Below are 144,179 nucleotides of genomic sequence, written 5' to 3'. Positions count from 1 at the left end.
ATGATGTCCCACCCAGTAGCATTATCCTGACGTCAGGCCCAGCAGTCTTAACTCCAACCTCTTCATGCTGAGCGCCAAGAAATGCACATGTTAGTACCATTTTTAAAAGTGTTTGGTATGATTCGGCCTGGGATCGAACCTACAGCCTCTAGCATACTTATTGGAATAAGAACATCAAAGTACCGCCAGAAAAAAATTGCCATTCTCATTGAAAACAAATATGCTTATAAAATTAAAACATATCAAGTTGTGCAGATATCCTTACTGTCGTAATCTGACTTCAATATTGAAAGGTACGGATGAATAGAAGCATCAAACATTAATTCCAAAGGAGGACAACATGTCTTCTTTTATTTGCTCTGGAGAGTGGAATAAATTTAAGCATATGCCGTCTTTGCTGCTTGTATACGTTAATAGGGAGTCGGAAAGTAATGCAAGTGTCATTTATATTCATATGTACACATATCAGTAATAGATGGTCACTGTTGATCCAAATTCCTGGAAATGTTAAGGCAGCATTCTCCAACATTGCTAATCACATGTCTGCATTTTCATTTAGGTGAGAGAGTTTTTAACGTTTAGATTGTTATAAAAATAAAATGCTTAAAAATACTTCAGCTCTTGCGCCATGATCTGCTTGTAATTATTTAAACGTCATCTATTTGCGTGATTGTTCTCTGCATTCATGCAGTAACCGAGCAGTGCGTTTCTCAAACAAACTCGCTTTAAGAAATATCTTTCATCATGGGATTACATAACTGGGGATTAAAATAGTTTTGTATCACAAACTAAAATAACTGAATACGACATTTTCAACAACTGCTACTTTTTAAAGTTAAAAACTATAGGAATTTAAAGGAATTTTAGTTTTAACAAACCTTTAAAATGTACAACGTAGTGCTACTTAAAACACGGGGCAGCACGTATAAAGTGATTATCAAATTGTACAGCGAAAACCTTCGACCTGTCCATATACGAACCCTCTGACAATATTCTCGAAACAAGTTCAATAATGTCATGTAAATGGGTGTTCTCGCGTTGGCTACCTACATGTACTTGGCACAATATCATTTTACTGTGCAATGTCAACCGCGTACATAGTAGATTTAATTCAGGTGATATGGGTGGACTAGTGTTCGCGTCTACAAACTGTAAAGTCTTTGTCAGATATCACGAAATTTGAGGTCGAATATCTGCATTGATAGATATCACGTTGTACGCGCCTGTGGCAAGTTCAACAACTTTACACTCGCCTTCGCAGCCGTCATCTGCCTAAAACACAAACTAGTTATTCGAGTAAAAAGAAAGAACGTTTGTGATCAGGTCAACGGTAAAAAGTATGCGGCAGCAAAATGAATATATCGGGTGCCACAGATTACATCAAGGTATTTATTGACGACAATATCGGTATTGAGATCATTTCGATAACATTTCGGTTATTATTTGCAACGGTACTGCATCGCAAGATAGATTTATTACACAAAGAATAAAACGCTCATCGGTGTTGTCGCAAGTTTGTTATATACATCATATGTGTATTTAGTTGGTTCGAGCATAAAGTATGTCGCTGTGAACAACTTCTGAACAAGTCAACAGCCCATTTAAAGTTGATGGTCGTTTGTTAATATTGCGAACCGAGGCTTCGAGTTTTTCAACCTATTCACTAGTTCGTTTAGCTATTGTCGTTCCAACACATGCATTTAAACTATATCCTGGTATCTTCTGTTTTTTCATGGAAACATTGGTTGTCATGCCACGTTTGCATCCATGACAGTCAATAATACATTTACTCTCAGTTAGGTTGATTCCGGGGAATATCGATCCTTAGGGAAACACAATCTCCAGTCCACTCGATGAATACCTATGCGACCCATTCACTGTTGGGGAAGCAAGGTTGCCTATCAGGAGGTAACTGACACTCCAACACATTTTTAAAGTACTGCCTATTTTAGCGACAAATACTAGTGACTGTAACGGTAACTTTCCGTGATTTGTGATTGCATTTTTCGTAAATGTATCGTCTTGGATGTTCTGGTGGACAACTTATAATTATTTATGAAGCTTCCTCTTTTTCCCTCGGATAATATTTCAACTTGTGGTGATTTTGGTTGTTTACGCCTCATCGAACTAAGTTCACGTTCTGTTCTCATGATGCATCGCATCCTTTTCGCTGATTACCCTACTTCATTCGCAATTGTTAGCAGTATTATAAGAGGATAAGCCGTTTATGACATTTTCCTGTGTAGTTGGAAGGTACTGAGATTTATCCGTGATACGTTTGGGGTCAACTGTGACATTTGCGAATCAATTCATGATGTTTTTAGGCAACTTAACCATGCTCAAGCAATATATCTCATACAGGTTCTAAAAATATGCATATTTGCACGGTATTTGGGTTGTTTCGTCCAGCAATTAGACTCTACTTGTCAACGGTCCTTTTCCCTGATTGAGCCGAATGCTCAATTTAAATCGATTATAATGAAATTATACAGTTCCCCGGTGCACTCCAGGAACATAATTAAATCGAAACTCATCGCACTAATGGTCAGCTACAAACCAGACTCCGCTAATGTTTCCATGGTTATGACTGTCATTCCAACAATATAACATCAACATGTTAAAGTTATCACAGATCACTTCAGGCACGTGTGTCTATCGTTTTGCTACATATATATGTATGTTTCGTTTTGTTGACCAAGGGAAAATATTTTCAGGTGTTGTCTTGATGTACAGGTATCACGATAAAATTACTGTGCTCAATGGTGAACATTTGTTTGAAGAAATTAAATGAGTGTAAGCTTCTAGAAGGGTAAAGAACCTTCACAAAAATATCTGATTATATCATAACATGCACATTTGTCTGTTAATGGTTAAATCACACAAACGATTTCACGTTAAACATTTCGCAATGAGATTCAGCAACAGTTTGTTTTATCTCATCCGGCTGATTATATATGTGACGCAAGACTTCAGTTTAGAAACATGACACATTACTTGTTTGCTCTGGGATTTGACTGTATAGATAAGTCAATGAGAGTAAATTTAGAGCTTCCTCTATTTTGTAATTCATTAGTATGTATTACGTGTTGCTCTCATCAGTCATTTCTTTATTTTAAGTGCGACGCCGCATGAACACACATAGTTTAAATCCAACTCAGATCATCGAGCGTGCTATAAAATATCCACGATGTAGTGTGGTTTAGATGCGATGTGGTAAACAGATTTGTGCAGTTCTCGGGGATGGGGGCCCGAACGTTGGTCTGAAAATGCCTTGACGGCGGTGAAATCAATAATTGCTTTTCCGAACCTAACATGAACATTTGGCAAAAATAGCCTGGCGGGATCCATACCCCAAACTGCAATTATTTCAAACATAGGACACGGCTGGATATACGATTATGCTTCATCAATCAACTGAATCGTACATAAGTACATTCAAGCCCCATCGAACTTACTTATTACTGAGAGAATCTCGTGATATCCGTGCGTGTCAACCTGATAATTTGGATACTGAGTTATTCACGAGAAAGAAGTGCCAGAAGAGCATCAACGGTTGCACGAAAGTAAAGCCACAAGCATGGACGCGAAAATAGCCTTGATATAGTACAGTACATGCAGCCGTGGAAAAGGCGAAGCAGCAGTGGAAAAGTAAACGAGCAAAGCAAAATTATCTGTATTAACAGTGTATGTACACCATTCAAATAATTGTTAGATGAATATGATCATTATAATTGCTTGGACTTTGAAGGTAAAATTAGAAAATGGGATATCAGCCGATAACGTGTTGATATATTTAGTACAATATATGTATCATTCATAGCATTTTCCGAAGTTGGTATTGTCTAATCTCACAATATACTTTGGGCTAGATATATTTATTTTATGATCAAATGGGAGCATTCATGGTATTAACTGTCTACTTTAGATAGTTTCAATAATGAAAAGACTGACAATATCTCTCCAAAACAGAGATTATATCGTAGTCTGAAACGCAAAAGGGGGTCACTGGATTCCAGACCGTCGTCGAAATTATTTACTTATTAAAACACAAGTACATCCAGTGTGGCCTTGACGAAAACCAATATTTTTACTCTAAAAATAAAGTTTTAAAAAAATAGTCTACATCTTAAACTCTTAGTCCCTCGACGACAACCAATATTTATAAAAAAATATAACTTATTTACGTGCTTGCTTCTAATTTTAATCAAGGTCAGGATCTAGGTTAAGATCTGGTGTTTACAAACCGATGGTTCCAAATCTTAATCTCCGATGAAGTAAAACTCTCCGATGAAGTAAAAATACCTTGCAGTAATTTATTTTACATAGTGACTTCTACATAATGGTGAGTAGTTGGGCATCATAACTCTACCACAAAATTCATATCAGTTTATCTGCCCATAGGAATTGTAATCTTATCTTGAGATCTTACCTTAGCTTGCCAGTAGCTTCTCGTGGGTCGTCGAATATTTTGATTGCTCTCCCGGGTTATTCATTCAACATATCTACTGGCTGCCATATATAGCCTATCGTGTGCAGAACAATGGCGCTATGACCTACACCAACATTATTTTTGTTGAGATATTAAAGTCTGTGTCAATGAGGTTGAGGTAGGTGGGCCTTAAATTTATTTGGAAAAATAAAAAAATATAAACCATTGCAATATAAGAGCTCAGTTCCATTGATGAAGCGTGTGTGTTGGAGACGAATCCTACAACGTTTCAGGAATGTCCCGTTTCTGAAATCAACCTTTCTTATGAAAATGGCACCAAGGTCAGAAAATAAAATCGAAGCGTCTAACCGGGTAAGCGTACTGCTGTTAATGACTTGTGTGTGTCAAATTTGTATGAGTCTTCCTTCTCCGGCCCGATAAATCTACTGTTGGTCCTCGTTTCCCCACACATGTATATGCCGTGAAAGAGTGCTGGTGTAACAAAACAGAGTGGGGATGATAAAATAATGAAGTCAGGTGAAATATCTAAACCAAAATCTATATCGAGACCGATGCATTACCGTGAGTGAGGATCATATAAATTCGTCGTGATTAGTCCATTAGTAATCACTTGCGCTTGTGAGCAAACTTCTTTAATCTTCATCATATCCATGTCCGCTGAATATCAAGTCTGGTGGATGTTTCTTTTGGTGTGGTTATCAACACCATTAAAGACAACCAGAAGATTGCAGTTATCTCTGATCATTTTAGGTATTTGCACATCTCGCAGAGTAACATATATAGCACCCTCTAATATTGTTTTTGTTCCTGTGTAGTAGGTGCTATTTCATAATTGCTAATACCTCACAATTATAGAAAATGGCTATTATTCCCCACAAACCATGCTTTATCTGACCATAATAATCATATTTTGAAATTTATATATTTCCAATGCAACCCATACAGATTCAGTGCTAAGTAAACATGGATTAACCTCTGGAACGTTCTAGAACTTTCCAGTATTACAAATACACGACCCTTAAGCTCACCACTTCAGTTTAGTTCCAGCTGCCTAATCTTATACATATCTGCATTTTCTGAGATGCCATCATGAGGCTACAAGCATCTGGCAGACGCATTTTGAAATATCAGCGGCCAAATTGCCAGGACAAGAGCGAAAAGGTACTCTATGGATGCATCGGCTAAGATGTGTCAGGCCTACAAGGCATATATCGGCATGCCTGTTGTGGATGATGACATACCCTGTCAACCTCATTTCACTTGGGAGAACATCGAAACAAATTGGAAGGTAAGATGGACAATTGTTATACTATTTGTTTACCTTTCTAAAATTGAACGTTTCATTTAAATGGCTTTACAATTTTTCAAAGTTATTGAAAAAATATATCATTTATAAAAAATTGACCTTTCCGATCGGCGGACTGACAAGATTACATCTGATATTAGGTATAACTATCTTGCTTCATCCATCGCCCCAATACCATATATCCATGACCACCCCCACCCACTCTTCCGGAGAGTGAGAAACCGTCGGTAGAAGAGATAAGCAAATGAGAGAGTGCGGACATGAACATATAGCTTGATCTCATCAAGTACAATGCCGAGCTTTTGACGTCTAGGCTCAAGCAGTGGAAATTGTTGATTGAACGTTTGCAACGTCTTCACCTGTTTCATTCGGTGCACATAAAAGCGGATTACAACTGCATCAAAACATTGTTGCTGGGTGCCTTGAAATATGATGATAACGACTGGGAGGTTATCAAAATGATGACATTACTGATGGGTCGTCAAGACGGCTTTTTCAAGTTACCATTCTAGCTTTTAATATGGGTAAGTAGGGACACCAAGGTGCGCAACTTCAGTCAGGACTAGCCACAGCAGACCGAATGCTCTCGGGAGGAACAACGTAAAGTGGGTGCACTGGTCGATCACAGGAAGGTGCTGATGACACCCCTTAACATCAAATTTGGTCTTATGAAATAATTAGTCATATCGCTATATCTGGAGTCGGCAGCCTTTAAGTACCTTCAAAATTTCGTCGGACCACCGATAACAAAGATCCTGGAGTGCAATGACTTCCCCAACAAGCTCACCACAAAGGAAAATGCGGCTTGGGACAACTGAGGCACAATGAGCTGCAGGATGTCCTCAAAGTCCTTGATGCTAATGTTGATAAATTGTTGAGCGTAGTCAGCGTACAAGGCACACACTTACACCAGGATACACTGGATTTTTCACAAGGCTAAGATTAACAATATAAAGACAAAGTGATGGGAGACCAAATTTGGGGGCTGATCCGTTAAAGTGATTTACAGTGCAATCGTAATTCTTAAAAGACTACTTGCGTGTAAATCTGTTCTGGTTATTTTGTATTATATTATTATTATTATTATTATTATTATATATATATATATATATATATATATATATATATATATATATATATATATATATATATATATATATATATATATATATATATATATATATATATATATATATATATATATATATATATAACACGTGTGTTCATTAGTACTGTCAAGACTGGACTATTGTAAATCAATTATGTCTGGTTCATCTCAATATCTGCTCCAGAAACTTCAAAAAGTTCAAAACACAGCTGCTCGGATCATAGAGTACCACGATCAGACCACACCTCCCCGCTGCTCTGTACCCTACACTGGCTATCCTTTCGATCCAGGATCAAACACAAAATACGTTCTCTGTGCTATGTTTCACTGTCGGTCTCTACTCCAACATACCTATCCGACCTCACCCATGTGTACACACCAGCAGGATACCTACGCTCCTCTTCTGACAATCGTAAGTTCATTATTCCCACTATGAAAACAGTCATATGGACAGCGTTCTTTTGCATAAGCAGCAACATGGAATGAATTGCCCACTGAACTTAGAAACAAAGACACATTGATCACATTCAAGAGAGCTCTAAAAACTCACTTATTTCAAACGAAAGACCTAATAATGTTTCCTATCTTAAATATTCTCAGCATACTTTTAAAAAAAAATATTTTCTCATTTTACGGTGTTTGTTTTTGTAATCAAAACTATTTTATGCTTTTTTATCTTATAGGTGTTGTCTACTGTTGTAAAGCGCTTAGAGCTTCTAAAGATTAGGCGTTATACGAAGTCCTCATTATTGTTATTATATTATTATTATTATTATTATTATTATTATTATTATTATTATTATTATTATTATTATTATAATATACGGTACTTTTGATTCATATGTTGTTTTGTTGATTTCCTGTATACCAAAATAAACAAATGGACCGGTTTTCTCACTGGAAAGATGTAATTCAAAATATCACTATCATGTTAACAAAAACAAAGTTTGTGGTGAATAGTAGCAACTTGTATATACTTTAAAGCATAAGCTATTACGAAATAACACTTATTACCCAGGAACAAATATTGTGTTACATACAGTAATATATGTCGGTTTGTGCTTACTTCAAGAAAATATCCTAGTTTGATTTAAATGTTTGTCCACATCACATCATCGAATCCAACAATATTGTTGATGTCCCCGTTGAGATCATTAACAATGGTGCATCGTTAATTTTTTTAATGGAGGCAAGTTTTTGAAAGAAGTGCAATACAAATTGCTGGTAAACCGCTAGTTATTATTCCACATAATTCATATGTACCACTCTCTGTTTTAGTTTCGTAATGTACCAGCCACATTATCAATAGCAAATTCAACAACAACATTCGTACTCGAATTATCTCAGTAATACCGGCCACCCAGTAACGGTGCTCTCAACGTCCACCCTAGCAACACAGAACTATCTAACTACACATCAACATACGATGGTATATCAAGTTCCCAAATGTGGAATATTCAAAATAATCAAATTATCAGCAACCCAATTTACAGACCAAAACATGAACGTACAATATATAATTGTTATAAGCCTCCCTCAAAACGTGAAAGAGGCCCTAAATAGGTCAACTTCTTTCAACAGGCAAATTCTCAAACAGGGCACACGCAAATTCAATGTTCAGTCACTCCCCTAAAAGCAATACGCACACATTTGTTAAAACACTATGTTAACAATGGATTCAGGTGTTTCCATCCTCATTAGATTTGTGCTATACAAGGCATATCTTTCTTCGTCTGTGATCCGTTGTCTCCGATTGGGTTTGTTTCCTTATCCTTTAGATTTTAGATCTTTTTGCATAGCCTGAAGAGCTTCCCTTGTTAAAGCGAAAATTGTGTATGTTCCTCTCATGACTGTACTTTCATCATTTTTAATGGCAATCAATGGAGCTGATGATGCGTCTTAGTTGTTTTTTCAAACTCAGATCCAACTTTTCCCTAACAATGTGTATAAAACCAGCCAGGTGGTGGTCCAATTTAGATGGGTGAATCTTGTGTGAAGTTATGAATTCATTTTTTTTACTGCAAGAGTTATGTTACTAGCCTTGTATAAAAAAGTGCTTTTTTAAGTATTGGAATGGAAGTATTGTAATTCGTTCAAAGACTTTGTGATTGCATCATTGGTATATAAGGATATTAAACACTGTTGGTATATTATGACATTCAAGATTATTAGAATTCATTCACAACTTTCAATATTATTGAACTTTCACCAGGATGCTGATGATTCATTGGAGGTTAATTCGCTACAATGGAAGTGTATTTTGAAATACAAATATAAATTCTTATTCTACGAATATAAGATTTTTGCTGAATTTTACTTAAATTGTTGGTTTCACTTCCTTTCTGTTACATATTTTAAAACCTAAAGTTTTGGCAATTTAGGGAAACTCAAATATGATAAAATATTCACAATAGCTTAGAACAGTTGCTACGTTAACATGTGTGCTTTCGACAGAGATAATTGTGAATATAATACGTCACTTTTTATACTGGAAAACAGAATGACAACTAGAAATTATATCTGACTTTAATTTCGGTATCTCCTAGTCGAGCATAATATATCTACTTGGGTCACTTATTCTCCGAAAGCCTGGCTATTTTACACAACATATATGAAATTTAAAACTAGATATATTGGGTCTGTATTTACAATAACAGAAATATATAGTTACAACATCTGATTTCATATGCATACCTAACAATTTTCACTTTATACAACATACATGTACAAACAACTCGTTAATTATGAAAATGGCTGAATGGACATAGGGTTGCTTACATCCCGGAAGTTCGACTAGTATGTCCAATATCTTAATTGTGTTGTGCAAAATGATATCTGAAAGCAGGGTTACATTTATCATCAATTCATTAGGTAATTTCCCAGCTAAGTTGATAAGCATATACCTACATGTGTAGAGGTATATTCAGTGGTAAAACCAAGAACTATCGCATCGATCTATGAGGGAATTAAATCAAATATAACAAAATTCCCGCTTACTATAACCTAAACTTTATAGAAAATATATTCATGTTGGCTTTGTTTTATAAATGAACAGAGTGGATTAAAGGTTTTAGCTCCTTTGATTTTTATTCTGACCAGGTCTTACTCTCCAAAAACATATAACTGTCCCATGCTTCAGAATTTACGCGAATCTAAATCATTTTATCAATAACCGTTTCCGGACGAGTTAGGTCTTGCATTCGGGTCAGAAATTGATGATTTGTGTTTGGATGTAAAGGTGCAATGCATGCTAATTTTACACTTCATGTATCTGGTGTGTGTCACACAGTCTGGTTTTTCCAATACGTACAACCGCATATTAAAACCTTACACATACTTTTCAAACAAGTTTTTATGTGGATATCGAAATGCAATGCTTATTAACTCTACAGTTTAAGGATGATGGATAACACCAGGGAACAATGGTTTGGGGCCTGAAACCATACAGACACAGACTGTCATCACATTCTTGGTAGGTATTGTAAGAGATTGTAATGCCTAAAGAAGTTGTAACTGGGTCTCTACTAGGTGAAGATATCTGAGACAAAAACATCGTTTGCTTACTTGTATTTCATTTGCACTTTAGAGTATCCTACTTCCGTTACCTGTCCTTATTAATTGGGAAACGTGGTGTAAATATAACTTGCCCAGAGAAAATGTCAAGTTGAACCATCCGTACATAAAAGATTTGTTTACATATATAATTAGCCTATTTTAACTGACAACAAATATCTTCATGGTAGTACAAACGCTTGGGTATTTTCCATATATACTGTTTCCGCGTCGTCAAAGGGTGTTGCCTTTCAATATGATAAGTATATTATCTTCCCTATCTAGGATCCATTTGTGTCCTGTCGTGAGGGTTGTATGATATGACACACTGTGATTTCAACGCGGGTCATTGAACATTGTACTGAAAGTATTTACCGTTGTTACCCGCTTATTGCAATTGACAAGAGGTGAACAATGTTGAATAAAACTGCAAACTCACCAGACAGCCATTGCATATAGGGATCTAAATTGAATTGTTCCATTTAAGGTAAAGTAAAAGAAAAGTACAGTAGTGTTTATTTAACGTTGCATATATACACATATAACCAATAAATGATATCTTAAGGGCTCTTACAAACGGCTAAAACCCATTTACAAACACACACATACATAAATGAAATGCATATAGATGATAACATACTATGAAACGTCAGCCAAGCAAATCCAAACCTACATGCTCCGTAAAAGGATGAATATATATTCAATATGTTTAACCAACTGAGATTCAATAACATTTTCAAACGTTTGTATACAGTTTGGAGTAAATTAAAGAAATAAAATCGTTAGGAGTTGCTTAATGATATGTTTTGCAAAATTAAAACGTTTTTGAGAAATTTTAAATTTGTATGGTACAGCAAATGACCTGGAGCCAGATTATTATAAATTTGCCATGAAATTATAATTATATATCGGTGAAATGTTTTCGGGTGGTGAGAGCGTGTAAAATGAAATAAGAGGTCGAGCAGAATTCTGGGATTGCTTGTCACTGCCGTAGATATAGTGGCCAAGTTCACTCAATAAAAATATATTGTATTACATGATCTAAGAAATAATTAAATAATGCTTTATTTTGTAAGTTACAACAATCCAACATGTATAGAATCTCAAACTTATATCTCTCACGTATAGCATGTACCGTATAAAAGATCATTAAAAGGTAGAGCAAAATTACGATCTAGGCTGTATACAAATCGATCTCGGGAGGTCAAATGGAACAATATATGTAAATAAGATTTAAATCACTCAGTATGCTTTTATATATCCAAGTATCAACATATCTAGTGTTAGTAAAGATGGTTGGTTGTAAAATATTATATATTTTACAAATAATATATTGTTTCTGTGTAAGAACTATATGTATCGAATGTTTAAAGACTATATAATTTGATTTTGGATATTGTATTACGATAGTTGGAAAAGGATGAAAGAATATTCGAACATGATGGTCACACTACCTGATCTTTTATGCAGCTCTGGACTTATTCTTCCTATGAAGTGCTTTCTATTTAATTTTTTTATTTATATCATGATGATGATGTGATAATGATGTCTCTTTTATGTGGGCAAAATTGTGCAGACAATTAAAAGCGGTGTTCTGGCAAGCAGAGGAATATTTTCCTGTCTAGGTCGAAGCTTCTTATCCCACATTTAGTAGCGCTGATTGCGGACGTTATTGTACGATGAATACGTGTTGATGCACAATAAATGTGGTGTGTTTGTCGGTTAAATGTTGTAGTTTCCCAACATTACATTTCCGTGTGTGCCCTATACATGCCTCAACATAGGTGATTAATGCAATTGGGATGAAATAGATGGCTACAGTGATAGTTGAATAGAGTATTGGGAAATTCAAGAAGGAGATAATTTTATCAAATACTTCTGCTATTTAAGACATACATAAATTTGTATAATGTAATGCCTCTTCATTATAAATTCAAACGTTCCAGCAGCAGAGGGGCCCAACCCCATTTATTAGAAATCGAAAAAAACCAAGATAGAAGTCCCCGTGGTCAATTCCAACTACTAAAACTGTAACTTTTGACAAGAAATGCAAAGCATTTTTCAAAAAAAAAAAAAACCGTTTACAATTTCACATATTTTGTTTCAATAAACTATGTCGAAAAAAGTTTACCCTCTGCCCACAGTGTTTGAAAACACAATGTTTTAAAATATTTCATATTTTCAAGCTAACATTTTCTAGCTAATTTCGATTTCCGAGGTAATAATTGGGCCCCTCTGCCGCTATTTTCAAAGACAATTAAAAACACAAAGTGTTTTCAAACACTATTCGTATATCAGTTGTCAAAAATGCTAGCATTGGAATTGCTTGCAATTCTAAAAGTTAAAATTGCTTTTCATTTGAAAAATTAAGTTAACAAATAATGTGTGCCAACATGGGAGAATCACGTATAGCTAGATTATCACGAGAACGAGAAGAAGCAATCAAAAAATTTATACCAGTTAGAGATGCTGTCCGAGAAAAATTTCGACAACAACAGCATGCACAGGTTCATTTTGCAACAGGTGCAGAAGAATTATTTAAACCCGTTACAACAGCTACTGAAAAATCTGCGGTGATCACTGAAAGAGCTTTACTAGGAGAACCTAAGGATGATATCAAGGAGGAGGAGGAACGAAGAAAGGGCATTCTTCCAGTGTTGCAAAAAACCGCTAAACGAGCCAAACAAACAAAAAAGATTTTACGAGATCTTCCAACTGATATAGCAGCAGCTCAACCTCCACCCAAAGAGATGCTTGAAGGAATTGAACAAATTCGTGCTGAACTCGCGTCCAAACCGGTAAAGGAAAATATTGGACTGATTGCAAAATTTAGGGAGGGTTTTGCTGAAGATATTAAAAATACTACAAGAGAAGAATTGCCCAGAAAAATATTAATTGGTATGTTTAATAAATTTAGTATCTTAAAACTCGGTTTTGAAAACGTAAACGATGATAGTTTTATCAAATGGATATATCGTATATATAAAAACAAAAGACAAACCAGAGACAATGATTTATAATACAGAGGTCTCCTTAATGAAGTAAAAGGAGTTTATAACGAACATGTAAAACAACTAGAACCTCCCAAGCAGAAACCTTCTACACCTTTGCAACAACCACAGCGGAGGATAATAGATACTGACCTAGCCCCGTTAGGTGAATATGAGATTGCATCTGAACAAAGTCCACGTCGTCAAAAATCCGAGCCAACTAGGTCGCCGATAACTGGTTTAACAACATCTCCTGAAAGTTTACCGCAAGATGTTTTAACCCCAAGAATTGTAAGACAACAACCAAAAACTGGAACGGGTCTAGCTGTTTGTCCTGATAATATCATCAATGACGTATCACGGCTAGAAGTTCCCATCGGAGGAAAACGTGCCGGGAATAACTCTCCGGAAATAAATAATGAGGCCGCAGATATCTGTCAGCGACTATTTCAAAACAAAATAATGAACGCTCATATTTATAGGGAACTTATTGATGAACTGATCGACACTGATTGAAAATGCTAGCATTAAAATCCTTTAGGATTTTTAAAAGTCACCACGATTAGAGAAATATTAATTAGATAACATGATCATACACGATTCTTATCGCAGACCAAACATGGTCAGAGTAGTAAATTCAAGATTACCAGTATATGAGGTTGTTCACGGAGATGGACTTGGTAACACTGTTAGAGATCTATTTACAAGAATTGCTCCAAAGGCTGGACCGCTAGCAAAACAACTTTCTATGAAAGCTATTGATGTTATCAAAGATAAGGCTGTTGGTACTGTTGGTGACCTTGCCGGGAAAGCATTTCAATCAGTCAAGGATAGAATAGCACGGTTAATACGTAGACCACGACCACAACTACCAGTGAAATTACAATCTACTGAGACAATGCCTTCAGATGTTAGTAAAGCAATAAATAGCGCTGTCAATCAAAAATTAGCTCAGCTTGTAACAGTTGCCCCTGCACAAGATAGTGTAACTGCTAATTTACTTGCAGGCCGCGGTTATCGATAATCATTTAGACCATCGCGTATATAATAAAATGTTTGCAAATGTACCAAATCCCGCGTTTGATATGTCTAGTCCAATACCGAGAGATGATTCTCTACGAGATTTTCAATATTATTCTTATGATGCTCGCACTCCTAACCAGCGTGGAAGAATCGAACTGCAAGTACAAGATACAAGTATATATTTTCTGCCCTCGGAAGCTTTTATTGAAGTCGAAAGTTTACTCACAAAAAATGATGACACTGCTTATACAGCCGCTGAAGGAGCTGGTTTTGTAAACAACGGTGTAATGGCGTTATTTAACAGTGCTATATATATGATAGATGGAAAGGAAATTGAAACTGTCCACGATAACGTTGACGTCGCTACAACAATTCTTGGACTAGCAAGATATTCAGATGATTACACTAGATCAGCTGGACCATCAATAATTTTTGCAAAAGACACAAATGATCATCCGGATCACAAAAATGTAACTATAAACAATGTGAGACACACAGCAGGCACTGCAGAAACACCTGCTGTGGTATCGATGAATGAAAATTTCAATTTGGGATTTGCAGCGCGTAAAGCAATGTTAAATAATCAAGGACAGTTTTCATGTGTGATTCCGCTGTCTCATATATTTGGATTTTGCAGAAATGTTCGCAAGGTCATATTTGGCACCAAGCACACAGTTGTACTTCACAGAAAAGGTGATGATAATGATGCCATCTGGCGTGATGCAGCTGTCGCCGCTGGTAAAGTAACATTAAGATAATTATCGTTGTGGATGCCTGTGATGTCTCCGTCAATCACTGAAGAACAACGACTACTGTCTTTTATGAATCAAGGTGGTAAATCATTGTTATCATGGGAAACGATGACCACGGATGTTATTCAAGGTGACCATCCTGGGTTATTCACATGGCATATATCATCACAACAAGGAGTAACAGCGCCACGGCATATTTTCGTCGCATTTCAAGATCGTGCGCGATTAAACAATCAGGAGAGAAATCCGATGGTATTTGATAGACTTGGGGTCTCTGAGGTTTCACTGCGAATAAACGGTCATCAAGAACCTTCCGAGGATATATTAATGGATTTTACACACAACCATGTTGCACGTGCGTATCATCATTTGATGTCATTTATGGGACGCGATCAAAATATAGATACCGGTCTGCAAATATCACAAAAGGATTTTACAACAAATTATCCGATTTATTACTTTTCGTTGCAGCATCTTGACCTGGTCAAACAATCTGTTGTTGACTTGCATTTCCGAGCTCGTGTAAGTGGTATAATGCCTGCTGGTGGTTACAGAGCTATCGCAGTTGTACTATCTGACAAAGCAGTGTTACTTGAAGGAATTAGCGGACGAATGAGAATCGTCGACGCACCAACAGAAAACATGTAGTTTTCCGAAAACATGTAACACTGCTTTTAGCAATGCAATTAGATCAATCACTAATAAAATAATGTCATATAATCAAGTTAGTGTTACTTTGACTCCTGTTCAGACTAAGAACTTGCAATCAAAGAACGCGAGCACATGTGGAACAGTAATAACACTTAAACATAATCAGCTAGCGGGTGGACAAAATAATCTATCGCTGACTAAAACACAGATTAATCATCTTAATAAAGCAAAGCAGGCAAAGACTGGAGTTCGACTTGATCTCTCTCCTGCAGCTGTCAAACATATGACTAAATCCGGTGGAATATTTCCATTACTCGCAGCGATATCAGCGTTGATTGCCGCAGCAGCACCAGCAGTAGCAAAAGCTGCAGCACTCGGCGCAGTTGGAACTGCCGCAGGAATGGCACTAAAGAAAGCCACTGGAAAAGGATACAAAAAAAGGGACGATCCGCTCGCGGATCAGGTCTAAGACTACCAGGAACTCCGCCATCATGGTACCCAAAAAGGTTTTGAAGCTTCCAGCTGCTAATTTTGATTTGCTTGATGCTGTTAAACAATTAAATATAAAACATTTCAGAGGCGTCTTTATGCGATATCAATTACCATAACAACCACTCAATCCATAAACAGGAATTATTAATCTTGATAACAGCGATGGTCCAGGAACTCACTGGGTTGCTTATGCGATCGATCCACGTGGAATTATTTACTTTGATTCTTACGGGTTAGCACCGCCAGTTGAATTTCTTTGATATACAATAAACATCCCGACAAAGGTTTGGTACTCAACGCTGCCAACACAGACATTAACCGATCCTCCGATATGTGGCCGTGAGGTATTAAATGTTCTTGATGCAATCTCGAAATCAACCAATTCACCTCACAAAGTCGTGCACGAGTACACGTTGAAAAATCATTGATTTTTCCAATCACAGATGTGATTTCCAATCATTGATTTTAGATTTGAAATCAAAGGTTTTTAATAACATGGTAGATATTTACGGAAGATCATCATTAGTTGCAAAGAAACCAAAAGTCCCAACCGATTTAGAAAAATATGCAACAAAAGATTACGTTGATGAGCTTTTACCTAACTTAACCGGGGTAGACTCAAATGAGGTTGTTATTTTTCAAGACAAACAAGGTAAGTTAATAACATCAAATATCAAATACACTGACATAATTCTCAGGGTTCTCGGAGCTACCAATGATAACATTCCAGTGTTTACCCACAGCGGTAGAATCAGAGATTCATCTGTATCAATTGCAGCTCTCCGAGATGATATGCAAAATCTTGCATTAACCCGTGTAAGCAAGTCCGGCGATACAATGACTGGTCAACTTAACCTTGGTGGTTACAAAATAACAACGTTAGCAGGTCCAACCTTGCCAACTGACGCCGTTAACAAACAATACATGGATGAACAACATAGCATTGCTGCGTTTTTAATCGGACAGCGATTAATAAAATCCGGCGATACAATGACAGGTGAATTCAGCATGAACGGCAACAAAATAGTGGTTTTAAGAGATCCAACATCCCATGAAGATGCCGCAAACAAACAATACGTAGACGCAAGCACTAGCGCCGTTGACGGTAAACTAACTACGTTGCGGGCAGAGTATGATGTTCACGTAAACTCTTTCACAAGACTCCGAAGAAACTTTCAAAAAACTGATGATGCCACAGATAAGTTCTTTGGAACTCCTCCCGTCATCGACATGAAACTTTCTGATACCAAACAAAAACTTACTGGTAACGCCAGTGATATCAACGCGAGTAATACCCGGTTAGGTGTAGTCAGAACAGATAGAAGTATTTCAGATCAAATCCAGATAATACAAAATAACATTGATACCAAAACCAGTTTGATTAAATTCCCCACTGGAGTCACTCCAGGGAATATCACTAACATAACATATACAGTATCATCTGGATCTGCAACATGGTCTTAACAAAATAATGCGCTCAAATATACAGCAGTTACTGGCGTGTATAGGTTTTCTGTGTTCAGTGCCGCTAAATTTGCAATCTTCACAACATATCCCTGGAGACATTCCAGCGATAAACACTCTGGGGTTGTATCTGTTATATTAAATAGCGGAACCGATGAAACATTTATACTGGAAGCCGCCGACAAAAAATTAACCGCAGCGTCTTACTGGTGGTGTTTGGAATTTGTAGCTGAAACGCCTCAATTGGTTACCGCGTAAAATAATAAAATGTTAAGTGCATCAACGACAACATTAGACGCTCAGCAATATGGGTACGATCAAGTACGCGAATGGCAATCAGAGTTGAAAAATACCATTAACGAGTGCACAATAAAAGTAAAAAAATATAAACGGCGAGTAGCCATGTTAGATGTGTTAGTGTATTCAGTCTCTGCTGTTGTTGCATCAACCGGAGTAGTATTATCAGCGTTGACTCCGGTTACAGCAGTGGCAACAGTCACTAGTGCTGTCTCAGCGACAACCACAATTGCCGGAGTTGCTAGTATCATCGCAAAAAAAAAATATCATCTTGCGCGAGTAATAAACTCCGCGAATATACGACCGCGTTGGAACTTACTCAGCGGAGTTATTCAAAACTTTCTAACGCGTTATCATCGTGTGTCGCTGACAGCAATATTTCCACGACCGAGTTCACCGAGCTTACCAAGATATACGAAGATTTAAAAACATCGCTGATAAATAATGACAACACAAATTATATCAGACATAGCCGCAAATACAACTCCACCGAGAATGGTAATGGTAACAGCGTCATCAAACCAACCGCGGTTTAATATTGTTTTTCCAGAAGTGATTCCCGCGACTAAATTGCATTGCTAAAGATGCGTATGTATCACAGTTGGCCTAATATCAGAGAGAAATCATTTGGAATTCGTCCCGTAAATAATTCTTTTGTATTCGCATATAAACATAACGCTGATGGCACTCCAGACTGGAACACCATTGTGTTATCAACCGGAAGCTATCAAATCGAAGAAATCAATGAGGAATTACAACGTCGAATAAAAAGAATCACCGGAAAGGAATCAAGAATAGAAATAACTGTTCACAAGCCAACGCTGTCGTCCGCGATCGAAATAAGCACCCCTGACTACGCCGTGGATATATATAATAGTTCAATCCGAACAGTGCTAGGATGGCCTGAAGTCGCTTCACCGGCACAACCAATACCACCTGAACCTAAAAAGTCTGATTATATCACTGACAAACAATCGTATCACGAACTTATCCTATCATACAAAAAATCTCTGGATATTATAAAAAGTGCGCCGTCGTATCTTGGCTCCTGAGATGATGGCGATGTTCGATGGGTTTTTCATACACAAGATCCAGATGGGTTTACTGTTAAACTAAAAGATATTGCTGGATGGTTTAAATCGATTAATCAAGAACATAAAGAGCTACTAACGCGACTACGGCAGTTCTTCCAAGAACATCTTTTTGGCATAAAAAGTTCACGCAGCGAAATTATTAAGCTGATTGAAAGATTAAATCAGCTTTCCACAGACATGGAATATATTAACCAGCGAATAGTTCAGGTAATAATTGATACTGGTGCCGACGGCGGATCTACTCTTCATAAACAAGATTTTCTAACCCGTTATTCACTCACAGAAGCCACGTTGCCGGATTATAAGTTTCCCGGATACAACGTGCCCGAGATGAGAAAATCCGTCACTGATCTCATCAATGAGTCCTTCGAAGATATACTTGCACAATACGGAAAAACACTGCCGGAGCAAACTATCCTCAGACATAACAATAGTACTTCTGGCGATGGTCGACATGTATCCCCAGGCATTGTAAATATCACTGATGTCGTCGCGGTCAATCTTGTATGTGATGTCATCGAAGATAGTTTCTCCGCGGACGTATCAAATCAAGCTCAACAAGGATTTGTTCTATATTCGTTTTCTCCGAAGGACCCTCCTGGATATTTAGTCGTGCAAGAGCCAATTCACCCGGTATTTCTGTGATGCAATTATTGGTTATCCACCATAAACTTTTCACTGACAGATCAATCTGGAAACTTAATTGATACTCGCGGGGAAACTCGATGATTTCAAATCTCGTTGAAAATCCCAGTAAATCGGTTAATGTCAGTGGTCTTTTACTAGCTAAGACCCCATCAAGTCAGGTAAATCAGTCAATGTCACTGGAAAATACAAGCATTTTCAATGAAATTTGTCAATTTTCAAGCAAAAGTCAGGTAAATCAGTCACTGGCGATGGTCTTTTACTAGCTAAAACCCCATCAAGTCAGATAAATCAGTCAATGTCACTGGAAAAGTCGGGTAAATCAGTCAATGTCAGAAAAAGCATATAATAACTGAAATATCTTTACTGAAAAATCATTTCTTAGATAAAGTCAAGTAAATATGTCACTGGCGATGGTCTTTTACTAGCTAAAACCCCATCAAGTCAAGGAAATAAGTCACTGCAGTGGAAAATGCTAGCAAATCAGGCAATTTCTGTTGATTTTGCACGGAAATCAGTCACCGGCACCGTCTTTTGCTAGCTAAGACCTCATAAAGTCAGGTAAATCGGTCGATATCAGAAAAATCATATAATAACTGATGATATCCATTGAAGATTTTCAATTAATAATACTAGATTATAATAATGTCCCTGAAGAAAAAATGTGATGATGATTTCATTGATGATAGCACTGATGTAACTGACGATGATGATAGCACTGATGTAACTGACATTTCCAGTGATGAAACTGATGATGATAGCACTGACATTTCTAGTGATGATGAAACTAACAAAAATATCACCGTCAATATTTCAATAAAATATAAGTAGTTAAAAATATCAAAGATATTTACAATAATGACTGAAGACTCAGATGTCATTGAAAATGCTAGCATTGATATTTACAATCATGTCCAGGTACATATTTATGATCGAAAAAAACTTGCTGATGTTATGAGAGACTCATTTAGTGCTCCTGAACATCATCACGAACTAGGATTTGTTATAATTCGCATAGATAGACATGGCAACGATAAATTTCTGTTACGCAATGAAGATCATCAACGGCTTCTCAATGAAGGCTTCATACACGTATTTATGAATCGGGATGAAATTCTCAATTACGCGCATTCATGTTTACCTGGTAATGTCCTTAAGGACATTCTACGTGGTGATGAATTTCCAGAAGCAAACTCTGTCGATCTCATAGACAGTGATTGAAAATCACAGCGATTAAAATGCTAGCATAAAAAGTTTACCTTCCTGGGATTAGTATTAGAACACATATCAGCAAATTCCTGATTAGATTTATTTATATGTTCACGATATTCCTCGTTTGTCATTTTTTTTTTACTGATTTGTTTTTAGTTTTCTTAGAAATCTTAGGATTTCCAACAGAAAAACTAGCGTTAGAAATGTCAGAAATACCTGGAGTGTTTTCAGGAATAGCGAAGACATCTATTTGTGGGTCAAAACGATTGTTGTTCTTTGCATTTTCAGATTTAAAATCCTTTGATTTCTCTTCAGAAATACTTGTATTTCTAATGCTAGCATTTCCAGAGATATCTTTCTTGATAAGAATGTTCTTTGATCGCAACGATTCCAGTTGTCTAACGAGTTTGTCATTAGTTCATTGTTCAGAGTCAATTTGTTGCTGAGTTGTAGCTCTTATTTTCTGTAACTCAGTCAAAGTCTTTTGAAGATGAATAGTTATTCCAACTTCAAGGCATTTTGCATCCATGGCGTTTATTGTTCTTTCTAATCCTTGTATGTTTTTATTCTTTTCTTCGATGATCGCAGATAAATCATTAAGTTTCTTGACAAGTTCTTCGTTATTGGCAATCAACTCCTTAGTTCTTGTTTTTGCATCCTCGTATGATTTCCCAAGGCGTGCTAATTTATCTATCATTTGCTGATTTGGTTTTGTTGTTACTTTTGTCCTGATTGAATCAGCATCGGCCTCCTTCCAGATTGCATAGATTCTATTATATCCTACGTGAAATTGTTTAGCAATATCCGCTATCGGGATAATTCCTTTTTTAAGCTGTATTTGACTGATTTCTTCAGGCATTAAAATACTTCGAGACATTTTATGTATAAATTTATGGCAAAAAAATAATTACTGATAATTATTATTACCAAAATAATTATTCGATAACGGTTACTAAGTAATTACAAAGATGAATTATTTTTCAATACCCTGGTTTTTATCGTGCTAGTAATTATTATCAGTAATTATCGAGTAATCGTAACCGGGTAAAAATTATTAGTAATTGTAATTAGCAATTACTGGTAATTACTTAATAATTATTCCTTAGAATCCTGTGGACTATCATCGTCATCGACGATGTCATCAATGACATTGTCATCTACGATCAGCTTATAAAATTCATCAGCAAGAGCCTTTCTCCTGTTCGAATATCTCGCTGATACTATTAAGAATCCTTCTGATTGTTTTTCCTACCTGTGCTAACACAGATAGATTACTTCGGTTCAGGTAAAGAATTTTATTTCGAAGTTCCTCGTTAAGGATCTTCACTATCCGATACTCATTTTTATGTGTTCGGTAGCCTTGTGTGCGAGCTTCTTTAACTTTACCGTATTCGTTAATTACACACGATGAGGTAAAAATTTTACTTTTCCCGACAAGAGATTTAATTGCATCAAGTTCGGTTGTCAACATAGTAATGTTTTCGTCGTTCATGATATAATAAATATTTTGCTTTTAATTGATTGTCAAACTTAAGCAGATTCATGGAAAACCACTCGAATGTCAAATCGTTTCGACCTCGTACATGAAATTAATCCTCCGAGAACTCGAAGCACTGACATTGTTTTCATATCAAAATATTTAGCGGCGGAATTCATCGATGGAAATGTCATCTCGGTGTTGTCAAACTCCGCGATAACTGGTCGCGGTAAACGATGGTGAGGTTTTCTTCTTGTATTAAGACAATTCTCGCTAACGGTAACAACTAGCAGGTTATCTATACGGTTATCTAAGCAATTTCTGTTGATGTGATCAATGACGAAACCATTAGGGATCATTCCACGGAAACACTCATAAATTAATCTATGTGCAAGATAAGTTTTTCTACCATTGGTAGCGACAGTAATTATCACATGACCAGTATTACTAACAGAACCGATTGGTTTCTTTAATCTACAATTCCTGACAACTCCATCAGATGAAGCCTCGTAGTTGCTGTAGATAGGATGTTTTACAAACACCTCCATATCTTCTAAGTAGAATCTGTATTTAATTGTGTTTTTTTTCCAATATAATCATCTTCTGTTATCACGATATTATATCTTCGAAGATAATATATAGCGAACTCACGGAATCTTTTACCACCATCGCGTAAACATAGTCTTGTTTTACCTCGAGTTGTATTTCAGCAGACGATGCAAGTAACTCCACCTGTAGATCCTCGTTTGATACTTTGGTTGTGACTTGCGCAATATTCAGAAATACATTTTCGCTGGCAACATTGATCAGTTCCAAGGATTTTCCATTTGCAATAGTTTTCAGCCATATTATCATTATATTTTTTTTAATTGAATACATGCTGCTTAAATTTTATATGGAAGATATTTATCGTATCAGCGATATAACACCGCCATGAAAACCCCGAGATATAGTTGATCTTGTTTCAAAAATACATAACTGGAGGATTACGAAAAGTGTTAACGAAGCAAAGTTAATGTTTTTATTTGAGGGTGCTAAATATGTTTTTTCAACATACAAAACCCCCCGCGAGAATGTTATGATGACTAATGTCCGTGCCAAAGATATATTCGATCGCATCGACAGGAGACAAACGAAGTTTAATGCCAGAGTAAAATATGTTAAGTTTGAACGGAGAAGCTGGGAGATTCATAATAAACGTGATCGCGTGTTAACATCAAACCGCAAAAATGTTATCATTGATAGAAATTACCTCCCGGGAGCGCTAGTTGGAATTGACAGCGTTTATTTCAATGTCTCATATCCATTAAATGCAATCATCTACGGGGTGTTTCCACTTGAAAAACCTAACATCGGGAAACTATCTCCAATCAAAACTGCGCCCAAAATAAATTGTGTTGTTGAGCACGTTACTAATCATCTTAAAAATACAGCGCGAGGAAAAGGTTTAACGGAGAAACATATTGCAACGCTAAATGATTTTAATACAAAAACAGCTGAGAACGGAGCAACAATAGCAGATATTGCTAGATTACAAACAGCGCTGAAATATCCAATACTTGTTAAGACTATCACCGGAGAAATATTACATGCGCCGAAGTATAACAAAGCTGGATCACCGATTGAAATTATCGATCATAATTCGCACGCATGGGAGCGAAACATAACATTGTTCCCCAGCGAAAGAACAATAAAACGTTACAACGGTTACATGTTTGATTGGATCCACGCAAATATTAAACCAACTTCAGTTTGGCCATTTAAGAGTTCCATGTAAGATGATTATGACCAGTTTGTAACGCCTGACGGAGAATTATATCGAACATCAGCGTTACAAACATCTATGGACAATATCGCAGCAAAATATGATATTAGCGATCCAACGTTGACACGGAAATGTTTTACAATTCCTAGTATTGTCGCACACATTGCTCAGCCACGAAATAAATGGTTGCCAACACAATTCAAACTTCTCGATGATATCAAAGCAAGTTTTGTTGAATATAGACACGGTGGACTATGGAATACTGAGTATTTACCAGATAAAATGATATCTCTGGATATGGCCACGTGTTACCCAGGAAGTTTTCTTGGGCGCGGTGAATGTCACGAATATTTCAACAGATTTGGGCATCCTTGCAATGAAATGACCAGAGTATCCATTAATGGACCGCTACCTGATTTTGATCTGACCGGGTTTGCCAAGATAACATCGTTTATACACGCAGATAATTTACACCCGATTAATTACGCCTGGTTTGGAAGGCATTTTACAGAAAAGAGATGGGCACCAATTGCGCTGTTACGGTTTATGCTTCATACTTCAACGTTGACATCGTTGACAGTCAGCGAGGCGATTATATCGTATCAGAAACAATTCGATGTTTGGCTACCTACACCTGAAGACACCGAAGAAAGCGCTGCAAAAGACCTCGGCAGAAGAATTGTTGGTAAATTTACTCAGGGTGGTCATGATCGAAAACGTATTCACGCGAGATTAATTACTGATCCCGAAGAATATAATTTTATAATCGCAGATGCGCTTGCAAAGAATATTTACGTGGATAACAGCGCCGCTTACTTGTTAAATGGAACTCGATTAGGTACAGCTATTAGCTATCTTGACGGGGAATCACCTCAGTTTGCTCATCTGAGATCATCAATGTTATGTTGGGTTTCTATTAATTTGCTGTCGATGGTAAATAGATTTCCAATACTTGCACGTAGAGTTGCCACGGACTCGTTTTATATGTCGCGAGAACATATCAGAGAAGTTAAACCATTTATCGCTGATGGATCATGGGGAACATGGCGAATAAAAACTGAAGCGATTCATGGATACTCTGAATCAGCAGATGTTACCGGTGATGATTATCACAGCGCGACATTTCTAGAGGTATCAAGTGCACCGAGAGTACATGATCCGATATCTAGGGTTAGGACAGCTTATTTGAATGGACAAGGTAGCTGTGGTAAAACAACGCGAGTAATCGAATTATTTCGAGGATCTGATTTAGTTGTGCTAACGCCAACACACAGGCTCGCAAGGGAAATGAAATCCCGCGGGGTTAGATCTTGCACTTATCATGGTTTCTTTAGATGGCCCGGAGATGCATGGACAAGTGAACGCATGGGAAAGAAACGTATATCCGCGGTTATAATATGGGATGAAGTAGACACAGTATCGTTGCTGGTATTAAAACAGTTTGTAGAATATGTACTAACACATAACACAAAACTGGTACTGTGCGGAGATCATGGTCAACCACCGCCATTTACTGGAATGACGCCACACTACTGGATAAAATACTTTGTAGACTACTATGAGGAATTAACAGAAGATCGCAGATCACTCGATGAGGAATTAACAGCGTTAAAAACATGTATTCGATTACAATCTGATCGATGCAATGTGAAAAATTTCGTGAAGCAATCTCAGAGACATCTATGGAAGAATTTTACCAAACATGGTCGCCAACTGATTTAATAGTTGCAAGTAGAAGAGCAACACGAGATATGCTTCAAGCGGAATTGTTCAAATTGCACAAGAAGAAGTTTCCAACGTTGCCGGTGCCATTTTGCTATCGACCAAAGGATACTCGACAACAAAATATCGTTGTGAATATTCCCGGAGGCGGACAACAAAAACTTGTGTTAAATGATATTGTCGGGTCGATATCAGCAACGTAGCAGACGCAGTAAATCCCGATGGAAGTCCATGGACGCTAGCCTATGCAATGACTATTCACTCTTTACAGGGTTTAACTATTGATAACGCTGTTGTTTGGATAGTTGATAACTTCATCGAATGGTCAAATTTAATTTACCTGGCAGTAAGTCGAGTGCGAAGAATGAATCAACTTCGGCGGATTGTTGTAAATAACGAAGCTATCAATGATTCTATCAATGATAATACCGTGCGAAGAAAACTGACCACGGTTAAACAACTTGACAAAAAAAATAATCGAGAATTTAATCTTGATATGGAATTTATTTACAAACTGCGCGAACAACAAGATAATCACTGTAACAGTTGTAATTGTGTAATGTTATGGAATTATTTGAAAAATGATACTCGGCAATTTTCAATAGATAGGATAGATAACAATCGCGGTCACGTTCGCGACAATGTGGTGTTATCTTGTCTTGAATGTAACAGAAATCATCGAAGTGATTTTGGTGGTAATTGAGTATCTATAGGAATCACTTGTAATTGCTCACGCGTAAATCCACGTTGAGGAGCAGTTGAATCTAGTTTATAACGCGGTGGTTTATTAGAGGACATAATCACGTCAGATATTGTATGTGTGGTAATACTCCAGATAGGATCAGTAGCTCTTCGCCGACCTCCTCCTTCGAGCTCACCTGGCGCATATAAATATCTTACAACGGTGTTATTGTTAAGTATTTTTACCGCCTGAGCTGGTGGAGCTGATTTGCGCTGTATATTTTTTGTGTGATTGCAATGGCAGGTTTCATATCAATCATTCGATTAACTTCATTGTTTAACGCGCGTATCACATCTGGTAATCTTTTAACCCATTCACTAGATCTACCTGAGTGAATAAATTCCTTTGAATATTGGTAACTAAATAATCGCTCAGCAAGTGTTCGATTAAATCGCCCAACAATTGCCTGATCACAATGAATTTCTGTGTGACCTCGTCGAATAGCAACGTTATGTTGTTTCATTAGCCGTGATACTTCACCTTGAAATTCTTTACCAGGATCAACTTCTAATAGATTTGGCCAACGCAGACCACTCTGTGGTCGAGGACTTAGTCGATAAATTCTTTCAAACGCTGATGCGACTTCGCTAGATATTTTTCTCGATAACGGTTCTGCTTCTTTATATCTGCTTGCAACGTCAACAATAGTTAGCGCGTATTTGTATGTGACTCCGCTAACAGTGTCATGTGGCAAAAATAACACATCAGCTTGATGAACTTCATTAGGAGTTTTAACATCGAAACCTCCAAAGTGAATTTTATTAGGTGGTGGTAAATAAATTTGCCATATTGTTTGTCGAGATAACCACTTCTTTGCGGTCGCTTTTGTAACCGGTGCAGCTTCGGCAAGTTTATCAATTGCTGCAATACCTCGCTGATATCCTTGCGGAGAATAGTAAATCTTTTCCATTATAATTTAGCATAGGAAGTTCCAATTTAGAAACTTTCAGTTGGAATTGCAAGCAATTCTAAAAATGTCAAATACATTTGAAATGTTAACCATTTCCGAGTACTAATTTTGTTTTCATTGCTTATTTAATCGGAAAACTTGCCAGTGATTGCTTTAGTGACTTATTCTAGATTGAATTTAACGCGTGAACTAAATTCACATCAGCGATATGACGTTGTTGTAGCTCTTTGTTTAGATATGCAACATCGTGACGATGACAAGCAGCATCAATAGCATTTACTGGAGTTTCACCAGGCTTTTGTTGCTTTTCATTATCAAGTCTGATATCTAGTCGGGTTCCTGGACCACAGTAATTATATCCTAGAAGATGTTTTTCCCCTGGGTATTTTGCCCATGGTGCTCCTGGCAGTTTACCTAGCTGAGCTGCGATATCATCGCCGGTGACCACATTTCTTTTCACAAATCTAAACTTTGTTATGCCACATCGGACACATTTTCCAGTGATTGCTTGTCTGTTATTTTTTGTAGTAATTGGAGTTATATCGGTTGTTGACGTTTGAGATTTACACTTCACACAATATAAATTCATATCAATATTGTATATATTTAATGGAAGTAGTTGATTTCTCCGCAACACGGCAACGAGATCCACCAAGACATCATCCGATGTTACCAAATTCTATTCGAATGATTATTACAGGTCCATCAGGATCCGGCAAGACACAGTTGCTACTTAATCTGATAATGCGATGGATGAACTGGGATACATTATATTTAGTAGAACCGTCCGCAGATGATCAACGATGTTATGATGTACTTAGAGAATTTAATGATACCGCGTCTAAGATAGCCGGCGATAACGTTGTTGAGTTTATCAGTGATATCGATGAAGCACCATCCATTGATGAGATTGACGGAGATATAAATAATTTAGTTGTGTATGACGATGTGATGTTGGAAAGGCAATCAAATCCTGTTAAGATATTTTCACGTGGCAGGCATAAAAACACCAATGTTATTTATGTAACACAAAAACTGACACAGATTCCGACAGTAATCAGGGAAAATTGTAATATCGTAGCAATATTTTCAGGTACTGGTATGTGGACAAAACGTTATATTCATCAAAACTGGTGCGATGGTGACATGGACTATTATCGTTTTCAGGAATTTATGTCTCGAGCAGAATCACCGCATGGATTCGTTACAATAAATTTACATGATCCTAAAACACGATACCGTGTAGGACTAGATAATGTTATTAACTTTTAGAACGGCAAGCAATTCCAGTGCTAGCATTTTTGACAATAGTGTTTGAAAACACTTTGTGTTTTTAATTGTCTTTGACAATAGCAGCAGAGGGGCCCAATTATTACCTCGGAAATCGAAATTACCTAGAAAATGTTAGCTTGAAAATATGAAATATTTTAACACATTGTGTTTTCAAACACTGATGGGGGAGGGTATACTTTTTTCGACCTAGTTCATTGAAACAAAATATGTGAAATTGTAAACGGTTTTGTATTTTTGAAAAATGCTTTGCATTTTTTGTCAAAAGTTACAGTTTTATTAGTTGGAATTGACCACGGAGACTTCTATCTTGTTTTTTTTTCGATTTCTAATAAATTGGGGTTGGGCCCCTCTGCTGCTATTCCTTATCAATTAGAAAAATATATAAAGCAACAGTATTTGATATGATGGTACATTAAAGAGCGCGACGTTTCCTGTTGATCTAGTTATCCAGCCAATCGTAGATTGAACATTTCGCACAAACTTTCCTCAAAAGTTCATATAGCGTCCAAAAAACTGCGTATGTTCAAAAAATGCGTAACGAATTTTATTGCAGTTTAACAGAGACGGTTTCTAGTCAGGATATGGTATATTTTCATCAAAATTCTGATAACTCTAAGTTGCGTTTTTCAAACTGGACACGTGTTTCACTTTTAAATATATCATTTGAAATGAATTATCAATGTGACACAAGTCACATAAAACTGTACTCCATAGTATCGTTCATAAGCATTAAAACTATCCCGAAGATATACATAACGATTAAACAGTGTTTCTCACATGATTTCGTGTTTTACGAAAATAACAAATTTGTTTGCTTCTTTTTGACTGAAAAATACATTTTCAATTTTTTTTAGATAAAGTTTGGAAAAAGCATTTATATTGAGAACTCAGATCTTGTGTGATTATTATTGTTCAAGCCTCTAATTGGTTTGGTGTTGCAAGATAAATGACATATACAGTAGAATCAACTGTTCCCTCACTTTTTCTTCCTGTTTGAAAATATTTTAGATCATTCTGTCATTTGTTTCAGGGAAACCACCGTATGTCTGATTTCCATCTTCTGTATAGATATTCCAAATGTTCTTGACTTGTTATAAAAAATGCAGAAACGACGACAGTGGACATACAAAACAAACACACCCAAATCCCTCAAAAAAGCAACAAGAGAAAGACAGTTTAAGGGATTGAGAGCAGAAAGGCAACAACAAGACACTCTGTAAAGAATGTAAACCTAATTGCTGTTGTACTGAGTTTGCTGTACTATGCTTGAAGATTTCAGATAACTTGGAAAATTGCGACTTTTAACTTTACATCTAACATTTTCGGAAGCTAAAGAGAACCTAAAGCAGCAGAAATAATTCCTTTAAAACTACATATGGAAACTGAACAGAGATATAACTTTTAGCTGTGTCTAAAAAAGTGATCTTTCATAGTCATTACCACATTAATTTAAACATGTTTTTATTGAGCTCAATACGCTCTTTTAAAACAATCATCGAAAATTTGACAGTTTGCAAAGTAATGGACGAATCTCCAGCAATTTTGATTTTATTCTTCGTATCATACATTTCTAAAAATCTAAAAATGTTTGAAATTAAAATTAATAACAGTTGACTGACTCTTCATAATCAGTTGTTAAACATATTAATTGTGATTACGTTTCATTATCACTGAGAAAACTATTTTAAATGTATTCGTGATCTATATTTTACGCGTAAAAAAGCTGCCGTGTAACGTACTGTATATGCCTAGTAAGGAGAAGATTATAACTTGAAGTATGTCTGTGTCTTTTGCAAAAAAATCCATCTAGGATACAACACATCCTCTGTCAGTGCTCTGCACTGTGGCAGGACAAGTATAGATGCTTAACTGAAACTGATAATTATTGAGACTGATACACAGTCTGCAAATATATTTCTTAAGACATATAAACACTTTCTTTAAATACGAAAAAGAAAAACGTATCCATCTTCTTGTTGGCAAAAATAATTATGATTCACTATCCAAATTAGCTATGGAGAACAACTGTTTAATATATTGCAGTTTTTCAACAGGTGCGACTATATTATCAGGGAAACAATGATCACTCAAGGATTTAGAGCAATATAGAGATAAATGCATCTCATTTGTAATTACTTTTGTATATAGCTAATCTTTAAACAAATTATACAAATGGAATAGCTAGCGTTAGATATAGATGGTAACTAATGACGAATTTAATTTGTTGCTAATAATTATGAATTCACGTACATGCACATGTCAAGAATGTTTTTAACTACCTTTATTGTGAAGGACTATAGCTAAATTTCATTTGTTTTACTGATTAAGAATAGATATGTATGCGATCTTTTTGTATTGAAATCCGGGTTTTGTTGTTGAAAGTAAAGACTTTCCAGGATTTCATCACTGGCTGACCTGGTTATTTAAAACATACCTTAGGTTTTTTTAAAATAACGCTTTTAATTCCCTTTCGTTTTGGTCCATGACTGGTTTGCGTAGTTTAGTTTGTCGAATGTACTGTTTGGCGTTCAGATGTACACTTTCGAAACGATGCTAGATGCACTGGATCTTCTTCACTACATGAAGTTCAATGGTGAATTAAGAACAATATGAAAGCCAATACCTTGTTTCTTACATTTTATATATTCTATTATTCATTTGTTGGATTTGTTGGAATTGTCTAGCAAATATCATTTTCACTATCTTAATAACTGCAAAAGGTGATATAATTTCGACTTCATCATGTGAAGTTTTGAAGCTAAAGGGGGCAGAATGTATTTCGGCTTCTGCCTTATAAAGAGTATTGTTTCCATAGTGACCACATGTATAGGAATTTCAATCACAGTACATGAAAGTTGCATAGAAGTATGGCAACATTTTCCCCACTGTGGACAACTTCACAATAGATTACCCTTTGTCTCACAAATAGGGGATAACTGTAGACGATAATAAGATAAAAACAGATAGGCTTCTCCCACCCTGATAATGCATTCACGTGCTTTCGGGAGTACTATATAGTTCTGATGTCACATATTTACTTAGGCTACGCCTAGTGTGATAACATATTGTGTACAATGGAAAGAGAACATTACTGTATTATGGATTACACTACATCCATGAGCGGAAAAATGATTGTATTCGCCGTTTTGCAGGTACTCCTTTAACTTCAAGGTAGGCACTTTAAAATATTAGAGCATATACCGTGTCTTTTCATCGCATAACTTGTATTATAGTTCTTATAACAACTTGAATATGGTCAAATTGATCACATGTCTGCTGTCGTGTTTCTGTTTTGAATTTTATTCTTAAATTTAGCATAGTATAATATATAGATTATTCCAATTTTGTGATAAAATGTTACATTGCATTAAAATAACTGCAAAGGACGATACCACGAAGACTGGTTATTATGAGAACTGCATTGATGTCAAGTAACGTCAGAAATAATATTTATAGCTTACCGTGCTTGACAAATTCATATATAAATTGACCATTTATGCACTATATTGTGGGTAAAGTTTCTTTATATTATTTTCAATAAACTGTTGCAATTTTAAACATGATATCGTTTCCTCCCTACATTCAATAACTGTTAAGACGAAACGAAATATTATACCATTCATAACCATAATCCTTTCTAAAACATGGTATTTCCGTTTCTTCTTGTGTGTGATACACTGTATACTTCCAAATTAAATTGATATGCATTATCCTGCTCCAAATTAACTAAATTCTCTTATTACCAAGGTTTCTAAGTTCCCGTTGAAAATTTTCGAAGATATTTATTTTAATTTGAAAGTGTGCACTTTTTAGTTTGCCATTAACAGACCATGGTCAAATATGTGCGTTCCCGTCTGTCGCTCCTCGCATGCATTACCCAACCCTATCAGTTTTAAGTCGGAATCTCTCTCTCTCTCTCTCTCTCTCTCTCTCTCTCTCTCTCTCTCGGCCAATCGCACCTGGTTAAGTCAATAATTACGTTTGCTTAGCATGAATCATTGAAAAGAGTATGTCACAGAGTGTGGAGGCGAATACAAGTGTTGGTAGAGAATACAAGAATGCTATATCACTAACCCTCCCATCTTTTCTAATCAATTAATAAATATATATAATATAAATAACATAAAGATGCAAAACAAACAACTTATGCAAAGCGTAACTACTAGTTTAATTCTCTAACTTACAGAATTTATAGAGAAACCGACACTTGTGTGAACCAAATGTGAAATATTCGTAACAAAAATTACACGGGTCTCAATGAATCGAGAGTTCCGAATAACTTCCAGGTCATTATGTGTATTACCTTACCAAGTCTTGAAGTAATATTATGGCATATTCCAAATGGCGTCGAATAACTTCACTGCTCTTCCAGAATATAACGTTTCGACGTTTGTTGACCATCGGGGCTCGATGAAATTAATCTTGTTATGCCCTTCGCTGATTGGTGAACATGTGGCTCATGGGTCCGAAACGAGATGCGCATTTCCTGAGCGATGTGTACACTAGAGGCATGGGTGGGTTCTAGATGTTGAAGCTTACTTGCCTTCCCTGGCGACGGAGACTTTCTTTATGTGGGTATCGTCGAAGGGTTTGCACCCATTACTAACAGCTGTACGCCAGCCAGGTCTATCTTTGACGCAGGACTCGAGGTTTGAAACATTTATCGAGCAGCATCGAAGGGTGTCCTTGATAGAGTCTTTGAATAATTTCTTCGGGCGAACAATTTTGTCTGCGTTTAATAGGTAAAGCTCCATATAAAATAAGACATATGTTTAGTCCTTAGAAAATGAACAATTTACGGTTCTAATGAATTGTCCTAACAAAAATTGTCCTTTCAATTTATATGTTAACACAACATTGCTCACATCTATGCTGACTAATGCAGAACTAATAATATACGAAACCGGAATGAGAACAAAAGTTCAAATCCATTTCCTTATATACAAACATACGGTCCTAAAACGTATTTTCTTATTTCCGAAAATGCGATATTTTGCAATATCCAATGAACTTCGTTGCAGTAAGCCACCATGTGGCCTGACCATGAGAAAATAAATGTATTGCAAACTCGTAAATACCTTTTTTTGAAGATCAAAATTATAAAGAACTCTAGCTATGTGGTAGAAGTGAAACATAAGAAAGATAGAATCATGTACCAAAAGTTAAAATAACATATGCAATTATAAATAAACATAGCATGCATAAGGTTCCCTTATGTGAATATTTTATTTTCGTTTCTTTTCTAACATTGTATCAGTGTATTAATTGCTCCGGTGGTTTAGTGGTTAGAGCGTCCGTCTCTGATGAAATACTTATGAAAACGATACAGCAAAAGAGAGGGTGAACATACCTTTTGTTGAAACGTCATTTGCTTAAAATAGAAGCTTCATAAGAAATGAACAAAATAATGTCACAAACGCCTAACCAAAGCCACTAACTTACCTAGAGTTTTAATTAGGTTATTTTTTAAACTTTATTTCTGTCGAAATGTGTGTATGATTAAGTTTAGCCGGACGACGTCTCGTTGAGGTCGCACCCTTAATGCTGCTGTAGTTAGATCATTTTTATATGAACCAAATATTTTATTATGTCCTACACAATATAGTGTTTTAGGATCGTGTAAATTTATTGTTATAAATCCGTGCAGATCGCTTTTGAAAAGATGTTTTTGAGCTTAATAATGTCCATATTCCCTCTACACCAGGTCTGATGAACATTTCACATAGTATGTGTATTAACTCCATTAAACACAACTAAAATATTACAGTTATCTCTGACCACTTTATATATTTGTTCATATCGCTGAGTAACATAAATCACATCAGTATTTGTAAGCCAGCTTCGGTAAAATATTCTTGCTGGATTCGTTAGATTATTTAACGTTATATCATCATATGCAAATAAATCATTCATAAATTCTTCTAATTCTCCTACGGACGGTGCTTGATTAATATAGGCAATACAAATTAATGATGTCGTCACCATCTTCTTTTCACAATTTTTCATTTTCATTAAAATCTTTAAGCACATCGTTGCATTTATGATCATTAATTGATGTTGCAACTACATATAACTTGTCCCACTTTAACCATCTCATTATCACATTAAGTAATACTTGTGTTTTACCGGACCCAGATGGACATATCATTATCATTCTGATATAATTCGGTAATGCTGAGATATGTTTTACTGGCTCTTGTTTTCGTGTCGCTGAGAAATCAATGACATCCGTGTTGTAGAAATATAACAAATAATATGAATTTATATTGCATTAAAGGCGAAGCATCCCCGTCCAAAAGTGAATTAGCAAGAGTAACAATGAAAAACAAAAGACGCGCGCTTGCATTTAAATGTGTAAAATGGGGCACACACATATGAATTTATTTATAGCAATAAAAAGGTGGTGATATTGCTACTTCATTAGGAAAATTGCCAGGAACTCAGTAGACTAAATACCCAGGAGAAAAACAACTTCCTGGATATATTTATTGTGGCCCTGGAACCTGACTTGACATCCGACTTGATAAACAAGACCAGCCAAAACCTGGAGAGTTTATTATAAATGATACTGATAAAAGCATATCACTCTCATGATGTAGCACATAAAATAGCGATTTTCAACAACGACATATTGCAGAGGTAAAGTGTATTCATGCATTACATTCTATAAAATATAAATCTTACAAAGAATAATTCGATAATTGGTTTGATAATTGGTTTGTAAGATCTGCGATGAAAGATAAATTATTATTTTGAGCGTGTATTTAATCAAGCAAATATTATTATAATGGAATCGATTTATTATATAGCCCATGGGGATATTGGAAAGGTTGAGCAACAATTAGTAAACCGGCCAACGCAGCAAATGTTACACGTTATACTGCTGAAAAATTACTAGCACGACAGGTAATATGGCAACTGTAATTTCCACCGCCTGCAAAAAAAAAATCAGCATGCATATTTTGATGTCATCATTCCTAACGAAGTTCATCAGGATGATATTCAATTTTACCACATTATACTATTAAAATTAGAGGACATCATTCACGTACTTATAAACACGCGTTGACTGTCGTTGACGTTGCAAGTAGGTTTAAGGATGCGGAACCATTATCAAGTAAAACACTGCTGAAATTGTTTCAACGATGACCCTTGCGATGGCCACAGCTATTACAGGTTGCTCCTGGCAAAGAATGTATTGGTGTTGTATCATCTCTGATGATAAAGCATATTCTCGAAATTAGAAGAGGACATACTGCAATTCATCGTGATCAGGCAATTGTTGACTATTTAATCGGACACTTGCTGAGCGGGTGTTTGGTTATCAATAAGAAAGGAAAAATATCAGAAATATATAAGATCCCTTGAATGGGTTGCAATATTACCAAGTGTAATAGCTGCATTATATAATCAAATGATTTGTGTAACTGCCATGAAACACGTTATTGCGATCACAAAAAAAATATACCAATACTATCATCGACGATCCATATATTTGTATCAAATAAGGTTAATCCTTGAGATGATTGAATCGTCATTGCGTATCCTAGCGTCCATGGAGTTTTGTCTATAATTAAAGGACTATCACCAACACTGACAGGAAGAAAAAAAAATATCATTTAACAGAAGATTTTGTTTCCTCCTTCACTCTGTCAAGGGTCATGGTATATCATCGTCAATATTTTGTCGTCGCGTATCAACTTGGCGACAACACAATGATACAGGTAGATTTTGAAAATGTTTCTTTATGTAACATAAAAAAAATTGTTGTTGAAGTGTATCACAAAGTATCTTATTACTAGCAACTATCAAATCATTTGGTCTCATCAAATTTCACTCTGAACTTTATTCGGTTGTATTCTGATTTATTTCCTTGAGCTCTCTTTATTCTGGATCAAGTATTCTATGTTCATTAAATATTTCTTCATAACAATCTACGCACCTTTTAGCCATTCGTGTGGAGACATTCCAACAAAAGGTGGTGGTTGACCATGAGCGCCACACATTATCACACTAGTATGTTTTGTCAACAACCAATCAAGAAGGCGTTTTAACATTTCTAGCGACACAGAACATATTTCATCCCAAACGATAATCCTTTGATTTTTTTCTTCACCCATTCGATCAGAAGTCCATTTACATCCTTTCCATCGTAATATTTTGTGACAAATACATGACTGAATATTTCTTTATCTTATTTGTCTAGCGAGTGTGTAGGGGTAATAGCGACCATATCAAAATTTTGAAATAGTTCAATCACACGAATTGTTTTGCCAGATCCGCTAGGTCCATTGAGATAAATCATCTTATTACTGATCACATGATCATTCACTGACGGTGCAGATGACAATTTTGATGTTTGAATATCTTTTGAATAAAAATACTTGATTTCAGCGTCGGCTGATTCAGAATAATCAAGGATATTTTCTTGTTTTATTTTCCATTCACTCCATGATGCATAAGTGCCGATATTTATTTTTCCAACAATCGTGAACAAGTTTTATTGATAAAAATCGAATCAGTAGCGATTCTGACAGGAAAAATAGAAACTTTCTTTATCATCGACAATATATTTATCAAAACGTACGCGAACATTGAAGATCTTAAATAAACTGAGGTGCGTCACCATCAGTATAACCCACAATATTACCTAATTTAGCTCCGTCCGATGAGCTGACATTACTTCGACTTATAAATGTATTTGTAAATTGTATCAGCAACTATAACATCTTGTTCAGCATCTTTTATAATCAGTCTTGTACAATGTCGTTTATGATCTGATGATCCTCCTTGAGTAAATGTACCGATTTTATAAAGCCGAGATCTTTTGCGATTTAATTTTCGTAATGGGTTATATCAGGATTTTCATCATCAGAATAGTTCTTTTCTTGTGGCAACCAAATTTGTTTCCGCGGACGATATGATATAATTGATTCACTTGCTCTCAGAAATATAAGTATGTTTACATCGAGCATATATCGCAACAATACAGTTGGAGCCAAATGTTTTTTTCTGAAAAATGTTTGCCAAACCAGACATAACGAAACGGATGAAGATTATCGGCACACTTAAATGACTCGATACAAGCTAATCAAGTCAAATAAAAATCCGGTAATTGTCCGTTTATCGATACCCTAGTCATCTCGTGTGGTGGATGTCCAACTATTTTGAAATATGCAGAACATTCTCCCATTCCATGAAAACATGCGAGAAAACATGCAACCATATCAACCGAGAAAATATCTTTATGATCGTATTTCCTATTATATAATCCAATGTGTTCATATTCTACACAACTTGATATTATATCATTGAGAAAATGAAACCGACTTTGTTTCAACGAATTTTCCTTTCTAGCGAAATGAGCCGCAACTGACGGAACTGAAAAACAATGACTGAGTAATTGTTCAGTATCATCGGAACATTTGAACGCAATATTTGTCATTCTTCGTGGATAAATTCTGTACGATAAATAACCTCTTTAGGTCGCAAAAACTGGTCAAAGTTTCCATCATCAGACCTATGAAATAATCATTCTGATACAGGATCATTTGTCTTATCAAAATCAAATATATCATCGTTATGAAAATATTTCGATTTCGTGGAAATATTGTTACTGAATTAGTCCATGCATGCGCATTATGATAATAATTTTAATCGAAGCTCCTTTTCATTTATATTTTGATTCTTACAAAATCTCCCCGGTTATCGGTATTACAGTGATTGGAAAGTTTAGTTTCTTTCTTAGCTCAGCTACATCTATGAAAGACGCTCCTGTATCCTTAACTATTTATCCCCACTACTTTTTTAAAGTCTTTAATCGGCTAAAACCACTTCCACCAGTCGAAACGGTAAAATGTTCCATTACCTGTTAGCTACACAATTGAGCCTTGAAAATTTCATTTGTTTTAAATTGTTAAAACTGGTTTAATAATTTATCGGATATAACGCAAATATAACCACGGTTACGGCATACGCTCGTTTATAATACGGCATGCCAATACCAGTCAACATTCCTGGTTTGTACTCATTATGGCAATATTTTCGTTATGAAGGACAGGACCATGTTTGTCACATATAATCCAGGTAGCATTGTCTTTTTCTGCTAACACAACACATTTTACTTTAAAAATATATTTTCGATTGTCGAGTTGATTAATGATCGTTTCCGCTTGTTTGTCGTTTATCGTAGCATCGACACATTTGGAGTTGCGTATGATTTTAAACGTTGACCACACATGATATGCGCCATCTTTACTAAATTCTTTCTTGGCGTCATGAATTTTGTTATGGAAGTTGTATTCGTCGGATCAAACAGAGCTGGTATCGGTAAGTCATGTGATATTCTGTCAAGATAACATTTATCTTTAGAAGGCTTACTCTTAGATGATCTCTACAATTCAACCATATCATAATTGAGGCAAATATTTAAATTGAAATATCATACGTATAAAATGATTCAAACAAAGAAAAAATGTAAGTGACCAATGATATGTTCTACAACTCCTTATAACAAAGCCTGCGTAAACGAATTATGTGGACTTCACTTTCAAAGCGTAATGGAAGTCTAGGACGAAAACCCATGTTTGAATTGAAGTGTTAGAGTTAGAGGAGAAAAGCAGATGTGTGTGCAATATAGAGGAAAGAAATACAAATAACTGAACATACATTATGATAACAAACATAAAACCGATTATAATGACAAAGCCATAAAAAGTGCAGAAGATTTTCAGTCAGGATTTTCAAAGTAGTGATTTAAACAAATGATACTATTATATAACGAAGCAAACATCCAATCATCAAGAATTACGAAGCAAATCGTGATGGCCTAATCTAGCTATGTCGACTATAAAACCAGTTGGTTATGTAATTAATACTGGTTATATCAATTTCCGTGCTGGGAATAAATATGTCTTAGTCAAAGGTTCATATTTGAATGTTTCAATGGATTAATTGAAGACAGTCTTGTGATCTATCATATTGACTCAGATCCATACAGAATTATTTGATCAATTACGTATAATCCATAGAGTCTGAATTCTGTTATTTGTGATTCTGGTAAATGTACAAAAATGTGTAACTAGGGTGATAAAATGTGTAAATAAAGAAACTGGCCAATACATAACATTTCAATCGGATAATAATCAGCTGGCAGATATTTCGATATTAGCCAACATTCGCCGATAATATTACCAGATTGGTGCTTTAAAAAAATATAAAAAATTATAATTCAATATTGTTAAGAGAGATAACTGTCAAGCTAAGCTATCCCCGGGAGAGTAATTAAGTAGTTACCACGATTATATTTACTAACTATTTGTTTAATATTTGTGTCTTATTGTTAGAATTATTTTTTTTTATTTTCATATTTCTATCGTCGGTGAAAATGTATATAATAACTAAACAAAAATAAATATAATTAATAAGGATTGTCGGTACTTGCATGAAAGTTAAACCTATATCAGTACGTAAAATTACCTACAAAAGACAAAATTATTATTTAACGACGGCATAATTTAATGATAACTACTATCCTGGTTTTCTCAAAAACAATTAGATTTTAACACGAGATGAATTAGTGAGAAAAGGCTTTAAAAAAAACTAAATTGCTCTTTGTATAATGATTAAAGAATATATATCACGTGGCGAATAACAGTCCTTTCAAGTACACTGGATGAAACAAGGGATCACGTTTGTCAGGGATTGGTTAAGATAAATCTACGTACAGTGCAAAACTAGTATTGAGCTAGCCGAAGCTAATTCGACTGGTAATGAGTCTTTTTCAAATGTAAATACAAAACATAGATAGGACAAAAATGTAAAAAGAAAAACCGTTGTCTTTGTAAAATTTCACATGACTATGACTTGTTGCGGATGCTGAAAGATATTTTATAATGACCTAGAAATCGATGAGCCATAACGTCATATATTATTTAATGCAAATTTTTGTACGCGCAAATAATTTGCTCATTATATTTTACTATTTTATAATAGACACAACTCAAAAAAGTGCCAGTTGAAAGACGTCATTGGATAAGTAGTAAATATCGTAGATTTTGCATCGCTAAACATAGAATGCATATCCACACCAGTTACTTCTGCAGCATGTTTGATAGTGTTAATTTGCTCTGACCATGTTGATGATCCTGGTGACACTGTTTATACGTTGTTAATGGTCCGTATGTCGGGAATTTTAATCAGATTTTTTTTAATGATATCATAAATTCAGCTAATAAAATCTTCTAGCTGGTTTCTAATCGTTTCAATTTCTGATTTAGCCGTTTTAATTTCAGAGAGTTTAACGTCAGCAAGCAACGGACTTTCAAAGAAATCATCTGCGATTTCATTAATTTTTTGAAATTTCTACGAAGTCTTGTAAATGTCCTTACGTGAGACTCATAGTCAGCAAGCATCATGGACAATTTAGTATCTACTGCGTCTACATATTGTTTTTTGTAATGACATCTTCATCAGATGTTGGATTTCTTAAAACAACTATTTTATTACCGTTCATGCTGAGTTCACCAGTCGTTATATCACCTGTCGCTCGTAAACGATTATCAACACTTTTTGAAATTAATTTTTAATAGTTGCGATTGATATACTTGAATCCCCGATTTTACCGTCAATGCTAAATACCGGAATGTTATCCTTAGTAGCACCAGGAACTCTACGAGCATATCATTCCACTTAATATTACTAGTCTTTAAAACATCGTACTTATCCTGGAAAAAAAGAACTCCATCTCGGTCAACTCCAGAGAGGTTCATTCTATCAGTGAGTTCATCCTTAGTCGCTTAATTTGACAAATCAGTATTTTTTCTTTTTGCCTCCAGTGATAGCAGTGGTAGATGTTCTTCCGTAAATATCAACCATTATATTTTTAAATTTGTTTAAAACGACTCTGTTACTAGCATATTCGTGCACGACGTTATGAGGTGCATCGGAAGATTTTGATATAGCGTCAAGTACAGCAGTTACTTCATGACCACATATCGGTAGATCTGTCATTGTTGGTAATGTTGAATACCAGGCTGGATTACTTTTTATTGTGTTTGTATATTTTGGAAATTCATGCGAATCAAAATAAACAATTACACTTGGAACAATTGCATATGCAACCCAGTGAGTTCCTGGACAAGAACTGTTATCAAGATTAATAATTCTCGGTTAAAAATTCTTTAGATGTTTTGGTAACTTATCATGCATTAAGGACACCTGTGAAATTTGTGTATATTTAATTTTTTTGTAGCAACGAGTAAATCAAAATTTGACATATGCAAAATTAGCATATTGTTCCTGTAAGTCTCAGACCCTTTCCGTATAGCAGCTAAGGTCCTGGTAATATACGACCCCTTCCCTTTCTTATATCCTTTTCTCGTTGCTTTCTTTAATGCCATTCCAACGGTGGTTTCAACATCATCAAATGCACTTGCTTTTGTTACTGTTGAGCTTCAGCGGATATTAACGCTAGCATAGCTGCAATAAGTGGAAATAGACTACCGGTTTTAATTGAGTCATTCGAGAAAGATGAAGTTCAACTCCAGTTTTTGATCATAAAGCCTTATTAAAATGTTTAAGTTGAGTCTTGATTAATGATATATTGTTTGAACCACCACTGAAAATTTGTTTATTTTTTAGTTATATTTTATTTCCGCATTTAATTGCAAGTTTTGATTGTAATGGTTTCACCTGACCGGAAGGCAGAGTGACATTAACGTGACTAGATGACATTTTTTAATGATCATTAGCGATTTAATTACATGATTTCTACTGGTGCGTCCATAAATCTCAATCGGCGACCAACACCTTCAAGTAACATTGCTTTAGCTAAAAGAATGACTGCAATTGCTTTGTATATAGCACCAATGGGGTTTTACACGAGCTTAAAAGTGAATATCATCAACAGATTGTCTAGATAAATCAAGATATTCCAATCAAAATTAATCGATCGGATACAGAGTTTTACAATCCCGCTGAGATATTTGCGAACCAGTATCTATATCTTGATCACGTCCCATACATGTCATCAAAGAAAATTTAATAATATATGTTCAGATGGTTCTTGGTGTCCAATTATCCGTAAAGAAACTTCACTAACTGCACGTGCGTCAAATATCATATAACTACGTTCTTGTGAATTAAATCGATCAGTATTTTGTAAGGCAATAACTATATGACTCAGCTTCGAAACTCCCTGTTGTGATGCTATTTGCCATGTAAATAACCCAGCCATATTACTTTGAACGCTATATGTGGTCATTGTCAACCATGATAGCAACGAATATATAAAAAAAGTAAAGTGTGTTTTTCAACAATTTATGGAGTCATTACTGGTATCCGCAGTGAAAGTTTTGTTAATCTTACCATCCAATTATGAACAGCAGTAGGACGCCAGATTACATCATCGTCATTGGCTTTTCTTACAAGTACAAGTATATATTTAGCTCCGAAAATAAATTTTCTAAAATTTATCCAAAATCCAAAGATATGAGATAACTGAATTCTGCATGAAAGAGCTTCTTCATCATTTAACATAGTTCTGGGTGTAGCAAAACCTAAGTTGTGATGTGCATTAATTTATACAATTTCTGAAAAATTAGCTGCTCCTCCAGCTGTTCTTACATTACCCTCAACTACCTTGACATGTTCAGGACTATTAGATGTATTGTTAGCAAACATCATTGATGGAACGGCTAATCGTGTATAATCATCTTAACATATTGCAAGACCAATCATTGTTGTAGCAACATCAACGTCTTTTTTGAATTGTTTAAATATTTCCTCCATCAATCATGCATGTGGCGCTGTCAAATAACATCATAATAGCATTGTTAACAAAGCCAACTATATCACCAATTGCAACTCCTGTACCATCATCTTGCAAAATTCTACCTTCTACTTCAATAAATGATTCAGCAGGTAAAACACATATGCTTGTATCTTGAATTTGTAATTCAATTCGGTCACGTTGATCTGTTTGTCATGTGTCATAAGAATAAAACTAATAATCGCGTATAGATTCATTGTTTTGAACTGGTGCGTATATATCAAACGCTGGATCTGATACACGTATGAACATCTTGCTATAATTTTTATCGTCTAACACGAAGACCACTTACTACCTTTAAACATGTCGTTATTTTTGTTTCTTTTCTTTTTCTGATATGGGAACACCAGCCAACTCTGATTATTTTCGACTTGCAGCTTGATTTATTATTTTACTGATATTTGCAGGCATAACTTCAGAATTAGGTATTTTTACTGGTTGTGGTTTTCGTCTAATTAACCGTGTTAGTCTATCATTACTTGTCGAGATCGCTTTACCGGCAAGATTACAAACTGCGCTAGGAATGGTTTCACGAAAAAACATCAATAGCTTTCATTCCTAGTTGTTTTGCTATTGGAACCGGTGTTCTAAAAAAGCTTGAACAACATCACCGAATCCATCTCCGTAAGTTGCGCTATAGGTTGGTAATGCGAATTTACAACTCTAAGAATGATCGTCCACGTTGAGCATGATATATAATCATTTAATTTATTATTCATTTATATAATCACTGTGATAATCATCGACAATTTCATTGATGAGAGAACGATAAATATTACAATCCAAGATACCACCAGTAAATAATCTTCGACTAATATCAGATATTTCATTAACAATTTCTGGAGGATTATTTTCAGAATGTTTTCCTCCGATCAGAATATCTAATCTATCTACGTCGTAAAGAATATTGTTAGGACAAGAAACAAAACCGCTTCATTGAGTAGAAAAATCACTTCCTGTAGCACCGGGAGGCGTGTCATCGCCAAAATCGTTGTTTCCATTTTTCTGGAGGATTATAAAGTCTCATTTGTGCTTCTAGTTTTTCTCGTTTTTTTTTTCTATCTCCCTATTGTTACCTGTATTTTTCTGTTATTATTTTCTACATCACGCCTAAAATCAATACAATTATGGTTATCATCACGTTATTACTATACACAGAATATAAATCCTTAACCCAATCTCCTTTTACGTGAACATAATCTTCAACATATTGAACTTTTACAAAATTGTGTTGATATTCTAGTATATAATGCTGCATCTAATACTATTTGCCAGCTTAGATTAAAGACATTTTAATAAGTCTAGAAATAAATCTATCTTTAATATTAATTAGTCCTGGATCTTCTTCTTCTTGCTGGGGATATTGTGTGTTTTGTCTTGGCCGAGAAATTCGTGACCCAATAGGTTGTGGTTGTTTTTTTATGCCGTTCTATTTGTTGCTGCGGTGAAGGAAGTATTTATGAAGGTTCTTCCTCGGGAGGTTGTGGTGGGGTATGTTTTTGTTGAGAAAGTTCTTCCATTTTATCATCATGAAGACTTTTTATTTCACTAACAAAAATTTATATTTTCCACTTTTATGAAAAAGAATATCAATTGTCAGCCTAGGCAAATCTTGTTCTTTAATTTCTTTAAGTTGTTCAATAACACCTTCCCAAAATTATTTAATCAATCCAATATTTTCTCTTTTTTATTTAGGTTTGGGTGCAAAATTTTATTTTATTTTACTAATTACTTCAAATATTTTTTCACCTTTGTCAGGAGGAGGAGGATGCGCAACAACTAATGCGGCTGGAAGTTTTGTAAAAGTCTTCTTGCTTTCATAGTATATTTAGCAGTCTGTTCTAACGTGGGACGAATACTTTCAATAGCTGCTGCATCTTTTTCAGTTGCTTCTGTAACTGGTTTAAATACCTGCTTTTTAACTTCGGCTAGTTCTACCAGAGATTATTGACGTTCTTAAAGTTTTTGTCTAACAGAATCACGAACAGGAATACATTTTTAATTGCTTCTAATCTCTCACGAGCTAATCTAGCTGTACAAGACTCAATACCTGGTGTCATTATTGAGATAAATAATGATCTAGTTATAGCAGAAGAAAGGGCGCGATCTCAATGTAACGACGGTGAGTAAACGAAAACACACATACAAATTTAGAAAAAAACATTAACGACAAGGATAAATTAACAAAAAAATCTAACCCAATTAGAGAAACTCTTGGTAAGTTAGAGACTATGGTTTAGCGTTTGTGACCTTATGTTTTATTTTCGTAGGAAACTTTCATTTTAAGCAAATGACGTTTCAGCAAAAAGTCTCTTCACCCTCTCTGATGATGGTACTAACATGGCATGGCACTCAGCATTAAGGGGTTAGTATTTGGATTAGTCTGTCTGGTGTAAGAATAATGTAACAGTGTGGGACATCATGCTACATGTCTATCGTATGATATCCCAGTGCAAGAAGTCAATATAAACTAACACACTGTGTACATTGTAGCGATAGGGCTGGAAAAATGGTTAAAGCTCGGTTATAAAACAAAATCACACATAATTCACGTTTTATAAAGATAACGTAATTAAGACCTAATCATTTTAGGCAACTCTCATGATCATACTCGTCTCCAGCAAGCATATCAATATCTTGTGCGCATGAACGTTGAAACGTTGAATCATCCTGTCGTACTGATGCTATTACTTTTTTTATTGCCCCTTCTACTACCCCAACCCCTCCACAAAAAACCCAAACAAACATACCAACAAAAAGACCCGCTAAGAATAATATCACGGTCAGGATGGTAAATCTTGTAGGAACAATGAGCAAGTAAAAAAATATAAGATTTAAGCTATTTTGAGCAAATAAATTAAATTGAATTTTGTTATAATTATGATGTTTAGTATAACATTAATCGAAATATCAATACAAATGCGTGTTTTCTGTTCAAGTTACTTTAAACATTTCACAGTGAAAACTGTCTAAAAGGTATCTTAATTACTACTGATTTGTGATTTTAAACTTTTCTGATTTATCGAAATTGGCAACTGATGGTATAACAATGTACCCACTTTACCCTGCTTCTTACTCACAATGAATTGCAACACTAACTAAGTAACTGTGTGTTTGCCATGTCATAGTTATGTCTACGATTTAAATTAATTTACCTTCTAAAAATAAATTATTTATTGTGCAGCATAGGTATGTATTTTTGAGTTTAATATTGGAAATTATAGCACATCTCTTGGAAAGTTATGAAGGGAGTTACACTTCAGTAGTCATGGGGAAATAATAAATGTGCAAACGGGCATTTGAATGGTCTGAACGAATGTAATATTCAAGGGGATCTTAAACAAATTTGACATGAATTTGCCTCTTGAAGGTCTGCATGGGTGTAATACATGATGGGATTATTTGAATTTAACATTGTCGAGAATATTGAGGGAATTTAACAAAACTTTAGAATATGCATGCATTTAACGTGAAACCTTCATTCGAGGGTCAATTTGGAAAATATGACTAAAGGATCTGGCAAACTTTCTAGATATCCTTGACCTTAATTATGCTTCAGATAATGCTGGAAGGATAAGTTTATTTGGCATATATCGGACTGATGCTATACACAGCTTCAAACACGGGAGCTAGCTGATATTAACGATTCAAGATTGGTGAGTGTCTCCGACTCTATATAAGACCTGGTAACATGCCTTTCTAGCGTCCAAGACACCACAGGGTTGGATAACCATTATTGTCACTAGATCAACGATATGAGTGAAGATGGCGTCTTGTTGGAAGGGCAAAATTAGACCACCAGCTCTAAGGTAATTGGCCACAATACCATCAACTGTGCGACAGACCCGAATTGCACGTGCAGTGTCCATTCAAGATGAAGCCCAGCATATGTGGACCGTCTCATCTTCCGCCACTTTTTCTAACGCGACCTTTGTGATACATCCTTTCCACTCCGTATGACTTGAATAGCGCGAACTTGTGTAAGACTATCTCCTGCTAGGAGTTGAGACGTAAATTTGAGTTTCAGACGCAAACACTACCTCCCGTGACTCATGCGTACATTGTTAGTTCGTAAAATGCAGTGATTGTTTCGGAGTTAGCATAAAAGTCCCCAATAAAAGCGAACATATAAAATATGTCCAAGTTGAAATAAGTGATGAATTGACCTTTTACGAAAAATGAATCCTTTACTAGTAGGGTACTATCACATGATGACATGCGCGCTATCAGCTGAAATTTATGAACATAATAAAAGTGCTGTTCCAAATGGTATGTTCAAACTTTAAACATCCAGGTAAATGTTAACGTACCGATTTATGTGATGTTACACACACACACACACACAAACACACACACACACACACAAACACACACACATATATACACCATGTGTATATATATAGTTACAGCTCTATTCAAGAAGAAAGAGTGAAACAAGCAAGATTTGTATAATTCAAACATATAACTTCATTTCCTTTAGGTACAATGTTAAAGAACTACAAATAATTTACAATATGTAAAATAAATTTCAAAACTTCCAAAGGTTATATAAATCTCAATAGTTTAGTGTTATAAGGAAGGTATTCCTAATGATGACATTTATGTCCTGAAGTGTCAACAGTATATAAGAAATCAATAATCTAACCTCAAAATGTAATTAAATGAATTCACGTTAATTCCAATACAGATCTTAATCTAAATGTCTTACACGTTTCACTTTAATTCATTATCACTAGTATATATTTAAATAGTTCCTAAATTAATGCTATATCTCTACATTTATGGAAAATGAAAGAATTAATCGTCTCCACCTCTTCCAATGACTAATGTTATTTATAACAATTATAAAATTACTCGTCATAAGTCCGGTAAACAGTTTACCAGAGCTAATTTAAGCAAATCTCAAAACAAGGCTTGCGTGTAAACAGTAAATAAAACAGCTGTTTTCATTTCAGTGAATCACAATTTATGCCTTGTTGGTCTTTCAAATAGTTAATTGTGTCCTCGATAGGTGGCACGATGCTTACTAGCACTCTTGTTGTTCGACTGAATCTTGGAATTTACGACATAATTGATTTACCTATTGTATCTATGACTCATTTGCTAGTAGAAACAACCACCATCATATGATTGTGTTTTCATTAAACATATCATCCAATAAAAGTTCCTTAAAAACGTTATTATTCTGACAATAATTATATTTTACTGAATTTGTATTGGAAAATATGAATGAGTGTTTCGGGTGGAATACTGCACGACTTTGGGAGTGCAGAATATCCATCCGACAAAAAAGAATTCATACTATCCCATACAAATGCAGTAACTTTTTTATTATATGCTAATATTCTTTATCAACCTAGGACTTAATTATATAAACAAAATACATTGCAAGAAACAAAGGAAGTGAATATATGCCGTATTCCAAACTAAATACACAAGCGCAGCTTCATCATTATACAAAAAACGTCATTATTAATATGCACATTACTCCGCCCAGAAAAAAAATTGAACTTCTCTGGCGCCAAACATAGGTTTCGAAAGAAAACGGCGTTTTTGTCTACTTGAAATTGAAATTTCGGGTCAAATTGTCTTTACATCCGCTTTGCAACAAGGTTTTCATTTGATATGGAATGAATAAAGTTTGTTATATTTCCCGTTGCTACATAATTTTGTGATTATGGACTGGATACATCTGTGCATATTGTATATAAAAGAGATCGGATTGAAGCATCGCGGGAGAAGTTTGTTCGCATATGCAAGTGTGTTTGTTCTGTCATTGATTATTTGAATCATAATGTTGGAAAAATGCGAAGCCTTTAATTGCACTTATCAAAAACACACTATTGAATTTAATGTTTCTTGTAGTTTGAGTGTAATACGGAGAATGTAATTACATTATATATATAGTTAAAATTACAGTACAATTTCGAAATGTCTAATGAAGCTTAAAAACTCCTGACATGGGTCATGTAATTCGGATTTTCAAAACTAAGAATGTACATTTTGAAGAAATTCAGGATGTAAAACTGTGATTATATTTTTGGGATTCTTATTACTAGCAAAAGAAGACATATTTACGCACTGTCACTTTCAAGTTATTTGTAAAGCCCTGTCTGGTGTCTACTGTATAGCTAGCCTATCTCCGAAACATTGCATCAACAAAGTTAACGCGGAAATTGCCAAAGCATCGGGTACGCATCAGTCCGCGAAACATCTGCTTTAGTTCATTCAGAAACAAATGTCATCAACCAAATAGCAATGTCGTACTACGCGAGTGTACATGATTTGTTTACAAATCAAATTACTGTCGTCTGCGTCCATTGTTTGGTTGCAAATGAAGGTAGTTCCTTTATGCACGTGAAGGCAATATGAAGGTGTGCAATATCATAAAATACTGATCGGTTATGACAATGTAACGTTAACGGAGAAAAAGAGAGCATATAAAAGCATGCATTATAGAGGTAATCATATCAGTATACATAACATCTTAATGAAGAAAAAGGTGCATGCTGTAGATATGTCGTCCTCATATTAGTCAAACATACATATAATTAACATGTCATAGGAGTATAATTCCTGAATGTTGTCAACATGCTTACTACTGCAAGATATAACATCCATACATTTCAAAGTTTGTCAACAGATACATTATATGAATGACTAAACTATGAATTGCAAATTAATAACATACATTAGTCGAAAACAGTATTGGTTTTCTAACGTGGAGTTAGATATTGGAACAACACAATCTACACTAAATAGTTCGTCAAATGTAGGATTATGTTGCCGATAAGCTTTAATTATCTTCTGATTGGATTTATTTCGACTATTTGGCCAGTATGACAAGATAAACAATACTCAAATACATCTTTATTAATTGTCTCGCCAAAAATTATTTTACATCTTGTGATAAGTCTTACTGACTCCCAAATGTAACATCAACGGATTGTCATGGGTTAGACATGAAGTACCATGTCACTATGACTTAGAAACATCCGTTTAATTGCTTACTGACACTCCCTTACCGTGAAGTACCTAAGTTTTTTGTGAGACAACTATTCACTGTCGTTTCACACCCTGATTAGAATTAAGACAATTGTTTGCCTAAAGAGTATTGATTTGAATAATACCCATAGATGAACCTATAGTAGGAGCACAAAACGCCTTATTAAATGTGTAACCAATACATTAAGCAGCTAAATGAATAACATTCCTAAACGACAGGCATTATCCAGATAGTTCTCTGCAATAGCTGTAGGAACCCGACAGCTGAGTATAAATCACGGTTTTCGATTTCAGTAGGAACGACGTTTCCATCCACATAAACCTTTTTCAGTTAGAAGTTGATTAACTTCAACCTTTTCTCCATCTAAATCAGCAGCTAGTAACATTTGAATATCCTCAATGGGCAAAGACGTCATTGCTTCTACAGTCACAAGTCCTGAAGCATGAATAAAAACACAATGGAGACTAGCAATTACAAATCGGCACTCTACGTCCCGAATAAGACAATTCCCAATAGCAGTATAACTACCTAAAATGGCAACGTATTTATGTATTAAATGCTCTGAGAACCTCCATAGATTTTATCCTAACTGGCACAGGTATGGAATTGTCAGCCATTCCGATTTTATTGCCTAAGAATAAGAAATCGCAAATTGTGAAAACTATTCAGTTTTTTTTAGCGATTCAGACAGTACTGTATTTCCCTTGAATACAAAGTACAACTTTAAAAAGAACTTACCGTAATACTCGATAGATAAAAAATAGTCAAGAAAGCGTTATTATCAGTACTATTAAATAAAGTTCTAATTAAATTCCAGTGGTGTTCCAAATAAGATCAAACGCTAAAGGTGTTGATGTGCTTGAAGTTTTGAGTGTCCTTACATGCCAGTGGCCTAAAGTGTGATTATTTGCTAAAATATTTTCAGCTAATCAAAATCTAACAAATCAAGATGTCCTTGTCTGAATAGAGTACATTTTCCAAGAACTATCCCTGTCAAAGAATATTGTTTTAACACTTTGTAATTCGGGAAAGTATTATTGTCAGTAAACAACTTCGCTGAAACAAGAGCTGAACACAATAATGTGAACGATATACAACACACCAATAAGATGGGCGGAACCTTCCAACATGTGTGGTTCCTAATTCTCCATAACGAAATCAGACCGAGGTTCCATGGACCAAACAAATGACAGTAACCTTGATCTATGAGAAACAACAAAACAAAAACCGGAACAGCTATGTCTGTATTGTTTTCCTAAATTTTCACTTGCGTCAGTCAGAAATAATGTTCTCGTTCTTATTACTATAATTGCACATGTGACGTGATAAGGATTTCTGATCATTCTTATCAGACTTAAGTTAAGTAGTAGGCAACCAATAATGTTGCTTAACTATATTTATTAAATATTATAGGATATATATGTGTTTCTTTAAATAAGATAAATATTGTTCACAAATCACATTCAGAAACTAAAATGTGACAGAGTAATGTTCTTAGGGTTATGTATATTTTTTAAAATTTATATTTGATTTAATTAAATTGTTTGTTTGCTAGTAGTATTGTTTGTTAAAAATTCCATTATCTGCTATTGTAATGTAATTTTCTTTCCACTTGGAAGTTTGATATTTTCTAGACATTCAGTTCAGATTTTCGAGAACCTAATAATATAACTTTGTTTCAAGTGCTGACCTAGTTCCTGACATTGATTCAAAATCTATAAGCAACGTCTTTTTTGATTATTCTTAGCTTGAAATTGAGAATGAAATCGAGTCTGTACTGTGAGTTAGTCACTTTTTAAACCTGTAGAAATTCTTGTTTTACCAAACGGTTAACCCTTATCAGGGCGTCTATCTGCACAGTAGCCAGAATAAATAGTGATATTTACATAAATAATTTTAGTTGGACTTTTAAACATTACCCGTCAATGTTTGTTTTATTGTGACCAGTTTGCGTTTAAATTCTATTCCATAGAATCAGTAAATTTTTTCACTGGGAATATTTAAGTGCTCAAACATAATTATTGGGCAAAGTCATATACTTATATTTTATTTTGAATTCAAGCACCGGAATACGATTTTCTGTGGTTCAACAATGAACTGTTGACTCATCAGTACTATACGGACTACATCATACGTTATCGCAGTCCGTCTTGGATTTTCGTCGGGACTAGAAATCAAACTATTAGAACATTTTATTACTGGGACATCTGATTTTTAATTCTTGGATTATTCTTGGTTTATTTTTTATTTGATTCTTCAAACCATAAATTATTTGTCTCATTTGTTTTCTTCAATTTTTTATTGTTACTGTTTATGACAGCCGAAATACGTAACAGTAGATGGTATGCAGATCATGTATAAAAATAATATTATTCGTTAAAGGTGTTGATATGGTACCAAAAACATAAAACAGCATGAACAAATTATAAATTAAATAATATAATAGAATGTTGCAAATGCAAAGAATCGCAGATTGCTGTGAATTAAAATAAACGTTAGCAAGAAGTGATACAATTGTGTCAGAATTCAAATTTGCTTTTAGATGAAAGATTTCAACTGGTAAATAGCAAACTGTATAACAATTTCTACTGTTATGCACCTTTAGGTCTTACAGCAACAATTCAGGGCCTAACCATTCAAACAATATCAACGGATATTAATATCTTATGGTAGTGCTTGTGCCGGAGGCGATGGAGATGGTGGCTTGGAGATTGCATAAGCAGCTAGGATTGCATAAGATTGCATAAGCAGCTAGGCGAATTCATTTAGGTTGGTTTAAAACTTAATGCCAAATATAATTTTATATTTGATACAAAAATGCAGCAACATTGCTTGGTATCCCTGCACGATGTTGGCAATTAAATCAGCCTAAAATGAAACGTCTTTGTTACGCTATTACATGCATTGTTTAGAATATGAATGAGATGAAAGAATTATGAATTATCGTTGAACAAGGAACTGAACAACTGTGAAAAAGCCACCATTAAAAGACGAAGAGTAATTCGGAATGTCCATATGCTAATGTTGTAATAAATCTAATTCCTAAACAATAATGATACTGCCATACTCGAGATTTGAAGAGGATTTGAAGAGGATTTGGTGACAATATAGATATGACCCAAATGGCACCGTCTTGTCCCATTTATCGGAATTCCCCTTATCAGACTGTAACAGCTTGCTTATGATAAGGTTAACCTAATTTTATTGGAGGTGGTTCACAGTCTGTATTTAGTGTCTCGACGAATTTAATTCAATACAGTAACAGTTTTTCAGTCACAAAATATCAAATTTACCGGCTGTTAGTTAAGGTATAAACCAAAGATCTGCTTTAAGGCTATATGTAAATCGTTCTGATATCAACATGACTGGTGGCGATATAAAATTGCCACAATCTTCTTTATTAATAATTAAAAGAACGGATGTTTTAACTTTAAATCACCTTTTCCATATTTAGACTTTTTAACCTAACGTATTTCTTAAACTTTGGTTCGACAATATATATGATGCATAAGAAGCAAATGTTATGCTATATATGTACATATATATATATATATATATATATATATATATATATATATATATATATATATATATATATATATATATATATATATATATATATATATATATATATATACATATATATACATATATATATATATATATATACATATATATATATATATACATATATATATATACATATATATATATATATACATATATATATATATATATATATATATATATATATATATATATATATATATATATATATATATATATATATATATATATATATATATATATATATATAGATGTTTACATATATTGAAAAGTAGATATATACAAATCTTCATTTCTTCTTTTATAGTTGTAGCAGTGGAAGCTGGCGATTTATGTCCGTACGGGTACACCTCGTCGTACTTCACGTCGTCCAACTCGCGATGGTGTGACGATGGATGTTGTGGCACAAAATATAGCGATTATAGTAGTGTTTGTTGCAAGTATGTACATACATACATACATACATACATACATACAAACACACACAAATCCATACCTACCTACCTACCTACCTACCTACCTACCTACCTACCTACACTACCTACCTACCTACCTACCTACATACATACATACATACATTCATGCATGCATGCATGCGTGCGTGCGTGCGTACGTACGTACGTACATACATACATACATACATACATACATACATACACACATAAATAAATACATACATATATACATACATACTAAATACATACATACACATATATATACATATTTATGTTTATATATATTGTGTGTGTGCCTTTGTTTTGTATGCATTCGTTTGATCCTGCCTTTCAATACCGAACCTTAAGAACATTTGTCTAGTATTCGCACTGGACGGTAACTACTTTTATATTAAAAGAGGCACTAAATGTAGCATTTCCGTCTGCGTAAAGATGTAGGTTAGCACATCAGATATGTTCTTAACATTATTCGTACAAATGCTTTTCATTCCAGTGAAATTAACGTAGGACTTAACGTTGGCGTCATTGCTGGTTCTGTTGTTGGGGGTCTGGCGGGGCTAGGTATTTTGATTGGCGTGATCGTCTGCTGCTGTGTTGCTGCAAGCAGGTCCGGCAGAAGCCAAGGAGCGGTTGTCCAACCTGTGAACACTAATGCAACGAATTTTGTGCGTAAGTGATCGAATAATAATATCATTATTGGTGTTGATTTGGCAACGTATAACGTATAGTGGATAAATAATAATGTGATGTGTTGAAATCATTACTAGGGATGAAAATAGGAAACCTTTAGCGGCTAAACGTATTCTTATTCTTATTATTATTATTTTCCTTCTTCTTTTTCTTCTTCTTCTTATTATTATTGTTATTGTTATTATTCGACATTGCTAACTATCTGGAATTCATCGTTTTTCTGCTTCCACTGAGTTTGTTTATCTTCTGAAACCGATCGTAAGTTTCTTGAATGTTACAAGATCTTCCATGAGAACTCATTTCAATTTAAATGTATGCAGTAAATAAAACCAATTTTCGTTCTTGATAAAAAAACAAACAAAACATTGGGGAATAAACAATTTAAATTGTCGATTAAGCTTTGCCACTTTCAACGGAAATGAGAATTAGGCATGATTAATATGAAATAAAATATATCTGCTTTTACTTAATGAAATTGTGATATGGTGTATTGAAATATGTCTTCCTTTAATACTTTGTGGAGAAGAAAATACTATATGCATATGGTCGCATAATACTATAACCACAAAAGTCATTCGGTAATTAATTTCCATGTGTTGAGTTTTCCTTGTCTTTCAAGTTTCGCATTTATCCTATTTCATATAACTTTCACAACGAAGTTCGATGCCACTTGTAAGATTTGTATGATATATATGCATACATACATATGCATAAACATATATACGCACACACAAACTAATCGTGCCAGGAACTAAAGATACTTACTTGTTGTACCTGGTGATCGAAGACCCAATGGTATTTGACCACGAGTTCCTTGTAATCTGAGGTCCTTTCCTTTTCTGTATCTCCACAAGGCTCTTTTCGACCTCCAGCCTCCTTATTAGGACTGTTGCTGATGCAGCTTCGGTAACCCCTAACGTTACAGTTTTTGGAATCCCTGCAGCCTCTGCTGCCAACTGCACAGAGAGCGCTGGAAGAAATTGATATATTCCACCGGTAGCTTATATTTGTTTCACCTGGATAATGTTAGTGTATTATTGTGTTTGCCAATCTAAACTGAGCAAGCTGTGATTGTGTAAAAACAGACGAACGTTTCCATTCAATTTATTTGGAAACAAATTATTCTGACTCAGAGTCTTTTTGAACGCGTATTGTATTTGCACAAGTCGATTTATGCTGAGGAGGACCTTCGTTTTATGACAGGGCTAAACATGGTTTAATTAAGAATTTTTCACAAGTGCATCTACCACACTCATTCTACCAACAGCGCTTGTCAACACCAGTGTCTTGTCAGCATATCATCTATTGCCACCAGCTGGAGCTTTTCCAGCATGAACATTCAAGTCAGCAAAGGCCTGTCTAGAAAGCTCCACACTCTACCACACTCATTCTACCAACAGCGCTTGTCAACACCAGTGTCTTGTCAGCATATCATCTATTGCCACCAGCTGGAGCTTTTCCAGCATGAACATTCAAGTCAGCAAAGGCCTGTCTAGAAAGCTCCAGGTGTTCCAATGAAAAGTAATAGTTCACGTACAATGACACACAATCTTCTAAGGGAATCTACAAAAACTGTCTTTGTTTTGGCATTTATGACCACATATTGCGATATACCCGTGAATTATGAGTGTTTGAGACATAAACCAAACTTTTTAGAAGGTTCTTGGTGATAGTTTTTCAGCAAAGATCCTCGATCTTTCCTAAGTTGTCGAATGTGATTTTATTTTGTACTAAATGATTTTCTCGATATTTATTTTGCAACGTATGGAACACGTGTTTTGGTACGATAACACTATGTTCAGTACTTATTTGCCACGTAATATATTTCACAATAGCAGTTCATGGGTGAGCCTCTATGGTATGTTAGAAGCGGATCTGAAGTGCACAAACAGCAGCACAAGTGTTTCTGAAGTCAATAAAGTATGCACAATGTTAACGTCTCTAACACAACAATTCCATCATCATCAGCTGCATTACACCATATTGCGTTACTGGTGTTGTACTTGTGGGTTAATATGACTGTTTAGACACCCTAAATGACCTTGCGAGCATTTCTTTAAAGCCAAAAGGCGAGTGATGGGAAGTGCACACGAATGCGTAATGAGTCACATTAACTGCCTGTGACTCACGTAGCGAATGCATTTGTAAAGTGCCTACGACTACAGGTGTACACATAGCATTCAGTACACATGTCTGAGTGCGTCTTTCTGAATACGATTTAGAATCCACACTATGAGGTGTATCCTTGATAAACATTATTCGTCTAATGGAACCATCGCTGTATCTGACAAATCAAGTAGGTGTCATTGCTACGTCCATATTGTCAAGAATTTATTCCATTTACTTTTCAGTGATGGCAATCTGTGCACTGTGGAAGAACGCCATGATTCCATTGAAATAAACGAAAGTGTGATATTGTCAATATATTCGTTACTTCAACTTTCGTTTTGCCTTAAGTTCTAAAAATGACTCACACAGCAGGAACAATTTAGACGTATCATGCACTTGTAATTATATTTTTAATTAATTGGTCTCTCAAGCTGGATATGAGTAATACTGAAACTCTTGTTTAATTCGGTGGACTGGCACAGGTTTTCCTATGTTAAATGCTGGATTAGAGATATATTGGATTTGAACTATTCTGTATACATTATTCATTTCCGCTAATATCACTTACGTCCTGAATTGCAACCCACTATTTCCATATTTGCAATTAATGAAACTAACACCCTTTGCTGAGAGGCTGCATTAGTAAATGTACCAACCGACAGCAGCATGGTGTATGTGTAGAGCTCAAATTTATTTGCATCGCTTGTGATTTTAGAATTTTGCACTGGTCCGCATTACCACTTTTGATGCTATCAACACCTCGCATTGCAATTTGTTTAACGGTTCAAGCAGCTCGCGAAGTCAGAGCCCCGGGCACATTTTGAGCGCCCGTGAGTATCCGCGAACAACGTCACCGATGCCAGTTCCATACTAGTTCGCTTAAAATGGTTTTATTGCATTAATAACTGGACGTACATGTCAAAGTTTGACGGATATCAACATCATATTTAAGTCGATCACTAACTCAAAGTTGTATCTTTTGAAGTTCACTGTGCAGGTCTGCAAAATGCCAACATGATTCACTAAGCAAACTGGAAATGGTTCAGCATAATATTATGACATGAAAGATACATAGCACATAACCCTGGGGTGATACTCCTGCCGTTTCAGACTTGTTTTAATTATTAAAACTAACAGTATCATAAACTGAACTAACCTGTTCCGGTGAGGTAATACTCACGATATCAGCCTCTATATGAATTCCCTTACATAAAGAAGTTTATAATCTGCTATGTTACCAGGTCAACTTACAAATAATGTCAGAGACGACCTTGCACGTGTAGCTGAATACGTTTGAGACTATATTGTGAGTGTGAGCTCATGGGCACATATGACAATGTTTGAGTCTGCGGTGATTATTCATGCAATATTGTGTTGATTTTCTTCATTGGTCAATTATATGCGATAATCGCCTGCAGGAAAATTAAATATTATTCCAGATGGTGCCAATATCTTGTAAAAACATAAATATGGTGTTCGACGGCAGACCATCACAAGCTTATGATCAAATATTAGGCCAACGGTTAAAATCTGGCAGCGACGCAAGTGTGGTCTCACGTGTTAGTGAATCACCAGGGATAATAGGCGCAGTAAAAGCCACAATTACTTCAGGCTTATTTGATGAAACTGTAATCATCACGGTAAGGCATTGGGTTGTATTTACATCAATTTGTTTCGTAGGAATATCTAAATACCTTCAGAACTCATCAGTGGTGATGATATGTATTTCTGTCCATAATGTTCCTTTTAAATAATTGCTGACAAGTCAATGCGGCTTAAATGTAGACTTAGGGTGACGTTTTGCCCGTGCGAACATATCAGAAAAGTATTTCAATTCGATCAAAAGGATTGTTAGATAACGTAGTACGCTAACGCCGTTTCCTAATTTGTTTTGCGTTTTCGGTGCAACTTTTGCCTTTACGTTTTCCCGTAATAGTTGAATGTTTTGTTTTATTCTTTGGAATGGGTGTTACAGGTCTTTTGGATAAACGATTTTATATTCTATTTCACCTAGTGATTTTGAGGTGTAGTGTTGGCTGTGTATTGGCAGATGTTTGGAGTACTCGTTAAGCACGGATGATTTGGCAGCAGATGCAACGAAGCTGATCCGTTGACATTAAAGTTTGTGTATGTGTCGCTGATGCTTTGCAATGTATCTATAAACGTTCAACCCTCACTTTGAGTTTCTCAAGTGGTTCTTGGTAAATAATTTCTCGCATAATGTAGCTGCGTTGATGAATAAAAATAACGTGTGTGAGTGCTTGTCGGACATGTCAACATTCATCTTGACCAAACTATTGTGGAACGATTGAATAACACTCTGCCGAACCGTTGCTTTGTCATCAGTACGAACAGGAATTGTTGGTCAGGCCACATAAGTCTCATAGCAGTATTAAACATGCCTCCCGACATAAGACTCTCCCTGCTACTCAGAATTATGAAATGGCAACATTTCAACCACTCGATACCAAATGTGTATGCACCATGAGTGTAAGAAGGTGGATTGTGTCGTACTACTAATGGTCCATCGATGTGTCAAAGAATTTGGAACGGATTGATACTTTAATGCATCAAACGTGTTACCTTTTGTTAGTGTTAAAGAAATAAGAGCCACAAGGAATGTAGTTAATGCACTAAAGCAGTGAATGCTAGTAGGAAACAAGTTCACACGAGCCTTCAGTTTGCTTGCTTGTATGTATTTAATTTGTGGATATTTTAAATTTGCAGCTGAAGTTCAGTCATATTAGACTGGTATCAGTTGTAGACTTTAATGTGTTTATGTGTGTGTGTTATTTGAATTTGTATCGAAACTTATATAATGTTTCAGTCATATCGCTACGACATATGCAGTGTGGCACATGATAGTGATGTGCAGCACTGGGACGTCATGAAGCATACATCTAGCATGATGTCCTACTAAGTCTCATTATCCTGACACCAGGCCGACTAGTCCTAACACTAGCCTCTTATTGCTGAGCGTCAAGCGAGGCAGCTGTTAGTACCATTGTTTGTAAATTTTTGGTATGACTTGGCCGGGGTTCGAACCCGCGATATCCCTTATCCGAGGCGGACGCTATAACACTAAGCCACCGGAGAGGTCCGATTTCAAATAATGATTGTAATAACATCGTGTAGTAAAACACCAAGCAGACTATAAGTTTAAAGTTTGGTATGTTTATTTAGTTTTATAAATCCCTTAGTTGAAAATGTATTTAATTTTACAATTAAACCACGCTAATGTGCATGTGTTGTAATCGGACTAGTATAATGTTTGTATAGTTCACACGATGATCAGTTAACGTAAACTTACCACATCTTATCAAGATATATATATATATATATATAGACATATATATATATATATATATATATATATATATATATATATATATATATATATATATATATATATATATATATATATATATATATATATATATATATATATATATATATATGATCTCTTTGGATAATGCAGCCATAGATTCAAATTATATAATGAACGCAATACATACAATTACACAGAGTAGAAAGCAGAGACTTCAATTATCTTTTTTCATGACTAGTGTCAAAACACTGACCTATCAAGTCATTGTAGCTATCTATCTATCACTCTATCTATCACTCTATCTATCTATCTATCTATCTATCTATCTATCTATCTATCTATCTATCTATCTATCTATGTTAGGAATATATAGTCATAAGGTAATTAACAGAAAGAAGAGAACCATGATATTATGAAGTGAAGATTCACTGACAACGTTATATGACAGCCCAAGTGAATGAAATGTCCTTGTTAATATTAAATCCTGGAAATATACTAATCCGCAAAGAATCGTGTCATCGTCAGTAAGGCGCTGTCCAGAACTCCTTTGTATTATTCAAAAATGTTCCATAATAATTGCATAGTCAAAATAATGATAACTTTATATTTCCACTCAAATGATACAACATAAAATACGTCTGCAGACATAGAATAGGGATATAATAAATGTGGATTGCTCAAAAATCTCTCTCTTTAAGTATACATCATATTACAAACATATTTCACAATATACCTCATTTGTAGGATCATAAAACAACATTTGTCTTAAATTGCTTAATATATGACTAAACCCAATCAATGTGAAGTTACTGAATTGTTTCATAACCTTACAACCCAATTCGTCAATGAAATATATGCCTAAATACGCCATTAAGTCTAATATTTAAAATCATTTTTAGTCATTATCGGCACATACGTAAGCATTCAGTGACAGATCCTATGTAATATTACGAACTTACAAGAATCGTGCCACTTAGGCGAAGTCTAATTATGCATTTCTGTACAATTATTCGCCAGGAATAAAACTTATCACAATAAATATAAGAAATCATATACCAGGTGTTGCAAATGATGTTGATATACAGAATATCTCCGCTTAAATGAAAAAGATCCATGAAAGACGGATTTAATTTTCCATATTATCCAAACATACAGACAATAATAATGACAATAATAATGATACTGCTACTTCTATTACTACTACTACTAATACTAATAATAATAAATTAGAAAGGAAGCTATATAATGAATGTACCAAACTATATGTAACATTAAACTATACAAAACTCCTACACACGTGACAGAGCATCTGCCATTATTTTATGTTTTGCCTTGATGTGCCGATCATCGATGTTGTAATCTTACAAATGCAAACTCCATCTAAAAAATCATTGATTTTCAGTTTTCATTGTGTTGATGAATGTAAAGTGGCTGTGGACACTGAATGCTAAAATTGGAGAAGATGCATAATTTTTATACAGTTGAAGGTGTTGTAAAGTCAAAATGGGAGCGAACACTTATTGACAGTGGATTAATGTTTATAGAGCTTGTTGTTAATTTAGAGAAATATCAAACTGATTAATCCTTACCAATGTTATATTCCTGAATTAAAACCCATCACTTGCATCAATATAAATCTTGAACGATTCGATAAAATCTAGAGCTGTGAAAACTAGTGCACTATGAAGTATGAGCGTTAACTTACCAAGCTACTCTTCACATGTATAGGAGCAAGAAAACTTGGTTTTCGTACTTAATAAATTGGGTTCAGCAATTATGGCAAAATGTGAACGAAACTTCCGATAATATCCAGCCATACCAAAACGTTTCATCAATTGCTTTTTTACCGACAGGCACAGGGAATTCAGAGATAACTTTATCCGTAACTTCTGCAGGCTTAATTAGACCCTAGACCATGTCCTACAATATGCTTCAAACATATGACTTAAGAGCGGCAAAATGCACGCTTACTAAACTTAACTGTCAAATTTTATTCGTTGTATGCATCATTTTCATCTATACTAGATATTATCATGTTCATTTCACTCTGGAATGCAAAGGGAACATCTTTCATATAAATGATATCTTTGTGTTGATTGAGTCCATCTAGAGTTGCAAAGGCTTAAATTTATTTTCCTTTATCAGCAGGTAGAATCGGCCAGAATGTTTTAACAGGACAAACTTGTAGACATAGTTTGCAATTCTATATATGGCAATAAAATCATCAACTCTTGGTAATGGGAATAAGTCGGTTTGATGACACTATTTACTGTTATATATTCAGTGCATATACTGAAAGAATTATCTGGTTTCGGAAAACGAATGCTTGTCAAACTCAAGCTACTTGTTCTTGGTTCAACCAAGTCATTCTCCAACAAATATCATACTTTGTTTTTCACACTTTCCCTCTTGAGTTAATTCATCTTGTAAGAATGCTATTTTACGAGCTTTTAATCTACAATGTCAACATCAGGTTGGATTTCGTTTGTTCGTATTGGAACATCTGAGAACAAGTCATATTAAACAACTAGCTGTTTTAAGTTATTCTTCTTCTTTGGCTGTATATATGAAAGTGTATTGTCCAGATTCTTTAATTTTTTTAGAAATGTCAGGACTGGTTGAATGGAAGTCACTATAACGCGGTTGTACGTCATCATACCAAGTTTCACTATGTGCGACAGTAACACATTTATTGACTGATTTAGAGATATATCGACTAACATGCAGGAGCCCCGAGTGGCCGAGTGGTCTAAAGCGCTCACCGTTACGGATCACTGCCATCTCACCTCTGCCTGCGGGGGCTCGAGTTCAAGGCTCGGCTAGCGTGGGTACGTGGGAAAGCCTGCCAGTAGCTTCTCGTGGGTAAGTGGCTCTTCCCTGGGTATTCCAGGGTTCTTGCTCCACCAGTTATACTGGCTGCCATGTAAAGCCTTTCTTATGCTGAAAAATGGCGTTAAACTCTAGAACAACAACAACAACTAACATGCTCATTTGACATGTATATATTGCAGAGTTGTTTCTGTTTCCACCTCCCAGAAGTGTCGATTATATAATTTAAATCACTTTCTTGTAACTTGTGTTGTGACCATGATATTGTCTTAATAGGGCTTTGGTGTATTGACACGAGTGAAACGTTATTTTCCTTGTCTTTTTCTCAGGCCTATATTTATTTTATGATTTGGTAGACGCTATAATATTTACTGCCATCTTATTATCTTGCGATATTTATATTCTGTATTTACGATCTGATATATAATCCGGTAAAATGATTTCTGATTCTTCTGTTAAAATACTTATTTCTTTCAAACAATTAAGTCAAAACGTTAAAAAGGACAACATCCAATATACTCGTGCACGTTCGTCATAGAAGCAAAATTATTAACCGAATAACTTCATCACAATCTTTTCTGCTATCACAGAATTATGAACTGATCATATTCTTTAAAGTATGATGAAATCTTTCCAGCGCCCCATTTCTTTCTGAGTGATTAGCAGAGTACATAAACTGTTTAATACATATTTAATGCATAAATTGTTGGAATATCACTGACAATAATTTAGAACCTTGTTCAAATTGGACGGACTTAGGAAGTTCAATAAGTATTACGAACTTTAGTAAAGGTTTGCCTTTAGTTTGAATTCTAAATGAACTGTGTCTGGTTTGCGAAATGCAATAAATTGTTGTACATTGTATTTTGTTTTGGTTTTCCTATCATTTGACATGTTGGATATGGTCAACAATATTTAGAAAAAAATCTATTAATATTAATCCTATAAAGATGATGCCAGATTTGTGATATGTTTGCGTCTCTCATAAATGACCATCCATGAGAGTTTCATATGCTAAATTAAAAAGGACGTGCCTAAAGAACTGAGGTACGACAGTTTGATACATCACTAACAACTAATCAGCAGGAGGTATATCATTTAGTCACCAATTTCTCATAGTGACCCCATTTGTAGAAAAACTTGCAATTTGATATCTCTGCAGAGTAAACGTTCCCAATAGCCGTCTGAACGGGCAGAAGATCTATGGATCTTTTTCTAAGTTTAACGACAATTGAATATCATTTGCCACCCTGGTTATAAATGGGAAATTGATTAGTCATTAGAGAATCACAATGAAGAAGATATAACCATGAATAACAGTAATTCTCGTCAAACAGATTACCAATACATATGTCAGCCAAATGAATAGCTTCCTGATCACATTCATGCTCAAGAGCTATTTTCTCATATGAAAAACAAAAATATTTGGAACTGCTGTCTATATTATGTCACTTAAAATGTTAAATGAAGGGATTCAGAAACAACCTGATGTATTGTCGCAATAAGTCCGCGTAAGAAAATATCATGATTTCTGAGAAACTATTCTTGTTTCTTTGTACCGGATTGAATTTGTAAGTACCAGATTGAGACTGATATGGTTTCTTAATAAACAATGCTGCAAACAAACGTCCAACGAGTTTAAAAGTATACATCTTGAGTACGTGACGTCCTTGACTTTGGACGTAACTATTTTATTTTTTTTAAGTACACGCCAACTATCATATTGTTGTTCGGTTTCCAAAGCAAACGAGACCTAGGTTAGGCTACTTTCCATTTTCAATTTATGAGACCTCTGTCAATATGCTTCCAGCAGCAACTCATAACCCATCAAGCTGCATTGTTTGACCAAACTATAAGGCACACTTGTTCCTATTGACACCGATGTGTAAAATGCATTGTCAATAACTAAATGCTTTATTCACACAATCAAATGTTACCATAGTCATTTTAACTCTAGGCTTTTATTTCCAAATTTGACAACTAGTGATCTACATTTATTTTCAAATGATTGTAGTAATTTAATATTTTTGTTCAAAAACCATAACTTGAGAGAGAGGAATACTTTCTGCTTGTTAGTTCTAATTGTTTACAGTTAACATTCCTTTACATGTCTCTTTCGTTTGTTTTTGCATCTGTTTTTCATGTCTTTCATGTTTCGGAATTTTGTGTCCCTTTCTTCCTTCTCTCTTTTTCTTGCAGTTGCATTTTTTTAATATATTTTCCTGCATTTTTCTTTCTGATTCTTCTTCCTGTATTAACATATTTATTTCCGCTTCCTTTCCTTCTATTTATCGTATCTCTCTACTTATTCGTTCGCTAATCATATTTGTTTCTCTTTTCCTCTTTTCCAAACTCTAACTTTCTTAAGTTTATTTCATCCTTTTATCTTAATTTCAATTCCATAATTTGCATGTTACCCCAAGTTCTGTTAGCAAAAATATTCTTTTCTACCAAATACTGAACAAAAATATTTATATATTTTGTAACTGCTATGCATATTTACTATTCATTTTGTTTGATATTTTAGAAATGTGTTTATATTTAATTAGATATTATTATAATTTAACAGTGTATTTTATATTTGACCTAGTCCAAAATAGAATTAGTTTCTGCCTGATCTTTGTTAATATTTTTTTTAAAATATATAATTCATAGCTAACATATTCTCTGTACGTACTGGTCTAAAGTCATAATCATTAGTAATAGAAGCAAATACAATTATTTGGGTCTAGATTTAGATTTAGAATTTCCTTAGTGTATAGTGCATATTTTTTTCATCAATAGTATGACGATTCTAGAAGGTTTGTCTTTTTCGTTAGGTGATGTTAATTGTGACCTAATGTCAGGTATAGAACTATATGATCTTGTAACTGAGATAAATTTCCATTCTTGATTTAAGTTGTAGGACAAAAAAGTTACGGTTAGTCCAGTAAAAATAAAGATATCCTGTATACTTCACAGCAATGAATGTAAATTATAAAAAAAATAATCAGATCATGCTCCATGAGTTACAAAAGTGTAGATATACAACTATCGTTTGAATTCACACTGTGCCATTGGGATTAAGTATTAAATGGTGGCAGTACACACACATATATGTATATAAACTTATACCTCAGACAGTCAATGGATCGTTTGCTTGACGGACCAAAATAGTTAGCATGTACAGAGATGGATGGTAAAGTGGATTGATAAATCGATACAGCAAACTGAGTTTGAAGGCAAACAAGTGTGTTGCGAAAACTAAACGATTAAGAAAATGAAATGCAGCAACATAATTGGTTCAGTTTTTTTCTTCTCCTTTCAGCCTTTGCTATTATATTCCAGGTTTTGTCGATTTTGCTATGTCCCGTCTAAATTATCTGCGAGAGATAGATATATAGATAGATAGATAGATACATATATAGATAGATAGATGGATGGATATATAGATGGCTACATATATTAATATAGATAAACCTTTGCTAATGTTATATTTTTCATAATGGTGAGCAAACGTTGTAAAAAAGTAAAGGTTATTTGTTTTCAGTGAGTAACACAGCATTCACCCAGGGACGTCCAGCCAATCCTGGCCCATACACACCCGCCTGCTATGCCCTTGGTGTAACCCCACCCGGATATATCCAGTATGACAATGTGCCTGAGCGATTTGGCAATCCCGCCTATCCACCACCACCAGCATTGAAGTACTAGGAATATTGTCTCCATTATTTTTTTTAAAATTCAATTTTTCATAATATACCCAAGAGTAACAATATTTTCCATTTTGCTCTGATTGCACATGAGCTAACGTGATATATATGGGGGCGGGGTAATGTTTTCACGACAAACTGGATTGTATTCTCTATGCGAAGATGTGAAATATGTATGACGTAGCATTTTGCTCTCAGACATTTGAATAATGTGCTTATACCCACATCATTTGAACTATATGCATAATGGCTTTATAGATGTATATGTATTTGAAGGAGCATGTCAGTGATATATGCCATTAAATTTGCACGACATAAATGTAATATTGATATCACACACCTGAAAATGTTAATATTTTATCAAATGATAATATTTCTTCCCCAGCAACTGAATCCAAACCTTATGGGATCACTAAAGATAATAAAAGATGTTTTGTTTCCTGTTATTATTGTTTAGAGTTATTTTCTTTTTTCCTTTAAACTTTGAGTTGCAAGCTAAAAATACTATCGCATCTTCTGATCTGAATGTGCTGCTGCGTCTTATCAGTCTAAAGCACCAAATAGCACATCACTTTCGAACAGAATGTAACATGGATTGCAAAATATATTACATACTGGTATGCGCCTTCGATGTGACAAAGAATTCTTATGGTGTGGTTTGTTATATATTATGCCTATGTTCTTTCGTATACTCGTCTTTGAATTTCATTTATTCTTCCTTATATCAAGTGCAAGCAATATCGATACGTGTTTTGTCTGAACAAGGTTGCAAATTATTCACATGTTTGGAAACTGTTGGAGGAATATTTGAGATATTTTTCAAAGTGTTCTCGTTACTCATATTGACCTTGGACTTGTAACCCTTGACCTCGAGAAGAGATGTGTTGTACAGTAAACCGTTTGAAATAAATCAACAGTGACTAATAACTATATTTTGCGGCATTTTCATTGAAAGCCATCTATAAGAAGTCATATGGATAAGCATACAATAAATCAAGGACTAGTTATCCAGGAGTAGCAATATTATCGCGCCAACGGGATGCTAAATAACTGTCGTTATTCATTGATTTAATCTAATTCATTGCCACGAACACTGATTATGCCGAAACTAGTAATGCATATTTTTGACTCTATCCCGCCTCAGCAACTTATTGTTTTTCTCTATACTAAATCTCCTTTTCGGTACAACTTGAATTTCCTTTCAAATCATATTGTAATTATTTTCCTAATTCAAAATTCAAAATAATTTAAATTTTCTTCATTAATAAAATGCATGTAATTTTGATCCCAATGTGGCAACTCTGAGCAGCCCTTTTGTGTCTTTCAGGACATAAACAACCCAATATATCACTTATTTAAAAGTGTCCTACTGACACATGGTTATTTCTTCAACAGATTACACTGTTTCTTGGGCTGATATGTTTAAATAAAATGCAAAGTTATGTGGCAGTTAGTGACCAAAGGTCTTTAAGAGCACTCATTCAGGTGTTTTGGAATGCATTATGTTCGGCATTTTAAGATTATTTCCTGCACAATGATATGCTTATTATGTTTACCCAGTGAGATTGTGATATAAACGTATTGCGTCGGACAAGCAAAATGGGCTAATGCAATCGATAACAAATTCTAATTAATATAAAAACTGTATATTTGGACTCAGCAATAGAAGGTTTGTCAGTTCTATATTAATTAATGTTATGTACTCAGCTGTGTACATAAAAACAGTTGATTACATAAACCATTGAACACATACCATGATATCCAGTATTGTATCACTTGTTGTCAGGAGCAACACATAACGCAGCGACCACCTTTAGTAACAAGTGAGTGGGTCCTTGTTGTACGATAAATACGTTTTGGTGCTCAGTACATGTTGGGTGTTTGTCACTAAAATGATGAAATATTACATTTCCCTTTCTATTGTATTGATGGTTCAACATGGTAGCCTAATGTTAATTGCCCTTATACCCCCAACACAGTGTCAATAAACACCATCGAATTGGTGTGGTTTTGTTGTATTGGAAATTACATGAAAAACACTTTCGTGTTCATTTATTTTGCACAAAAAAAACGGCATGATCGACATGAGCCTCAACTTAATACAATTTGTTTAAAAACAAGAAACATAGTTAATTATATACAATTATTGTAGAAACAACAAGATAATTAGAATACATAAAATAACCATATTATTCCTGAACTTAAACAATGTAAACGGTCATATAACATAAACAAATGTTGCATGTGTTCTAAACAATGTGCAATTAATAAAGCTTAAGATCAGATGAAGGCATGGTATACGTTTTGGGATATATATTTGACAGTTCTAGTCCGATGTAAAAATACGTTTGTTTTGCGTTTCAACCTTTTTGGTTCTCAATTAAAAGCCATATGTTATGTCTGCATCACTTTTAAGCGGACAATAAACCACACCTGCAAAGTTGCATACGGCGTCGATTGATATTGCCCCAGCCACTCACTTACACGTGCAGCCACAGTGCCAGTTTATATAACGCACATGTAAGTTTGTATTACTATTCTACATTATCACAAAACAAACTATATATTGAATTTTCTTCATGCTGTGGCATTGATTATATTATTTGCCTAATAATAAATGTGTGCTAACAAACGAGTTGTGAGCATTTTTGTATTGAACAAATGCTTGAGTTGTTTTATATATAAATCTATTGCAGTGGTCAGGATATTAGCGTCTCTTAATGAACTCTCAGCGCATATATGGGCATCCTTAATAATAGAAAAAACCGGTGTCGCACCATATGGGGAAGCATAAAAACGTTGCACGCATTTTAAGAAACAAATTCAGAATAAACTGATAAACGGATTACCTTGTGAAGAATCTTATATATTGAACCGAATAAACTTAGTCAGATTCTTGGGGCAAAAAACCCAAGATAGAATCTGCAGCGAATTGTAAACGGAAGAGTTCATCCATAAAAAAGAAATATCTCACCCACTGAGTCGGACGATAGTGACGCTTTTGATGAGGTTACTGACAAAGACATCGAAGAACAGGCTAACTAAATCATTATCTTGGGCCATAAGTGTAAGAATGCCAGCTGAACACTTCATTTTTCAGTAGATATATGAAAAATATTATGAGGAAGAGCGAAGATATTGCATTCGACTTCATCTTATTCGTTATCTTGAGGTACTGGAATTTACTTGATTTGCGCTTCCACATCACTTTGATGAGAGACTATGTGATGTTTGTTATTTGCCTAACAACGAAATCGATGTGTTAAATAATTCAGATGAAGAAATATAATTGCAGCTGTGTTTCAGACAATTCGAAACACAGCTCATTTCTTTGCATAGGAAACTCAATGCCATTGAAACTCAACAAATATAAGGCTGTTTCCCTTAGCGATTGACGCCAGGCAGGTCAAAACATCGATGGTGTTGATACAATTATCATGCATGTGACAAGGGATAATCGTGTATTGTTTAGATGGTCATAAGAATGGCAAAAATGAAATTACAGTTTCGCATCCTAGATTTCTTCATCATTTTGTTTCTGAGTCGGAATTAGATGAACTACTTCATGCGTTGAACAGTTTGATTACACAGCTTATACTGTAATTTAGAAAAGATTCCAAATAAAACACATCTTCCTTACTGCATAAAACATTAAGTGAACATTATATTCCATAGCGTCTTTTTTATAATCAAAATTGAAATAGTTAATATATTTCCCACATATTAATCCAGTCAATAATCACGAAATTTAGAATATATAACAATACTGATATATAATCATTCCAGAGCAAAAGGGTCAGTTTTTGCAATGCGCGTTCATTCAAGATATCACTATACGTTTTAATTTTAAGTACACTAGAACATCAATTCCAAATATCTATGGGCGGAGTTATGTTAACATTAATATTGTTGTCTACTGGTGAATGTGAACTTGTGCATTTTATGCAGCATAAATTCAGTTACTTTGTTTCTTGTAATCTGTTTTGGTTTATATAAATAGTCTTCAGGTAGAGTAATAAAATGAGCAAATAATATATTAGTTACTGCACTTGTATGCGAAATTATGAGCTTGTTTTATTGGATAAATACTGCAATGTCGTGTAGCATATAGATCGGAAAAAACTGGATAATATTTCTCATACAATATCAGTAACCTATAAGTACAAAAAAACTTCGCAATGAAAATATGAAATTAAGATAATTCACATTTCAAATTCGTAATAAAACAACCAATACAAATCCTAGAAAGAAGTATGTGTAGATTGAACTTCGCATAGTCTGTATGCGGGGCAGTCATACTGAATATTAGACAATGCAAATATAACTCAGATTATTGGTTGCGTATCTGGTATATTACTCCAGTAAATTACCAAAATCATTTCTCTTGCACAGCTAAGTACAAAATAGATTATTTTATTCTTCAAATGATATGCACGCGTTCGTATTCGACAGTGGTAATAAACAGGACACACGTGACCGAAGCATGCTCTAAAAGCCCTTAGTTAGGACAACCGACTTTGTGGTTCCAGAAAAGATCACCTTGACTTACTATGGCGGTTGTGAAGAGACCTATACGGTATGGATACAAGGATTATGGAAACGAAGCGTGTATATATGATACATTGTCATTATGTAGAACAGTCTTATCAAAACTTTTATTATATGGGGAAAGCAAAATTTATGAGGGAAAAAATCCAGATGATAAAGTAAAACTCACATGCTACAACGGAAATAATAAGTTTAATTCATGAAGGAATTCATGGAAGATACGTTTATGAACGATATTACGGAAATAAACCAAACTAACGGTTAGATATGTACATTGCTTCAGATTATATGTTACAGTCATTAGAATATCTGACTTGTTATTGGAATGCTGACACTTATTTTGACACCAAACACATAATAGGTGGGACGTGCATCTGCATATTTGCAGAGGGCCATGGACTCTTGAGTAAATTGATGATATTCTAAAAGAAATATGAAAGAATGTATTTTCTCTTGTCGTAATAACACTTATATATGAGACCATAAGTCGATCGGATATGTCTCTGGATTATGTCATTTGAAATGCCGTCCTAAACAAACAATAACAACAGGATGAAAATGCAAACGATTCAATCTCGGCAAATCCAGTTAAATCAAAATGTGGTGTTATCTTCTTTGCTAAGTCGAAATGGATGGTCAGGCTGGTCATTTAATAACTTACATGTTATAAGCATTCTCAGAAAGAAACATTACTCAAGTTCATTTGCGGACGTGAAAGAAATCATCCTATTCTATTTGAGGATTCAAAAACAAATAAAGAGGGAAAGAAAATCAAATAATAAGGCAAACCATTATATTTTAAAATATCACAAATCAACAATTCAACAAGAAAATTATCCAGTGGGATTATTAGGGTATTGCTCTTCTTTATGTTCAAGCGACGAATGTCATATGCAAAACAACATTAAACATAAACGTATCTTTAAGGCTGGCAACGTCGGTAAGGAAGACCTAAATTCATTTCATGAATGATCAGTGCCGTTTCTCCATCGAATAATTCCACGATTTAAAGCTAAATTAAAGGAATAACCACAATGATCGCTAAACACATTCTTTTATGTTTGAGTCATTTCATGTAACAGGATATTCCGAATACATGAGAAGGTAGTTTAAATGAAATCCAACATATCGGCGATGACGATAATACACCCACTATGTCCCAAACAACATGGAATCGGACTCTGTAGATCTCTTGTTATTGAACTAGGTAAATGCGACGTATATTAGCCTCATAGTCAGTCATATCTTCTTCAAGCAGGCTAATAAGACTGCCACATAATATGTTCCTGGTCAATGAATTTTTTCTTCCGTTCATTAAATGAATTCGATCATATTTGGGTTTAGAATCAGGAAGTTCATTTTAACACACACTACTTGTTTCCAGGGTGTATATATGAGCTGTTGGATAGGGAGTAAAACAATACCCAATCAATGTTTTTCACAGTTAACAATAAGGAATTACTTCGCCTTAATGTTTTTTTTTTTCATGTATATCTATCAAGAAGGATGTTGAACGTGAAACCTTTGTACTCTGCTGCATGAAAGCATTTCCTCTATGAAGGTGTCATTGGAGAGCTTAAACGGTCATTCAAGTCGTTATATCACTCTTTCAAGATTTTCTTTTCTGACACAAGATTGCAAATTTCTCCCAGATACATTTAACAAACATTTTACTTAACTAATCATCAGATATTAATGGTGTTGCTTTTGATTAGGACGATATATTTGGTAAATCATAATAATGGTTTCTGATCAGGAGCGTTAGCATTTTAGTGGCATCGTGAAAACTATCCAACGTTACCCATGCGTCTTCGATCTTTTCTTCTTATACTGTTGGTTGAGTTTATGGCTTCTGCAGTTCATTATCATCGATGTTCATGGCGTTGTCTCTTATATATATATATATATATATATATATATATATATATATATATATATATATATATATATATATATATATATATATATATATATATATATATATATATACATATATATCATAGTGTAGAATCCTTTCTCTTAGACTGTTAGTTTTCTGAGTATATTGAATTCAACATTCACGAATACGTTCACAACTTTATTGACAGAGGTATGTTCACCGTCTAGTAAATTGTATTAAGGGAGAAATTCAACGACTAACATACGAGTTTAATACAATTAATCATAATATTTCTTGTAGCCACAACACTGTTTTAATCAAAGAAATCTACAGGCGAAATATACCAAGTATAACGATATCTCAGCAAAGAACACTATATATAAATATAATAGGTTAGTAATAACAGCGCAAACATGAATGTGTAAAAAGAGAAATAGGTAACGTTTGATTAAACAGGTCATTTTTAATATATTTCACCGTTTACAATATCCAATAAGATGTAACTATTTAAATGGAATTCAGTGCATTCTTTCTAAAACTGAACAGTGGTTAAAAATAACAATGAACACATTAACCTCTGCTTAAATCTTTATTTGCATGATCTACATTTTAGTTTTTAGTTGACATCACTATACCTCTTTCCTTACGCTGACCTTATATATATATATCGCATCAATATTATAGTGACACAGGTTGAACCCTATTTTATACATGAAATCTGCCTACCCCACCCTCATACATAAAATCATCAGAAAGAAATAAATTACCGATGGATTTAGTTGTTAGTATTTCTACCTGTTTTTGTGTCTCCGTGAATATTTATCAACATATATGTCCCACGGGTACCCTGGATATCCTAAATATATTTCCTTTATGCTATCTCGCTATCTCACTCAAGTTCATGGATGTGGATTTTTTTCGGATTTGTTTAAATCTCATTATATTTCTGAAGATCCACACCAAAAAACTGTAACATTTATATTTCCCTTTCACCCTTTTGTTAAAAGGGATGAATGTGTGTCTGATTTAGACTGGTAACGTAGCTTTAACATTTTTCAGTCATACTGCAACGACGTCTGTAGTGTTGCAGTTTATAGTGATGTTAATAAAGGCATCACGCGGCAGACATGTAGCATGATGTTCCACCCAGTCACATTATCCTGACGCCAGGCCGACCAGTCCTAACACTAACCTCTTAATTCTGAGCACCTAGCGAAGCAGCTGTTAGTGTCATTTTTGCAAGTTTTTGGCATGACTAGACCGGGGATCGAACCCACGTCATCCCTCGTCCGTGTATTTGGAAATTTAACTTATGCAAGTCTGTTTATGTAAATTATGCCAGACATACTTCACTCGTTTGGGACAACCAACATGTTCTGGTATTGGTATGGTTTAATGCTATTAGAAATGTCAGGAAATACGATTTTATATTGATCTGTTTAAGATAAAAAGGCCAATTGGACAGGAATCCTAACTAAATACAGATAGTTTTGAATCGGGAAGTTGCATGAATTGAACTCAAAAACAGTCGGACTATAACAAAAGCCTTTAAAACATATTACGAATTATTTGCGGATGGATGTAGCTTGGGTTGGGTATAAAGCTATATGTATAGTGTATACGAACAGCGAGAAAAATAATGATGTTGATATAAAGGTATAAAAAGCGTAACATTAAAATACTTCGATCTTGAAATGCTTCATAAGTATCTAGACATTTCCATAACTACTATTTCACAGAAAGATTCCTAACAAAGTGATATTCCGTACAAAAAGCTGGTAATGTTCTAAAATAGTAATAGAAAAGGTTACATTATAAGAAACATTCCTCACAAGATGAAATAAGACGTTAAAAATAAATTACGTTTAAGATCTCGCTGAGGAATGATACAATTCTAAATTGTATACAGATATATGTTAGACGGTTTCATGTTCTACACATATGCATTTATATATATATATATATATATATATATATCTATATATATATCTATATATATATCTATATATATATATATATATATATATATATATATATATATATATATATATATATATATATATATATATATATATATATATATATATATATATATATATATATAACCACAATGTATGAGTATGGTTAAGTACATATGAGGACTAGAAGAATAATCGTTTTAATGTGGCCTCAAAGAATATATTCATAATAAACATAAAACCTTAGCAGCCAAGTCATTACATGATTAATTTTGTATTTCAGTTACAGACGAATATATTCCGTTGCAGGGCAGAGCATATACAAGTATGGATAATGACTTGTGATGCCATAATCAGAGAAATGTATATTTCGACATATTGAAAATTGTCCCCCGTCGATGAATATCAATATCACCTTTGCAGATAATATAAATATTTGATGTGCAAGATTAAAGACAACGAAATAAAGGAAAATGAATCGTTTCAACACATAAACGTCCTGACAATTTAAGCATACAACGTTCATTTTTACATCTGCCTTATATAATATTTCTACTCAGACAACATTCCTTTTAAATAATTCAATAATGGGATAGGCGTTGTTACTTGGACTAGTTCAGGTTAATTTTCGAGTACAACGTAGCGGCCATTGTATCAACTGTCTGCCTTGGACAGACAGTGTATGGTCTCAGTAGTGACTAGTTTCAGTTACATTATTTAATAGTTGCATAAAGGTATGCCAATAATATCTCTTTTGTGCATGTTTTCAATGTAAACAACCTCAACCTATTCATCTGAGCTTTTTGGAACAGGGAAATTATTGTAGCGTCACTTAAGATACAAAACTATTTTATTACAAACGCTAATAATCATTTAACAGTTTTACACTATTGTGATTACGTCAAATGTTTTGTATTTTCGTCCTGTTCCCCAGTGCAAAACTAGGACGAGAAGCAAAGCAGTCATATAGACTTCAATACATCAGAGGGAGGAAAAATGAATGTTTACGTTTTTCTGAAGATCATTCTTTTACTTCAAGGTAAGCAATTTAAAACAGTATAACATTATTCTCTCTCCCCCTTTATATATCTTGGCTCATCACATCACGGTTTCAACTATATATGTGTGTTGTTTAGACTATATCTGCGAGGGGAATATGTCGCACGGTGGGACAACGGACAAGGTAAGATCTGATGAAGAAATCGAGGACAGTATAGCGTTTTACTCCTCCGCTTTCATCATTTATCACATTATAAAATGTTTATTTACAGCAGTTGTTGTTCCATAATGGTGTGATCACATCGTTATATCTATATCCAGCCTCCACTCTAGCAGGAGAGAGGGCGAACAGACTCTAATTGACTTTTCTGTCAAATCGCAAAATACGCATTCTCTGAAAATCTCACAAAATCTAATTGTCTCACTCTCAGATTGCAAAAATAAGCCTTCCTGAAAATCGCCAGAAAGCGATTGAGGTAATTGGGTGCCAAGTATAAGACTTCGCCCTCGTTGCTGCTACTATCCACACATTGTATCAAGACCGACTCAGTATTTCGACCTTGTGTCATGTAAGTGTATTGTTATAAATCCATGAGGTCTTGATTGAGCCTGACTCAATTACTTTCTTAACTTAATTATATCAATATCTCCGCTACACCAAGTCTGATGAATATTTTGCAAGATATGTGAATCAACTCCGTTAAACACAACAAGAATTTTACAGTTATCCCTGATCACTTTAGGTATTTGTGTTTACCGTTGCGTAACATAAATTACATCTGTGTTTTTATGTCCACCGCGTGAAAATATTATAGCTGGATTTGATTGCTTATCCAGCATTAAATCGTCGTATACAGCTAAAATATTAATAAACCCGTCAATATCATCTACAAATGGCGCCTCATCGATATTAGTAATAAATTCAATAACATCATCACCGTTTTCATTTAACAACTGTGCACGTTCGTTAAAGTCTTCGTATCATCGTTAAAATTCTACAGATGGAGCAACTAAATGCAACTTATCCCATTTCAACCACATCATTTTCCAATTAAGCAGCAGTTGCGTTTTACCACTCCCAGGTGGACCTATGTTAATCATTCCGATATAACTTGGTATCGCAGCATAATGCTTGACCGGCTCTTGTTTTATTGTTGCTGAAAAATCAATTACATCCATGTTTTAGAAATATAATAAATAATATGGATTTCTTTCTGTGAAATGCAGGGCGCGTACTCACACTAGTGGACTAACAACTATTGCAGCAAAAAATAACAGATCGGCAGTTAGAGGTAAGTGTGAACAATGTGGTACAAATAAATATAAATGTATTTCTAATCCAAATAATATATAACAACGGATGTGATATTGCCGCTACGATAACAAAGTTAATAGGAACACCATGGGCTAAGTACCCAGGACAAAAACATCATCCCGGATATAATTAATGTGGTCCTGGTACTCGACTGGATATCAGGCTTGATGACCATGATCAGCCAAGACTAGGTGAATATCCAGTAAACGTTACTGATCGAGATTGTCATACTCATGATGTAGCGTATAAAAGTAAAAACCGACAAGATAGGCATATCGCAGATGAAGAATTAATATATGCGATGAATTGCATGCAAATAAATATTTCAAAGAATAATAAGCTAATTGGTTGGTGAGATCTGGAAAGAAGGGTAAGTTAGTATTGGGAAACGGAGTTTCCTGAGATGGTAATTAATCAACAAATTAAATAAATATTGTTATATATATGATGACTCAAATAAGAAATCATCTCAAGTGGATGGTGAGCAGCATTTCCAAAGCGTGCGATGAGTAAGAATTGCTCCAAAACCATGTTTACGGTGTGGAGTTGGATATAGAGGGAACACGCAGTTGTGTGCGGAATGTGGTGTAAAATATATAGAGAACTAAAGTCGTGTTATGATAAATAAAATAACAACGTTGACTCTGTTAAAGTTATAAGAAATAATGCAGATTATATAGTTAGATTTATTAAAACAAATAATTTAGACAAATAATATTATACATAAATGAAGCAAAAATAATTTATAAGACATCCTTTCAACACGAATTATGAAGATATAATCAAACATTGTCAGCGGAAAAAAATGGGTTTGTTGATAACGCTGGTTATCGTAGATTCAACGTCAAAGGGAAGTGTTATCTCTCTCATATGTTCGTATTCGAGTGTTATTTTGGGGTGATCAAAGACGGTCTTGTGATCGATCATATTGACTCGGATACAAAAATAATGCTTCGATTACCTGCAAGCTATTACACAGAGCGTGAATTCTGTACGTGGTAGCAAAATGTAGGACTATTGCAAACACAGCCGTCAAATATTTCAATATTGGAACCGGTAAAGAAATAATATTTCAGGCAAGTTTTGTGGTATTATCCAACGTGAGGTGCACCGTATTGCAGTTAAAATACAAAAAATAGCGTTTTCTCATAAGTATGAACAATTGATCTTATTTCTTATGTTCCAATCGTGTTAGATACAGAGAATGAAAAGAGATGAGTCTGCTGCGGATATGTAACGTGGTTGTTGGAGTTATTCCCCTTGACACTTTCCCTGATGTTATCATTTACTCTGTCAACGGAAATACATTTCTGAATATTTTGTAAGTAAATATTCTCGGAAGTTACACTCGCGGGTTCGTGTCTTCCTAAAGTCACAAAATCTAACATATGAAGAAAGACAATCTGTTAATACTGCAATGTTAATTGGACAAACGCGGAAATAAGTAACTACGGTATGTCGAGCCAGTGTGTTACACCAGGTAGCGCTGATACATTTGTCAACGTTGTTTTATATCAAGGACTGTCAGTACAGGTAAGTGTAATCATTTATTTAACATAAATGGAGTGTTTTAAGAAACACTATTCACGTTTTACTGAATCCGTCCGCGTTCCTGCTTAATCTGTATTTTGTCAGTGATTGTAGTCAATAAAAACATACAGCAGGCAGTGACACCATTTCCTTAATTATTTTCAGGTATATATTTTCTCCAGAAAGTATTGAACTTTTTAAATTTGAATTTGTTAAGTATAAATTGTGTACTCAGAAAGAATTTCAAGTTGTATCTTGCAATACAACATAGGCAACCGTATAATAATTTCTGAAACATATACGTCAGATGTCAACGTAGCTCGTTGCTAAAGCACGAACTCTGATACGCGAATTCTGGCGATCGAATCCCCGTGACTGATAGTGTCGACGGTTGAGAAATTTCGCGATTCTATTTATATAATTCGGGGTCCAGCCTCCGCCTCGAAACTCAACAGGAAAAAGCACCCTCCCACGTGTCACTAGGTGGTGGGCGCCCTTTTCCACTCTCCCGGGGTTGATTTCGGTGTATGTGTGCAAAAATATTTTGAATGTAAAGAATGGCTCCCGTGGATTTTGTGATGTCCTTGTATATACTACAAGTACTGTGCCATCCTTACTATAAGTAATACATATTTACTGTATCATTCTGGACTAGCTATAATGTCATATGGAACCCTATGTGTTCAAATATTTTGATTGTTACCTCCTTAGAATTAAGTTAATTCAGATTTATGTACAGTGCAGTCCATACTGGAAACAGGCCATATTGAGCCTACTATACTGTTGTTTGACAGACTAGAGGTTCACAGAGGCCATTGTAGGATTAAATTATTTAAAAGTTATGTACTGTGTCGTCCTCTACTAAACACACCCTCTTGAGCTTGCTAGACTGTTGTATGACTGTTGCATGACATGATACGGGTTGACATAGGAGTTGTGTTTGGTGTGCCCCTGAGCCTGCTAGGATGTAATATGGCATTCTAGAGTTTCCTATGGGCCTTTTCGTCCTTAGTGTAAAAGAGAACACACTTCTGGACTTGCTAGGATGTCATATGTCACCTTAGGATTTCAAATAAATGGACAACATTCTTTTTTAAACGTATAGTTAGCATATAATGAATTACAAAAATAGCAATGATATCATTTCTGCTATTAAAAAATTAGACAAATTAGAAAAAGACGACATGAATACGTCTGATGAAATAAATCCTGAAAAATAAATACTTCTGAATTTGAGATATTACAAAAAGGTAAGGAGGCGGGTTATATACGTTGCCATCAGAATATCTACTGGTAAAAACTTTAATCGCTAGCCGCAGTAAAAAAAAAATGACGTGAGGGAATTCGTATCTGTTTCTCGTGCAATCGAACAAATTAGATGATAACTATCTCGTGCATACGAAGCAAGAAAGACAGTAAATATTCGTATAAGACAACTAAGAAAAATTATGTCAGAAACTGTTAGTGGGAATAAAAGTGAAAGTTTGACTCATTCGTGGAAAATGAAAATGAAAGTGTATCAGATTGTAGTCCATTTGTCAGTAAAACATATCCCCCGTTGATTTTATCAAGGAGGATAATTTTTTTTTTCTGCTGTTTTTAATGTGAATCACGGTTCAGTAACATTTTTAAAGTATACACTTGATCACTTGTCCTGGATAAAATTAAGAGAGAGATATAACACCCTACTTGGAAATCCTCGAAAATTGTCAATTTTTACGATTAAAAATCATTAAGATTTCATATAAAAATTCAGGATTAAAACCTATCCACGATGGTCAATCAAATTATTGCTTTGGTCAGTTAGTTTGAAATTTATTCTTGACAATAGTGGATTATGACGTCGTAGATAGACCGGGTTAATTGGTTCCTGCGCAATGAGAGATCCAGGTGGGATTTGCGGGGTAAAGGTATGAAGAATATAACCTTGCTGTGCCTGCGCTGATATGCATGTGTTTACATTGCTTACAAGTTTGACCGCGATCGTTGAAGTTATATTAACGATTCCCGGAGAAATATGACGGCCCTGTCCGTGTCAGTTAATGTATTTGAGAACAGTTGCCTGAGGCAGCGTTTTTCTCGACTTTTCAAATATTTTAGAAAAAAAACTGATCGATGATATAATTGACTGAAGTTTTTAACTCAGCTGCATTATACCCGGGAAATTTAAAATTCGGTAGATCTGCGTCTGTTATCGAATATGCATGAGTAGTTTTTTAAAGGGATTTATGTCGTCAGTATAATTAAATGTTGCCTGAATTACTCGCTTGTTAATATATTCCATGTCGGATTACAAGCCGATTTAATATTTATATTTGTTATATGATTTCCTTGCTGGAACTTGCAATATCAAGAAGATATTCAGTGAAACTTTGCTTTAGTTTTTCTCGTTGTGTTTTATGTTCTAAATATTCAATAATTTGACTTAGATGAATGCTAATAGATGCACTTCCTCCTCTAGAGTATTTTTAATAATAAAATTCCACCACATATAATCCTTACCGCCGAAGCCAAAATCACTACCCAACATTGCGCTTTTTATATCAAGTAAATGTTCTTTGTATGATGAGGTAATTTCCCAATATGATTGTTTGTCTGATGTAAAATCAGCCCGTTTTGGTTCAAGTATCGGTTGTGGTGCCTCCGGGGCAACTTAAGGTCATCCTTACACTGATCTGATCGATGACTGATATATATATCCACCACGTAATCCGGAGAATTTATCTCTACCACGGCAGACAGTTCTGGTTCATGAACTGTTATAACTATCTTGGATTCTTTCTCGATAATATGTGTTATTCTGCGCTGAAATTCATCATCGATCTGTTCGATTTGATAACAGCCGGTTGGAATTCCAACAACTACCCAGTCAAGTGTTCTATCTGGTTTATTTCTGTTTGCAAATTACAGCGAATTATTTGATTGTAGACAAGTGGATGATTTTGATCTGATATCTGGCCATCTGTAGTATACCTGCAACTGCGTAAAAGTCATATCTTTTACTGGAATCGCGGTTGGAAAATTAATACTGAATTCAGTGTTGGTTGAGCTTACTGATATATGTTCGTTTTCAGCGGGCTTGTATTTGCGAATAACTGCTGAAGTAATTCTCTCATTATTTAAATATCCATTTTCTTAATCAATTTAAAAGTGATATGTCTTAACCATTATATAAAATTCAGAATCTGATATCGTCGCATCGTCAAGACTGGGTGATTCAGCGACGACAACATAAAATATGCGGCCGTGGCTGTACTTAATCGCACAACGTAGTCATTTAATTTTGTGCTAGTGCACGTGGATATATTTTTTTGCAATAATATTAAATAACCCAGCGATGCCCGCCGATGATGAAACACATATCGTTGCTGATAATACCACGCCAGTGGACGCAACGAGTGAATATACGGAGTATACAACAACATCGGTATCTTTTTTACATTCGCGCTATATTTGTTAGCGATGGATTTTAGTGTTTGCCATTCACGTACTTGATCATATCTACATTTTTGAACCTCCATTTTACCATCCACAGTAACCAATTGAAACGTTTCAGCAACAAATTTCCGACACCGCCAGTAAGATGTAGCGGTTAATTTTTTATCAGCTGCTTCCAGTATAAATGTTTCTTCGTCTCCGCTATTTAATACAACAGAAACAACCCCAGAAAAATTATCGGTTGAATGACGTCAGGGATATGAGGTACATATCTCAAATTTTTCAGATATACAACCTGCACACCACAGTGACTTATGCGGTATGTTTGATAATATTCTTTTGCTGTGACCATGTCGTGAATCCCGAAGACAATGTGTATACGTTATTGATGATTATGTTTGTGAGGATTTTTAATCAGATTAATTTTTTAACGATATCAGGAATTCCACTTACGACATCTTGTAGTATTCTTTAGTCGTTTCAATGTTCATCTTGACATCAGAGAGTTTCACGTCAGCGGTCAACGGAGTACCAAATAATTCCCCTGCAATTGTATTGAGTTTTTGTATATGAATACGGGTGTTCATGAACATATTTACGTGAACATCATACTCGGCCCGTAACGTGGATAATTTACCATCAATGGTGCTGTAGTTAACATCTACATATTCTTTTGTTGTCGGATCTCTTAGCAATACTATTTTATTTCCGTTCATGCTGAGTTCGCCTGTCATTGTGTCACCTGTATTCTTCAAACGATTAGCAACACTTCTTGCAATTTCATCTCTGATGGTTGTAAATGATATATTTGAGTCTATGATTATACCGCCGTCAGTAAACACAGGTATGCTATCCACGGTAGTATCCATAATTCTACAAACTATATCATTCCATTTGATCTTGCTCGTTTTAAAACGCTGTATTTATCCTGAACAAAAACGTCATCTCGATCAAGCCCAGATAAGTTCATGAGATCAGTAAGATAGGCTTTAGTGGTGTAATTTGGCAAGTCTATTCTGTTTTACTATTACCGCGGGATCTTCCATAATTATCTACCATTATTCTTTTCTCCAATTTTTCAAAGGGGGATCTGAATCAATGATTTCTCAAACTGTTCACTTGTATAATAGTGCACAACTATGGGAGGTGCAAAGATGATTTTGATACAGACTCGAGTACAGCAATTGCTCCAATTCTGCATAGTGGTGGGTAAGTTAGTGCTTGTATTGGTAGCGTTGAGTACCAAACGTTTACCTGAGCGTTGTAGCATACTTGATTAATTTCTGTGGTGGAGCTACCCATACGAAGTGAAAGAAATAAATTCACGAGGGTCAATCAAGTATGCTACCCAATGAGTTCCAGGTCAAGTGTTGTTATAGAGATTAATAATACCGGTTTCAATATTGGTTGGTCGTTGTGGTAATTGATGTCGCATAAAACATCTCTAGAAAATGTAATTTTAGTTGTTTAGAAGCATCATGAGCGGTTGCAACAGCTGAGGAATCAGCAGCTTTCAGCGCTTATATTGTCGCGAGAAGTGGGAATTTGGCGCCTGTCTTAGCGATATCGCTAATGATACCGATGGTGAGTTTAAATCGTATTCCAGTCTTGGATTGTTTGGCTTTATCCAAATGTTTGCCCTGACTTTCAGTCAACGATAGTTTATTTTCACAGCCTCTGGTTTGATTGTGCTTTAGCGTTATTGTGGATCCTGTTTTTTATTGATGCTTATTGTAGTTATCTAATCTGACGAGGAGTCAGACTAACACTAACGTGATGGTAAGACATTTTATAAAATACTCGTGTTTTTAAATCGTTACATATTTTCTACTGGGGCTTCAACGAGTTTCATTCGGCCACCAGCGTTCTGAGGCAGCATTGCCTTGTCGCTGAGTATAACCGCGATTGCTAAAGCACCAGCAGGAATAATCGGATGATCAGCTGTTTTTGGTGGTACTTGAGCTAAATGAGCTCGAAAGCGTATATCAACAACAGATTGCCTGAATAAATCAAGATGTGCCAACCAGAACTAATAAATCGGATACAATGTTGTAAAACCGCGCTGGGATATCTGTCAACCAGTATCGATGTTTTAAACACGTCCCATATACGAGATTAATCGATGGGTCAAATACCACTGGATTTCTTTCTTGTCTGTTTACTCTGTGGTTTGCCTGAAGGGCAACGAATATATTTCGTGGTGCGGACACACCCTCTTGTGACGATATTTGACACGTGAACAAATCGACGGCATTAACGGAAGAACTATATGTGGATATTGTAATCCATGATAACATCAATTTACCACCTGTATTCATAAAAAAGTACTCGCTGTTCTTCAGCACGCGATGGAGTTATTACTGGCATCCACAGTGACAGTTTTGTTAGTGTTACTTTACCATCATCAACTCCAGCAGAATGCCATATTGCATCATTGTCATTCTGTTTTCTAACAAGTGCTAATGTTTGTTTAGCGCCGAATATAACCTTTCTAACATCTTTGCAAACTCCAAAAATTTGCGACCGTAGAATCGCACATGAAAACTCTTCATTCTTGTTTAACATTGCTCGGAATGCAACAAACACCATGTTGTAATCGTCATTCATTGATGCAACTTCGTTTCCAGCTGCATTCAATTTTACGTTTCATTTTTCTGGGTGATCAGATAGTAGTAACATGGCGAAAAATCGTGGGTCAGATTAGCGACAAGGGAAATTAACATGGGAATAAATCGTGGGTCACTCTAGCGACAAGGGGAATATAACATGGAACTATAGTGTGGGTCTGTCTAGCGACTCTTCATTCTTGTTTAACATTGCTCGGAATGCAACAAACACCATGTTGTAATCGTCATTCATTGATGCAACTTCGTTTCCAGCTGCATTCAATTTTACGTTTCATTTTTCTGGGTGATCAGATAGTAGTAACATGGCGAAAAATCGTGGGTCAGATTAGCGACAAGGGAAATTAACATGGAAATAAATCGTGGGTCACTCTAGCGACAAGGGGAATTTAACATGGAACTATAGTGTGGGTCTGTCTAGCGACAAGGGGAAATTAACATGGGGAATAGAGTTTGGGCTTGTCTAGGGACAAGGGGAATTGAACATGGGAATAGAGTTTGGGCTTGTCTAGGGACAAGGGGAATTGAACATGGGGAATAGAGTTTGGGTCTGTCTAGGGACAAGGGGAATTGAACATATGGAAATTGAACATAGTGGGTCTGTATAGCGTGAAGGGGAATTGAACATGGTGGGATTGTCTAGGGACAATGATGGTAGAGGGTCAAACACAACAGAGACAGAAACATACATACACTAGTACAAGCGTGAGATTTATATATAAAGCATTACCAAGACCTGAAATCTTGCTGGGGTGTTCAAAAATTTGCATAATTGTAATGATGCTATAAATAGCTATAATCAAGGAAATGCTCAACGACATAATGGATGTGACAAAAAGTAACGCTAAAATGACGAAATTGTCCCAGAATTTAAAGGAAAATAAACATATCCCCGAAAATTAAGTTACAATGGTTTAGACTAAAATGGATAAAATTAGTAACTACTTACAATATCAACTTCTGTGACGATCGTGAATAAATACCTATGTATCTATAATCAGCTGAAATTCCTATGAAATCCCACTATCTATTTATAGCTCCAACTTGTGGGTTTTTTATTTGGAAAATCCCACTATCTTTTTATAGCCTCAGCTTGAGTGACGTTCCTGTTTATGAATTCTAGTATATATGTATAGCTACAAAATGTGGAAATCCCCAAGTCGATATTTATAGTCTCAAAATTTCCAGCGTCAGTGACGTCACTGTACTGAACACTAGGGGATAAATGTCAGCAGTGTTGCAAGTGGCTGACCTGAATACACGCTACTGCAGGTAGGTAGGTAGAGTGTATCTGATAGGGATAAAGTGAGTTTTTATAGGGACAAACAGAGACCAATACACACACACACACACACACAACGTACGCGCGCAGACATACACACACACACACACACACACACACACACACACACACACACAGAGGGAAGAGGAAAAAACAAACCACAAATATACTATCAATACAGAAGGGAGATAACACAAACCCCAAATAAACTATCAACACAAACGTACGCGAACGCATACAAACCCCAAATATACTATTCACACAATGTCGCTAACGCATACAAACCCCAAATATGCTATCCACACTCGGGAGGAAGAAGAAAAAAACAACCAAATATACGATCTATACAACGTACGCGAACACACACACACACACACACACACACACACACACACACACAAACACAAACACACACACACACACACACACACACAGAGGGAAGAGGAAAAAACAAACCCCAAATATGCTATCAACACAGAAGGGAGATAATACAAACCCCAAATAAACTATCCACACAAACGTACGCGAACGCATACAAACCACAAATATACTATCAACACAGAAGGGAGATAATACAAACCCCAAATAAACTATCCACAGAAACGTACGCGAACGCATACAAACCCCAAATATGCTATCCACACTCGGGAGGAAGAAGAAAAAAACAACCAAATATACGATCTACACAACGTACGCGAACAAACACACACACACACACATACACACACACACAGAGGGAAGAGTGAAAAACAAACCCCAAATATACTATCAACACAGAAGGGAGATAATACAAACCCCAAATAAACTATCCACACAAACGTACGCGAACGCATACAAACCCCAAATATACTATTCACACAACGTCGCTAACGCATACAAACCCCAAATATGCTATCCACACTCGGGAGGAAGAAGAAAAAAACAACCAAATATACGATCTACACAACGTACACGAACAAACACACACACACACATACACACATACACAGAGGGAAGAGTCAAAAACAAACCCCAAATATACCATCAACACAGAAGGGAGATAATACAAACCCCAAATAAACTATCCACACAAACGTACGCGAACGCATACAAACCCCAAATATACTATTCACACAACGTCGCTAACGCATGCAAACCCCAAATATGCTATCCACACTCGGGAGGAAGAAGAAAAAAAACAACCAAATATACGATCTACACAACGTACGCGAACAAGCACACACACAAACATAAACACACACAGAGGGAAGATGCAAAAACAAACCCCAAATATATTATCAACACGGAAGGGAGATAATACAAACCCCAAATAAACTATCCACACAAACGTACGCGAACGCATACAAACCCCAAATATACTATTCACACAACGTTGCTAACGCATACAAACCCCAAATATGCTATCCACACTCGGGAGGAAGAAGAAAAAATAACCAAATATACGATCTACACAACGTACGCGAACACACAAACACACACACACGCACACACAGAGGGAAGAGGAATAAACAAACCCCAAATATACTATCAACACAGAAGGGAGATAATACAAACCCCAAATAAACTATCCACACAAACGTACGCGAACGCATACAAACCCCAAATATACTATCAACACAGAAGGGAGATAATACAAACCCCAAATAAACTATCCACACAAACGTACGCGAACGCATACAAACCCCAAATATGCAATCCACACTCGGGAGGAAGAAGAAAAAAACAACCAAATATACGATGTACACAACGTACGCGAACAAACACACACACACACATACACACACACAGAGGGACGAGGCAAATACAAACCCCAAATATACTATCAACACAGAAGGGAGATAATACAAACTCCAAATAAACTATCCACACAAACGTACGCGAACGCATACAAACCCCAAATATACTATCAACACAGAGTGAAGAAGAAAAAGTTTTTTGAAAGCACCTAAGCCCTCACCTGCAATGACCAACTCTGCCAAACACCTACACCCCACCCCCACTCCCAACACTGCAAAACCCATTTAACCCGTAATTTTATGGCATCAGTGTGTGATTTAGGAAACATCAAGACACAAAATGATGGATGAATAGACTGACTATTGTTTACCGACTTGCATGCCTAAAGAGCGTGCGTGAAGGAAAACATCCTTCCATTTCAATTCTAACTAAAACATGATCCAGAGGGATAGAGAGAGGTGAAAGAGCACAATTTCATAAAGTGTGAGTAAAAGCAAAACACGCCATCCTTATTATACAATGTCAAGACCAAGAGACACTTACGTTTTCTTTCTGGTCTATTCTCTTTTAGCAGGTAGTATGAAATTTCACATCAGGGCCAACGCATCGGCTCACATTGTCAATTTTTCCATTTCCATGTCTTTACTGGCACAAGTTCTTCATCATCTTCAATTTCTTCTTCTTCTGAATCCCTCTTCTCTGTTTCGTCTTGTTTTTGTTTCTTCTCTTTTCTCGTAGGGCACTCTGAATTCCAGTGTCCTTTCTCCTGACAACGATATTAGGTATCTTGACTTTTGTCTCTCTTTCTTAGACGAAGCAGGTATTCTGGAGACAAATACCCATTTACCTTTGCAGATATAGCAAACTTCATTAGCACTTACACACTTTCGTATGACTCTCATCAAATCAACGATCAAAAGAGTAAGTTTTGTTGCCACTTTCGCATGTGAATTATGCTTTCGTATGACTTTTAGCAAATATTTGACCAGCAGGTCGATCTGTGCTGACTCTTCCATCTTCTTGATCGTTTGAGAGCGGAATGAATACTCTGACGCTAAGACACTCTCCTTATATACAGGGACCTGCTGCGTATGAAACCTAGTCAAATGTAATTTTGCAATAAGATGAAACGATTTCATTGAGGAAGTAAAAAGCAATGATGTACCGTATCGCCTCACACAAAACCTGAAGTGTTAGTTCAAATCCGTGTCAGCGATTTCGAAGACGACATAACTGAGCTTTAATCAATGCTCTACAATTATGCCACAAAACCACGAGTCCTGATTCACGTCAAAAGAAATTTCGTTCGGTCCATTAAAATAGTGTCATATCTGAGAAACGCAAAAAGGAACTTCCAGAAAACTGAGAAAGACGGCTTACACCTACAACGTAAATGTATGAGTTCAAGTAGTGCGTAAAACTTAGTCAAATTAAATTTTTATAGTCAAGACGAAACGATCTCTTTTCGAACAAGAAAGCAGACACCAAGCGACAATGGCGATCCGTGTCACACAACACTTTTCAAAACGTATATTATCAGAGGTTTGTTCTAGCGATCTGCACGGTTAAATTAAATGTTGATGTAGTTTGCAATAAGACGGACACAATTTCCATGGGATCGCCCATGGTACGAATGTTCGTGCATTAGTTTAATTTTTAAAAATATTTTTTTTATATAAATCGCCTATAGGATAGACCCAGTAAAGCATGGCCATTCTCGTCACTGTCTGAATAGCTACTCAAGTCAATTCGAAGCGAACGCGGTAAGAAAATAAGTATAGCCAATGAAATGGCTTACAACGGGTGATGCATTGTTTTGTTCTAGGACTGTGTAGCATAATAATCCCTATGTTCTTGCGTTGTTACCATTACAGTGCAGACAGACTGAAATGTGAACTTACAAGCCCTCTTTGTGTGTGTTGTACCATTTCCTCTTACCACATCAAAATACTGAGCATCACATTATTGGTTAGCGTTTTCAAACTGACCATTTTTTTTATATCTCACTTAAACATTTCGACATAAACACTCACACTCACATCGGTAGAGTCAGAACAGACGTGTTACAGTATTGAGGGGCATGTTATCTTTTCGTTTTCAAACTAATAAATTTGGGGCTTGTATGAAGTAAAGAACCGAAAGTACAGTGAAACTCAAAGATGATGACCCAATCTGTCTGTCTATTGATACGTGTATTTACTTAAGAAGAAATATGACCTCTAAAAAACAAAGAGATACGGCAAGCATGATTAGATCAAACACAACGATGTTTTCCTTCACGCCCGTGTAATTTAGAGTTTCAATCGTCTTTGAAGACAAACTTGGTCTCCTTTTGTAGGTCTTGAAATAATAAAAGAAACTGAAAAATCTTAAGCACTTTGCTATAGATAATTTCATCAACAGACTAAACAACATAAATACCGTTACAACAATAGAAAGCCTTAAATCTTCTATCAAAAAGAAATGCATGAAAACAATTAAAGATTAACGATAACTAACCAATGAAACCGAATTTAACAAAGGCAATGACATGTGAAGAAATGCCTCTCACTTTGGAAAGGTAGGCGAATGTACTCTGTCATGCACCATCAACTTGAAAAAAATTATAAACAGAGAGAAACCTGAATTCAAAATTCAGTTGTTTCTTTTTCTTCAAAATTGTTTCGTTTCTTTTTTCTTTTTTTTTTTTGGAACAAATCTAAGCACTAATATAGAGTGGAAAAGGGAAAATGCACATACAAGCTTTGATATTTCTGAAAAAATGAGGGGATATTCCTAACGTTCATAACCACCTATATATGCTTGGACTTGTCTGTGACTTATCCACAAAACAAGATGTACATATTTCTGGTCAAGCTGCAAGTGTGTGCGTGTTTTTGAAAATGGTAAAAATGGGATATACAATTTTCTCGTGACACTTACAAGGTGAAGAGTCTGTGCAAGTATCAAAAGCCAAAGTCATATAAGTTTTGTATTTTGTACGGCTTGTAAAGATTTCCACTTTAGAAAATGTGAAGTATCACAAGTTATTATCACAAACAGAAGTGGAACATAGGGGCTTGCAAGAAAGAAAATAACCCAGACAGGTGGTGTCATCAAGAGTGCTAGAGACGGTACCCGAACTTGCTTGCTTGCTTACTTGAATTAAAGTGATTTTCGCTCTAATGGAGCATGTATCACTGGTTTAATAACGCACCGCGTGATTTTTAATTACTCCTGGGGAAGGAAAGAGAGCCTCATCCCCCAGGCTTTTATGTACTCACAGACTACTTTTAAATTTAGCCAATCAGGTGTAGGACTAACTAGTCCTTAACAACCTGACTGAAAGGCTTTAAACATGAGTGGGAATTGTCTCACCACACACTCATTTTTCTGTCCGAGCGTGGTAAAGGAGGAAAAAGGTGCTCAGCAAGACAGCCATGGATGTTGAGTACTCACCAAAACGCTAGCCCGTACTTATTTCAAATCAAGTCGTGTCACCAAAAAAGAAGACGTGTACAACATCAAAGGCATTGTCAAACGCAGAATGCCTCAGTGCTAACTGGCTAGGTCTGCATTTCTTGCTCCCGCTGCTGTTGCGTATATTTCTTCCCTCCACACCGAGTTCTGGGCCTAATTCTTTAAATTTCGTTGTACCCGAACTTACATTATCCATATTATCACCAACAAAAAAAACAAAAAAAAAAAAAAACGCACAGACCTAAAAGAAACACTCACTCACTTTTTACAGAACATTACTATTTTTAAAATTTTGATAAGCGACGGAAACGAACAACTTAGAGTCACACTTTCTAACCAAGATAAAGAAATCATGTGCTGATAGACTCACTTCTGTATTTTTTCTTCTAACTGACTAACATATCCTATTCAATGGAATGTTATTTCTTTTCGAGAGTATGGAGTAGCCCTGAAATTTTTTTGGGAACTTGAAGCTATGGCGATCGCTTAGGTTATAAGATGTCGGCCTCCTCTGACGACAGGCTTTCTCACAGGATAAGGTCTGCTTCTTCGGAAAAGAGAAGAAGAACTCTTTGGTGTCGATACGACAATCGACAAAGCCTCTGTCAGGTTCATGCTGCTGCTGTTGCTGCTCTCTCTGCCGTTTATGAAGACTGTACTTCTCCATCCATTCTTCTTTCTCCTTCTTGAATTCATCCTTGAAGAGCTCTTCTTTCAGGTCTTCGGTGAATTTCAACATTATGATATTGTCTATCTCTTCAGGTCTCGGTATCAGACTTGTCATGACCCTATGCAAATTCACATAGGCTTCGTACAACTTGGCTAATCTTGAGCACATCTTCGTAAGAAGATAAGTTAACGCAACAGCAGCAACAGCAGCGGGAGCAAGAAATGCAGACCTAGCCAGTTAGCACTGAGGCATTCTGCGTTTGACAATGCCTTTGATGTCGTACACGTCGTCTTTTTTGGTGACACGACTTGATTTGAAATAAGTACGGGCTAGCGTTTTGGTGAGTACTTAACATCCATGGCTGTCTTGCTGAGCACCTTTTTCCTCCTTTACCACGCTCGGACAGAAAAATGAGTGTGTGGTGAGACAATTCCCACTCATGTTTAAAGCCTTTCAGTCAGGTTGTTAAGGACTAGTTAGTCCTACACCTGATTGGCTAAATGTAAAAGTAGTCTGTGAGTACATAAAAGCCTGGGGGATGAGGCTCTCTTTCCTTCCCCAGGAGTAATTAAAAATCACGCGGTGCGTTATTAAACCAGTGATACATGCTCCATTAGAGCGAAAATCACTTTAATTCAAGTAAGCAAGCAAGCAAGTTCGGGTACCGTCTCTAGCACTCTTGATGACACCACCTGTCTGGGTTATTTTCTTTCTTGCAAGCCCCTATGTTCCACTTCTGTTTGTGATAATAACTTGTGATACTTCACATTTTCTAAAGTGGAAATCTTTACAAGCCGTACAAAATACAAAACTTATATGACTTTGGCTTTGGACACTTGCACAGACTCTTCACTTTATAAGTGTCACGAGAAAATTGTATATCCCATTTTTACCATTTTCAAAAACACGCACACACTTGCAGCTTGACCAGAAATATGTACATCTTGTTTTGTGGATAAGTCACAGACAAGTCCAAGCATATATAGGTGGTTATGAACGTTAGGAATATCCCCTCATTTTTTCAGAAATATGAAAGCTTGTATGTGCATTTTACCTTTTCCACTCTATATTAGTGCTTAGATTTGTTCCAAAAAAAGAAAAAAGAAACGAAACAATTTTGAAGAAAAAGAAACAACTGAATTTTGAATTCAGGTTTCTCTCTGTTTATAATTTTTTTCAAGTTGATGGTGCATGACAGAGTACATTCGCCTACCTTTCCAAAGTGAGAGGCATTTCTTCACATGTCATTGCCTTTGTTAAATTCGGTTTCATTGGTTAGTTATCGTTAATCTTTAATTGTTTTCATGCATTTCTTTTTGATAGAAGATTTAAGGCTTTCTATTGTTGTAACGGTATTTATGTTGTTTAGTCTGTTGATGAAATTATCTATAGCAAAGTGCTTAAGATTTTTCAGTTTCTTTTATTATTTCAAGCCCTACAAAAGGAGAACAAGTTTGTCTTCAAAGACGATTGAAACTCTAAATTACACGGGCGTGAAGGAAAACATCGTTGTGTTTGATCTAATCATGCTTGCCGTATCTCTTTGTGTTTTAGAGGTCATATTTCTTCTTAAGTAAATACACGCATCAATAGACAGACAGATTGGGTCATCATCTTTGAGTTTCACTGTACTTTCGGTTCTTTACTTCATACAAGCCCCAAATTTATTAGTTTGAAAACGAAAAGATAGCATGCCCCTCAATACTGTAACACGTCTGTTCTGACTCTACCGATGTGAGTGTGAGTGTTTATGTCGAAATGTTTAAGTGAGATATAAAAAAAATGGTCAGTTTGAAAACGCTAACCAATAATGTGACGCTCAGTATTTTGATGTGGTAAGAGGAAATGGTACAACACACACAAAGAGGGCTTGTAAGTTCACATTTCAGTCTGTCTGCACTGTAATGGTAACAACGCAAGAACATAGGGATTATTATGCCACACAGTCCTAGAACAAAACAATGCATCACCCGTTGTAAGCCATTTCATTGGCTATACTTATTTTCTTACCGCGCTCGCTTCGAATTGACTTGAGTAGCTATTCAGACAGTGACGAGAATGGCCATGCTTTACTGGGTCTATCCTATAGGCGATTTATACAAAAAAAATATTTTTAAAAATTAAACTAATGCACGAACATTCGTACCATGGGCGATCCCATGGAAATTGTGTCCGTCTTATTGCAAAATACATCAACATTTAATTTAACCGTGCAGATCGCTAGAACAAACCTCTGATAATATACATTTTGAAAAGTGTTGTGTGACACGGATCGCCATTGTCGCTTGGTGTCTGCTTTCTTGTTCGAAAAGAGATCGTTTCGTCTTGACTATAAAAATTTAATTTGACTAAGTTTTACGCACTACTTGAACTCATACATTTACGTTGTAGGTGTAAGCCGTCTTTCTCAGTTTTCTGGAAGTTCCTTTTTGCGTTTCTCAGATATGATACTATCTTTTATGGACCGAACGAAATTTCTTTTGACGTGAATCAGGACTCGTGGTTTTGTGGCATAATTGGAGAGCATTGATTAAAGCTCAGTTATGTCGTCTTCGAAATCGCTGACACGGATTTGACCTAACACTTCAGGTTTTGTGTGAGGCGATACGGTACATCATTGCTTTTTACTTCCTCAATGAAATCGTTTCATCTTATTGCAAAACTACATTTGACTAGGTTTCATACGCAGCAGGTCCCTGTATATAAGGAGAGTGTCTTAGCGTCAGAGTATTCATTCCGCTCTCAAACGATCAAGAAGATGGAAGAGTCAGCACAGATCGACCTGCTGGTCAAATATTTGCTAAAAGTCATACGAAAGCATAATTCACATGCGAAAGTGGCAACAAAACTTACTCTTTTGATCGTTGATTTGATGAGAGTCATACGAAAGTGTGTAAGTGCTAATGAAGTTTGCTATATCTGCAAAGGTAAATGGGTATTTGTCTCCAGAATACCTGCTTCGTCTAAGAAAGAGAGACAAAAGTCAAGATACCTAATATCGTTGTCAGGAGAAAGGACACTGGAATTCAGAGTGCCCTACGAGAAAAGAGAAGAAACAAAAACAAGACGAAACAGAGAAGAGGGATTCAGAAGAAGAAGAAATTGAAGATGATGAAGAACTTGTGCCAGTAAAGACATGGAAATGGAAAAATTGACAATGTGAGCCGATGCGTTGGCCCTGATGTGAAATTTCATACTACCTGCTAAAAGAGAATAGACCAGAAAGAAAACGTAAGTGTCTCTTGGTCTTGACATTGTATAATAAGGATGGCGTGTTTTGCTTTTACTCACACTTTATGAAATTGTGCTCTTTCACCTCTCTCTATCCCTCTGGATCATGTTTTAGTTAGAATTGAAATGGAAGGATGTTTTCCTTCACGCACGCTCTTTAGGCATGCAAGTCGGTAAACAATAGTCAGTCTATTCATCCATCATTTTGTGTCTTGATGTTTCCTAAATCACACACTGATGCCATAAAATTACGGGTTAAATGGGTTTTGTAGTGTTGGGAGTGGGGGTGGGGTGTAGGTGTTTGGCAGAGTTGGTCATTGCAGGTGAGGGCTTAGGTGCTTTCAAAAAACTTTTTCTTCTTCACTCTGTGTTGATAGTATATTTGGGGTTTGTATGCGTTCGCGTACGTTTGTGTGGATAGTTTATTTGGAGTTTGTATTATCTCCCTTCTGTGTTGATAGTATATTTGGGGTTTGTATTTGCCTCGTCCCTCTGTGTGTGTGTATGTGTGTGTGTGTGTTTGTTCGCGTACGTTGTGTACATCGTATATTTGGTTGTTTTTTTCTTCTTCCTCCCGAGTGTGAATAGCATATTTGGGGTTTGTATGCGTTCGAGTACGTTTGTGTGGATAGTTTATTTGGGGTTTGTATTATCTCCCTTATGTGTTGATAGTATATTTGGGGTTTGTATGCGTTCGCGTACGTTTGTGTGGATAGTTTATTTGGGGTTTGTATTATCTCCCTTCTGTGTTGATAGTATATTTGTGGTTTGTATGCGGTCGCGTACGTTTGTGTGGATAGTTTATTTGGGGTTTGTATTATCTCCCTTCTGTGTTGATAGTATATTTGCGGTTTGTTTTTTCCTCTTCCCTCTGTGTGTGCGTGTGTGTGTGTGTGTGTGTGTGTGTGTGTGTGTGTGTGTGTGTGTGTGTGTGTGTGTGTGTGTGTGTGTTTTCGCGTACGTTGTGTAGATCGTATATTTGGTTGTTTTTTCTTCTTCCTCCCGAGTGTGGATAGCATATTTGGGGTTTGTATGCGTTAGCGACGTTGTGTGAATAGAATATTTGGGGTTTGTATGCGTTTGCGTACGTTTGTGTTGATAGTTTATTTGGGGTTTGTATTATCTCCCTTCTGTGTTGATAGTATATTTGGGGTTTGTTTTTGACTCTTCCCTCTGTGTGTGTATATGTGTGTGTGTGTCTTTGTCGCGTACGTTGTGTAGATCGTATATTTGGTTGTTTTTTTCTTCTTCCTCCCGAGTGTGGATAGCATATTTTGGGTTTGTATGCGTTAGCGACGTTGTGTGAATAGTATATTTGGGGTTTATATGCGTTCGCGTACGTTTGTGTGGATAGTTTATTTGGGGTTTGTGTTATCTCCCTTCTGTGTTGATAGTATATTTGGGGTTTGTATTTGCCTCTTCCCTCTGTGTGTGTGTATGTGTGTGTGTGTGTTTGTTCACGTACGTTGTGTAGATCGTATATTTGGTTGTTTTTTTCTTCTTCCTGCCGAGTGTGAATAGCATATTTGGGGTTTGTATGCGTTCGCGTACGTTTGTGTGGATAGTTTATTTGGGGTTTGTATTATCTCCCTTCTGTGTTGATAGTATATTTGTGGTTTGTATGCGTTCGCGTACGTTTGTGTGGATAGTTTATTTGGGGTTTGTATTATCTCCCTTCTGTGTTGATAGTATATTTGCGGTTTGTTTTTTCCTCTTCCCTCTGTGTGTGCGTGTGTGTGTGTGAGGTGTGTGTATGTGTGTTCGCGTACGTTGTGTAGATCGTATATTTGGTTGTTTTTTCTTCTTTCTCCCGAGTGTGGATAGCATATTTGGGGTTTGTATGCGTTAGCGACGTTGTGTGAATAGAATATTTGGGGTTTGTATGCGTTCGCGTACGTTTGTGTTGATAGATTATTTGGGGTTTGTATTATCTCCCTTCTGTGTTGATAGTATATTTGGGGTTTGTTTTTGACTCTTCCCTCTGTGTGTGTGTATCAGTGTGTTTGTGTTTGTCGCGTACGTTGTGTAGATCGTATATTTGGTTGTTTTTTTCTTCTTCCTCCCGAGTGTGGATAGCATATTTTGGGTTTGTATGCGTTAGCGACGTTGTGTGAATAGTATATTTGGGGTTTGTATGCGTTCGCGTACGTTTGTGTGGATAGTTTATTTGGGGTTTGTATTATCTCCCTTCTGTGTTGATAGTATATTTGGGGTTTGTTTTTGACTCTTCCCTCTGTGTATGTGTGTATGTGTGTGTGTGTTTGTGCGTGTACGTTGTGTAGATCGTATATTTGGTTGTTTTCTTCTTCGTCCTCCCGAGTGTGGATAGCATACTTGGGGTTTGTATGCGTTCGCGTACGTTTGTGTGGATAGTTTATTTGGGGTTTTATTATCTCCCTTCTGTGTTGATAGTATATTTGGGGTTTGTATGCGTTCGCGTACGTTTGTGTGGATAGTTTATTTGGGGTTTGTATTATCTCCCTTCTGTGTTGATAGTATATTTGTGGTTTGTATGCGTTCGCGTACGTTTGTGTGGATAGTTTATTTGGGGTTTGTATTATCTCCCTTCTGTGTTGATAGTATATTTGGGGTTTGTTTTTTCCTCTTCCCTCTGTGTATGTGTGTATGTGTGTGTGTGTGTGTTTGTTCGTGTACGTTGTGTAGATCGTATATTTGGTTGTTTCTTTCTTCTTCCTCCCGAGTGTGGATAGCATATTTGGGGTTTGTATGCGTTCGCGTACGTTTGTGTGGATAGTTTATTTGGGGTTTGCATTATCTCCCTTCTGTGTTGATAGTATATTTGGGGTTTGTATGCGTTCGCGTACGTTTGTGTGGATAGTTTGTTTGGGGTTTGTATTATCTCCCTTCTGTGTTGATAGTATATTTGTGGTTTGTATGCGTTCGCGTACGTTTGTGTGGATAGTTTATTTGGGGTTTGTATTATCTCCCTTCTGTGTTGATAGTATAGTTGGGGTTTGTTTTTCCCTATTCCCTCTGTGTGTGCGTGTGTGTGTGTGTGTGTGTGTGTGTGTGTGTGTGTGTGTGTGTGTGTGTGTGTGTGTGTGTGTGTTCGCGTACGTTGTGTAGATCGTATATTTGGTTGTTTTTTCGTCTTCCTCCCGAGTGTGGATAGCATATTTGGGGTTTGTATGCGTTAGCGACGTTGTGTGAATAGTATATTTGGGGTTTGTATGCGTTCGCGTACGTTTGTGTGGATAGTTTATTTGGGGTTTGTATTATCTCCCTTCTGTGTTGATAGTATATTTGTGGTTTGTATGCGTTCGCGTACGTTTGTGTGGTTAGTTTATTTGGGGTTTGTATTGTCTCCCTTCTGTGTTGATAGTATAGTTGGGGTTTGTTTTTCCCTCTTCCCTCTGTGTGTGCGTGTGTGTGTGTATGTGTGTGTGTGTGTGTGTGTGTGTGTGTGTGTGTTTTCGCGTACGTTGTGTAGATCGTATATTTGGTTGTTTTTTCTTCTTCCTCCCGAGTGTGGATAGCATATTTGGGGTTTGTATGCGTTAGCGACGTTGTGTGAATAGTATAATTGGGGTTTGTATGCGTTCGGGTACGTTTGTGTTGATAGTTTATTTGGGGTTTGTGTTATCTCCCTTTCTATTGATAGTATATTTGGAGGTTTGTTTTTTCCTCTTCCCTCTGTGTGTGTGTGTGTGTGTGTGTGTGTGTGTGCGTATGTCTGCGCGCGTACGTTGTGTGTGTGTGTGTGTGTGTGTGTGTGTATTGGTCTCTGTTTGTCCCTATAAAAACTCACTTTATCCCTATCAGATACACTCTACCTACCTACCTGCAGTAGCGTGTATTCAGGTCAGCCACTTGCAACACTGCTGACATTTATCCCCTAGTGTTCAGTACAGTGACGTCACTGACGCTGGAAATTTTGAGACTATAAATATCGACTTGGGGATTTCCACATTTTGTAGCTATACATATATACTAGAATTCATAAACAGGAACGTCACTCAAGCTGAGGCTATAAAAAGATAGTGGGATTTTCCAAAGGAAAAACCCACAAGTTGGAGCTATAAATAGATAGTGGGATTTCATAGGAATTTCAGCTGATTATAGATACATAGGTATTTATTCACGATCGTCACAGAAGTTGATATTGTAAGTAGTTACTAATTTTATCCATTTTAGTCTAAACCATTGTAACTTAATTTTCGGGGATATGTTTATTTTCCTTTAAATTCTGGGACAATTTCGTCATTTTAGCGTTACTTTTTGTCACATCCATTATGTCGTTGAGCATTTCCTTGATTATAGCTATTTATAGCATCATTACAATTATGCAAATTTTTGAACACCCCAGCAACATTTCAGGTCTTGGTAATGCTTTATATATAAATCTCACGCTTGTACTAGTGTATGTATGTTTCTGTCTCTGTTGTGTTTGACCCTCTACCATCATTGTCCCTAGACAATCCCACCATGTTCAATTCCCCTTCACGCTATACAGACCCACCATGTTCAATTTCCATATGTTCAATTCCCCTTGTCCCTAGACAGACCCAAACTCTATTCCCCATGTTAATTTCCCCTTGTCGCTAGACAGACCCACACTATAGTTCCATGTTAAATTCCCCTTGTCGCTAGAGTGACCCACGATTTATCCCCATGTTAATTTCCCTTGTCGCTAATCTGACCCACGATTTTTCGCCATGTTAAATTTCCATTGTCGCTAATCTGACCCATGGGTCTCTGTAATGCTAATTCCCATTGTCGCTAATGTACCCCACCTTACTACTTCAGATGTTTATTTTTCAAACATCATTGTTGGACCAGCCGATCTTATGTAGTCGTCAGAGTATTTTGCAAGACCACGTAGAGTCGTGGCAACATCGACATTTTCAAGACATGATTAAATATCCTTTGCATCAATATAGCATGTAGCTCTGTTAAATAACGCCATTATGCCATTATTAACAAAACCCACTCGGTCACCAATTCCGTATGTCGCATCACTTGCTTTTGTTAGTCTACCTTCAACTTTGATAAATGCTTCAGAAGGTAGGACATATCTACTTGTATCCTGAACTTATAATTCCATTCTCCCACGTGCTTTGGTTATGCGCGCATCATACGAATAATACTTACAATCACGCACAGACTTATCTTTGGGGAATGATGCGTCCAGGTCAAATGCTATGTAGAAAAAGCTTTTGAACCTTTTTTATTATCTGATCAAGTAAACGTACGTGACTGAAGAGAGCAACAAGATTGTTTTGGCCTAATCTGTACATTATGTTTTGGACATTTAAAAAAAAATATTTAACCTTATCTTAAAACAAATCTAGGCCAACATATTGATGCGTCACCGCGTGTGTCTTTGTTATCGTGCAAATAAGATAGCTAACTTCAGCTAGAAGAGAAAGATTTTGTATCAAATATTTGTTTTAATTTCCTTATCAGAAATGTAAAGCAGTTTGTATTTCTTTGTCCTAGCTGAATAAGTAAGAATTTATACACTGCAGGTACAACGTTTTAGTTACAAAAAATCAAGAGGCGCAACACACGATGAAGAACGTTACAACTTCTCATCTGTAGAGATGACAGTGTAAAGGTCTAAAATTCATATTATATATATATATATATATATATATATATATATATATATATATATATATATATATATATATATATATATATATATATTTACATATAAAGACATATCAAAATTATAATATACATATATATAAGACGTTTGCTGCCCGTAATTAATACACACACACACACACGTATATATCTATCTATATATATGTGTGTGTGTGTGCATGTCTGTGTGTGAAACATCAGTACGCCTGTCACAATATGGCACCAGAGGCCTTGAATATAAATGTTCTCATGGTTTTAACATAGAATGGGGGGGGGGGACTTGGGTCTGACGTCTATTTCGTATTCGATGATACGACATGTAAACCATCGTTTGGCATTTTGGACATATACATTTTATTTTATTTAACTGAAATCCTACTTGAAACTTTAAAAAACTTAACAAGGTAATTTAATAATTATATTTTAACTTTGTATCGTAACGATCATATTTATTTATTCTGGTATACACGTTCGTCGAAACCCTCTAGATAGCTGAATTTTTTTGCAGATTCCTGGAAGTTATTATATTCCATCAATGGTGTAAGATATGTCTTATACAGTTTAAATGCAGTTTGCCTGTTAAATCTATGTTTTAGTTTTCGGTACTAATATAATCTTAGTAATGCCGTTTTAAAATGCTCTCAATGCGGTAATACCATTTGATATTTGATTGATAAAATAATCGAAGTCGTCGATGAGAATTCACACAATAAAGATGATTTTTAAAAACAAGATCAGGACTACATTTTAGATCCATGTTCATAAACAGAGCCATGCCAGTACTATAGGACGACATAATAAGGTCTGTTGGAAGTTTTAACTGCAAATATCGTTTCTACATGGTTATTGTGAATTTGAAATTATAGCGAAACCTATAGGAATTGGACTTGCGGGTTTCATCTGAACTGTCGAAGAGAATTTCGAATTTTGCACAGGGTCACTTGGTGGATCTACACTAATCAAGGAGTCTAACATCCCTATTGACAGCTTTGAAAAATGGGACTCGCTTTTTACATGACATAACAACTAGTGAGTGCATGATAACTAATTAAATGTGGGTGCATGCTATCAGATTGAAGGAAGTTCAATAGTAAGAACCACGAACTCTAACACAATCGCTCATGGACATACAGGATGAAGCTGTGCATGACCCAGTGGTCCCGACCGATACAGGATTTGCTATATAGCACGGGAAAGCCACGCATATTAGGAGTGGCTGCGAGATAGTCATGTTCTTCTTTCATCTGATTGAACAGACGAAAATTGGGCCACAAAAGCAACTCCTTTGCTTATATGCTAGCCCGAGCTGCAAGGCTATCCCAGAAGCTTCCTTGCTAGAAACGGTTTGGGCAGACTTATTGCGGCTCACGGACATGAAACTATGCTGCTCATCCCTACTGCATATTAGAAACATATCGCATAAATGTGCCGCATGACATGTTTTACCAAACAGTTATTGACGTCTTTTGGAGACCTGTTTCCGTGGCGAGAATTTTAACCTTCGCCGTCTCGTTCCAGAAAACTCGGAGAAACTAGAAGACATATTTAAGACCTCTCCCCATTCCGAGAACCTGGTCTTCAACTCATTTGTAACGAGCATGCAGCTCTGCGGACTGATGGAGGGTGGACTGAGCGAATTGAAAATAATGTGTGGTGTCCAGTATTGACATAAAAAAGACTGCGAAAATTCTAATATGTATATATCGGGGACGTGGAATTTTGAAGTTGGTTTTGATGTGGCCGATGTATAAGGCAAATACAATAAACAAGGCAGAGAAGCCAGAGGTACCACAGAAGAAAACTGGCGTTTATGGGGCGGTTGTTTTTTCACAGCACCGACACATGCCTAACTATGCCATCACAATGTAGAATTGTGGCTTGTAACTTTATTTACAAATCGGGAAATGGGATGAAAGCGGGTTGATCTAAATATTGCTGGAAAATGTTCTTATTCAGTTAACTTTAAAACGTCGACAATGCATAGTGGACATGGAAGGTTTGTTCACAAAGATATTGATGAGAGTGAAAATACTTCATTGCAAGGTTTTGTATGCAAAGTGAAAAACATTACGCAGGCAGCGTGTGTAAGGCCAGAATGGCTAAGCTCGACGCATGGCAGAACTACATAAACCTTAGGATGGCCATTCCTTTAATCCCAGGGTGCCATCATTGCTTCGACGTATATGGCCTAGCCGCCCGCTGGCCATTCAGCTGACCTATCTCCATAGATGTGCTTCAGGTGCTGCTTCAGCTGACACTTTCTCTGACCCGCAGTTTCGTTTTCAAGCTGTGTTTGGCCGGTAGACATCTTCCGGTGCTCGCAGAAGAACAAACTGGCCTCTAAGGGCCTAGACGAAGAAGACCGTGGGAAAGGCTTCCAGGAACTATGTCTGCGTCTCAACCCCAACCGACTTCGGTTTATTAGACGACAAAATGAGAATCCTGAAAATCTTTTGCGTGGAGCTCGTCTCCCTGCTTACTCGCTAATTCAGAGTTTATGCGCAAGGCAGCATCACTGACTTGCAGGCCAATGTTGGAGAAACTTTACTTTGCACATAACACTTTCTTCAGTGCGGTCTATAAACAAAAGACTTTGAGCGTAAAGACTATGTTTTCTGCAGTAAGAAAGGTATGCGCATATTCTCTTTAAATTTGTCAATGGAGAGGTTATACGGTTATTAAAGTTGTTTTACGACTTATGTAGGATCTTCCCCTTTGAGACGAGATGCCACATTATCACAGATACCATTGTAAGTTTTCATCGTGACTAATCATCAAACAGTTATCGTGTTGCTTATGACTAGGATGACAGTTGGTCAACCATAATAGTGTCAGCTGGTCAGAAGCAATATCTTGTTAGTGACAATGTGAAGAAACAGGAGACTAAATGTTTGTCATGTAATATGTAATCGTCTAGAACAGCTATCGTATACTAATATTTTTTATGAATATTATATGATTATGCAATCACTATTTTGTTCAGTGCGTGTTCGAAGGCAAGGAAAAACTGGTAGTGCACACGGGGTTCACCTGGTACTAAATATTTCATATGTTTATCAATGACTTATCCTTCGAAGTTTTAGCAATCTTCACAAACCAACCCCAACTACTAAGCAGTGATATGAAATTATGTCTAAACTTCCATTTCACAACTGTCCTGTAATTAAAAACAGACACAATAAGATTGTAAGTAAATCATGTGGGCAATGCTATGATACTTAGTTATGGGCAGTGAATAATTGATGTCCATGCTAGAGGAGAAGCATCGTCTATATCGTGCCTACAACATCGACTCAAATTTTGCTCCAAATTAAGATACCTTCAGCAGGATCCACCGAGGAGGTGCAGTAAACTTGACTGAACCGATAAGCTGATGATATTCAGGCCATTGCCGACTTTCACGACATGAATTTGATTTATAGTGCTATTCGAGATGTGTATGGACAAATAACGCCAGGCACAGCACCATTCTTGAGCTCCGATGGCAGCACACTCTTAGCCGAGAAGTAGACGATACTGGATCGCTGGGCGGAACACGTTGACGGTGTTCTCAGCAGACTCTTCCATAATGATGAAACGGTCAACCGTCCACCCCAGGTGGAGATTAACGAGATATTGGCTAACCCTCCAACAGTGCTGGAAACTCATAAGTCGATCGAATTCATGTCTGGTTCGAAAGCTCTATGCTGAGACAACATTATACGGTGGGGGGGGGGGGGGGGCACAACACCTGATCCCCAAATTGTATAACCATTTTCGGGATGGCGAATATTAATAATACTAATATAAACTACTAACGTTCATTTATAACAATATAATTTGCATCCCTAAATAGCTTCATATCCATAGAATTATAAAAGTATTATTGAGAAAACATTGTAAATATTATTGAAGAATGATTTGCTGACCGTTTTATCGAGTTTTATTTTATTGTATATAGGCTGCAGCTTAGTGTCATCTCTGCAAAGTATATAGTGAACATCTATGCATGTATGTATGTATGTATGTATGCAGGTACACAAACACGCATAAACACACGCACGCACGCACGTACGTACGTATGTATGTATTAAGGTATGTATATATGAATGTATGTGCATATGTATATCATGTATGTACGTATGTATGTATGTATGTATGTATGCATGCATGTATTTATTTATGAATGTATGTATGTATGTAGGTACACAAACACGCATGCACACATGCACGCACGTACGTACGTACGTATGTATGTATTTAGGTATGTATATATGAATGTATGTGCATATGTATGTATGTATGTATGTAAGTACGTATATATGTATGTATGTATGTATGTACACAAACATGCAGCACACACGTACGCACGCATGTACGTACGTACATATGTATGTATGTATGTATGTATGCATGTATATATGTATTTATGTATGAATGGATGTATGTATGCACGGGTAAATGTATGTGAAGATAGAGAAATTGTATTATGTTGTACCAGTATATATTAAGTTACAGATGAATCGATGTAGAACTGCAGTTTATTTTGATCGCAGATAATATATTGTTTGTACTACCAAACGTGTATGTTATTTCTATTAAATTGGGCTGATTAGCCGATGTGATTCTATTTTGGACATAATTTACTAGCATATACAATAATATTTGTATATAGTAAGTGATTGTTGTATGGCTGTCTATATATATGGATAAAACAAAATAAATGACCTGCTAAGTTATCATTTTTATGTCTGTTTCATAATGACTGACTCATTCACCTGTACGATATACATGACCTGGACTAATGCAGCATCCATGTAATTTTAGTTTCATGGAACCCATATAATATCTGTTATATAACAACTAATTAGAATACGCCCCTTTATACGCACTGCCAATAGACGTATAAAATATTGTTTCTGATTTCAACATGGTAATGAGGAAGATTATACCGCATGTAAGATAGAAGACATGTACGTATCCATAACGATATAGCTATACAGATTTACACACCAGTAAGAACATGCACACAAGATGAACACTGCAACACAAATACAATGAGGACTTTGTATAGCGCCTAATCTTTAGAAGCTCTAAGCGCTTTACAACTTTAGAAAACACCTATAAGATTAGAAACATAATAATATTATTACAAAAACAAACAACATGAAATTAGAAAAACATTTTAAAAAAATTTTAAAAAAACATGCTGAGAATATTTCAGGTAGGAAATATTATTAGGTCTTTAAGTTTGTTCTTGCTGCGAAATAAGTCAGTTTTGAGAGCCCTCTTGAATGTGATCACTGTGCCTTTGTGTCTAAGTTCAGTGGGCAATTCATTCTACGATGCTTGGCCTTGGTATGCAAAAAAACGCTATCCATATGACTTTGTTTTCATAGTGGGAATAATGAGTATACGATTGTCAGAAGAGGAGCGTAAGTATCTTGCTGGTGTGTACACATGAGTGAGGTCAGGTAGGTATGTAGGACTAGAGTCCGACAGTGAAATGTAGCACAGAGAACGAATTTTGTGTTTGATTCTGGATCGAATATATAGCCAGTGTAGGGTACCGAGCAGCGGGGAGGTGTACTCTGATCGTGGTACTCTAAGTATGATCCAAGCAGCTGTTTTGAACCTTTTGAAGTTTCAGGAGTAGATATTGAGATGAATCAAACATAATTGAGTTACAATAGTCCAGTGTTGAAAGTACTAATGAACACACAAGTGTTTTAGTGGCACCAACTGAAAGATATTTGCGAATTGAGCTGATGCGTCTCAGCTCAAGATATGCAGCCTTGCATATGTTTATGACATGTTGGTGCAATATAAGAGTACTGTCCAGAGTAACACCTAGGTTTCGTACTGATTGTGTGAATTTAATGTTGGTGTTGCCAACATATTTATTGTTTTAGGTAAAAGATGTGAATGAGAAAGTCTTTATCTTGTGATCAGAATGGCCTCAGTTTTATCATCATTCATCTGCAGCTTGTTACAAGTCATCTATGATTTCACATCAGAAATGCACCTCTCTACACCTTTAATAGTAGCATCAACTTCAGTTGGGTGGCTAGTTTTGTATATTTGCCTGTCATCAGCGTACAATTGATGAGCCACTGGATGATGACATATGACACTCGAGAGCGAGTGAGTGTACAGAATGAAGAGAACATGTCCCAGAACAGACCACTGTGCAACACCACAACATAGATCAACTGGGTTGGAATGTATTCCATTTGCAGATACAATTTGTGTCCTGTTGACCAAGTAGGACTTGAACCATAATAAGGCTGTATCATGAATGCCAAATATATGCTGGAGACGGTGAAGTAATATTATGGTCTATTGTGCCAAATGCTGCAGACAAATCAAGGAGGGTGAGGACTGTAATCTTTCCGATATCCAATGCAGAGAGAATGTTATTGACTACTTTTAAAGGAGTAGTTTCAGTACTGTGGCAAGGGCGATATGCAGATTGTACATTGCTAAAATGACTGTTTGAATTTAGATGAGATACAACCTGGGATAGAACAAACTTTTCTAAGATTTTTGAAATGAAGGAGATATTAGAAACTGGGCGGTAGTTCTTTAAATCGTTATGGTCTAGTGTTGGTTTCTTCAGCAGAGGCTTTATAATGGCAGTTTTGAAAAATGATGGGAATTCCCCAGATGAGAGAGAGGTATTAATAACATCAGTTAGTGAAGACAATACTGGATCTAAGCACTAAAGCATAAGTGATTTTGAAATTGGATCAAGTTCATATGACTTTGGTGCACTCTTCATCACGATTGAGACATGTTAAAATGCTGCTAACGGTTGCCGCTCAAATTCTGTATCCCAACTGTATAGTGACTACGAGTCAATTGAAATTGTGGTGTCAAGCTTATCTCTAACGGTTTGTACTTTGTCACTGAAAACATTTGCAAACATGTCCTGAAGGTAGACTGGAGAGAAGGTAGTTGGAAGTGGTGTTGATTTGTTCCTTGACATTAGCTTGTTAGTAATCTCGAAGAGCTCTTTGCAGCTGGAACTTCCCATGATCTTAGCAGTGTAGTGGGCTGATTTCGCTGCATGGATTATATGTGTGACGTTCTTCTTAGCGACTTCACAGATTTGCTTATGAATAGTGAGTCTGGTGGAAAGCCAAAGCCTCTCAGCCTTACGGCGGTCTCTTTTAGCAGTGCAAAGCTGGTCCCCAACGCTGCTGTACCATGGATAACACTTTTTAATTGATACTCTGCACTTGGTATTTGGGGATATGTTTGTCAAGTAATGAGCGCAGACAGTTATTGAGTTGTTCTGCGGTAGGAGGTAAGCAAGTTTTTAGATTAGCTTGGATGTCGTGCATTAATTTGGTTATATTTATCATACTGAGGTTTCTCTTAGTAGCAGATAAAGGTGGAGGGTTAGGGACTGATACATCAAGATGGCATATAATCCAGAGGTGCACTGACAGCAACATTTTACTTAAGAAAGGTCGGTTGCAAAAGTTACCTCAGATGTACGTGAAACCGAATAAATGTGTTATGCACTTTATAGTGTAATATATGTTTAACGTGTAATTTATGGTTCTTCTTCCACAACTACAGTTCTATCATCAATCTTCACAACTGTATTCTTTCTGTTCCGTCTCTGTCTGTCTGTCTGTCTGTCTGTCTCACTCTCTTTCTCTCTCTCTCTCTCTCTCTCTCTCTCTCTCTCTCTCTCTCTCTCTATATATATATATATATATATATATATATATATATAGAGAGAGAGAGAGAGAGAGAGAGAGAGAGAGAGAGAGAGAAATGGAGAGAAAGAGAAATGATGTTAATGTTTCTATTTCAGCCTTGCGGGTGGAAGCTGGCGTATCCTGTCAATACGGCTATGACTACTTCACATATACGTACAGAACGAGATACTGTGAGCATGACTGTTGTGGCATAATTGACAGCGAATACAGCGAAATTTAATAACTGGTTCCACTAGCGCTGGAAAACATTTAGTCAATCATTAAAGTATCAGATTTATTAATTTTGTGTTTATTAAACTCTGGCAAATTGAAGAGATATCGTTTGCAGACAAAATTAAGAGATATCGTTTGTATATTATTGAGAATCCATAAACTAGCTGATTCTGTGTTTGCATCAGTTTAGTTCGACATTACATGCAATAGACGGAAACCATGACAAATATCCACACCTTTTTCAATTCTAATCATCACCACGAAAACCACTACACCAACAACAGTAACAAGGATAAGAAATGTGTGTGGTCGTCAACTCATCATTCTGAAAACATCACCAAATGTTGAGTCACCCTCTTTTAATAAAATTGCTTACGCAGCAAGAGGGACTCAGGCATAATAACATATCTAGTTAGTTGGAACCTATTAACCAATTGTGAAATTAATCCCTATACATATGTCTTTACATTCCACAGTTACAGTTACAAGAGTTAAAGCAGTTACAGTTTAGAAGTTCCAATCGGTACCATTGTTGGGTCTGTGATTGGAAGTCTGGTTGGGCTCACTGTCCTCAGTATCCTCATCAAATGCTGCTGTGCTGCCTTAAACAATCCTAGCAGACGCTCAGGGATCGTTTTACAACCGACAAACACGAACATGCCAACTTTAGTCGGTAAGTAATCGAATAATGTGGCGATTACAAGTTATAAATGCAACGAGAATATTAATACAACCAGTAAGTCGTTGAATTGAAATCAGATATTATGAAAACGAAGACTGCACTCTAAGTAAATCAAATTGGCAGAAAAACATTACTATGCCGTAATGAAATCAAATAACAGTTAAAAACGACATGGTGTATGTGAAATTAAATTGAGTTTAACGTTGTTTTCTTTTTTACGTTTATCGCGGTATGAATTGTAACTTGGCTAATTGAACAGCAAGTAACGCCGGTCAAGCGTTATAAAAGCTGCCAGTTAGCTTTGACAGTTTATAACACGATACAATCAGAAAAAAATATCGCTAAGCTCTTATAATTGCAATTACTGATAAATATATTGATTTTGTATTGTTATTTTTAAGGACAAATTATTTCCTATCAGATCTAGAGCCTTCTTAAGCATATGAAATCTTGTTAAGGTGGCTGATACATGTACATGCATAGAACCAAGGATTCTCCAACTTCAACGTAATAGCTACATCAATATCAAACAAAAATGTTAAACTGTTATAATTGCAATTAATTATACATTTAATGATTTTCTATTGATATTTGAAAAAAAGATTTTTCTTATCAGTAGGAGAACCTCCTTAAGCTTGTGGATTAACTAAGGCGTCTGCTACATAGCTATTTCTATAACAGGAACGTAATAGCTACGTCAATATCATTTATAAAAAATACCATTGTACGAAATCAAAGGTTCTGAATATGCCACATAACGGTTTTAATAATTTATTTACATTATATTATTTGACCTGAGCAGACGTTCACTATTGATAGCAAAGGATTTGTTGCTTATTTTGATATACGAATGAGGCTCATGTTTTAATTGTGTCATGGTCGATTCGTTTTTCCCAAAGCACATGATTAACCAATTATTGCGTCTTTAAATCTATTTTTGGGTTAATTAACACTGTAGGCTAAATACGAGACCTATTTACAAATAAAATTACGAAAATAGGTAACTGTTGCCAATGATTTGTGTCCATTAGTAAAACAATGCAAGACATCGACATTGACAGATACAGCGTGTGTATAGCATATCACCCACCTACAACACTTCGTAACTATCAAGGTGGGTGTCCTACATGGTAGGACTGTGAATCCAAGTGTTTTAATGCTAGTCTTTGACCTCCTCCTCCCAATCGATTTTTCTATGTATCGATAGTTTTAGATTCAATTGTAACGAGCTGCAATGAAAGTTATGTATCCTCAATGCACTTGACAGATTTTGAGTTTCAAAGCTTTTACTTCTCAAATCGAGTCAAAGAAAGACTTATTTGCATTCTGAATAACGGGGAAGATGATTTATCTGATTCCAAATCAATTTATTCAATTTTCGAAATAAAATATATACCCACCTTTATATTTCGATATTTTAGGCGTGCAGTGTGCATGCCTGCCGTTATGTTAGTTATTTTGCGTGTGCAATGTGTACATTACTTACTTTGTGCGCGCTATTTATTGAACTTAGTATTAAGTAGTTATGCGTACATTTAATACATATATAAGTGGAGTTGGGTATGATCACATGATTATGCTCTGAAAAATATAAATATTTCCTTTATTTATCCAATGATGCAACTGCAATTATATAGTAGTAAAAAGAAGCTTGCGTTTATGTAAATCAATTAGCAGTAAAATAATGTGCTATGAATAAATATATTTAATTGATAGGATAAGTTTCAAGTTCATCTACATATCAAGCAATAGCTAAGATTTGCAGCAGATGAAGTAATGCCAACTTTTCATGAGTTTTGTTTTTAAGATCGATAATCACATGGACAATCATACTTCAAAATGTGCTTAATACTTGGATATCAAACTCTTTGTAAGAATATCATTGCGCAGACATTTCTTTAAAAATTGTATTGTATATCGTTGTTGCTCTCCATGTACATTCGATTTTATATGCTTCCAAGGATTCCGTTTTATTCCAGTCATGTAAATATATGATATTTCATTGCTCATTTATGTTGTCATATTTGCTCATCTTCACAGAAATAGCGTAGAACCAAAATGTTCTGGACAATTGTTTCTTAGGTAATATTAGTTGGGTGGCTTTGAAGGATGTTAGATTGTTGCAAATATATTCCAACAATAGACGTCATTTACATACTTGTCGATTGAACATAGCAAACGTATTATAAGCTAATAATAGCTTTTAAAATATTGTTTGTTCCTCCACAAATAGTCAGCATTAGAGTATATCACACAAAATGAACAAATGAAAATCTACTCTGATTGCTTACAAATTACCAGTGATTCAGTATTTCAATGCTGGTTTAACCGTAGCTTTGAAATTCGATGGAAGACTGTGACAGACTCCACCAGACGTCTCATTGACAGACGAACAAAAATACAAAGTGAAAACATGCTGAAATATAAACGTATACTATGTCCTAGAGATACGTTGCCGTCAAGGACTGGCCTTTTTGTTGGGTGAAAACTTTATTGTTCCAATGGGTCTAGCGCTCGTCCTACGCACTAATATATATGGCAGAGAAGACCACAAGTGCTCTATTATGTATATATATATATATATATATATATATATATATAAACAAACAATACTTATTTACGAAAATGTACAAACTACGAAATCCTCGCTCTAGTACCAATGCTTTAATGTTTGCATGTATTGTATGTCTATAATAGCACTACTTTACGATTGTTCTCTTTCGTAAATTGTCCTGCTTATTCCAGGACGGGGGTTGAACGTATGTTTTTGTTGTTCTCAACAATGGTTTGATCAAATTACATTATGTGTTCTCCTTTTTTATTTTGATATCTAACTTGTCGTCAGTTAGCCAACGTCTTATAATGATTCGTTACATATATCAGCTGACATTTACACACTCCACTTATTATTTTGTAATTTCCCGGAAATGATTTATTTACTTCATCCACTCCTATTTTGCTTTTATTGCACATGGTATACCACTCATTAATTTATTTTCTTAACTGCATTTGTGACGTTCGATTTATAATCCTACCGTTAATAATGTTGTAAAATAGCACATGTGTATCGTGTCAACATTTTTGCACTGAAAGGTGGAATACAAAATATGTTTAAACTGTATCATACCAATTAACACATTCAATATACTATATGTTCTTTAGCATTATCACATTCACACTTCTAATTTTGCATTAAAGATTTTACAATTTGTGGCACTTTGCTATATCTAGTAGCATTTAGTAACGCGTAGATTTTAATAGAGTTACATCTTAAGTAAGTCAGTTGATATGTATTTGTATATGATAGCGTTTACTATATTTAGTTAAGAGTTTAATGTTATTTTTTATCTAAGTGTATCGTGGTATAAACTGCCATTTGTAGAATTACACAACAAAAAACTATATAAGGGCGTTATGTAAGCTGTTCCAGTCGGCAACTGACAGTTTTTACCACGAGAAATGCAGAAAATACAACGTTAGACTCCTATAATTGTCATTAATTTTAATTTTATTAATTCTAAATTGTTATCTTGTTATTTTTTAAGAGATATTTCTTATCAGTTTAGGAGCCTGTTTAAATGTATAAATTCTTGTTGAGGCGTTGGATGTGTATTTATGTATAGAACAAGGAAGTATCCGTCTGCAACGCAATAGCTACGTCAATTTTGAACACAATGATACACAATCTAAGGTTTTGAACAGTCTACGTCATGGTCTTAATCTTTATATAAAATGGCATATGTTTTCTGAGTAGAATGGCAATACTCAAAGCAAAGGAAGTGTTATTTTGCTTGACATACGAATGCTTATTTGATTTGCTGCTATCACGAGTTCACTGTTAATTGTGAATCGTGATTGTGTAGACAGGTGATTAACCAACTTAGGCCAATGTGAACCTTTTCTCGTGTTCTTTAACAGTTTAGGTTACCTACATTGGTGAATCACAAATGAAATTAAGATTATCGGTAAATGTTTGTAGGGATGGTGGTCCAGTAGTCAAATAGTGCAATGCATCGAGACTAACGGTTACGATCGGAATGTAGCGGATCTCCCTCCCACCCTACATCGTACATATCACGGTCGGCGTCTTAGACTATAGGACTGTGAATCAAAGTCTTATAATGCTAGTCTTTGAATCCGTATATCAATTTATCTATAGTTTTAAATTCATTTGCAACGTACTGCAGTGACAGTGAAAGTGCAGTGAAAGTGCTGTAGACCCAATGTTCGTGGCAGATGGTAATGTTTCCGGCTTCTAATTTTGCAAATTAGGTCCAATACATACTTCTTTATATTCACAAAACAGCCAAGATATGTTATTTGATTCTGTAAACTCAATTTATTCAGTTTTCTAAATAAAATATCAACTCACAGTTTTTAAATCGTTTGAAAGGCATTCAGTGCGTGAGCCTCCCAGTTCAGTGTTAACATTTCTTATGTTATACGTGACAGTATTGATAGAAGTTAATCTAAGGTAGTTATCCGTACAGTTCATATAGAAATAAACGCAACTGCGTCTGATTACATGAATGTAATCTGATAAATGGAAATCTTCCCTTCATTTATCAACTGATGCAACTACTAGTATTACTAAAGTTTTCTTCCTAAAACAAATGAGATTTAATGTCTATGCTGCGTCGTATTTTGCCCTTATGCAGCAATTAGTAATGAAAATCTAACAATGCAAAATAGAAGCAAACAAATATACAAGATAAATGAAATTATTTTTTTCCTCCAGTTGGAATCAGGCCAATCAACGTTCCGAACGACTCCTTGTTCGTCCGTGTTCGTCGTGTGCAATGCCTTGCTATCATTCCATCAAACCTGACTAGTCACTTCGACCGAAACCATTTCACTGAGTTCAATTAAATTTAATTATGTATGGTAGAGAAGAGATGGTAGGTAAAATATATTAAACACACATAAACATACGCACATACATTTTCAAAGAAACCTGCGCGCGCTCTATGAAAGTGCTGGCCTTTAACGAGCACTGCCATGTCACTTCATTCCGCATGGGTTCGATTATAGGGTTTCGGAATTGGTTTATGTGAGAAAGCTTGACAGTTATTTCCTTACGGGTCCTTGGTTCTTACCGGGGCTTTCCAGTTTAATTCTGGTCATGTAGAGTATATATTGAGCTTAGAAATGACATCAAACCACAAGCCTACAATTATTTACACCAATCTTTTCAACGTAGATAGAATATGATAATGAACGTCGAAAGAGGTAAATATCATACAAGCTATTTAACCAAGATACATCTAAAGTTTCAATCATAAACGAATTATAATGAAACATTTGTTTCATGATAATATTCCGAAAAAATGTTTTGACTTGAAATATCTTTATATAGTTACATGAGTAACATTAAAAAGGGAAATACAGTAATCAAAAGCAAACATGTTTTTAACACATAAGCAATTAAACAATAATTTAATAATTTCATCATTTAATTTAATAATAAGCTGCCAACAGTTGAAATGCTTTAGGAGCTTACACTATTTGTAATTAAATCCGAAAAATTCCAACAGTTCCATCACTGTTATATGTATATGTGAACACATATTTTCAGACCGATGCTAACACAACAAAGTTTTAAATTTGTATCGCAATATAATTAAGTGAGAGATCTTACTACTCAGTTCAATATTTTACAGTACCTACTCACCAAAGAACATCAACTTGGAAACACCAATTGTATAGTTCATATGATATCGATATCCCAAGATGGAACCATACAAAATATGTATATTCATGCATCAACACTTGCACAAAATATGGATATACATAACTATTTTTCACGGGACAATTTTCAGGATTAATGATTCTGAAATCAAGTGTAATATTCAACAGCTTATACAGCAAGTAATGATGCGCTATTGGGCATACAGGCGTTGATATTATCCCGATAGCACTATACATGTTGCCAATTTATACCCATTAGGCAAGGTGTTAGGCATGAATAAAAAGTGTCATATGTCCATGACATGATGGAGCAATCGGGATATTGATAATTGATTCGTTGTATGCTTGAATGTCTTCGTCAGATTTTTTGACTTTAAAATTATCCTTCTAACCAAAACAGCAACTATTTATATGCGGAATTTACAATGACTATTTTAGGCTTCATTTGTATATTTCTTGCATCTCAGAAACATGGTTCTAATACAAAGCATTTGTTCTTGTTGTTCTCAATGACACCATGAGCAGTCACTTTTATGCAAAATAATTTGTTAGAATCATATTTACTTCAATAATAAAATGTTCATGCAATGTTTTCGTCATTTGTATAATGATATCTAAGCATTGCAAACAATATGTGTATCGTCGTGATTTAGTACACTTTAAATCCTACAGTTATATGCAGTTTGGGACATTATTATATTTATATTACTAGTATGTATATTTTATTAATATAGTGTCAATGCATACGCTTTAACAGTATATAGTGAAACATTTATGTTGCACGCACTCTCTCTCACTCTCAATCTCTCTCTCTCTCTCTCTCTCTCTCTCTCTCTCTATCTATCTATCTATCTATCTATCTATCTATCTATCTATCTATCTATCTATATATATATATATATATATATATATATATATATATATATATATATATATATATATATATATATATATATTAATATATTTATATATATAGTTGTTTATTCGTGCAACATATCTCTGTATAGTTTATCCGAATTCAGACTCTACCTTGTGGCGTCCGACAGAGAAAGGTGAAATCAAAGATCCAAATGGGTTGTATTAATGAATTAAATTTGCTAAGATGTATTACTTCAGTTCCTCAATAATTTAATGTAGTAAGATGTATAAAAGCATTGACTAACTTAATTGCATTTACTGTGATATACAAACAAAATGTCAGCAATTTCAGCAACTAAAGAAACGCAAAAAGAGCAGCAGGGGGGGGGGGCGAATCGGACAACTTTTTCGACAAAATTTGATTGAGGTTTTAAAACGACAAATAGAGCCTTCCTTCGAAATCTCACTTTTCGAACAAAAAAAAAAACAAAGTCTCCGTTTGGCAAATGGAGACTTAGCGTTTTTTGCTCGAAAACGCTATATTTCGCGACAACGTTTTCCCGTGGCAATCATCGGGCGTCCCGCGTCGATGTCATCGCCCCCCCCTGCTGCTATGATCTTACAAACAGAGTAACCACTAACTCCTCCTCTTGTAAATCAATTAGGTTATTTGACTGATCTGTAATTCTAAAATTAATTCTCGTTAAAAACCGATTATGGCATCGCATATAGACCGGATTAATCGGACTCTCAATGATCAAAAATCCCGGAGGGGCTGTTGGTGAAAATGAATAAAGGATATATCCCTGTTGAGCTTGATTTGATTGCTTGGTATCTACCTGGTAACTCCCTTCGATAACATCGCACACTAGATTGATTGCTATCACCGATGCAATATTTACGTTGTATGGAGCAATATGCCTACCACCATCTCCGTTATCGTGTTTGAGGATAGTTGATGGACCGAGAAAATCATTAAGAGATTTTCTTAGTTCTGGCGCGTTGTATCCTGGAAACCTAAAATCGGGTAAATCGGCTTCTGCGATATTATACTCGGTTAGGAATTTTTGTTTATCATCAGTTTTGCTAGCGGATATTATTCCGACGATTCGTTCATTGATATATTCCATGTCTGATATAAGTTGATTTAACACCTCAACGTGTTTTTGTGCTTTTGTTTTCCGTAGCTGTTCTAGTTGTAATTGGTAATAATGATTAATTTCGATAAAATACCTATTAATATCACTTAATTTAACTGTGCCCTCGGCGGACAATTTAGGAGTTTCCTTATACGGAAATATCCATTGCATGGTATTCCTGTCTTGAAATATAAACCTACTGGGTAATAACGCGTTTTTCATAATAGACAAATCAATTTGATAAACGGGATCAATCTCATGATACGATCGCGTATTCGTGTGCAAGTCTGCGGGGATTTCATGAGGTGGATTCTTAGGCCATCCTGGTATGGTTCTTATTGAACTGTTATAGATATCAACCATATACCCCGGTGTGCTTATTTCAATCGTCGACGATAACGTCGGTTCATGAACCGTAATAGCGATTTTTGATTCTTTTCCTGTGATCGATTTTATCCTGCGTTGAAATTCCTTATTGATTTGTTCTATTTGGTATGACCCAGTTGGTATTGTAACCTCATTCCAGTCTGGGGTCCCATCGGGCTTATTTGTCCATGCAAAAACCAGCGAGTTATTAGGTTGTTGTCCGTTAAACGCGTCCGCTCGAATATTAGGCCAACTGTGATATACTCGCAATTTTGCCAGTGCTATTTCCTTCACTGGAACCGGCGACGGGAAGTTCACACTGAATTCTGGCTTCGTTGACGTTATCGATATCATATTTGTTTGTACCGGAGTGGTGTTCTCCGCGATCCGCTGAAGTAATTGAAACCCTTCGGGGTTCAGCGACATTATTATTATTCGTTGTTTTTAGTGTCTAATTTCAACAACCAGGTGGTTCCGGCTTCCAGTTGAAAATCCTCGATTTTTGACATCGCGGAGCTATACAACTGGACCATCGTGGAGAATTCAACATCGGATATGAACAAATTATCAATCGACAACGAGATCAACCCGGATAATTTCGAGTACGCGTCGGATACTATTTGATGTTTTACTGTATACTCGTCGAGTTTTTTTCTGAAAACACGATGATATCTTCCTAGTGATTGCGTTGGCAACTCCAGCAATTGTTGTCATCGCGGAGATAGCGATTGGAACAGCGATCGGGGCTATCGTGGTCACCGTGGATAAAATAACACCGGTACCGGCTACTATACCCGACACCGAGTACACGACCGCGTCGATGGTGTTTATTTTTCTGCGGTATTTTTTTATTTTTGCACGGTATTGTTCGGAAAGCGTTTTCAAGTTCGCGGAAAATTCTTTTGCGGTATCGAATCGATATTGATGTGACGTCGGTGATACCTCTGATTCAATTACCCTGGTGGACATTTTTATTTTAAAAGAGCTAGTGTTTTTAATTACTTAGATTCGCTGCAAATTCCACATACCATGTAATGTTTGCCTCGGCTAGATTTCTATCAACGGCATAAATTGTAAACTGTTCAGTTGCGTTCTTGTCTATAATTGTTGATATTGTATTGTTAAACCCGGATGAACTCGACGATAATATATTAAACTGCATCATTGAAACCAGTGTCAATCGATAAATGCCCTTAACAGCTGCGGTAATATTTACTGTATTCTGTGTAGGAGTCCAATCGAATGATCCATGCCGAATTGTGTATACTGTGTTGATGGTGTTCTCATGAGGGGTTTTTATTTTTTCGAATTGCTCTGCTACTCTCGGTAGCCCGTCTTTAATCGCTTCAACATCAGTTCTGATTATTTCTATTCTCCGCAAATTCGCGTCTATATTATTCTTGTTTGCTGCAACATTAGTTTTGATTGTTTCTATTTCCCGTGTAGTCTCGGTCATACTTTTTTTGTTCGCTGCAACATCAAGTTTGATTGTTTCTATTTCATATGTATGCACGTCTATACCTTTTTTATTCGCTGCAACATCAGTTTTAATTAATCCTATTCCCCGCCAATACGCGTCTACGTTTTTTTTGTTCGCTTCAATATCGGTTTTGATTGTTCCTATTTCCTGTGTATGCGCGTCCGCACCCTTTTTGTTCGCTTCAATATCAGTTTTGATTGTTCCTATTTCCTGTGTATGCGCGTCCATATTATTTATGATCGTTGTAACATCAGTTTTGATTGTTTCTATTTTCCGTCCATGCGCGTCCACATTATTTATGATCGTTGTAACATTAGCAATGAGTGTATTTATTTCCCGTTCATGCGCCTCTATATTCCCTCTGTTCACTTCAACATTAGTTTTGATCGTTTCTATTTTCCCTTCATGCGCGTTTACATTATTTGTGATCGACATGACGCCAGTAATGAGTGTATTTATATCCCCTCTGTTCGTTTCAACATTAGTTTTGATCGTTTCTATTTTCCCTTTATGCGCGTTTACATTATTTATGATCGATATAACGTCAGTAATGAGTGTATTTATATCCCCTCTGTTCGCTGCAGCCCTGGCAATGAGTTTATTTATTTCCTGTCCATACGCAGTGATATCATTTATGGTTGTTGTGATTTCATCCAGCTTGGTATTTTTTTTACCAAAGAATTTATCAAAGTTGTCATCGATCCTGTTAACATTTTTTCGTAACGTGTAAAATTGACCCGACAGCGTCGTAAACTCCGAAATAGTATTCTTTATTGTTGCAAGATTCGGTTCGGTTACCGTCGGGGTCCCAAAAAAACTAGCGGTAGTGAGTTGCATATCGGTGACAGATTTTTTCACATGCGTGTCAAGTTCGGTTACCAATCTATCTAACCTTATAAAACCGTCTTGGATTAATGTTACCCTATCCGTCACCGTCGATATGTGTTCACCTGGTTTGAGTCGTCCGTCGCTGGTATACAACGCGATAGTGTCCTCGGCGGCATCGCGCTGTCGTATTAAAACATCATCCAGTGACACATTACTGGATTTCAATTTACCCTGGCGGTCTTGAAATACAACTATTTCACCCGGGTCAACACTGGTTAAATTCAACGTATCAGCGATTTCATCCTCGATTAGTTTTTTTATGTCATCGGTGGCGGCCGTTTCCGTGGGCTTTTTCAGCGCCGAAACCGGTCGTCCCCAGATATCAATCATCGTTATTGTAAAAAAAAACGGCGTTTCTAATTAACCCGCCGGGCCTCTACGACCCCACTAGTGTATTCGTTTACAACCACATGAGGTGGTTTCCGCGATGATGAAATCGCCGCGAGTACGTTCAATACCTCACGGCCGCATATCGGCGGGTCGCTTAACTGCTGTGTTGGCAACGTGGAATAAAACGCCCGGGCTGAACACGCCCGGATATACCGCATGAACTCGTTCGGCGGAGCTAACCCGTATGAATCAAAATAGACGATCGCACGCGGATCAATCGCGTACGCAACCCAATGAATTCCCGCTCCGGAGGACCCATCGAGGTTAATTATGCCGGTTTCAATATTCCTTGGTGCCGCCGGTAATTGATCCCTCATAAAAACACCCCTGAAGTTTTGTATCGCTAGCGCGTTTGCGGCGTCTATTAAATCAAAATTAGACATAGGAGTCATTGACTCCTGAGTCAATAAACGGTTCCCGGTAGTCTTAGACCCTTTCCCGAGTACCATGAATACGGGGTTCCCGGTAGTCTTAGACCCTTTCCGGCTACGGGTCGTTTTTTTTTATAGCCTTTCCCGGTTGCCTTCTTCAATGCCATCCCCGCCGCAGTACCAACGGCTCCTAACGCCGCCGCCTTAGCCACTGCTGGTGCGGCCGCGGCAATCAATGCCGGAATCGCGGCTAACAGAGGAAATATCCCACCGGTCTTTTCCATGTTTTTAATCGCTGCGGCCGAGAAATCTACCTGAACACCCTTTTTATTCTTCATCGCATTATTGAAATGTTTTATTTGACGCGCCGTCAACGATATCTTATGATTACCACCTGCCATCTGTGACGGCTTCAGCGTTATTGTGGTCCCGCACTGTTTAGCCGACTTTGATCGTAATTTTTTGACTTGACCATCAGTCAACTCTACACTGACGACACTATACGACATTTTATTGTAAACGCGTTTTGTGCTTTCAATTACATGTTTTCCACTGGCGCATCAACGATTCTCATTCGTCCACCAACGCCTTCCAACAGCATTGATTTATCGCTGAGAATGACATCAACCGCTCTATGATTAACACCAGCCGGGGCTATACGAGCTCGGAAGTGTATATCAACGACGGATTGTCTCGTTAAATCAAGATGTTCCAACGAAAAATAATAAATCGGATACAGCTTTTTAAAATCAAGTTGCGATATTTGCAAACCAGTGTCGACGTTTTGATCACGACCCATGTATGACAGCAATCGATGATACACACGTGCGACATGGTTGTCGCCGTAATTAAGCTGTATATCCTCGGATGGTTCCTGTTGTCCGTTTATTCTCAGCGAAACACCCCTGACTCCTAATTATCAAATATCATATGGCTGCGTTCTTGACTGCCCAATCGTTCCCTATTCTGTAGCGCTATGAATATATGACGCGGGGCTGAAACACCCTGTTTTGATGCCAGGTGCCATGTAAACGTATCGGCGACGTTATCCTCTTTAGCATCAGTTGTTACCGCTAGCCAACTCAACAACGATTTTCCTCCCTGTTCCATAAATGCTAACAATCGTGCTTCCGTGGTAACTGATGGAGTCAGCACCGGCATCCACAATGCCATTTTAGTTAAAATGACTTTACCGGCAGCGACGCCAGCAGCACGCCATATTGCATTGTTATCATCGCCCCTTCGCGTCAGCGCGATTGTATGCTTAGCCCCATAGATAACTTTTCTAACATTTCTGCAGAATCCAAATATGTGATGGAGTGGAATCGCGCATGAAAACTGTCGGCGTGGTCCTTGCAACATTGTTACTCGTGCTGCGAATCCCATATTGTAATTATCGTTAAGACTTCTTATAACAGTGAAATTAGCGTCTGGTCTTGCTCTGCGGTCTGGGTTATTTGCTTCAGCCTGTGGGTCAACTGCGGTATCTCTTTCCACCAGCACGTTAACGTACTGAAGATGATCAGCGTTATCGGTGGTGTCCTTCGCAAACATCATAGATGGACCCGTCGATCTCGTATAATCGTCCGAGTATCTCGCTAACCCAATTATCGTCGTTGCAACATCAACCTCGCGTTCTATTGATTCAATTTCTCGCCCGTCAATAAGATATCTGGCGCTCTCAAATAACGCCATGATACCGTTGTTAACGAAGCCAACTCGAACACGATCGTTATCTGCGTATGGTGCATTATCGGCGGCATTTGTCACGAGTTCTCCCTCAATTTCGATAAATGCTTCACATGGCAGAAAGTATCTACTGGTATCTTGGACTTGAAGTTCAATTCGCGATCGTAGGTCGGGTTGCGCTGCATAATAAGAATAATATTGATAATCACGGACAGAATCATCCCTGCGCACTGGGGCGTCCATATCAAACGCGGGATCAGCGGTTTGCGCAAACATTTTATTATTTATCATGTTGATGTTTTCAATTGCGATTTTCTTTGAATTCTGTTTAAGACCACTCTCCCGCTATTGTGTTCATGGGCGCGTTGGTGGATGACTGAGCCGCCAACGACTCTAGTTTTTCTTCCACGGCGTTATTTATTACTTTACTGACATTCGAAGGCATCACCGTCGTTGATGGCATCACCGGTGGTTTCTGTTTTTTTCTTGAAAATCTCTTGGATTTCACCAACGACATTAGTTTGTCCTTTGCTGCAGAAAGCGCCTTTCCGGCAACATCTCCAATAGCACTAATACCCTTATCACGAATAACATCATTCCTAATTGTTTGGCTAACGGCGCTACTTTTGGAGCCATTCTTGTAAATAACCCCGCAATGGTGCTACCGAGACCATCTCCATAGTACGCGCGGTAAACAGGCAATCGCGAGTTTACCACGTAGACGAGAACTGGTTTATCGTGGTTGTAGTGTATGATCATCTTTATTATAAAAACACCGGTTTTTCAATTAGTGATTGTGATCATCACCCCCTTCCCACCGCCGTGTGGAAAACCGGAATAAATTTTATCAAAATTTCCTGGGGTTTTTGCCCTCGATAAAAATCCGGTTTTTTCCTGATTTCTAGTCATTTTTGGTTGCCTATAGTCGTTTTTTTTCGATTTTTCAGCAAAAACATCGATTTTCTCTAAATGATTTCCTTGGGTTTTTGCCCTCAAAAACAGTCAAAAATGGCCAAAAACAGTCAAAAAATGGCCAAAAACAGTCAAAAAATGGCCAAAAACAGTCAAAAACGATAATAATTTTATAATTTTTTTAATCATCCACGAGTTCGTCTATGAGCGTTCGATACGCACTAACGTCCATGATACCGCCCGTAAATAACCGCTTGCAAATATCAGCGGCCTCATTGATTATTTCCGGAGAGTTATTTCCGGCTCGTTTTCCTCCGATTAGTACCTCTAGCCGTGATATATCACTGAGAACACTGTTAGGACAGGTAACGCCGTAGGATTCTTTACCAACAGAGTATCCTTTTCCTTTTTTTGGTATTCTACTTTTTACTTTATTGTGGAATGCGTCATAATCGGGGCCATCACCGCGTGATAATGCATTCTCGTGTATACTCGCCAAATACACTATTCTTGTCCAATCCTTTAACGACTTTATATTTTTCTCGTAACCGCTATTGATATGCTCCTTATCTCGTATGCTCTTAGCAAAATTGGAGACAGTAAAATCAATTAATTCCTCCCTCCTGTCCCTGAGGTCTCTAATTTGATCCCTTGTGCTCTTCTTAAGTACATTACGGGGTATATTCCTCTCTTTTTCTTCTTCCGGTGTTTCTTCCGGTGTTTCTTCCGGTATTTCTTCTTCTGGTTCTCTTGCGGTAGCACCTAGTTCTTCTTCGTCGGCCATTGTAACATAAGGTTCTTGTGGTTCGGTTATAGCGAGTGGTGGTGGCCTCCGTGTTGTAGCAGCCGCTAGTGTTTCTAAAGACCTTTTTGTTTGTTCGGTCTGAGCCGCTATCTTTTCAAGCGCATCGAGGACGGGTACAGTTGCCGCCGTAACATCTTTGGTCGCTTTAGTTACCGGGGCAAAGAGTTGTTCGCTTCCAACAGTAAAATCGGCTTGTAGTTGCTTCCGCGTTTGAAGTTGCTCTCGGACCCTGTCTCGTAACGGTATGAATCTTTTAAGCGCCGCTAGCCGCTCTCTGGCTAGCCGAGTAGTAAGTGATTCGCCTATCATTATTGCAATTACGAAGCAATTTCTAATTTCCCGCTGGAGTTTTCGTCTATAATCCTTCTAATGTTTTTGATCTTGCTAGAAATCTCCCGGCGTCGTTCATAAACACGTCCGAGTTTTTTTCGTATTATTTCAACGGCAGTGAATAGTCCAATGAATGCATTTGCGTCATTGTGGTACAAGTTTTCATTGATCGTATGTTGTAATCGTTTTACAAAAAAGTACTCGCGGGCCAGGGTAAAACGCCCCCGTTTCGATTGTTCGTTAATAATCTCATAATCGGATAATATTTTTTCACTGTCGAGACCATCAGATAATTCAATTCCTTGATTTTTTAATTTTGAAATCTCGGCTAATATATTATTGATGTCTTCGATATTCATTATTCTTATAGAACATCTTGTTTTTAAATAAAAAAAAATGAAACCCCGCGTATCAATTCCGAAGGTGTTTAATAATACTGAATACTTTGTTTTCTTCCGGAATGGACAATTTATTGTCAGCGCCATGGGCGCCGGTGACTTCGTCACTCGCTGATATTTACATATGAAAATCGAATTTTGCGTCCGGTCTTTTTTGAGATTGCTGTTTGATATACTCGTTCTGCAACAAATCGCACTGCGGGCATACAAATATCAAAATATTTTCCTGCCGCATTCATGGAGTGAAATGTTTTTTCCTCGTGCGTTGTTGTATCAAACGATTTGACACTCTTTGCTTTTTTTGCGTGCTTCCCTGTTTTACCTTTTTTGGTGTTTTCACTCCGAGAGATGGCTTGCAGGTTTGTAAGAGAATTATCAGTCTTATTACTATTAATATGATCAATCACAAGTCCATTCTCGATTAATCCGTGAAAACATTCATAGATGATTCTGTGACAGAGATATTTCTTCTTTCCGGCACCAAACATTAAATACCCGTGATTATTTACGGTACCAACCGGCTTCTTCAGTTTGCGGTTTCTAACAATGCCGTCGCGAGACGCCTCGTAACTGACGAGCACAGGATGCGGCTGAAATTCTTGGTCCATTTGTATAATAATACTACTTGTCTAATTTATTATTTGGTTTAATTATGAATCTTTCAACGTAGTCTTGGGGGGTTTTGATGACGAAGTCGGCGGTGGGGTCAATGACGGCGTTTTTAATTCGCTTGTCATAATAGCGTTTTAGTTCCCTGTATCGCTTTCCGCCACAATTGATACACAACTGCGATTTTCTTCTTACACCGACGTGGCAAACCAAGCACGGGAGGGGGCCAAGAGAACCATTACGAACGCTTTGTAAATGATACCCGCAGAATTCGCCTCTACATGATTTATTGCACGGGGTTGTCGACCCAATCATCAACCATTTGCAGTGATTCATTATACTATATTCTTTCATTTAAATACTTGTTTTAATAATATTGATGAGTTCGAGAGATTAGCAGCAATTAAGCCCTGGAAAAATATTAAGTTCAATCTCGATAGAGTCCTCAAGGACGCACCAAAAGCGTTAATAAACGATAGAATCCTGTTAAATAAAATACGCGATTGTATCGATGAATTCAAGCGTGATGGCGCATCTCATAGTTGGTCAACATTTCGAATTGATGGCGTTGTTGATGCTACCATGAACGACAACCGCGCAGCAACGATAATATCACAACTTGACGGTAAAAGGTATTTCGTTACAGTAAAATTCATTGTCCGGGTGGAATCAGGTGATTGGATCATACGTGATAAATTTGAACCAGTTCTCAGCGACAAGAAAACAGTCATTGTCAGCCGCGACTCCAAGCCGGGGTTGTTAACCGGAATTGACAGACCATACTATGAACGAGCGTATCCTGAAACAGCAGTTGTTTATGGAATATACCCGTTAAATAAGAAACCTGATATCGGAAAACTGAAACCAATGAAACAGTCAACGGGGATAAATTGTGTGGCAGAACGAGTAATAGAGCATGTTACAAATGCGTGTCGAGGAAACAAATTGACTGATTTACGACGTAGCAAAATCAACCAGTGGGAACTAACCGTAAAAGAGCGTGGAGCAACCATCAGCGACATAGCGAGATTAGAAACGTCGTTGAGATTTCCAATAACCGTTACAACGATAACCGGTGAAGTATTATATGAATCAAAGTATAAATCAAAGGGAACCCCAATCAAAATTATTGATCATAACGAACACGCGTGGACGCCCGCGATTACAGTGTTTCCACGGGATAGAACAGTAAAGTATATCCCGGGGGAATTTATACAAGATGGTTTTCTCGCGGAGAGGAAACTATTTGATGCTATCGCTTATTTGTGTAAAAACGACCCTGTATCAGTGTGGTTACTTCGCAGCGCTGATACCTTTGATCAGTTTGTAAGACCAAACGGTGAATTATATCGCACTGAAGCATTTCACAACAGGATGAAAAAAACCGCCATGGAATTTGAAGAGCATGATGAACAACTGCTAACAAATTGTTTTACGATTCCATCGGTTGCGGCTCATGTTGCAGCGAGGAAAAATGCGTGGGGTCCAACGCGCAAGGAATTTCTACCGGATGTACAATCCAGTTGTTTGGAATACTATCACGGTGGACTATGGAACACTGAATACAGCCGCGACGCTATGATTTCCGTTGATATGGTTGCCTGTTATCCAGCGAGTTTTCTCGGGTATGGATCCGCCGCTGAGTATTTCAAACGATTTGGACACCCCAGACATGAAATGACTCGTGTTGCTATTAATGGACCACTGCCTGATTTTGATTTAACCGGATTCGCTCGCGTAGTATCATTTGAGTTCGCGGCAGGACTTCATCGCTGTTGTTATATTTGGATCGGTAGACACATGGCTGAAAAGAAGTGGCTGCCAATAGCGCTGCTACGGTATATGATTGATTGTAGCATGCTAGTTTCGTTGATTGTCAGTGACGCGATTATATCATACCGGGCGCAGACTGAAGTCTGGTTACCAGAACCGGAGCGTCTAGATAGCATAATTGACGAATCCAGAAAACACATCGATGCCGACGAGGAATATATCGTCGAATGGTCCAGGAGGATATTCAACCAACGAAACTGCGAGGCAAAAGATCTCGGTAGAAGAATAATTGGTAAGTTCACACAAGGTGGAAAAAACTGCGACTACAAACGATATTGCTCACGGCTGATTATAGATGACGCAGAATATGATTTCGTAATCAAGGACGCAGTGGCGAAAAATAGATACGTGAACTGCGAAACAGCTTTCTTGTCCAATGGAACAAAGTTGGGTACAGTTGTTACCTACAGCGATGGAGACAGCCCGGCATACCCGCATTTGAGGGCGTCTATGCTAGGTTACGCCGCTATCAATTTATTCTCGATGATAAATAGATTTCCCGACACCGCGGTTAGAGTAGCCGTTGATTCATTTTATATAGACGTAGCGTATAAGGAAAACGTAGCTGGGTTTACTAGTCCGGACGAGAGTTGGGGTACATGGAGAATTAAAAATGAAATACGACGCGATTATTCCCCGTCAGCAGATGTCACCGTTGAGAACAATTACCTACGCGGCGATAAATTATCGGAATGGTCTAATGCACCACCGTGTTCTGATCCAATTTGTAGACACAAGACGGTTTATTTAAGCGGCTGTGGCGGGTCAGGAAAGACGACTCGGGCAATTGAATTATTTCGAACGCGGGCAAGTATAATCGTGCTTACACCGACCCATAGACTAGCGCGAGAGATAAAACAACGAAATGTTGACGCCGTTACTTATCACAGCTTGTTTCGATACAGCGGCGGTGAGTGGACTCCTGATCGAATGGGTGAAAAATTTATTCCTGAAGTTATCATCTGGGATGAGATATGTACTGTTTCGTTACTTTACGAATGTTTCTTGATTGGTTGCTGCTCGCGAATACAGCGGTAATCATGTGTGGGGATCATGGCCAACCACCACCATTTGTCGGCGAGGGTCCACATGATTGGTTAAAGGGTTTTGTGGACTATTATGAAGAAACCGATACTGATTACCGAGCACTTGATGAACAACTGCGCGGGGTTAAAAAATTAATCAGATTACAGCCGGATAGAATTCAGTGTGAAATAATTCGCGAGGTGATTCCGGAAACGCCGTTAAATGAATTCTGGGAAACATGGAAACCAAACGATTTGATTGTAGCGAGTAGAAAAATAGTCAGGGACACACTTCAGCGGAGGTTGTTTTCGTTGCATAAGGAAAAGTTTCCAACGCGTCCAGTGCCGTTATGTTATAGACCCGCAGATACACGGCGACAGAACATTGAAGTTGAAATCCCGGGCCGGACAGAAAAACAAATTCTCGTGCTGAATGATATCGTGCTCGTTGATATCAGCGTCGTCGAGGACGCGCTACGTGCTGATAAATCCCCGTGGACGCTAGGATACGCAACAACAATACATTCCTCGCAGGGACTAACCATCACGGATACAATTGTTTGGATAGTTGATAATCGCATCGAATGGTCAAATCTAGTCTATCTTGCAGTGTCCAGAGTACGGAGAATGAATCAGCTTCGAAGAATTGTTATTGACGAAGCCAGTGACGAAGTCAGTGACGACAACGACATCATCGATGCAAGCGTCATTGATAGAAAACTCTCGGGTTACCGCCAACAGGATTAAAAAAAACAACGGCGTTTTGATATTGATGCCGAATTAATAATTGCGTTACGACAACAACAGAATAATCACTGCGCGAGTTGTAATTGTATAATGAGTTGGCGCTATTCGGATAAAGACGCTCGCCAATTTACCGTGGACAGGATCGATAACAGTCTCGGTCATGTCAAAAACAATGTGAGGTTAACTTGTCTTGAGTGCAATAGACGCAACGGCGCTAGTTAAGACCACGCGGGGGTAATTGAGTATCGTCAGGTATCACTTGTAGTTGCTCGCGTGTAAATCCGCGCTGAGGAGCAGTTGAATCCAGTCTATAGATCGGTGGTCTACCAGTTGATCGTGTTATCGTTGATATGTTATGTGTGGTAACACTCCAGATAGGATCAGTAGCTCTTTTTTTACCGCCTTCAAGCTCTCCTGGTTCATACAGATATCTAACAGTGACATCGCCGAGAATCGGCTTGGAAACGCTATCTATTTTTGATCTTCCGGGTATATACTTTTCTTTAATCGCGTCGCTGGGCTTCATGTTGATTGCTCGGGTAATCTCGTTATTTAACGCGGCAATTACGCCTGGCAACCTTTTGACCCATTCACGAAATCGTTTTTCTTGGATGAATTCCTTCGCGTATTGATATCCAAATAACCGTTCAGCAACAGTCCGATTGAATCGTTCAACAATTGCCTGATCACGATGTAGCGCAGTATGACCTCGTCGCATCGCGACGTTATGATGTTTCAGCGTTGATAAAACAGCGCCGCGAAATGCACTACCGGGATCAACTTGTAATAGATTTGGCCAGCGCAGAGGACCTCTTCGATAAATCCGCGCAAACGCATCGGCCACTTCAGTTGCTGACTTTGTTTTTAACGGCTCCGCTTGTTTGTATCGACTCGCAACATCAACTACGGTTAGCGCGTATTTGTAACCGTTGTCATGCGGCAGAAATAGTATATCAGCCTGATGAACTTCATTAGGTACGCTGACATCAAAGCGCGAGAAGTTGATTTGTTTAGGCGGTGGTAGATAGATTTGCCATATAGCCTGTTTGGATAACCAATTAGCCGCAGTGGCCTTTGTTACTTTTGCAGCGCTTGCAAGCTTACCAATTGCGGCCTTCCCCTTCCAGTATCCTCTCGGAGAATAATAGATGGATTCCATGTTGTTATTATAAACGCTAGCGTTTTCAATTACCAGCGCGAGAAGCTCCGCTTCCAATCATTAATTTACCTTTCATAGCCGATTTTACCAACCATGAAGCCAATTTTTCTTTGACGGATTTATCAGGAATAGCATTTAACGCGTGAATTAATTTTACATCCGCGATATGACACTGATGCAGATCGCTACTTTTGTAAGCAACATCATGAACATGACACGCCTTATCGATAGCGTTTATTGGATACTCACCGGGTTTGGGCTGATTTTGATCATCGAGTCTGATATCTAATCGTGTTCCGGGCCCACAGTAGCTATATCCTGGGAGGTGCTTTTCTCCTGGATACTTTGCCCACGGTGTTCCGGGGAGTTTTGATAACTTGGCTGCAATATCACCTCCTCGCTTTTTTTTAAAACATCCCCGGGTTTAATAGAAATAAATCTAAATTTCTTTGTACCACATTGTACACACTTGCCAGTAAGCGCCGATCTGTTATTTTTTGTTGTAACGGTTGTCATATCATTTGTGCCAGTACGCACTCTACACTTTACACAATATAGATCCATAATTTATGTATAGAGACATGAATATAATTGACTTTTCAGCGACTAAAACAAGAGAACCAGTTAAGCATGTTGCAGCGTTACCAAACTCGATCCGGATGATTATCATCGGACCATCTGGATCCGGCAAGACGCAATTGTTACTCAATTTAATAATGAGATGGATGAAGTGGGATAAGTTGTATTTGGTTGCTCCTAGCGTAGATGATCAACGATGCTACGAGGTGTTGAAAGATTTCAACGAGAATGCATCAGCGATCGCTAAAAAAAATGTTATTGAGTTTATTACAGATATCAATGATGCACCAGGCATCGATGATATTGATGGCGACGTTAACAATCTAGTCGTGTACGATGATGTTATGTTAGACAATCAAAAAAACCCAGCTAGGATATTTTCCAGAGGCAGGCATAAAAACACCGACGTGATATATGTCACTCAACGGTATACTCAGATTCCAAAAGTAATTAGAGACAACTGTAATATTCTTGCTGTATTCAACGGCGTTGATACACACACGCTACGAAATATTTGGCAGACATGGTGCGGCGGTGACATGGACTTTAATGTTTTTCGAAACATTTTTAGTCATGCTCAGTCGACCCCACATGGATTTGTAACGATAAATTTACATGATCCTCGGACACGATATCGTATCGGACTTGACCAAATATTCGGTTAAATTGTAAATAACCACTTAGCAGCGGGGGGGGGGGGCGATGACATCGACGCGGGACGCCCGATGATTGCCACGGGAAAACGTTGTCGCGAAATATAGCGTTTTCGAGCAAAAAACGCTAAGTCTCCATTTGCCAAACGGAGACTTTATTTTTTTTTTTGTTCGAAAAGTGAGATTTCGAAGGAAGGCTCTATTTGTCGTTTTAAAACCTCAATCAAATTTTGTCGAAAAAGTTGTCCGATTCGCCCCCCCTGCTGCTAAAAGACAATATGTAATATCCAGAAGTTGCGTCCACTTCGAGGAGTGTAACATACGTAAAATGTGTAGGAGAAGAATGTAGACCATGGCAGATGGAGTCCAGGAACATATTAAATCTGGAAGTTGTTATACAAGAAAGTCTCCCTTTATCATATCGCTTATTCGCCGCGGAGGGAAGCATAGCTGAATAATGTTGTAGACAAACATGTGGGCTTTGTAGATGAAAGTTTTTAAAACTTGGAATCTTATAATTCGCTTTCAAAACAGCTCGAGTCAAGTCAAATATTTTGCTTCCGTTATATGTTTATAATGTTTACGCTAAGTGTCTTCAATGAGTTTTCCTTCAAGCAACTACAAATTAACATATTCCGGATTTACAGTTGAATGGCATAATGCTGATATTGCATAAATCAAACTCAGTAGGGATTTGTTTAAAATAGAGAAAAATGACGAACAACAATCATTCGTTTCAGATCGATGTTAACGTATTTATTTTCTTATTAGCTAAGGTCACGTACATAATATACAAACAATATAAATTGCTACTGAATTTAAGAAAAACAATGTCGAACCATCAATATCAAAGGCGTTTTGACCTTTAATCCGTTACTGTATCATAGCAGCGTTGTAATTTTTATCATATAATTTTTGCATCATTTGTCGACGGAGAGATATATCATATGTGATTCAGCATTCGAAAACAATTATATTGGGACCAGTATAATTTTAGGGTTTAGTAAGGTCATTGTACGTAACTGTTTGATGAGTTATTTGAATAAGTGTTGTAACCAGGGAGTTATTGTTACTAATGTATTGCTGTCTGGTGTGGAAAGCTTAAAATTACAGTTTCAGTTACGTCAAAACAACAATGGTTAAAATTCTAGTTTTCAAATATATATATATATATATATATATATATATATATATATATATATATATATATATATATATATATATATATAGGGAAGAGTTGGTAGATAGGTGGTGTATAACCTACCTCAAGAGTGATATATATTGCCATAGTTATACATTAACTGATATTATTTTCTATATTAACTTTATGATGAAATTATAATACCACCAAAAATATAATATTTTGATCATTTCAGTGAATACCACGGTCTTATCCCAGGGAGAGTCACCCGTCCCTGCCCAGCAAGGAGCAGTCGAATATGGTTATCCATGTGCTGGTTCCCCACCTCCATATGTCGAGCAAAAAAATATGTCTACGGAAAGTGCCGATCCGGCCAATCTACCACCACCAGAAGCAAAGGATTAGAATCTACATTTTTCATGCAGCCGTTTATCAATTGTGTTAAGACAGTCGGGAATAAGAAACTTGTTACAGTCGGTTCAGTTTCTACGAGAGAGAGAGAGAGAGATGCAGAGTTATATAGATACATAAAGAGAGAGAGAGAGATAGTTAGAGAGAGAGATAGAGAGAGAGAATGTGAAAGAGAGATTAAACCTGAGTACCAGAGAAAGACATATAACACTTTATACTTTTGGCCCTATGTGTATTATTCAAGAAATATCGCGATATTTCAATTGTTATTATCTAACTCCTATTACAATTAGATTGTCAACACACACTATTGAAAATAATACAGCCAACCTCATCTTATACGCTAGACATTATGTCTTGCAGACCTATATTTATATTCCGGAAGGCTTTGCGTATAAAACTATTCTCGTCTTTCAATATCGCCTGGACCTTTCGCCTTAATTATTTGCTTTCTATCTTACATTACTTTCACGCCTTCAACAAATTTTGGTGCCAGGTCTGTCACGTGGAAATAATGTTAATTTACATAAGCCATTATTTTTCTTCAGTTAGTGATTTTCACTTTTAACATTCAACCATTAACAAGACTAGCCCTTTTCCTTAGACAAAATACCGGGTACCCACCAACCATAGAATTAAGAATGTCATGTGAAATTATCTTAATCTCTAAACGCTATTTTAATTATTTCACATTGATCTATTGCTCATGCAATCTGCAAAGCTTGGCAACCGCAGATGATACAGAACCATAAGTGTTTACATAAATCATATTTATTTTGAGTCACAATTACACTGACATTTTACCCTGAATTCCAAATAATTTGTCTTTCTTAACCAAACTATATCAAACCTTTGTAAACTACTCGTTGTCGAACACATGAGCTATTGTACAAAATATAATTTTCCTTCTTCGTAGCAGTGACCTTAGACTTCGAAATTCTGATTATGAGATCAATAGGTTGATTGTATTAAACAGAATGCACGCAATCCGCACAGTTTGATAACCGTTGATTCTGGGCAACTCAAAGTGTTGTACAAGATTGAAAATGGTATTATACTAATGGATGGACACTATGCTGCCTGTATACAAAATGTATCATGCTGTTGATAATTTCTGGAACTTTCTAGGCTATCTTATATCCCCAGTTTTACTTTAATTGTGCTTCTCGAAATAGTCGTTATTGTCTTCCTTGCAAAACGAACTTTGATAAACTTATTTAATCAAAATGTTAAATATCTAACTTAACAAAGACTGTTAAAGTGATCATTCTACATGTTAGTTAATACAATCTTGGCGTATTCTCTTCACTTAAAATACAATATTGTACAATAATCTATTGTGTTTAATATATTAAAGTCATTTTAAACAGTTCATACTGGAAATAAAAGTTAATGTCAGCAGATTGCATTTCATTATTTTTTATTTTTTGCATTGACTCACATGATTCAAGCGACAGTTGATTTGCTGGAATATCTGGATAGTATAAACTTAATATACAAATACATTAAAAAATCATAATTAATTATTCGAAAAAGATTTGATTTATTTGAAAGGTTTTGATCAGCCATGTTAATTTATTCAATATTCAGTCAACCACTAATATACACATATGCTTTATTTATCATTTACCTTTTTGCTATGCAATGATATATCATGGGTTACGGGTTAATAAGTGGTTTAAACTTGATTCGAGCATTCACTACTGACATAGAAAACAAAGTGTGTTACAAATGAAAAGTGATAATAAAACAGCACATTTAACATGTCTGGGTTGGTTTCAAACAGCAAACAAACCCGTACCTCCCTTAGACTAGCTGATCATAAAGTTGTGCATGCCTGGCTAATTAACTGAAATGTCCGGGATGGGATTTGATAAGCCTAAGATGACAATGAGCTGATATCGCTAAGCTTACATCTTAATAATATCAACTTTACCAATTGATAAATGATAATGAGATGACAAACAACGAAATGTATAGAAATGTGTATTAAACTATGAAATACTTAGGACCACAATATACATTCTTGCTGGAGGTCTGCATATTGTATGTGCATAATTCAAACTGAAATTCAGTAATAAATATCGGCAACAATCAATGCAATGGTGCCTTTATTAAAGTTCATCTTTATGGATTGCACATTTCTACTATCCAAATTTGGTTGATATTGAATAATTGCTACTTATGTAGGAGGCAAATATTATTGACGTTTCTGATAAATAAGGCTTTTCACATAGCTAAATAATAGTGAAGAATGCTGACAAATGATGTTTACCTAATATTAATTAAATAAACTTCTCTATACCGGATAATGTGATGCCATTTATGTAATTACCTTAATGTTGTTCAACTAATAATCGTTTGCAATTATGCTGATGTTACCGCCGATTAAGTCTTTGTCTACTAAGTTAGATTTTTCTCATAGGTTAGATGTAATCTATCTGAAGTATATCGTAGATCTCATGACATCAGTTCTAGAAATAGGAAGATAACTAGTGTAGTTTATTAGAAATGTCAAATGTAGCACCTTAGGGTAATTGAGATTAGCGGGCTGTACCATCATATAAAACAATCCAGCGGTCATCATCTTGAGTTAACTATCTCCTGAATGAAAAAGAATTCCCAACAGATATAATACAATTATTATTTTGTACACAAATGCATAATGTGTACCATACATTCTCACCCAGAATAGTTTTGGTACACTTAAATGCGCATTGGACATACTCTTCCCAAACGTCTTGACTTCACTCTAATTTCATAGTGTAACAACAATGACCTGTTTTGGACAGCGTTCTGTCACATGCTAACTCAAGCAGATTGGAATATATCTATCTATCTATCTCTCTGTCTCTCTAACTCTCTCTCTCCCTCTCTTTCTCTCTCTCTATATATATATCTTTCTCCCTCTCTCTCTCTCTCCCTCACTCTCTCCCTCTCTCTCTCCCTCTCTCTCTATATATCTTTCTCCCTCTCTCTCTCTCCGTCTCTCTCTCTATCTATCTTTCTCCCCCTCTCTCTCTCTCCCCCTCTCTCTCTCTATCTATCTATCTATCTACCTTTCTCCCCCCCTCTCTCTCTCTCTCTCTCTCTCTGTATATATATATATATATATATATATATATATATATATATATATATATATATATATATATATATATATATGTGTGTGTGCGTGTGTGTGTGTGTGTGTGTGTGTGTGTGTGTGTGTATCCGGTTTATCGTTGATTTATATATCCGGTTTATCGTTGATTCCTAAAAGCGTTTTTATAAGGTTTGCTGTATCCATAGAGTTTACTCTTTTAAAAATTAACATTGCGACCTCATAGTAGATTTTTCCAGATGACTACAAGTAAAAGCATCTTTGTTGCCCTGTTGTTACTCGCAGGGTTGATCAGGACATTTTATGTGCAGCTCCGGTCCGGTAATTATGTTTATTTTGACAAGCACATTACCTCAAACAGGTTTATGTGTCCAACGTAGAGCTTGGCCAGACAATGCATCGTAATTATGTTTCGAACATCGAACCCATATCCAGATTGGATTACCTTTAAAAATACCACAGTGAGTTAATTTACATTAATTATAGTATGATCGTAAATATGTATCAATCACTACAGCTTAGGACGTGCTGCTATCTCTGAACTAATATTTTAAAATAAAAAAAATTAAAGAAATATAAATAATATAATATTTACCAAACCAAAGAGCGGTAATCATCTTTAACACATATAAGCGTTGGTTTAAATAAACCAAGCCATGTGAATGACGCACCGATGACTGTAATGTCAGGATTATTGAAAAATACTGTAATTTGAGATCAGACTGTACGCTGCACTCAAAGTTTATTTTCCATAGAAATTAATATGGTTGTAAATTTAAGTCGGTATCATTTTATTTACTTTTGCATTATCTATTAATATTAATGTCAAATATAATCAGTAGTCACAATGTCACCCAAATCTGCATGTGATTGATATATTAATGATAATGTATTTCTTGCAATTATGTTGCACTTGATCCAAACAATACAAACAACACATGAAGACAACTTTCAATAGGGCTAATCAACAAAGGCATGTTTTGGTCCAGCGAGGGCACCTTTACTTTAAAATACCCACAGCTGCAGTTATGATTTTGTAACATCTTCATCTTAACTCAGTGCATTTAGAGTACGGTTGAAGGTATTGTTTTAATTGGCTTCCTTGACTACAGATTCACATACAACGGCCCTTCTACTAACATTTGTTCATATTGCACATGTATGAGTACTGTAATTATACTGTTTTGCTGCAAGGTGGCATCTACAGAGAGTGAAAATAATTATACCATAGCACTTGAGCAAGTGGAGATTTCATAGTATTATTAAGCTGTCAAGCAAGGTATTAGGTACTAATTACACAAAGTCTTAAATTTTATAAAATCGAACATATAAACATATACATGTTGTTAGAAAAAGAATTAGTATGAGCTAGTTTCCTTCACGTCATTAATTTTGCACTATTTGTCCATACTACTTTGCTTCGTACACGACGACATGCCTCAGTACAGTATCCTCAATTACTAGTTTTGTTTAATAATAAATAATCGAAGCTCATGTAGCACACTTTGTGCATTTTGAAATATTACATTTGGGTGTGAAATATACATGCTGTTTGGTCAATTTGTATGTACAGATGATAAAGATGACGACGTAGACGTGTTCAATGAGTCACACAAAAAACACTTTCAACAAAGCAAACGACTGGGATTGATAAATGAATTTTCTGCAGCAAACTTGAAACTCGTATGATTATGTATACACCGTTTAGGGACCTTGACGAAATCCATATAACTACTCACAGCTAGAGATTAATGGTTCCGGATTTGATATGTGTCTGTTAGACACCGCATAAGAGGCATATTAAAGGCCAATAGTAATATTGTCTCCTTCATAGAGCTCCATTTATACACGTCAATCGAAGCATGAACGTATTAAAACAAATGCCACCAGATAAGTCAGAATGTGGAGTATAAACAAGAGACAAGGAATGACGACAACGAAAAGCTGGAAGAATAAAACTGTACTGTCCAAATGCTGAGCAATTTTTAACGTTTTACATTTTTAGAACATATTTCGAATTGTATCACCGGTACACGTTATTTAGGTTATATAAACAATTGTTCTCCATCCAGCAAACGGCTGGTAAGTGGCATAAAGATATGCTATTTAATAGCAATGCATATCATTTTGCATTTTGAGTTTCCTCAAAACGTGCCTTCCTAGTATGTTTTGCTAACTGGAATTAAATGAATTCCACAATTGGATCCACGCCACGAAATTTTACTGTAATTGGGACTTTATTTCTAATATAACTCAAGTTGTCATTATGCACTGAAACAAGAAATGAATATGATATTCCCTAGAAAACAATCCAGCGACCTTTTGATAATTTCATTTCCATGTTTTCAGACTTTGCCACTTTCAAAATTTGCACTGGCTTTTTGTGATACACGGGGCATATTGGAAATTTCCGCGTTAACACTTGATACAATGTTTTGGATTTAAGCTAACGAGGGAAGCCATGATACTGAGATCGGGTCATAATATAACTGGGCAAGCATGAATGCATCCACTCCTAAACATATCCTTTTCAGCTGGTAATAAGAATGGCAATGATATACTTACATGTTTGCATCTTGATTTTCCTGATGATTTTCTTTCTTAGTTCTGCAAATCTGAATTACATGTTTATAGTTGCTTATACATCTATCAAAATCGTACTGTAATTTCGCCTACTCTCAAATTGCATTCTAGTCATTATACTCAAAATAAATCAATGTGAAATTCAGCAGCGTAGTTTGGATGATTACAATTGAAACAATTCAAAATTTCCCACATTATGATTCCAAATATTCATTGATATAATGGATAAACACATGACATGCAGCTGAGTGAAAACGTGTCGCACTCTCCTTCCTCACATCACTTGTGTGGAATTGAAACAACTAATAAATCATCAAAATTGAGAAGAATCGACAACAATTTCAAAATCCATTCATTCCAGATCAAGGTGGATAAGATTATGCAATGCGCATTCATTAAACGTAAAAATAAGTCAATTCCTTTTGCAATTAATCTCGAGCGCGCGACTTAGTTCAAATTTTGATTGGTGGATTTATGTGGGTATTAATAGTTTTGTTGTGTGATGCTGACTCTGCACTTGTTTATTTATTTGGCATGCTACATACATTCAATTACTTTGTTTATTGGGGTGTTTTGCTTTGTTTATATGACTAAGCATTATTTAGAATAAGAAAATTAATATATAATAAAATGGTATTGCATTTGTATGGGGACAGCAGCGACACCAATGTGCACTACCACAGCGGAACTGGTCACAATGATTACAACGTCAAGCCACTGGTCGACCCCCGTAATGTGCTGATGACACCACCTCACATCAAATTGGGCCTTATGAAACAATTTGTCAGAGCTTTAGATAAGGGGTCGGCAGCCTTCAAATACCTTCAAAACTTCTTCCTTAAGCTGTCTGAGGCAAAGATCAAAGCCGGTGTCTTCGTCGGACCACATTTAAAAAAGATCATCCAGTGCAATGAATTCCCAAGGAAGCTCAGTAGTAAGGAAAAACAGCTTGGAACAGGTTTGTAGAAGTGGCTGGGGGCTTCCTGGACAATAACGAGGTCAAAATATATGTTGAGCTGGTTAAGACTCTGATGTTAAACTAAGGCACACTGGGCTGCACGATGTCCCTCAAAGCCATATCCTTGATGTTTATCTTGATAAATTCAAGCAAACCATATTTTTGATTCATATGTTGTTTTTCCCGACTTCGTGTGAACGAAAATACACATTCACCCGTTTCTCTTTTAGAATAGGTAAATTTCAAAATATCACGGTCCTGGTAACAAAAGCAAAGGTTGTGGAGAATAATAACACATTTCTGTACTTTTAGGCATACGCTTTAAAAATAACACTTACTATCCAGGAACAAATATTGTGTTACATACTGTAAAATCGGTGTTTTTGTGTCAACCTCAAGAAAATATCCGAGCTGGATTTGATTGTTTGTCTATCATTACAACATTATAGCGTACGAGATTGTTGATGTCCCCGATGAGATTGCTACCAATGGTGCATGGTTGATGTCGGTGATAAAGTCAATAATATCATTGCCTTCTTCGTCCATTGAAATTGCAATTTCTTTAAATCTATAAGCATGTCGTAACATCGCTTATCATCTGCAGATGGCGCCACTAAATACAACTTATCCAACTTGAGTCATCTCTTTATCAGGTTAAGTAACAATTGCGTCTTACCAGACCAAGATGGACCTATGATCGTTGCTTGAATGAATTTGGTAGTTCTGGATGATAACTGAATCACTCTTGCTCTCGTGTCTTTGATACGTCAATTACATTAATGTTGTAGAAATATAATACGTATATGAATTTATATTGTGTTTGATGCAAGGGCCTCACTTATACCAGTGGATTAAAAGTAAAGATCAACCGCGAATTTTTGAGTATCTAATAAATTCGACTAATCAAGGAGATATAAAGTATCATAACTATTAGCAACTAAACCAGCAGCTGCAGTTGCATCTGCGGTTGAACGAATTTACCAAAGATGCCGAATGCGATGGTCACAGTTGCTAGAGGGTGATCCTGTCAAAGAATTGATAGGTGTAGTAATATCCCTGATGAAACGACACAATGTGAAAATCAGACGAGAACATATCGCAAGGCATCGCACTCAGGCAATTGTTGAGCGATTTAATCGAACTCTCACTGTCCGATTGTTTGAATATCAGTATGCAATGGAAATACACGCAAACAAAGTTCAGGCGGACAAGCGATATCTAGAATCGTTCGCAAGACTACCAAGTGGGATAGCTGCGCTACCAAACGTCATTCGTAAACTTTCTATGAAACCAATCGATGCAATCTCTAAGAAACTCATACAATATAAGCGACATGACTCTTCCTCTCATAAACCATCACTCAGTAGTGTGACGGCCATATATTTGTATGAACCTGATGAATATGAAGGTCGCCTAAAAAAGAGCAACTGATAAGATTGGGAGTGGGACCACATATACATTTTGTATCTTGGTACGATATACTTTCAGGCCTACAATTTTCATTTTATATTCATCTGCGCCTTAGCGTGGATTTGTCTGTGAACAATAACAGGTAATTCTGAAAATCAATTACCACCGCTTTCACTTTTGAGAAGGATGATTCGTTTGCAATAAGGCACTTTCTCCTTGTCGCCGATTACACTCAAGACAGATGAGCATCACATTGTATCGTGTGTGGCCGGGACTACTCTTTATTCTATCCACGGTAAATTGTCTTTATATCAAGAACAATGATCATTTTGTCATTGTTTCAGAGTCGCGCTTATTTTTTGTGACATGGCTAATAATCAGCTAATCTTGTCCTTATTATATCAGCAATGGTTTCCTGAGTTTGATCATTGTCAACTTTGTCCAAGTACATGGGAATTACTTCTATTACTTCAACGGTGCTGTCAATGATAACATTCCGTAGAAATTATTCTGATTCTTATTAGTTTTTAGTATCTAATATTGGTAGACCTTGTTATGCTAGTGTTTATCATGATGCAGCACCCGCTAGAGCTTTCTAAACAACATCCCCATGAACAAGAACAATATGATCAAGAACGACCTTTTGTTTCACCCTTGTCCCTGATATGGATCCCGGAATCTCAACATCAATATTTGTTTCTGCTGGGCATTAAGACATTGGTAGATGTAAATGTGATATCTTGTTTTCATGAACAGTCATAATTGTGGCTGAAGTGAATCATGAATCTAGATGTTACTATTAGATCGCTATCATGCCCTCAATTCTAAACATTGTCGTGTGTTTTCTCTGGAATTTTCTCACGCATTATCAAACATTGGATGAAATCCAGCTGCAGTATGCTTAACGTTTTTGAACTCTTTTAGCAATTACTCAATAGCTCTATGATAATCAAGCATATCCTCAAAATAATCTACAAATTGTCTCAACCAGCGATACAGCGATTCACCGAAAAAGGATTGTGTTTAGAAATGATCATCACACATGATAACAGCTGTATTTTCCGTGAGTACCCACTCAATAAATATTCTATCTAATCTCGAGCTACTGTGCATATCTCATCGCAAAGAATACTTGTACAAATATATTTATCACATATTCGTTCATGAGTGCACGCATCTTTTATTTCCCACCGAAATAACTGTGATATGCATCAAACATGACACCTTTCTGTTTCATCTTTCTTGCAATCCGGTGGGTCATAATGATTGCTACCATGTCTAAACACTTACAGAATTTTAAGTTGAGTGTTGCTTTACAAGAACTGCCAAGCGAATAAAGATAGTTGTATGTCTTGCCACATGATAATATACCGATGATGCTGACGAATTCTGTGACATTTGACCATTTTGTAATATAACTCAACATATCCATTATCAGGAGATTCAGAATAATCAATTATAATTTCGTTCTTGACTCGTCATTGTCCCCATTAAGCATCACATGTTCGTATATCACATTCATCTAACAATCCTATATTTTCTTTGGTGATATAAAAGTAATCTGTGGCGATCAAACTGTTGTATCGGGAAATGTATATATCATCGAGTAGGTTTATGAACATACACAAAGATCGAAGATATTAAATCAGTATAATGCAGTGAGTGCATGTCATATTAAAATTATATAGTTCCTAGGTTAGTTCCGTTACTCGAATATGAATTTTCTCGCAGGACAAATATACCTTTCTTCACCGTATCAGCGATTATAAAATTAATTTCAGCATCGTCGATGATTAATCTTATTCAGCGTCGTCAATGTTTAGATGAGGATCCTTGTGCAGATTTACCTATGATTTGTATGCCCATATGATCACAGAGTGACCTGTCATAAGCATTGTCAGTTTCAGATTCTGGCATCCAAACCTGACTTTGTGGGCGATATGAGGTTATTGCTTCACTCACGGTTAACAATGTTAGTATATACTTATCAACCATAGATCACATAAGCACTATGGTAGCCCAACCACGCGAGTTCTTTGCACATAAGTCGATCTGATATGTCTCTGGATTATGTTATTTGAAATGCCGCCCAAAACAAACAATAACAAGATAAACATGCGCTGAAATCGAAATATGGTGTTGTCTTCTTTGCTAAGTCGAAATGGATGGACCAGTTGGACATTTAACAACTTTAATGTTATAGGCTATCTAAAACAAAAATATTCCTCAAAGTCCATTTGCGGATTCAAAAAAAAAAAAATAAAGAGGGAGAGAAAATCAAATAATAAGGCAACCAATTTTATTTTAAAATATCAC

The 144,179-nt window shown here is 36.2% G+C and overlaps 2 long non-coding RNA genes across 3 annotated transcripts; both read left to right on the top strand.

Annotated features, from left to right (window-relative positions):
- The first annotated feature begins 32,027 nt into the window (after positions 1–32,027).
- Positions 32,028–67,686, top strand: LOC149788827 (uncharacterized). The gene is made up of 4 exons (XR_016424439.1): positions 32,028–32,116; positions 54,656–54,788; positions 55,297–55,472; positions 67,289–67,686. It is a non-coding gene; the product is annotated as an uncharacterized LOC149788827 (long non-coding RNA).
- A 9,052-nt stretch (positions 67,687–76,738) lies between these two features.
- On the top strand, positions 76,739–135,176 carry LOC149788826 (uncharacterized). Of its 2 annotated transcripts, none has more exons than XR_016424437.1 (3): positions 76,739–76,875; positions 110,133–110,329; positions 133,634–135,176. It is a non-coding gene; the product is annotated as an uncharacterized LOC149788826 (long non-coding RNA). The 2 variants fall into 2 exon arrangements; XR_016424438.1 differs by lacking the exon at positions 76,739–76,875 and adding an exon at positions 109,530–109,613.
- Positions 135,177–144,179: the final 9,003 nt, after the last annotated feature.

Source organism: Sinohyriopsis cumingii, chromosome 11, assembly GCF_028554795.1.
Source record: "Sinohyriopsis cumingii isolate HCF-2022 chromosome 11, ASM2855479v2, whole genome shotgun sequence".
NCBI lineage: Eukaryota > Metazoa > Mollusca > Bivalvia > Unionida > Unionidae > Sinohyriopsis > Sinohyriopsis cumingii.
The sequence above is the reverse complement of the archived record's forward strand: the minus strand, read 5'-3'. Positions and strand labels throughout refer to the sequence as shown.